The 144,179-nt window shown below is 41.1% G+C and overlaps 1 protein-coding gene across 2 annotated transcripts; it reads left to right on the plus strand.

The window, feature by feature from the left end:
- Window positions 1-48,873: 48,873 nt before the first annotated feature.
- Window positions 48,874-119,434, plus strand: apoba (apolipoprotein Ba). Of its 2 annotated transcripts, XM_072251319.1 has the most exons (29): window positions 48,874-48,956; window positions 49,523-49,561; window positions 50,121-50,236; window positions 53,195-53,340; window positions 58,767-58,923; window positions 59,997-60,152; window positions 60,271-60,392; window positions 64,697-64,782; window positions 67,893-68,118; window positions 70,554-70,781; window positions 70,988-71,105; window positions 71,200-71,346; window positions 72,587-72,798; window positions 73,094-73,331; window positions 74,744-74,923; window positions 75,023-75,211; window positions 76,162-76,329; window positions 76,664-76,869; window positions 76,959-77,120; window positions 78,772-78,893; window positions 81,489-81,699; window positions 85,453-85,631; window positions 87,539-87,732; window positions 89,533-89,675; window positions 91,041-91,462; window positions 92,700-100,388; window positions 100,758-100,872; window positions 117,106-117,289; window positions 117,512-119,434. In XM_072251319.1, the coding sequence occupies exons 1-29, from the start codon at window positions 48,899-48,901 to the stop codon at window positions 119,105-119,107; spliced, it is 13,809 nt and encodes a 4,602-aa protein (XP_072107420.1). In that variant the 5' UTR covers window positions 48,874-48,898; the 3' UTR covers window positions 119,108-119,434. The 2 variants fall into 2 exon arrangements, with proteins under 2 accessions (XP_072107420.1, XP_072107421.1); XM_072251320.1 differs by lacking the exon at window positions 71,200-71,346.
- Window positions 119,435-144,179: the final 24,745 nt, after the last annotated feature.

Below are 144,179 nucleotides of genomic sequence, written 5' to 3' on the forward strand. Positions count from 1 at the left end.
GTCTTACAGTATAGTAAAGGACATTACAGAAGTATGAAAGAGGGGCTGGCCAAAGTTGATTGGAATGGGACGCTACCAGGTGTCACAGCAGAGCAGCAATGGCTGGTGTTTTTACGGAAAATTCAGAAGGCATGGAAAAGATAGATAGCAATTGGTGAAGAAGTTTTCTAAAGGGACAATGAGGCAAGCATGGCTGACCAGGCAAATCAACTTCAGCATAAAAGCAAAAGAGAGGGCATATAATATTGCAAAATAAGTGGAAAGATAGATGATTAGGTAGTTTTTAAAAACCAACAGAAGGCAACTAAAAAGCCATAAAGAGAGGAAAGGTGTAATGTTGAGGTTTCATAAGGCATTGGTCAGACTGCACTTGGAGTATAGTGAGCAGTTTTGGCCGCTTATCTAAGAAAAGATGTGTTGGCACTGGAGAGGGTGCAGAGGAGGTTCAGAGTATGGTCCAAGGAAAGAAAGGGTTAACATATAAGGAAAGTTTGATGGTTATAGGCCTGTACTCGCTAGAGTTCAGAAGAAGATTCAGGTGTAATTTTAAGAAGAATTTAAATATAATTGAAAAGCAAAAGTGCTTAGGTAAGAAGCGGGAAAGTAGCTCTGTTTTCTCTTTCAGTACTCTTTCATAACTCCTCCAAGTTGTCTTAGATGTCAGCGATCAGATGTCATCATAATTCTGCTGTGCTGCTTTAATATTCTAATTTAGAAGATATTATATTAGAAATAAGCCACTTACCTTAAAGCTCCTTTAGTTGTTTGATAAGTTGTTGACTGATGTTTATCTCAATACCATTCACTTGCTGAGTTAATTGGCCTATTCCTAAACCTATCTCCAAATATCACAGAATCAGTGTTTTATGATCATTTGAATAAAAATCTGCTTCTTGATTTCTTTCTTTAATATTGTAGCATTTATGATAAAAATTTGTTTAATCAATGATAATCCTTGATTTTTTTACAATACAGGATTCTGTATGGTAGATGCAAAATATGAAATAGTAAATGGCAACCAACAAAGCATCTCTAGAAAAGTGGTGAGAATGATGGCCTGTCAGTACCTCCAGTTGAACTCCGTCTTTTTGTGTGTTTCCCCCTAGCTGTCAGTCTGTGGCTTTATGTTGCCATGTGCTCCTGTCCCCACTCTTGCTCTACATTATTACAGAGTATTACAGAGTACTCCGTTTCGCATCTGCTTCTCATTATTACCTGTATTGCTGCCACCTGTGTCTCATTGTGCTCCACCTATCACCTGCCTCTCTGTTTATTGCTCAGTGTATTTCAGTCCTGTGTTTTCACCTGTTTATTGCTAGAGCGTGCCAGTGAATTTTTTGAGCCTTTCCAGCATTTGTATCTGTACTCTGTCTGGCTGAATATCAACTCTGCCTGTTTCCCAATTCTGGTTTTTGGATTTCTCTGAATGTTCCTGACCTTTGATGCCAACTTTGTTGCCCCTTTGGATTTGCTACTCAGTAGTTACCACAGTGTGCACAGTACTTGGTCTGCAATTGGGTCCTTGCTTCAGTGTCCTAACAGTACAATCTGGCCAGAATGGATCCAGCAGACCCCGGTTGTCTGAGAGCTATCCTGGAACAACAGGAAGTGATGCTGCTGAGACTCCAGAACCAGCTGGAGCCTGCATTCAGGGCAGTACCAGAGTCACTTTCTGCCAATGTAACTGATCTTGGGGCCCAGACCTGGTCATTCCAGCTGCCTCAGAGTGTCCATCAACATAATGTGACTGCATCTTCCACCCCACCCTCTGTGTCCTCGCATGCTCCTCCTGTCCAACAGCCCTGTCTACCTCCTTCAGGAAAGTACTCAGGTGAGCCCAGTACCTGCCACTCTTTTCTTTCCCAGTACACACACATTTTTGAATTACAACCAACAACATTTCCAACTGATTGAATCAAGGTAGCCTATGTCATCACCCAACTGTCCGTTCGGGTGAGAGAATGGGGAACAGCTGTCTGGGAGCAGGCTCTCTTTCTGCATTAGTTTTCCATTATTTTCAGAGGAGATGAGAAAAGTGTTTGATTGCTTGAAATATGGGAGAGAGACTGCTGGTGATATGCTGCACATACACCAGGGGTGCAGATCTGTGTCAGATTACGCCATAGAGTTCTGGGCCCTAGCCACCTCCAGCGGCTGGAACTCGGAGGCACTGTACTACACCTTCCTGAATGATCTCTCCAAAGACATCAAAGATGAGCTGATCACCCAAGACCTTCCTGCCACCTTTGAAGCCCTGGTGGATTTGGCTATCCATATTGATGTTCACCTTCAGCAGTGCTGCAGAAGGAGGAGTTCCAGAGGGCCCCTGGGGGCTCTGGGTGATTTCCAAGCTGTTTGTCAATCTATATTGCCCTGCCATTTAGCCCCATCTACAATTAGCGTTCCAGAGCCCAAGGCTATGCACGTTGACCGTACCTGCCTGACGCTGACTGAAAGACAAAGGAGAATCAGCACCCACTCCTGTCTGTACTGTGGCCAGCCAGGACATTTCATCTCCATCTGCCCAGTAGAAGCCCAGTGCTCACCAGTAAGATGAGGAATATTGGTGAGCGTGACCCCCGTCCTGCCCTCCTCGATGCCACTCACTCTCATACCTGCTTCTCTGGAGTGGGGTGTCCAATGGGGAACAGCTTCCGTCTTGGTCAATTCTGGTGCAGAGGGGCGTTTTATCGATTCTGGCTTGGCTGCCCAGTGCGAGTTACCCACGTCTGCTCTCCAGTCACCATTGATGGCCAATGCCTTGAACGGTCAGAGACTGGGTAACATCACCCATGTCATGGCCCTGGTGCATCTGTTTATCTGGCAACCATCATAAATATTTGTTATTGACTCTCCTCAAACTCCCACTGTCCTGGGCCATCCCTGGTTAATCAAACACAACCGCCACACTGACTGGCTCAGTCACAAGTTTGTAGGCTGGAACCCATTCTGTCACTCCCACTGCCACCACCATGCTCAGATCCCCTTGTCTCCAAGCCCAGATCCCCCTGAGGAATTTCTGGACCTTAGTGCCATCCCTCCTGAATACATGGACCTCAAGGCTGTGCTCAGCAAGTCCCGGGCCATTTCCCTGCCGGCTCATCATCCATATGATTGTGCCATTGACCTCCTGCCTGGCACATCTCCCCCAGGGGGCCGCCTGTATTCCCTGCCCATACCTGAAACAGGAGCCATGGGTAAGTAAATTCAAGAGTCCCTGGCTGCGGGCATCATCCAGCCGTCTTCCTCCCCTGCTGGTGCCAGTTTTCTCTTTGTTGAAAAGAAGGACGGCTCCTTATGTCCATGCATTGATTACCGGGGACTGAATGAAGCCACTGTTAAGAACTGCTACCCTCTGCCACTCATGACCTTGGGATCTGAACTATTGCAAGGAGCTTCAGTTTTCACCAAGCTTGATCTCTGTAATGCCTACCAACTTGTCCGCATCCGCGATGAGTGGAAGAATGCCTTCAACACCACCTCAGGCCATTACGAGTATCTGGTCATGCCATCCAGTCTCACCAATGCCCCCGCCATCTTCCAAGCCCTGGTAAATGACATTCTTCTCAGGGGCATGCTGAGCCAATTTGTTTTTGTGTACCTTGACGACATTTTGATTTTTTTTCTAAGTCCTTTGCTGAACACACATGTCACGTCCGCAGAGTTCTCCAGTGCCTTTTGGAGAACCAGCTCTTTGTGAAGGCTGAGAAATGTGAGTTTCATCGCAACACAGTCTCCTTCTTGGGGAATGTAATTTCAGGCGGTTCTATTCAGATGGACCAACAGAAGGTCAAGGCAGTGGTTGAATGGCTCCAACCTTCGACTCGTTGGGAGTTGCAATGCTTCTTGGGCTTTGCTAACTTCTATCACCGCTTCGTCAGAAATTACAGTACACTGGCTGCACCACTCACTGCTCTTACCTCATCTGTTGTCAGATTCTCTTGGTCCCCCTGCTGCTGAAAAAGCATTCTGTGACCTGAAGGAACATTTCACCTCTGCCCCCATCTTGATTCAACCCGGCACCGACCGGCAGTTCACTGTGGAGGTGGATGTATCTGACATTGGTGTGGGAGCTGTTTTCTCTCAGTACTCAGCCAAGGATGAGAAGGTATACCCCTGCACCTTCTTCTCTCACCAAGTGGAATTACGATGTTGAAAACCAGGAGCTGCTGGCTGTGAAGCTAGCTCTGGAGGAGTGGAGCATTGGCTGGAGGGAGCCAAGGTGCCATTCTTGGTCTGGACTGATCACAAGAATGGAATATAACCATACAGCCAAGCGTCTCAACTCATGTCAAGCTCGTTGGTCCCTGTTTTTTTTTTCAAGATTCAATTGTACTCTGTCCTTCTGCCACAGTTCCAAGAATGGAAAACCTGATTCCCTCTCCTGAACATTTCCCTCCTCTGAAACCCCAGAGGTCCCCAATGTCATCTTCCCTGCTCACTGTCCCGTGGGTGTAGCGCAATGGGGACATTGAATCCATTGTGCAAGCTGCTCAACAGAGGCAGTTCCTAGTCAATGCCCCACTAACCGTGTTTATGTTCCCAGCTCTGTCTGCTCACGGGTATTGCAATGGGGTCATCCTTCCCGGTTATCCTGTCACTCTGGAACCAAGCGTACTCAGGCCTTCATCAGTCGGCGGTTCTGGTGGCCCTCCATGGGAGATGACATCCGCAACTTTGTCTCAGCCAGCTCAGTCTGTGCTCAAGGCAAGAACTCTAACAGGTCACCCACTGGTCTGTTACAACCCCTGTCTATCCCCAAGAGACCCTGGTTCCACATTGCCTTGGATTTTGTCGCCGGTCTTCCCCTATCAGATGGTAACACCACCATTCTCACAGTAGTTGATCATTTCTCCAAGTCTGTACACGTCATTCCTTTACCTAAACTCCCCTCTGCCTACGAAACGGCCAAATTACTAGTACTGCATGTTTTTAAATTACATGGTTGACCTGTAGATGATGTGTCAGACAGGGGCTGTCAACCCACATCCAACTTCTGGAGGGAATTCTATAATCTTTTGGGTACCTCCGTGAATCTGTCTTCAGGGTTCCACCCACAGACCAATGGCCAGACCGAGCGGGCCGACCAACAGCTGGAGATTGTATTGCAATGCCTGTTCTCCCAGAACCCCTCCGCGTGGCATCAGCAGCTACCTTGGGCTGGGTACACTGTAAACTCTCATCTGTCCTCATCCACTGGCCTGCCCCCTTTGCGTGCTGCCTTGGCTACTTCCACTGTTTCCTACCCAGGAGGAGGAGGTTGGCGTTCCATCTGCCAAGGCATTCATCTGCTGTTGTCAGCGAACATGGAGGCACACTCGCTCTGCCCTTCTCCGTGCCTCTGCTAGGATCAAGCGACAAGCCGACTGCCATCGCTCCATATTACCACCAGGGACAATGTGTGTGGCTTTCAACCCGTGACTTGCCCCTCGAGGTGGATTGTTGCAAGCTCACCCACCCCCCACCTCCATTGGTCCCTTTCCCATTGCTAAAGTCATCAGTCCTGCTGCCATCCATCTCAAGCTCCCCTCCACTCTCCACCACATTCATCCCATCTTCCATGTGGCCCGCATCAAAGCCTGTCCCCAACCCCCCCACGGCTCATCTATGGGTCAAAGGCCTTCACGGTGCATCGACTGCTGGACATTTGTCCCTGGGACCATGGCCTCCAGTACCTTGTGGACTGGGAGGGCTACGGTCCTGAAGAGGGGTGCTGGGTCCCTGCCCATAACATCCTGGACCATTCTCTCATCAGGGACTTTCTTCGCCAGCACCCAGCTCTACCTGCCGTGGGATTACTGTCAGTACCTCCAGTTGAACTGTCTTTTTTTTGTGTTTTCCCCCAGCTGTCTGTTTTTTGTTTTTGTATTGCCATGTGCTCCTCTCTCTGCTCTACTCTGGCCCCTGTATAACAGAGTACTCCATCTCTCATCTGCTTTTCGTTATTACCTGTGTCTCATTGTGCTCCACCTATCATCTGCCTCTCTGTTTATTGCTCGTATTTCAGTCCTGTGTTTTCACCTATTTGTTGCCAGATTGTGGCAGTGAATTTTCCTGAGCCTTTCCAGCATTTGTATCTGTACTCTGTTCGTCTGAATATCGACTCTGCCTGTTTCCTGATTCTGGTTTTTGGATTCCTCTGGAGTTTGATCTCTGCCTGAACTTTGACGCCGACTTTGTTGCCCCCCGGATCTGCTACTCAGTAAATGTCAGTGCGCACAGTACTTGGTCTGCAGTTGGGTCCGTGCATCAGCGTGCCGACATGGCCCTCTACAATGGGGCAGTATTTGACCAAATGTGACATAAATGAGCTCTGTAAAAGTAAAGTAAATGGGCAAAAAAAGGGAAATGCTCTAGTGGATGAAGCTTTGCCTCACCAAAATGAAGATTGTTATGGTTATCAGAGGATAATTATACTAGCTGCAGAATATCACATTAGGCAGTGTTCTCAGTCCATCTACCTTTAAATGTTTCTTCAATCACCTTTCTTTGATCATGTCAGAAGTGAGAATGTTCACTGAATTTCGCAATTTGCAATTTATCAGCAAAAAGAAACAATTCATCCCTGCGTGCAGCAAGGCTTGAACAACATCCAGCCGTATGCTAACAAATGTCAAATATCATTCATTCCATGGAAAAGCTGTAATAATCTCTTCCAACAAGAGATAGTCTTAAATCAAAGGTTTTACCATTGCTGGGCCACCATCATTCTCATCCACATCATTGACCAGAAAATCAGATGGAACCATCACATTAATATCTATGCTAGAATATCAAAGTCTTAATATCCTGTAGTGTGGGACTAACCTCTTTAAACATTAACACTTCTAACCATCTGCAAGGCATGTAAGGGACATTATAGATTATTCTCTGCTTACCTGAATAGAATGCAACTCAAAGAATCTGGACCCCCATCCATCCAGGACAAAACTGCTACATGATTGGCAACCTACTCACTAGATTGTATCCACCATTAACTGCAATGTGTACCACCTGCAAAATATACTTCAGCTGTTTGCCCAAACTGCTCTAACAGCACCTCCCAAAACTGTGACCTTATTTTCAAAAAGGATAAGGGTTTCTAAACACATGCAAATATCATCCCTTCCACATTGCAGATACAGTATTCCTTTATTATCATTAGATCTGAATCCTAAGTATCCAACTATATTTTGGGTGTGTCTTTGACAGAAGGACTGCAGTGTTCAAGGCAGTGATTCATTATGACCTTCTTAAAGGCAACCAGGAATAGAAAATAATAATAAAAAAAAATTGAAATGACTTCAGAAGTCATGCCTGCACTTCTTAAAGTGCTCAATGACTACAGTAAAAGCAGAGCAAACTTGCAAATATCATTGAACCGGGCATCTTAATTTTCACACTCACTGAACATTTTTAAAGTTAAAGGAGTGATAAAATGGGAAGTTCTCTGCTCCTAGTGGCCAAGAAAGTGCCCCATGATCAAATGCCAGCTGGTATTCCTCAGACTAGTACCCTAGAACTAACCATGTTCAACTTCTTCAACAATGGCCACATAGGTTCAGAACTTAACCAAAGATACCATTCATAATTTCTCACCGAATGAAGCAGTCCATGACCTGTAATATTCTGAAGGTGGTTTAAAGAGATATCAAGTGACTTCAAGATATTGATACAGGGAAAGATTTCTCCTTGATGCTAAATCATCGCATCCACCACCACAAATTAAGATCATTATGAATGTTAACATTCTGTTGCTGCAACAGCAGGTCAGATCCTATGCAACCTGTGATATGGGTTCATTTCCACGCCCCTCAACATTTACCAACGTCTACAAGCAATACTCTTGATTTGTTAGATACAGCATTCATGAAGTTCAAACATCCAAGCAAATGAAGCATGCTTCATTGATATTGCAGATTAAAAGGTCGCCACTACATTATGTCCTGCACTGTGCTGTACTGTTAAATGTTCTATTCTCTGTACTTGCTATTGTCTTGTAGCTGTGAATAATTCTTTGATTGATTGAATTGACCACAACAATGTGAGCTTTCTTTATACACTGATTTATTAACCACAAAGCGTGAAACTGAAAGGTCTGGAAACTGCAGCACATGAGCAGAGATACACTCTATCATCATTGCAGAGTAAGGCAAAGCACTGGATGTATCCGTTGTCATAATGCCACTACAAGCTTGAGGACACCATGAAATGGGTTTTTCAACTATTCTGAAAGGAAGATCAGAGAGTGGGATAGAGAATTAAGGGGAGTAGAAATAATAGGATGAATGCGGTGAGCCTGTTTGAAATCTTTTGTTGGGGCAAAATCGCGTCAGATCAGTGGTCAAATTTGGTGATGAGGTAGGCACTTGGGACCAGTAAATAAGAATGAATTCAAGTTGGCCACCAAGATCTGGGCATGGGAGAGGAGATATTCAATTAGGATAAAGGTAATAAAGTAGATGGAGTAAGGTAATTTATCAGGGTCAGAGCGGATTGAAGAACAAGGCATCAGCCGGCTTGGGTATAGGTGCTTGGGCTGCAGGAAGAAATGTCAGTGTTGACTTGTCACTGAATCCCAATTGATTTGCCAGTCCATAGGAAAATGATATGGAAATGCTAACTGTTGCGTTTGTGCAATCATATATCAATTAAATAAAAACACACACATGAGAGTTGGGAGAGATGGCTTTAACTGGTGTATTCACATTGCTGCGAGAGAGAGAGGGAGCAATGTGCATGCATAGATAATAGTCCATACGTAATGCTAAGGGGGAGCCATTGCTCTAAAAGAAATAGATCCATACATTACACTTCCTTCCCCTTTAGATTAATGCAACATAAAAATGTGTATGTACAAAACATACATTTCCCTTTCACAAACCATATTCCAAATAAATGTGCTTTCCAAATAACGGTCCATAACTAACTTCACTGCTCCAAATATTTAGTCTTTTGGGTGGTGCTCTGTTTCTTTAAGGACAGTGCCTCTGGACCTGTGAAGTGGCATCAGGTTTGGCAGGTGTCTTGTCAAAGACAACATTCTCGGTTGCTGGCGTCACATTGCTGTCAGTGACATGATCATCACTGGGAGGTAAATACGGTGACTGTAATGTGTCTGTCTTGTCCGATGTCATCGACTCAGGTATATTCTTCAGTTGCGCATCCAGTGTCTGGTCCACATGACGTCTCCATGTCTGATCTCCAACATCCGCTGTGTACATCAGTGATCCAGTTCTTGAAGCTATTATACCGAGTGTCCATTTGTCTTCTCGGCAATGCTGCTTCACTTGGCAACTGACTGAACTGTTTATTCCGCACTTCCCTCCATATGTCTGGTTTCAGGAGGTCTGTGCAAGATCTTAGATTCCTGCTCATGAACAGCATTGCAGGTGTTTGATTTGTCATTGTATGAACAGAGGTCTGATACATGAAAAGGAAGTTGTCCACCGTGTGCAGTAGAGAAATGCCCTCCTTGTCCATCATCTTAATGGCTTCTTGAAGGTTTGGATAAAGCTTTCAGCTAACCCATTTGCTGCTGGATGGTGAAGAGCTGATTTGATATGTCTGATGCCATTTTCCTTCATGAACAGTCGGAATTCTTTTGACATGCACTGCAGTCAGTTGTCACTCACAGTTTGTTCTGGTAAGCCATTTCTGATGAGAATAGTCCTTAGAGCAGAAAAGGTCTTTTCTGATGTGGTTGACTTCACTGACATAACCTCTGGCCAACTTTGAATGAGCATCCACAGCAATGAGAGACATAGAATCCATGAATGGCCCAGCAAAGTGAATATATACTCTTTGCTGTGGTGATGACAGCCACTCCCATGGGTGTAACAGTGGCCGTGAGGTGGGGGGGGGTGCATTTTGAACTTTTTTGGCATCGGAAACAGCTTTTGGCCAAATCTACAATTTTATTCCCGGCCACCACACGTAGCTCCGGGTGAGGCTCTTCATCTTGAGTGTACCCAGGTGTCCTTCATGCAAATTCTCTAACACATTGGTGCGCAGTTTGGAGGGAAACCGAATATGAGATCCACACATCAGCATTCTTTGACGCACTGTCAGTTGGTCTCATCTCACTGAGAACTCTGGAAACAGAGTTTCTATGAGGTAGCCATCCTTGCATGATGATGTCATAGACTTTTGACAATGTCAGGTCATTCCTTCTTTCTCTTTGTATTTCCAAATTTGTTACCTACCGACAACTGGTCCATCAGTGCTATGTGGAACAGTTCTAATGGATCACTGTATCAACACTTTTCTTCTTCGGTTGCCAACAATGGAAGCCGTAACAAGTTGTCAGGGTTGCTGTGTTATTTAGTGACCTTGTACTCTTACGTCGTAAGAGTGGGCTCCTAGGAGCAATGTCCAATGTGGTAACTGGGTAGCAGACATCACTGGAATTCCATTCCTGGGATTGAAAATTGACACAAGGGGCTGATGATCTGTCACTAGCATAACATTTTGTCCGTAGAGGTAATGGTGGAACTTCTTTATTCCCATACTAGACTAAGGGCTTCTCAGTCGATCTGTGTGTAGCTGCGTCCTGCACTCATCAGTGATCTTGACAAAACAGCAACAATGCCATAAGGGGATGATCGGACGCCAGTATGATGGGCAGAGATGGGTCATAATGGGTGAGCAGTTCATCTGATGTTATTTGTCTCTGTATCCTTAAGTGAGCTTTCACATCTTTCTGATCATTCCCACTTTTCTCCTGTCTGCAACAGTGCAATCAATGGGTGCAGCATTGCAGCAATATTTGCGAGAAACTGGCGGTAATAGTTTACAAGCCCCAAGAATGACCTGAGTTGTGACATATTTTCCAGTTTGGGTGCCGACACCACTGCTTCAGACTTCTCTTGTGACTTATGTAAGCCATGCTTGTCAATGACATGTCCACAATAAGAGTTATTAACATGGTTAGAGCATTGCCTGGTTGGAAGGAGGCAACGAGTGGGAAGAAAAGGATCCTCATCTGGTTGGCTGCCGATGACTAGTGGTGTTCCACAGGGGTTGGTGTTGGGACCGCTTCTTTTTATGCTGTATGTCAGTGATTTCGATGATGGAATAAATGGCTTTGTTGCCAGGTTTGCAGATGATACAAGGATTGATGGAGGAGCAGGTAGGGTTGAGAAAACAGGTAGGCTGCAAAGGTCTGCAGAAAAATGTGGCAAATAATCAAGCCTTTTACACTTCCCGACACTGTATTACATCTGCCACTTCTTTGCCCATTCTCCTAATCTATCTAAGCCCTTCTGTAGGCTCTCTACTTCCTCAAAACTACTTGCTCCTCCACCTATCTCTATATTGTCTGCAAACTTTGCAAAAAAACCATCAATTCCATCATCCAAGTCATTGACATATAAAGTAAAAAGATTCTGTCCCAACACGGGCCCCTGTGGAACACCACTAGTCACCTGCAGCCGGCCAGAAAAGACTCCCTTTATTCTTCTCTTTCCTTCCTGCCTATCAGCCACTGCTTTATCCATGCTAGAATCTTTCTTGTAATACCATGAGCTTGTAGCTTGTTAAACATCTTCATGTGTGGCACCTTAGCAAAGGCCTTCTGAAAATCCGAGTATGCAACATCAACCAATTTTCCTTTGTCTATCCTGCTTGTTATTTTTTCAAAGAATTTCAACAGATTTGTCAAAGAGGATTTCCCCTTGAGGAAACCATGCTGACTATGACCTCTTTTATCATTTGCTCTGAAGTACCCTGAGACCTCATCCTTAATAATCGACTCCAACATCTTTCCAATAGTGAGGTCAGACTAATTAGCCTATAGTTTCCTTTTTTCTACCTCTCTTCCTTCTTGAAGAGTGGAGTGACATTTGCATTTTTCCTGTCTTCCAGAACCATTTCAGAATCTAGTGATTGTTGCAAGTTTATTACTAATGCCTCCAGGATCTCTTCAGCCAATTTGCTCGGAATGCTGGGGTGTACAGCATCTGGTCCAGGTGACTTATCAGTTTCCCAAGAACCTTCTCTCTAGTAATGGTAACTTCACACACTTCAAGATCCCTGACACCTGGAACTTCCACCATACTGTTAGTGTCTTCCACAGTGAAGGTTGATGCAAAATACTTAATCAGTTTGTTCGCCATTTCATTGTCCCCCACTACTACCTCTCCAGCATTGTTTTCCAATGCCACAATATCCACTCTAGCCTCTTTTTCACACTTTCTGTATCTGAAGACACATTTGGTATTCTTTTTAATATTAGTGACTAGCTTACTTTCGTATTCCATCTTTATCATCTTAATGACTTCTTTAGCTGCCTTCTGTTGATTTCTAAAAGCTTTCCAATCCTCTAACTACCCATTAAATTTTTCTCTATTATATGCCCCCTTTTGGCTTTTATTTGGTTTTGACTTCTCCTGTTAGCCATGGTTGTGTCAACTTGCCTTTAGAATACTTCTTCCTTTTTTTTGACGTATATATCCCGTGCCTTCGGAATTGCTTCCAGAATTTCCAGCTATTTCTACTCTGCCGTCATCCCTGCCAATGTTCTTTTCCAATCAATTCTGGCCAACTCCACTCTCGTGCCTCTGTAATTCCCTTTACTCCACCGTAATACTGATACATCTAAATTTAGCTTCTCCTTCTCAAATTTCAATGTGAATTTGATGATATTATGATCACTTGCCCCTCAGGGTACTTTTACTCCCTAATCAATTCTGGTTCATTACACAACACCCAATCCAGAATAGCTCTAAAATGCCACTTCTTAGGCATTCTAGAAATTCCCCCTCTAGGAACCCAGCACCACCTTGATTTTCCCAATCTACCTGCATATTGAAATCCTCCATGACTATTGTAACATTGCCCTTTTGGCATGCATTTTCTATCTCCCAATGTAATTTGTAGACCACATCCTTTCTACTGTTTGGGGTTCTGTATACTACTCCCATCAGGGTGTTTTTTTTTTACCCTTACAGTTCCTTAGCACTATGCACAATGATTCAACACCTCCGACCCTATGCCACCTCTTTCTAATGATTGATTTTTCTCTCTCCACAAATGCCTTTACTATTTTTGGTGTAAATAATGTGCAGGTATTCTTTGTCTGTAAGAGCCGTGGGCAAAATGGGTTTCAAGGAAAGATAGTAAATGCAAAATAGTTAACCAGATGAATTGTTTTCACAAACTTATAGATAAGAAAAGGGCATGGTGATTTCCTGATGTTCAGGGGGTTTCTTGAACGTTGCTGGCCCAAAGCTTGTCTTAGTTGTAGGAGAACAGGTCAAATATGCAAGTGGAAGAAGTACTACATGGCCTAAACAGTCCACTGATGTTACAACATGGAACCACTTTGTATAACAGACCATGTTATCCAAAATCAGAACCACCAAACTATTTACAAAATGATTTTCCTGTAGTTGTGAGTACTGAAAAGCTCTTCTTGATAATTAAACAGTATCATAGTTTATATCTTGGGTCTTGTCATATCGTGAATATGCTATAGTACTCTACTATTAATAATCTCACCAATCTACTCACGAGCATTCACTGAATTTCATTAGCCAGGGGTAATGTTAAGCACCAGCTTTGTAAAGATTTGAATTGCAAAGTAGAAATCCCACAGTGACCTGAATTTACATATATGTTGAACCTGTAAAGCAACAAAACAAGTCTAGGTACTTAACAAGTAACAGTAGTATCAGTGCTTTGATATCTGGGAACTCCACAGTATCAGTCAAGACATTTATACAGTAAACCAGACGATACATTAGGGAGAATGAGCAAAGGCATGATAGAAATAATTTGGTTAACAAAGATCTCAAAGAGATAAAGTTAGTGAAATATAGATGTTTAGAAATGAATTTCAAAGCAGATAATAATACATCCTTAATACCACTTTGGTCTCCATGGTAATAGGAGGTCCCAATTCTTGAGGTTATCTGTAAGGTGGTGCACCACTGATGACATTACCTGGTTATTATCTTTGCTGTAAAGAGCAGAATTCTGTTCATATGGGTCACATTCCCTATGAGTGACACACCCAGTTATGACATGCAAGAACAGATTTTCAGATAATGATGAGATACTGGAAACGAAAAATTAACAGAAGTTACTGAAAAGCAAAATATATACTGCCAATACTGGAGATCTGAAACAAAAACAGAAATGCTGGAATACTCAGCAAATTAGGTTGCATCTGTGGAAATAAAAACAGGGTGAAAGTTTCACATTAAAGACAACTGTTAAGCACTCTTTTCATAGACCTGCTGAATGTTGCCAGCATTTTCAGTTTTTTGTTTAAATAAAATTATTACTTTCTTCTTTGAACTAAGTAAACCCAAGATCTTCAAAAATATTGTATTGGAATTATATCCATTAAGTAATCAATATGATTCCTTGTGTACTGTATAGACGAAAAATAGCACGTGTCACTTTATGTACGTATAATAAGTCTATGTACTGTATATAAGCTAACCTTATGTATTTTTATCTATTGTGTTTTTTATTGTGTTCTCAATCCTTATGGTTTTTTTTAATACTGCATCAGGTGCGGAGTAACAATTGTTTTGTTCTCATTTACATTTGTGCACCGAAAAATGACAATAAGCAGTCTTGAATCTTGAATGTTGAATATGTGGAACTATTCTAAATCAAAAGTAAGCCTTTCCCTATATTATTAAATACCCTTGCAAATGTGACCAGAACAAGATATCTGCAACAAGTTTCAAATAGGATTCACATGCTATTTGTGGCATCCTTTCTGAAATTTATTTGTGTCTGCCTGCAGTATGCTGCAATAATCTCCCCTTTGGCAGGTAGACTACTGAAGATTTACTACTAAACGGGAAATGTAAAATATTTTTGCATACCTTATGTTGGACTTAGGATAAGTTAATATATTCAATCTCACTCTGCATTACATTTGCGGTCGTTGCCGGTATCTGCTTGTTCCTCCCTGACTGCTTCTAATCCCACTCCCACCAGATTCTTCTCATAAGGAAACATGGTTTTCTTTCTTTTCTCCTCTGAGATCAGAGATCCTTCCGCAGACATACATAGAAGCATTGTTTTAATGAATGTTGCTGGCAGGAGTGATTGGCTATCAGAAAGACCTGGGCCTGTGATGTGCATCCTCCTTCTGCAACCACACAAACATTGATATTTACTGGAGAAGCTAGGTTGAGCTGTAACCAGAGACTGAATCTCTTCAATAATGCAAAGAAAAATGCTGAACAACTGATTTCCTAGGTCCTGTCATTATTCTCATTAGGCACAAATAGAACATTGTTTCACTAGGATTATATCAAACTTGGGCACAATTCAGCTTCAATTGACAATGGAAACCTGTCATCTAGTTTAGTTATTTCTGCATGTTATAAACCTATGCCAATAATTATAATTTTCTGAATCTGAGATAATCTACACATCATTTCTCTAGGTCATGTCTAAATTGATTGTTTTTGACATTTCTGTTTATTCTCAAGCAGCAAAACCCTGAAGCTGTCAACTTAGTTATTCCAAAGGTATTTTTCAGGTAATTGTTAGAAAATAATTGATATTGTTAAAAGCAATGTCTAGTAATTACAAATAGTTTTATACACAAATATGACACTGGATACTTTGCTATCCAAACTAGCATTTTTCTTAAGATGTAATTTACTTACCAAGTAACTGAGTTAGAAATGACTTAAATGATATTTAACCATTGGTCGTCTTGTCTTCATAAGAAGCAGTTGAATGTATCATACAGAGCAATAAGTTCTTCCAGCTAATCTACATAGATCTGTACACATCTGAATCTCTTAGCTCTGTAAATTTACATAAATGGATGGGTGATCATTTTTCAGAAAACTATTTCATTTGAATGCAACTATAACCTGCAATCGCAAGAACCGGTTGTTTTCTTTCTTTAACTGCAATCAGTTTTAGATCAACTTCATGAGTTGAAGAAGCAAAGAATGTGGTGCCTTTGTTTGACAACTGAATTTTTGAATCAATGGTTGGGCTAAATTTTAACTCAGCCACAATGACATACGTGAGGCTTGCATCATCACTAATGTGTTTTGGTCCCTAGTGCCAGGCATAAACAGAATTTTCAGTCATTTTCAAGAATTTAGATATTCAGCTTCTTCCTGGTTTTCTTTTCCTTGTTTTGTTACAAATTTGATTCATTTTATTGGATATTTCTTCCTAAGCACAACTAAGTTTCATTGCATATTTGACTGGACTTGTGCCCTTTAATGTTTATATGCATAGTCGGATAACCCAGAAATTTAAATCTTTGTCTCCCATTACAATCTCCATATCGTTCTGCATGGGTCTTATATATTATGTCCTTTTAAAGATGGGCCAAGAAAATTTCTGGTAAAATGAGTACAGATTCATAAATCATTGAAATATTTCTCTTTATAGCATAGGATACTGTACGACCAATGATTTGAGACATAATGCAATCAGTAGTCATTTATCTTGATTTAAACAAGTTGGAGGACAAATTGCTTAATCTCTGTAAATTGATATATGATTAACTCATGCCCTTTCATTCTGTTCCCAGCAGCATGTTAATTTCTTACCATTTGTTGTCTTAAATAATCCAATTATAACCATGCAGTTTATTAACTGCATACATCAATCAGCACTTAGTGTATCTGGAACTGCTTACCAGCTTAAGATATAAGAATTACCAAAACCTCATCTGTAAACTGAACCTGTACTGTGACACTAAACATGAACACCTAAGTGCCTACTAGAATACCTAAACAAGAGAACAAGCACTAAGGATTTCAGACGTTGCCAATGCAAAAGACAGAATGGAGAGGTAAATTCACTCCGACATGAGGAAGTGGTGGATGGGATAAACAGCCCTTTGGCCAGTTGCTTAGATGTTTGAAAAGATAGCATTGGAGTGTTGGATGGAGAATTTGAAGCAGTGTAGAAAGAAACAGATTTCACAAAGTGAATTATATCGATAGTATTGACAAATCTGTCCAACTGCCAGCAGTTTCTATCTGTCACTGAACTCACTCTATCCTCATCACTCACCTAGTATTAATCACTATCAATCATCCTGAACTCTTCAAGTAGCTCACACTCACTGTTCTTAACACAATTACGACAACATGCTGCTGATATACATTCACGGCTAATTAAACAGAACTGTTATAATGCCAAAATATATCACAGGACACACATTAGCATTTTTTTTTGCTGGAAAAGAAAGGGATCCTTTCACCAGAGGCAGCAAGAAACATGGGAGGGAATGGGCCCACATGTTTTGATCCCTATGAATGAAGTAAGTCGGTCATTATGTGTAGAGTTATTATGGATTCAGTGGCCTCCATTGAGATCTTGTATTTGACTTCTTCATTTCTGATTCTCACTCTCTTATCCTACTTCTCCCTCATCTCACAACTTCTTGTAATTTAGAAGCTGCAGTAGGCATTTACTTTCTCTTTCCCCTCACTGTAACAGCACTGCTTCTCTTTTCCTTTCAGTTAGTCAAAAACTACATCCTACCCAGAAAAATGTTGTAGACAATGATGGAGAAAAGGTGCCATTCTTCAATATTAAAACTGCAGCAACCATGATGTCCAATATTGAAATTACTTATCTCAGGAACTGTATTTGACGGGGGAGCTGCACATATTGAGATACTAAGCACAAGTATGCAGGAGCCAGGATAAGAAGAAAGACCACAGCTTCCAGCTTGCCACATTCTTTCTAACCTTTGGATATCCAGAAACAATGGCGTCATGGTGGGGAAAGACTCCGAGAAATCCTTTGATCAAGATACATGAAGGAATCTCATCCAGCCAAGGATTTGAGTCTGAGTCACGGCAACAGATTTTACATAGACCTTGGCGTCCCTGCTTTCCAAGATAGGTCAGGTGGAGGATTTGCTCAACAGCCCTGTGGAACTCACTATGATCCAGCATTTGACTGGTTTCCACTGAAGCACCATCATCTAAGTGCTGCAGTGGGACCTCTGCTTTGAGAGGTCCAAATGTGCCTTTATTTTGAAAGAAGCTTCCAGATTGTCACTGCAACCTCTCCAGCAGATCAACAGGGTTGTCTAAACATTTGTTTCAGAAGAACAGAGGTCACCCACTATAAAAATTTGTGCACTCCCATGCCTGCTACTCAAACAGTGGCCTGTCACTCCAGAAAATTAAATGATACAGTATGAAGCTAGACCCTCTGACCTCTGACCTCTGTCTGGGGTGTAATCACCCTCATTTGGACATTAGCAACATTCCACCAAATATGCTGTTGCTAAGGAGGCATCAACTCCGAAGAGTAATAGGGCAGGAAAAAATATACAAATTAATAGTTCTAATGGAAAGTATAGGGATTATAAATTTACTTTGTCAGGCATTATATCATGAATGAGTTTGTAGATCTGGATCGCAGTGTGCATTTCCTGTATATTAATTTTATTTTGTATGAATGAGGTGCTTAGTAGCAAAGGAAAGCTTCTGCTTGCATTTTTCAATTAGATGCGAGTACAAAGGCTTGTCACCTTTAGTTGGTTGTCTTGGATAGGTTCTTGGACAAAAGTAATGAGATTTCAATATCAATACAATCTAATTTGCATGTGTTTGCATCTATTTTGCGTATTTCATTTATTTTAGTAATTCCAGTGGAAATCTTCAGTCGGTCCAAAATAGGCTGATGCAGAGTTATCTTCCTTAAATTCCAAACAGCTCACTTAATTCACTTCCTCTCCATCATCGCATTTGAATTTTGGATCTATGGAGTGGAATGGTAGCATAACGGTTAGCGCAATTTCTGTCTAGTGCCGCTGATCACTCATCAGGGTTCGATTCCTGTAAGGAGTTTCCCCATGACATGTGGGTTTTCATCCGGGTGCTTTGGTTTCCTCCCATATTCCATACATGTAAGAGTAGGGTTGGTAAGTTGTGGGCATGCTATGTTGACACCGGAAGTGAGGCGACTCTGGTTTGATTTGATGCAAATGATGCATTTCACTATATGTTTCAATGTTTTGAGGTGCGTGTGACAAATAAAGCTAATCATCTTTATCACTTAGTGTGGCAAAGAACCTTTACCAGAACAATATTTCTAGAAGTTCAATAGAAACCCTTGAGAGATAATAGTTCACCGTGTTTCTGAATTTACTACCAATGCTTCATTAACATTAAAGTGAGAGTTTGGGGAAATCTGACCTTTCAGCAACAAAAATGACATTCAGCAAACTAAATAACAGCCTAATCAGTGAGGCTCTGAAGAGGTAAAAACACATGGGTTATATAGTTATTTTACAAAACAGACAGACAGAAAACAGAGATATCAATTTATTCCCTTTAAATTAAGCCTGAGGACAAAGGGCAGACAAACTAACCATAGGTTTCTGACCTCTGCCATATATTTTCCCTTCATTCTTTGACTTTGTTGTTGTTATTTTGCCAAGATAATGTCAAATCAGTACTTTGACAAGCAAAGACAGACTCCAATGTTAGCACAATGATTCAATTACTTGAAATGTGGCCTTTGAATCCTACTGTTAAGTACTACAATTTATCAGATTTTGTTTTGCAACCCCAGTATAGGAACTAGATACTACTTAACTATATGATGCATGGATGACAATGTGCAGAGAAACAGTTCAACAGAACTTTAATGAACTGTACTATGGATTAGTTCCATGAGTTTTGTACTCACATGTATTATTTTTGTATTGAACAAAGTTGCGGAGCAAAAATACTTTGTTCCTTTCAAGGTGAAATATTGATGATACAAAATTTCTGAACTGGTAAGTAACCACACCCACAAGTTAATTTATAATCCACTGCCTTTAGCACCTCTGGCCATCCACTAAGACCGACACTTCTACAATCCTATTAGTTACATTTTGTTAATCCATCTCAATCTATCTGTTATCAATAAGGTTACAATCTCTCAAAATAAATTCAAATATAAACTCTTCTGTTCTTAGCTACTTCAAAAGGTTGAATTGTCAATGCAGACTGAGGTTCTCAGTTCTCAGAAGCAGCAAGAAACTCACTAAAGTCATCCAGGAGCAAAATTCTTCAGCTGCTTTCAAAGCCAGAGGGGTTTATCATAAAACAGGATCTTAGCCACAGCCAAGGCAATCTGGCTCATTGTCTCTACACACACTCTGTGCTGTAGTACTCTATAAATTGGCTAAATCCAATCAGTAACACTCTTCAACTCTTTCTCCATATATATTTAGCTTTGCTTTCCTTCGAGTGTTTCTTAAATTCTTTTTTAACAGCTAGTATTTAATCCCAAGTTCCTCCTTTTGCAAAGGAACACAATGTTCCACACAAATCGTCCAATAGTTTAAAGCAGCTGAGAAATCCATTCCCATCTCTTCAGCTGGATCACTCTCTTTTACCCTGGTTCCCTCATTAATCAACACGCACACAACCATGCATGAATCCAACATATAAGGCTTGGATCATTCACACAATCTTCACTCCATTAATAACCCAAGTACTTTTTCCTACCTTTTCCTCAGTAACTCATGAAACAGTGCCAGACCTGTTGGTTTTTCTTCATATATTGTACCATGGCAGGGAAAAGGCCTTGTGTCTATAAACCCACAATGACTAAACTGTTAAACTATTGGGTATAAAGTCCTTGAAAAATATCATTTGCCTTCTACATTGCCACAAACAAACACAGCATTCTTAGTTGGTCTTGAGAAGGTGGTGATCAGTTGTCTTTCGAAACATTGCAGTTCCTCCTGTAAAGGTTCTCCTAAAATAGGTACCGATTTAGACATCCTATTCTTGTCATTCATGATCGTAAAAACTCCAGTTTCGGCTAGTGTTTCATAGCAGACAATACTAGTAACTACACATCATTTTGTATTTGGTACCCACTGCAATCACAATGCATGGATGTTAGAAGGCATGAATGTTTAGAATGCAAATCAAACAGGCTGCTACTTCCTGGATAGTGTCAAGCTCCTTATGTATTGATAGATGTGCACTTATGCAGGCAAGTGAAAGAGATTCCTTTGCATTTGTAATTTGTGCTTTGTAGATGCTAGAGAGGTTTGGAGTGTCAGAAATCATCTGCTCTTGTAATCATTGGCAAATCAAAGTGAGTTTCTGGTCACAAATGCTCTCAAAGTTAAGATGATGGAGGACCACAAAAATGATGCTAGCTCTTCAGTTCCTTTGTAAGAAAGATGAACAACTTCTTGACAGAGCTGCATTTTTAGTTTTACAAGGAAAGATGTTAAAATTCTGGTAAAATGAAATTCATATATCACATAATTTTCCAAGAAATTTTTGAGTACTTTGCAATATCTCCTTTAAAAAACTTTTAGTTCATATACATGAAAATATCAAGCAACAGTAGTCTTAATATAATTCCACAGTTCAGCTTAATAGTTAATCAGATAAGTTATGTATTTTGTTCTATATTACTGGTTAATAAGTTCAGCTGTTGAAATCCAAAGTTCACAATGTGCTCAAAATTGAAAGAAAATAATCTGAAAAATCTAAGCCCTGTATTCAAAAAATGTTCTTTCTTTCTTCAGTGTTAAATTAAGATCAGTTACCTGGAGAGGTAGTTGAATTGTTTGAGTACTCTTCAACTCAAACTAAATCACATTTCAAAATGTTGATGTTTAAGAGTAAATTTATTATCAAAGTACATATGCGTTACTATATACTGCCTTAAAATTAATTTTCTTGCAGACATTTACATGAAAAAAGGAACACTATAGGATTTTAATGAAAAACTACACAGAAACAAAGCCTGACAAACATCAATGTGCAGAAGAAGACAAACTGCAAGTAAAAATAACACGGAGAACATGAGTTGTAAATAGTCGTTAAAAGTGGGTCTGTAGATTGTAGAATTAGTTCAGTGCAGTTCAGAGAATGGTAGTTGGAGGGTAATAACTATTCCTGAACTTGATGGTGCGGGGATGATGGCAGAGCAGAGATGGCTGAAGTTTCTGGGAATAGTTCATGGGAAGCAGGATAGATATGTCCCACAGAAGAAGTTCTCAAATGGCATGGATAGGCAACCATGGCTGACAAGGGAAATTAAGGACTGCATAAAAGCCAAGGAAAGGGCATATAAAGTAGCAAAAGTGAGTACGAAGTTGAATTATTGGGAGGATTTTAAAATCCAACAAAAGGCAACTAAAAAAGCTATACAATCCTGACGAAGGGTCTCGGCCCGAAACGTCGACTGACCTCTTCCTAGAGATGCTGCCTGGCCTGCTGCGTTCACCAGCAACTTTGATGTGTGTTGCTTAAAAAAGCTATAAGAAGGGAAAGGATGTTTGTCAGGCTTTATTTCTGTATAGTTTTTCATTAAAACCTATTGTGTTCCTTTTTTTGTGAGGGCAAACTAGCCAATAATATAAAGCAGTTATATAAAGAATAAAAGGGAGGTGAAAGTTGATATTGGACCACTAGAAAATGATGCTGGTGAGGTAGTAATGGGAGACAAAGAAATGGCAGATGAACTTATTGGATACTTTGCATCTGTCTTCACTGTGGAAGATACTAGCAGTGTGCCAGAGGTCTGTGATTGCCATTGCTATTGTGAAGGAAAAAGTGCTAGGCAAACTCAAAGCTCTTAAGGTGGATAAGTCACCTGGACCAGGTGAACAACATCACAGGCTCCTGAGAGAGATTGCTGAAGAGATGACAGTTGCATTGGTCACTTCTTAACTAAAAATTAGTTAATCCACTCAATAAAAATCACTTGATTCTGGTATGGTCTCAGAGGACGGGAAGATTGCAAATGTCACTCCACTCTTTAAAAAGGGAGGAAGGCAAGAGAAAGGATATTATGGCTCAGTTAGCCTAAACTTATTGGGTGGGAAAGTGTTGGAGTCTATTATTAAGGATGCAGTTTCATGGTATTTAGAGACTAATGACAAAATAAGTCAAAGCTAGCATGGTTTCTGTAAAGGGAAATCTTGCCTGACATATCTGTTGGAGTTGTTCAAGGAAGTTACAAGCAGAGTGAACAAAAAAGAGGCAGTGGATGTCATTTACTTGGAAGGCATTTGATAAGGTGCCACACATGAAGCTGCTTAGCAAAATAAAATTCTATGGCATTACGGAAAAGATACTGGCATGGATAGAGGAATGACTGACAGGCAGGAAGCAAGGGGTGGGAATGAAAGTGGCCTTTGCTGGTTGGCTGACAGTGACTAATGGTGTTCCTCAGTGGTCAGTATCAAGGCCGCTACTTTTAACATTGTCAACGATTTGGGTAATGGAACTGATGGCTTTGTGGCAGGTGATACAAAGTTTGCAGATGATACGAAGATAGGTGGAAGGGTAGGTAGTGCTGAAGAAGCAATGTGATTGCAACAGGACTTAGACTAATTGGACAAATGGGCAAAAAAGTGGCAGTGTTGGGAAATATATGATAATGCATTTTGGTAAAAGGAATGATAGTGCAGACAGTTATCTAAATGGGGAGAAAATTCAAACATCAGAGGTGCAGAGGGACCTAGGAGTCCAGGGGCAAGACTCTCAGAAGGTCAATTTACAGGTTAAGTATGTGGTAAAGACGACAAATGCAATGTTGGCATTTATTTCAAGGGGAATAGAATATAGAAGCAAGGAGATAATTCTGAGGCTTTATAAGACACTAGTCAGGCTGCACTTGGAGAACTGACAACAGTTTTGGGCCCCATACCTCATAATTGATGTGTTCTCATTGGAGAGAGTCCAGAGGATATTCACAAGGATGATTCCAGGAATGAAGTGGTTAACATATGAGAAGAATTTGGCAGCTTTGGGCCTGTACTCACTGGAATCTAGAAGAATGCATGGGGATCTCATTGAAACCTACCAAATGTTGAAAGGACTAGATAGGGTGAATATGGAGAGGATGTTTCCTATGGTGGGACACAGCCTCAAAATTGAGGGGCAACCTTTTAGAAAAGAGGTAAGGAGGGATTTTTTTTTAGCCAGAGTGTAGTGTATCTGTGGAATGCTCTGCCACGGACTGTGATAGAGGCCAAGTCCAGGGATATTCTTAAGGCAGAAGTTGATCATTTCCTGATCAGTCAGGGCATCAAAGGATATGGCGAGAAGGCAGGTGTATGGTGTTGAGTGGGATTCAGGATTAGCTATGATAGAATGGCAGAGCAGACTCAATGGGCTGAATGACCTAATTCTGCTCCTATGTCTTATGGTCTTCTGTACCTCCTACCCAATGGTATTAATGAGAATAGTGCATGGCCTATAAGGCAGTGGTATTTAATGACGCATACTGCTTTCTTGTGGCAGTACTTCACTGAAATATACTGAATGATGGGGAGGGCAAAGATGGACTGGTCTATATCCATCACTTTCTGTAGCATTTTCTGTTCCTGGGCATCCAGGCAGAATATTTCACTATTTCAAAAGCAATGTACACTATTTGGAGGATGTTCTGCACCAACTATCCAGTGTCAGGATAGGCATCTGAGATGGAGATGTATTTCTCGGTAATATTGAAACTCCCATAACTTATCCTTCTCATAAGTAGTTGTAACAAAGATAGAAAATAGTCAACTCACCTTGGGTAGTTGGTGCAGAACATCCTCTAAGAAGTGTAATTTATTCTTGAAATTGTGAAATATTCTGTTGAATGGTAATGAGCTTCACTGAGTTTGTTTTGGCTACATTCATCTGGGGAAATAGTTACTATTTTATTGAATGAAATCAGAAAACGGCTGATGCTGGAATTTTGAAGACAGAAAATCACTTCACAACCAAGTTTATTCTGGAACATATCCCTGCGTTGAGCTAAATGGAAATGTAAGCTTGCAGGCCAGAAGAGAACATGAGCAAGAAAGAAGAAATCATGTCCATATACAGAACAAAGTGTAAATAGCAATAAAGGTCTCTAGGCCTTCAGATCAAAAGAATTATAACATTGGTGACATGCTGGAGTCACAGAGAAACTCTCACTGAAAACAGGAAATCAAAATATCACTTGAAAGCTAAGTATCTCAGTATTCAAGGGCAATCTTTTCTTTCATTAAATATTGAAAATTGAACTGTTCCTTGATTATTTTATTGTTTCTTCCCTATTTTCATTTATTATTTAGAAAGCAGACAAACAGGTTAAATTTATGTATGACTATTAATGTTGTTTTAGGTAGTTTTGAAATGATGAACTGCTTTACCATCACCTTCATATTTAAAATAAAATATTCTTTCTTATATTCTTACTCGCTCAGCTTGGTTCAAATGCATGGAATTGGTAAACTTAAAGATGTTGTTAAGTTGTTCAAATAAGGCTGAATAAGGTATTTGATGTTGTTCATCCTCTTCACCTGACATACCATATGACAAAATCATTCAGCAATTGATAGCACTGATATGCCAGCAGAATACTTGAATGGTACTACTACTTGGCTAAACCTTTCAATAAAAATTATTTGGTGTCCTCCTGTTTTGGTTAACTTATAGGCATCCTTTGATCCGGAGGCCAATTTGACCGTGGGCTTTCAGTGAAAATTTCTCTTTCTTAAAAACAAACTAAACAACTCAACTACAGAATAGGTAATGCTATTAAGAAAGGTTTTCCAATCAGTGTTAAAAGATCATGGGCAGATAAGTTTTGATCTGCAAATTGCTATAAGGATTATTTAATTAAAACTGAAATATGAGTGCAATTGTAACTCAATAAGAATTCAGTGAGCAAAGCCCGGCATTAATGGTGTGCAATGCCAACCAAACTCAAACCAGCCTATCATTCATAGAATTATATATTTTTTCATTAAGCTTACAGAATTAAAGTTGGACTGGAAAATGTATAGAAGTAGTAAAGCAAAACAACAACTTCAATTTCTATAGCATCTGTCCCAAAATCATGTCAAGTTTGTAACTGTGTATCATTCAATCAAAAGAGGCTGCTATCTCATTCATTAAATATTAAGGCATATAATTGAGAATTTTATAAAGGGGGAAGGTTGTAAGGAAGGGACAAGAGGCAGCGAGACAGAAAGGTCCTGGGAGGGTATTGAAAAACTTGGTGCTTTTCTAGCCAAAGGTATGGCAGCCACCAACTGCCAGATAAATTTTGGACATGGCAGTTCATCACAGGCAAAGCCCTCCTCTCTATTGAATACACTTACATGGAGCACTGCCACAAGAAAGCAGCATCCACCGTCAAAGATTCTCACAATCCAGGCCATGCCCCCTTCTCAGTATTACCATCTGGCAGCAGGTACTGAAACCTTAGCAGGTTCAGGAACAGTCATTACTCTACAATCACAAGGCTCCTGTATCAGCGTGAATAACTTCATTGAAGATAAAATCTTCAAATGCTAGAATTCCAAGCAACACACACAAAATGGTAGAGGAATTCAGCAGGCCAAGCAGCACCTATGGAAAAAAGTACAGTTGACATTTCTACTCTGGACTGATTCTACAACTTATAGATTCACTTTCAAAGACTCTTTATAATTCATGTTTTCAGTATTAATTTTTATTTGCACACTTTGTCTTCTTTTGCACATTGACTGTTTGTCAGTATTTTTCTGTTTATTATACTCTTTCAGAAGTTATATTGTATTCCTTTTTTCCTGAAATGCCTGCAAGAAAATAAATCTCAAGGTAATATTTGGTAACATATATGTACTTTGATAATAAATTTACAATACTGTGCAAAAGTCTTGAGCGTGTATGTATATATATATATATATATAGAGAGAGAGAGAGAGAGAGAGAGAGAGAGAGAGATAGAAAGAGGGAGAGAGAAGGGTTTTTCGCAGTACTATAGTAATTTTATGTATTGCATTGTCCTGCTGCAAAAAAATATGATGTGTGAGTGATGATAAGCTTGATTCTGACATGGGTTCCTATAGTGGACTGAGATTGGAAGGAAGCAGGGAGAGGAAAATCATGGTTGGATACAGGGGAAGGGAGAGGAGTGAGCGAGCTGAGCACCAGAGAGACATTCTGTAATGATTGATAAGCCAATTGTTAGGAAACAAAAGGCTTTGCCAGGTGTCTTTGTACTGGAGTGTCTGCACCCACGCAGCCCTTGCCCCTGGCATTCTTTCTCTTTCACCTGTCCCACACCCTTCTCACGGCGTTCCACCCTTGCCATTCCCAACATCCTTTACTCCTGCCATGTTTACAAACTCACTCTCAGCTCCACTTTGAACTTTGGTAAATTTAGAGGAAATTAAGAGACCTGAATTGTGGGAACACATTAGGATGTTGTAGACCTCAAGGATATCACAGAGTTGGTCAGTTAGAGCATGAAGAAGATTGAAACAATGCTTAACAAACCAAGGTAGTCACAGGAGAATTGTTCCTCAGCTCCAAGTGTAAATAAACCATGAAAAATCCAGTAAATAGGCAAAGAGTTTTAAAGAAGCTTCTAATTTAAAATTAGTCAACACAAATTTTAAGTCTGAGTTTACGTACTCACCAACAAGTCAAGCCAGTGTAGAAAATAAAATGTCAAATGGTTCACAGAGCAATTTTGATCCTGAAACTGAATACAATGAAAGCCTGCATCAATGTTAAAAGCAGTTGAAAAATTGGCACCTAATGAGGCTGGTATCATTGACTTTTGGCCCTTCTTGTTGTTGCAATTGCAACTGGTATATAGTAGTCATAGTCATACTTTATTGATACCGGGGGAAATTGGTACATTATCTTAGCATAATTGCTAAGCATTTACACTCAGGCACATTGAGCAGGCAAGATATGGAGCCTGAATTTAGACTGGCCCAGCAGAAATGAGATGTTGTCGCATAAAAGTAAAGCTGCAATTTGACACCCAATTTGCACTGGTAATATAGCTAGTATGATTTGGCAGAACAGCCGGAATGTCCAGCAGTTGATACCTGTATTCTTTTGTGTGTAAATCTTAAGATATTGTTTGGGCCTTGATTCAAGTTTGGAAATAAAATTTATCCTAAATCTATTTTGAATTTGAATGTGAGCGCCACAGAAACATAGAAAATAGGTGCAGGAGTAGGCCATTTGGCCCTTCGAGCCTGTACCGCCATTCAGTATGATCATGGCTGATCATCCAACTCAGAACCCTGTACCTGCCTTCTCTCCATACCCCCTGATCCCTTTAGCCACAAGGGCCATATCTAACTCCCTCTTAAATATCGCCAATAAACTGGCCTCAACTGTTTCCTGTGGCAGAGAATTCCACAGATTCACCACTCTCTGTGTGAAGAAGTTTATCCTAATCTCGGTCCTAAAAGGCTTCCCCTTTATCCTCAAACTGTGACCCCTTGTTCTGGACTTCCCCAACATCAGGAACAATCTTCCTGCATCTAGCCTGTCCAATCCCTTCAGGATTTTATACGTTTCAATAAGATCCCCCCTCAATCTTCTAAATTCCAACGAGTATAAGCCTAGTCGATCCAGTCTTTCATCATATGAAAGTCCTGCTATCCCAGGAATCAATCTGGTGAACCTTCTTTGTACTCCCTCTATGGCAAGAATATCTTTCCTCAGATTAGGGGACCAAAACTGCACACAATACTCCAGGTGTGGTCTCACCAAGGCCTTGTACAACTGCAGTAGTACCTCCCTGCTCCTGTACTCGAATCCTCTTGCTATAAATGCCAGCATACCATTCGCCCTTTTCACCGCCTGCTGTACCTGCATGCCCACTTTCAATGACTGGTGTATAATGACACCCAAGTCTTGTTGCACCTCCCCTTTTTCTAATCGGCAACCACTCAGATAATAATTTGTTTTCCTGTTTTTGCCACCAAAGTGGATAACCTCACATTTATCCACATTAAATTGCATCTGCCATGAATTTGCCCACTCACCTAACCTATCCAAGTCACCCTGCATCCTCTTAGCGACCTCCTCACAGCCAACACTGCCGCCCAGCTTCGTGTCATCCGCAAACTTGGAGATGCTGCATTTAATTCCCTCATCCAACTCATTAATATATACTGTAAACAACTGGGGTCCCAGCACTGAGCCTTGCGGTACCCCACTAGTCACTGCCTGCCATTCTGAAAAGGTCCCGTTTATTCCCACTCTTTGCTTCCTGTCTGCTAACCAATTCTCTATCCATATCAATACCATACCCCCAATACTGTGTGCTTTAAGTTTGCGCACTAATCTCCTGTGTGGGACTTCGTCAAAAGCCATTTGAAAATCCAAATATACCACATCCACTGGTTCTCCCTTATCCACTCTACTAGTTACATCCTCGAAAAATTCTATGAGATTCGTCAGACATGATTTTCCTTTCACAAATCCATGCTGACTTTGTCTGATGATTTCACCGCTTTCCAAATGTGCTGTTATCACATCTTTGATAATTGACTCTAGCATTTTCCCCACCACCGATGTTAGGCTAACCGGTCTATAATTCCCTGGTTTCTCTCTCCCTCCTTTTTTAAAAAGCGGGGTTACATTAGCCGCCCTCCAATCCTCAGGAACTAGTCCAGAATATAAAGAATTTTGAAAATTTATCACTAATGCATCCACTATTTCTTGGGCTACTTCCTTAAGCACTCTGGGATGCAGACCATCTGGCCCTGGGGATTTATCTGCCTTTAATCCCTTCCATTTACCTAACACCACTTCCCTACTAACATATATTTCCCTCAGTTCCTCCATCTCACTAGACCCTCTGTCCCCTACTATTTCCAGAAGATTATTTATGTCCTCCTTAGTGAAGACAGAACTAAAGTAGTTATTCAATTGGTCTGCCGTGTCCTTGTTCCCCATAATTAATTCACCTGTTTCTGTCTGTAGGGGACCTACATTTGTCTTAACCAATCTTTTTTCTTTTCACATATCTATAAAAGCTTTTACAGTCCGTTTTTATGTTCCCTGCCAGTTTTCTCTCATAATCTTTTTTCCCTTTCCTAATTAAGCCCTTTGTCCTCCTCTGCTGGGCTCTGAATTTCTCCCAGTTCTCAGATGAGCCGCTTTTTCTGGCTAATTTGTATATTTCTTCTTTGGAATTGATACTATCCCTAATTTCCCTTGTCAGCCACGGGTGCACTACCTTCCCTGATTTATTCTTTTGCCAAACTGGGATGAACAATTGTTGTAGTTCATCCATGCAATCTTTAAATGCTTGCCATTGCATATCCACTGTCAACCCTTTAAGTATCAATTGCCAATCTATCTTAGCTAATTCACGTCTCATACCTTCAAAGTTACCCTTCATTAAGTTCAGAACCTTTGTTTCTGAATTAACTATGTCACTCTCCATCTTAATGAAGAATTCCACCATATTATGGTCACTCTTACCCAAGGGGCCTCTCACGACAAGATTGCTAATTAACCCTTCCTCATTGCTCAAAACCCAGTCTAGAATAGCCTGCTCTCTAGTTGGTTCCTCGACATGTTGGTTCAAAAAACCATCCCACATACATTCCAAGAAATCCTCTTCCTCAGCACCCTTACCAATTTGGTTCACCCAATCTATAGTAGATTGAAGTCACCCATTATAACTGCTGTTCCTTTATTGCACACATTTCTAATTTCCTGTTTAATGCCATCCCCAACCTCACTACTACTGTTAGGTGGCCTGTACACAACTCCCACCTGCGTTTTCTGCCCCTTAGTGTTATGCAGCTCTATCCATATCTATTCCACATCCTCCTGGTTAATGTCCTTCCTTTCTATTGCGTTAATCTCATCTTTAACCAGCAACGCCACCCCACCTCCCCTTCCTTCATGTCTATCCCTCCTGAATATTGAATATCCCTCAATGTGAGCTCCCATCCTTGGTCATCCTGGAGCCATGTCTCTGTGATCCCAACTATATCATATTCATTAATAAGTTTCTATACATTCAATTCATCCACCTTGTTATGAATGCTCCTTGCATTGACACACAAAGCCTTCAGGCTTGCTTTTACAACACTCTTAGCCCTTATACAATTATGTTGAAAACTGGCCCTTTTTGATTTTTGCCCTGGATTTACCGGCCTGCCACTTTTACTTTTCACCTTACTACTTTTTGCTTCTACCCTCATTTTACACCCCTCTGTCTCTGTGCACTTGTTCCCATCCCCCTGTTGTGAACTAACCTCCTCTTTCCTAGTCTCTTTAATTTGACCCCCATTCTAGTTTAAAGTCACCTCAGTAGCCCTCGCAAATCTCCTCGCCAGGATATTGGTCCCCCTAGGATTCAAGTGTAACCCGTCCTTATTGTACAGGTCACACCTGTGCCAAAAGAGGTCCCAATGATCCAAAAACTTGAATCCCTGCCCCCTGCTCCAGCCTCTCAGCCATACATTTATCCTCCACCTCATTGCATTCCTACTCTCACTGTCGCGTGGCACAGGCAGTAATCCCGAGATTACTACCTTTGCGGTCCTTTTACTCAACTCCCTTCCTAACTCCCTATATTCTCCTTTCAGGACCTCTTCCCTTTTCCTACCTATGTCATTGGTACCTGTATGTACCACGACCTCTGGCTCCTCACCCTTCCACTTCAGGATATCTTGGACGCGATCAGAAATATCCTGGACACCATACAAATACTGTGGGCCATGTTAGGATCTATAATTCCAAGCCAATGGTCACCTTCCCACTATAGAACTTTCAGCAACTCATCTACCCCCATATGTACCTGAATAAATTTCTGGCTCACTAGTAAAAATACCAGCCTTTTGACCAATCAACTAATGAGTTAGAAACGCAAACAACAGGAATTCTGCAGATGCTGGAAATTCAAGCAACACACAGAAAAGTTGCTGGTGAACACAGCAGGGTCTCAGCCTGAAACGTCGACTGCACCTCTTCCTAGAGATGCTGCCTGGCCTGCTGCGTTCACCAGCAACTTTTATGTGTGTTGGTTGAACTAATGAGTTAGGCTGGTACTTTTACCAGTGGGCCAGAAATTTATTCAGGTAATTCACCATAATGAAAACAGGACTTTAGCAGTGAAAACTAACAAAACCCAGGGCATCTCTGGGACCCTTGGTGTCAACCTGGGAATTGAACTTCTCATTTTTGGCTTTGAACTGAACGAAAGGATGTTAACTAAAAACAAAAATCATCTACAATGAGAAATCAGCATCATGTGTTCCCATTTATAAATTGAACAACAAACGTTTAAAGGATCAACATACAAGCTGTATTCTGTGGCCCCACGGAGAATTCTCACCTCCTGTAATGGCAATTAAAACAGCTGCATTTCTTTGCCCATTGAGGTCAGGATCGTCCTCATTCTCAGCAGTTTGCCTCAGATTCAGACCAGGTTGTTACTACTGATTTCTGCCATTTGTCTCAGTTTTCTGCTCACTGCTGCATGAGGGAGGTCACCCAAGCTCTAGACCCAAGGAAGAGACATCAGTTACTCTGTTTCAACCTCCAAGCAGGTGGAGGGGACATGAGCATTTACTTGCATTGTGGGTTTCCTGAACATTCAAGAAGTTAGACACAGCGAATATGTCCTTTTGTGGACCTGCCAGGCGAGCTCCTATAAGGACCATCCAACAATGGCCTTGGGGCTTCTCATAATTTCCTTGCTTAATGAACAGGTCTCCTGTGAGCACTGTCTCTCACTTGCTTCAGCAAATTCCTCTGAAAAATCTCTAACCCTCTCCCATCATTGCAATAATCATTCATTCAGTAATGACACTCCTCAGTAGCTGGAAGAGTTTTGTTGATACTGATATCTCCCATTCAGATCTAACTGCAAAGTTCTTGGCTACAGTACTAAATGCTAAAAACTAAGAGAATTTGCAGCATGCCAATGAAGAGCACTGCTCTGAAGACAATAATGAAAGTTTCCTCTGGCAACTTTATGGCAATATGGCAATCAAAGTTCCCGTCCCTTATTCAACTTTTATAAACAGTGTTTTGGGGTCAAGCAATAGGCCAACATATTTCTTTTGCCATGTGAGCAATATTAATGGGATGTCCCCGTAGGCTAGCTAAGGTCATACTAATAACAGATTCTTGAAATTTCTCCTGATCCCTGTTAGCTCAACAAGCAGATGCCTATCACAATGATGATTAAGTCAGGTATTAATGTAAAATAATAAACTTACCTATTGCTTCCTTATTGCAAAATTACCTTAGGTAAGCTGATGTAGTCTATATCACCAATGATGTTTAGAGATGGTTCAAATATTGTCTGTTTTGTTTCTCTTCAGCTGACTTACTCTAGCCCAATGCATCACTGGACCTTTTGAAATTGCATTATAAACTAGTAAATATTTGTAAATCATATTCTAACCCTTAACAAGATTTATAAAAATGTATTTGGGTAGGTCATGGATCTAATCATATCTCCAGTAGGATGAACATTCTGCATGATCTCTGTGGGTTTGTTGCCAAGCTTCAGGTGGAGTCAAAACCCTTATGGAACTTCAGCCTAAAATAATGTGAGCACTCATTTGTAAGGACCAAATCTCAGTGATAATTTAGAATTCATCATGATCAAATATTACAGATAGTTACATGTAATTATACTTCTTAATGACAATCATGTAGACGGATAAGATTTCATTATGCATCTCGAATGAAAGGATTGATAGCTTTACAGTTAAAGCTCAGCAGTTTCATTTTTTTATTCAGGCTTTGTTGTATTTTCTGATCATTCAGAAAGGTAATAATGTATCCTTAGTGTAATTGTTGATGTATTAATTTCCATGTGAATCTGAAATAATGCATTTGTCCAGGCTAGATTTTGTTATCCTTTTCCTCTGCAAGTGACGTGTTGACTCTGCCTGTTGTGAACTTTCAAAGAATTGACACTGCTATTATAGGATTATATATGTGTACACCGTATATGTTTAACTTTGATTTAGTTTGTTAATCTTAGAAAGTTTCATTTCTCAATAAATGCTAAGAATCTCTTTTACACAATGGCATAATGGTTAATATTATGATTTACAACACCAGCATTCCACATTCAATTCCACCACCGTGTGTAAAGAGTTTGTATGTTCTCTGCTTGAGAATGGGTGCTCCGGTTTCCTCCAACATTACAAAGAAACATGGGTTAAGGTCTGTGAGCATGCTATGTTGGTGCCAGAAGCATGGTAGCACTTGCAGGCTACGCCCTACACATCCTCAGGCAGCGTTAGTCATTGATGCAAACGAGGCATTTCACCGTATGTTTTGATGCGCGTACATGGGACAAATGAAGCTGATCTTTAGCCTTTACTTTGAGACATATTGGAATGCCTGGTACAGCTTGCAAAACATTGTTTACCTTCTAAACTCTTGCATTCCTAACCCGAAGCTGCAGACAGTGATGTGGGCTTCAGCAGCTTGCCAGTATTTTTCTTAACTAATGGTTCTTTACGTGCAAGGAAGATGCAATATTTTACAAACGTACTATTAAACTGGCAATTTAGGTGTCGCAATTTAGAAAAAATAAACACCTTAATTTTGTGAAATTAAATATGTGGAAATAGCTGGAGTCATCATAAAACTTGTTTACGTTGCCAGTGGTCTTTGGAAATAAAACATGCAATGTATACTTCGTCCTCTCTATGAAGACAATTGTGATTAGCAGGGAAGATGTTGTGGTTTGTTTGGGCCAGTTGGGCTGAAGGGCTTATTTCTGAGCTGTTTTATTCTATTACCACAGTGTTATAATCCATGATTATCATCCCATGTCCTCTGATGAGACCTAGAAAGTCACTAAATTATAAGAATCACTCAGTCACAAAGTACCAAAGTAAGAATAGGTTTGTCAATGTGAATTTGCATTATCTAAAGAGTTCTAAAAATAAATTATATTTTTGCAATTGTTGAAATAACTGTTAACTTACTAAGAGATAGCAGTTCATGATTCACTGACAAACTGCACGTTTGGAAAGTGTGTTGTAGGAACAGATTACTCTTGCTGGTGAACATGCTTTTTAGACTTGTACATCTGGACCTTGTATGAGCCTTCCATCTTATGGTGGGACTGTTTTTCTTGGAGATCCTTTTCACTGTTAGAAGATGTGGAATGTTGATACTTTACACTTTATACTTTATTGTTGCTAAACAATTGGTACAGAACGTACAACCATCACAGTGATATTTGATTCTGCGCTTTCCACTCCCTGGATTACAAATATTAAGTATTAAAAATAGTGAAAATTAGTAAATATTAAAAATTTAAATTATAAATCCTAAATAGAAAATAGAAAAATGGGAAGTAAGGTAGTGCAAAAAAAACCGAGAGGCAGGTCCGGATATTTGGAGGGTACGGCCCAGATTCAGGTCAGGATCCGTTCAGCAGTCTTATCACAGTTGGAAAGAAGCTCTTCCCAAATCTGGCCGTATGACTCTTTAAGCTCCTGAACCTTCTCCCAGAGGGAAGAAGGACAAAAAATGTGTTATCTGGGTGGGTCGTGTCCTTGATTATCCTGGCAACACTGCTCTGACAGTGTGCGGTGTAAAGTGAGTCCAAAGACGGAAGATTGGTTTGTGTGATGTGCTGTGCCGTGTTCACGATCTTCTGCAGCTTCTTTCAGTCTTGGACAGGGCAACTTCCATACCAGGTTGTGATGCACCTGAGAAGAATACTTTCTACAGTGCGTCTATAAAAACTAGTGAGGGCTTTAGGGGACAGGCCAAATTTCTTTAGTTTTCTCAGGAAGTAAAGGCGCTGGTGGGCCTTCTTGGCAGTGAACTCTGCTTGGCTGGACCAAGTCAGGTCATTTGTGATATTGACCCCGAGGAACTTAAAGCTTTTGACCTGTTCCACTTGCACACCACTGATGTAAATTGTGTCGTGCGGACCGCTACTCCTTCTGAAGTCAACAACCAATTCCTTCGTCTTGCTGATGTTGAAGGATAGGTTATTGTCTTCACACCATGCCACCAGGTTCTTAATTTCCTCTCTGTACTCAAACACATCATTACCCCAGATACAGCCTACAATTGTTGTGTCATCAGCAAACTTATATATTGAGATTGATGGAAACTTGGCTATACAGTGAGTACAGCAGGAGGCTGAGTACACAGCCTTGTGGGGCACCGGTGCTCAGAGTGATTGTAGAGGAGAGCTTGTCCCTTATTTTTACAGCCTGGGTCCCGTCTGTGAGGAAGTTGAAGATCCATCTGCAGATCTGAGTGCTAAGGCCCAGGTTCCGGAGCTTAGGAATCAGTTTATTTGGAATGATGGTATTAAAGGCAGAGCTGTAGTCAATGAAAAGGAACCTTACATATGCATCTTTATTCTCCAGGTGTTCTAAGGAGGAATGTAGGTCCAGAGAGATGGCATCTGCCATTGACCTGTTGCTCCGGTAGGCAAATTGCAAAGTGTCAAGTTTGACCAGTAGGCTGTGGTTGATGTGTGCCATAACCAATCTCTCGAAGCACTTTATAGCAATTGATGTCAGAGCCACAGGTCGATAGTCATTCAGGCATGCCACCTTGCTCTTCTTCGGCACTGGGATTATCGTTGCCTTCTTAAAACACGAGGGGATCTTAGACTGAAGGAAGGAGCAGTTGAAGATGTCAGCAAACACTCCAGCTAGCTCGCTTGCACAGGCCTGGAGAACCCATCCTGGGACACCATCTGGGCCCTTCGCCTTCCTTGGATTTATCTTCAGGAAGGTCCTTCTAATGTCCTCCTCGGTGATGATGAATCTCGATGCCACCAGGTCCGGTTCACCCGGAGGGAGTGGGATGCTCCTTTTCGAATCTTGTGTAGAATACATTAAGTTCGTCAGGAAGAGAAACGCCACAGTTATTGATATTCCCAGCCTTTTCTTTGCGCCCAGTGATCTCATTTAGACCCTGCCATAGTCTACTGGCATCTCTTTGGTTAGCCTGGGCTTCCAACTTGTTTCGATATTGCCTCTTGGTGCCCTTAATGGCTCTCCGGAGTTCACGCCTGGATTCCCTGTAGCGACTGGTATCCCCGGACCTAAAAGCCGCAGCTCTAGCCTTTAAAAGGGACTTGACCTCATAATTCATTCAAGGTTTCCGGTTAGGGAATACCCGGATCGTCTTGCGAGACACACAGTCCTCCGTGCATTTCCAAATAAAGTCTGTGACAGCTGAGGCATACTCATGGAGGTTAGCTGCCGAGTCCTTGAATACTAAACAGTCCACCGATTCAAAGCAGTCACGGAGGGCCTCATCCGTTTCCTCCGTCCAATGCGACACTACTTTTGACACCATGACCTCCCGCTTCAGTTTCTGCTTGTAAGCCAGGAGGAGGAGTACGGCCTGATGGTCCGATTTTCCGAAGTGAGGTTGTGGGACGGAACGGTAGGCATCCTTGACTGCTGTGTAGCAGTGGTCAAGTATGTTCAGGCCTCTAGTGGGGCAGAAGACATGTTGGTATAACTTTGGCAGCGCCTTTCTGAGGTTGGCCTGGTTAAAGTCCCCGGCTGTAATGAGCAAAGCCTCTGGATACCTGGTCTCAAGTTCACTGATGTTGGCATACAGTATGTTCAGAGCACACTCCACGTCCGCCTGGGGGGGAATGTAGACTTCTGTCAGTATGACCAAGGTGAATTCCTGTGGCAGATAGTAGGGATAACACTTCACCGACAGGTTTTCCAGGTCCGGGCTGCAGGAGCTTGTCAGTGCCACTTTGTCCGAGCATCACGCAGTGTTGATCAGTAGGCAGACACCACCTCCCCTCGTCTTGCCCGAAGACACCGTGCGGTCCATCCGATGGATCAAAAATCCCTCCGGTCGGATGGCACAGTCGGGGGTGGCAGGGGAGAGCCAGGTCTCAGTGAAACAGAATACACAGCAGTTCTGCATCTCCCTGCAGTAGGTGAGTCTCCCTTTAAGACCATCCACCTTGTTCTCTATGGCTTGCACATTAACTAGTAGGATGGTGGACATAGGGACCCTGAAGCCCCTCAGCTTCAATCTGACCAGCAGCCCAGCTCTTTTCCCATGCTTCCTCGGTAAATAGTGCATCTTTCCAGGTTTCCATCGATGCAGTGTGTTGTTGTCAGCTCTTTGAGGTAGGTGGACGCGTCCCGTGGGAATCAATTGGTGGGTCGCGTCATCGTGCGCTCCAGGTCGGGCTGAGTAACAGGGGAGGCTCTGCTGCCGCTTCCAGCTGCCAGGGGCCCGGGCTGTCGACTGGGTCAGGCCCCAAAGCCAACACTTAATCCCGGATGGCCGGGCTCCTGGCTGAAACAAGTCCTTAAGCCGAGTCACGGTTGCGGAGGCCTCCGCTCCAGCCGAGCCTCAGGCTCGATTTCCGAGATCGGCAGCGGAGGCCTCACTTCCGGCAGCTGTGGATGGCCATCAACAGGGCTTTATGGTGGTCGCTCTGGGGAAGCGTCTGGGGCACCTTGAGGTCTCCGCCATCACTTCTGTGTGGTCGTCTGCTCCAGAGAGGTGCTGGTCAGAATGGGCCGTGTCTCCAAGCGCTCTGGCACGGTAGCAGACCGCGGGTCTCCGGGAACGTGGTGGGCCTCGCTGGTCGGGTCCAGGTGCAGGCCGGAGTTTAAGAAGCAGTTCTGGCGCGGTGGTCTCCAGCTCGGTCAGTAGCTTCACCAGGGTGTTGTTGATCTTGATCTTGCTACCTTGGAGGTTTAGAAGGGTTTCTCAGGGATAGGATAGTGGAGAGGGCAGTTTGCTCGGGAGAGCACGCAAAGTCGCCAGTTACCGGTACCATCTTTAACGGATACAAGGATCTGGAGGAACCAGAAGATAATGTCAAATTCTATAAAAAAATATTGATTCTATACAATGGTGTCCACTACTAAGTTAGATTATTTGCTTCTTAGTCTATGTTGAGATGACTGATTTAACCAGAGGCAGCAGAATACTGCCTCGACAGCGCCCATCCTTAAGGAAGGACAAAGCAAATACATTATTGTCTGAACTGGGTAAGTTCTGATGAAGTTTTTTTTAACCTGGAAATTTAACTTTATTCCTCTTTCCACAGATGTTGCCTGACATGCTGAGTGCTTCCTGCAATTTTTGTATTTCTTTAAAATTTATTGTATAAAATGGCTGGATTATTACATCTACATATGATAATGTACCATGAAGAAAGTTGTCAAACTTAAATTAAATCGGTTACATATTTGAGTGGAGAAATGGCAAATGGAGTTTAATCTAGGCAAGTGTGAGGTGTGTTGTCCTTTGCAAAGTCAAATGTGAGGGGAAATTATTACAGTTAATGGCAGGTCTCTTAAACACATTAATATACAGAGATATACTGGAGTCCTTGGGTGGTGGAGTGGAGATACTGTACCTCTCTGCTAAGGGAAGTGTAAGGTGCACCTTCCTTCCACTAGCCTTCAGATCACCCTTGGGCAAGGTGTAGCACCTGCTTAACTCCCTGATCAAAGTCATGTGGCCATGGGAACAGGTGGTGTATGGTCGTATGAGCAGCCGGTGCATATCATAACTCCTGGTTATGCAACTATTGATGTCAGGCAGACAATTTCTGAAGAATATTGCTAATGGCTAGGGTCACCTGTCTTGTAAAGATACTACCCAGAAGAAGGCAATAGCAATAGACAATAGGCGCAGGAGTAGGCCATTTGGCCCTTCGAGCCAGCACTGCCATTCACTGTGATCATGGCTGATCATCCACAGTCCGTATCCAGTTCCTGCCTTATCCCCATAATCTTCGATTCTGCTATCTTTAAGAGCTCTATCCATCTCTTTCTTGAAAGCATCCAGAGACTTGGCCTCCACAGCCTTCTGGGGAAGAGCATTCCATATATCCACCACTCCCTGGGTGAAAAAGTTTTTCCTCAACTCTGTTCTAAATGGTCTAGCCCTTATTCTTAAACTGTGGCCTTTGGTTCTGGACTCACCCATCAGCGGGAACATGCTTCCTGCCTGCAGCATGTCCAATCCCTTAATAATCTTATATGTTTCAATAAGATCCCCTCTCATCCTTCTAAATTCCAGAGTATACAAGCCCAGTCACTCCAGCCTTACGACATATGACAGTCCCGCCATCCCAGGAATTAATCTTGTGAACCTACGCTGCACTCTCTCAATAGCAAGAATGTCCTTCCTCAAATTTGGAGACCAAAACTGCACACAGTACTCCAGGTGTGGTCTCACCAAGGCCCTGTACAGCTGCAGAAGAACCTCTTTGCTCCTATACTCAATTCCCCTTGTTATGAAGGCCAGCATGCCATTAGCTTTCTTCACTGCCTGCTGTACTTGCATGCTTGCTTTCAGTGACTGATGTATAAGAACACCTAGATCTCGTTGTACTTCCCCTTTTCCTAACTTGACTCCATTTAGATAATAATCTGCCTTCCTGTTCTTACCACCAAAGTGGATAACTTCACATTTATCCACATTAAACTGCATCTGCCATGCATCTGCCCACTCACCCAGCCTGTCCAAGTCACCCTGCATTCTCATGACATCCTCCTCACATTTCACACTGCCACCCAGCTTTGTGTCATCGGCAAATTTGCTAATGTTGCTCTTAATTCCCTCATCTAAATCATTAATATTTATTGTAAATAGCTGCGGTCCCAGCACTAAACCCTGCGGTACCCTACTGGTCACCTCCTGCCATTCCGAAAGGGACCCATTAATACTACTCTTTGTTTTCTGTCAGCCAGCCAATTTTCAATCCTTGTCAGTACTCTGCCCCCAATACCATGTGCCCTAATTTTGCCCACTAATCTCCTATGTGGGACTTTATCAAAGGCTTTCTGAAAGTCCAGGTACACTACATCTACTGGCTCTCCCTTGTCCATTTTCATAGTTGCATCCTCAAAATATTCCAGAAGATTATTCAAGCACGATTTCCCCTTCGTAAATCCATGCTGACTCGGACCGATCCTGTTACTGCTATCCAGATGTGTTGTAATTTCATCTTTTATAATTGACTCCAGCATCTTTCCCACCACTGACGTCAGGCTAGCCAGTCTATAATTCCCTGTTTTCTCTCTTCCTCCCTTCTTGAGGAGAGGGCCAACATTAGCCACCCTCCAATCCACAGGAACTGATCCTGAATCAATAGAACATTGGAAAATGATTACCAATGCGTCCACGATTTCTAAAGCCACCTCCTTAAGTATCCTGGGATGCAGACCATCAGGTCCTGGGGAGAGTGAGGAGTTGATAGAGAGGAGTTATAGGCAGGTGGTCACACCGGGGCCACGGGAGGCAGACCAATGGGTCATGGTTAGGAGGGGGAAGGGGAAGAGTCAGGTAATAGAGAGTACCCCGGTGGCTGTGCCCCTTAACAATAGGTACTCCTGTTTGAGTACTGTTGGGGGGGACAGCTTACCCGGGGGAAGCGACAGTGGCCGTGCCTCCGGCACAGAGTCCGGCCCTGTAGCTCAGAAGGGTAGGGCAAGGAAGAGGAGGGCAGTTGTGATAGGGGACTCGATAATAAGGGGGTCAGATAGGCGATTCTGTGGACGCAGTCCAGAGCCCCGGATGGTAGTTTGCCTTCCTGGTGCCAGGGTCCGGGATATCTCTGATCGTGTCCAAGATATCCTGAAGTGGGAGGGTGAGGAGCCAGAGGTCGTGGTACATATAGGTACCAATGACATAGGTAGGAAAAGGGAAGAGGTCCTGAAAGGAGAATATAGGGAGTTAGGAAGGGAGTTGAGAAAAAGGACCGCAAAGGTAGTAATCTCAGGATTACTGCCTGTGCCACACGACAGTGAGAGTAGGAATGCGATGAGGTGGAGGATAAATGCATGGCTGAGGGATTGGAGCAGGAGGCAGGGATTCAAGTTTTTGGATCATTGGGACCTCTTTTGGCGAAGGCGTGACCTGTACAAAAAGGACGGGTTACACTTGAATCCTAGGGGGACCAATATCCTGGCAGGGAGATTAGCGAGGGCTACTGAGGTGACTTTAAACTAGAATGGTTGGGGGGTGGGAATCAAATTAAAGAGGCTAGGCGGGAGGAGGTTAGTTCACAACAGGGGGATGGGAACCAGTGCAGAGAGACAGAGGGGTGTAAAGTGAGGGTAGAAGCAAAAAGTAGTAAGGAGAAAAGTAAAAGTGGCAGGCCGACAAATCCAGGGCAAGCATCAAAAAGGGCCACTTTTCAACATAATTGTATAAGGGCTAAGAGAGTTGTAAAAGAGCGCCTGAAGGCTCTGTGTGTCAATGCCAGGAGCATTTGTAATAAGGTGGATGAATTGAAAGTGCAGATTGTTATTAATGATTATGATATAGTTGGGATCACAGAGACATGGCTCCAGGGTGACCAAGGTTGGGAGCTCAACGTTCAGGGATATTCAATATTCAGGAGGGATAGACTTGAAAGAAAAGGAGGTGGGGTGGCGTTGCTGGTTAAAGATGAGATTAACGCAATAGAAAGGAAGGACATAAGCCGGGAAGATGTGGAATCGATATGGGTAGAGCTGCATAACACTAAGGGGCAGAAAACGCTGGTGGGAGTTGTGTACAGGCCACCTAACAGTAGTAGTGAGGTCGGGGATGGTATTAAACAGGAAATTAGAAATGTGTGCAATAAAGGAACAGCAGTTATAATGGGTGACTTCAATCTACATGTAGATTGGGTGAACCAAATTGGTAAAGGTGCTGAGGAAGAGGATTTCTTGGAATGTATGTGGGATGGTTTTTTGAACCAACATGTCGAGGAACCAACTAGAGAGCAGGCTATTCTAGACTGGGTTTTGAGCAATGAGGAAGGGTTAATTAGCAATCTTGTCGTGAGAGGCCCCTTGGGTAAGAGTGACCATAATATGGTGGAATTCTTCATTAAGATGGAGAGTGACATAGTTAATTCAGAAACAAAGGTTCTGAACTTAAAGAGGAGTAACTTTGAAGGTATGAGACGTGAATTAGCTAAGATAGACTGGCAAATGACACTTAAAGGATTGACGGTGGATATGCAATGGCAAGCATTTAAAGATTGCATGGATGAACTACAACAATTGTTCATCCCAGTTTGGCAAAAGAATAAATCAAGGAAGGTAGTGCACCTGTGGCTGACAAGAGAAATTAGGGATAGTATCAATTCCAAAGAAGAAGCATACAAATTAGCCAGAAAAAGTGGCTCACCTGAGGACTGGGAGAAATTCAGAGTTCAGCAGAGGAGGACAAAGGGCTTAATTAGGAAGGGGAAAAAAGATTATGAGAGAAAACTGGCAGGGAACATAAAAACTGACTGTAAAAGCTTTTATAGATATGTAAAAAGGAAAAGACTGGTAAAGACAAATGTAGGTCCCCTACAGACAGAAACAGGTGAATTGATTATGGGGAGCAAGGACATGGCAGAGCAATTGAATAATTACTTTGGTTCTGTCTTCACTAAGGAGGACATAAATAATCTTCCAGAAATAGTAGGGGACAGAGGGTCCAGTGAGATGGAGGAACTGAGCGAAATACATGTTAGTAGGGAAGTGGTGTTAGGTAAATTGAAGGGATTAAAGGCAGATAAATCCCCAGGGCCAGATGGTCTGCATCCCAGAGTGCTTAAGGAAGTAGCCCAAGAAATAGTGGATGCATTAGTGATAACTTTTCAAAACTCATTAGATTCTGGACTAGTTCCTGAGGATTGGAGGGTGGCTAATGTAACCCCACTTTTTAAAAAAGGAGGGAGAGAGAAACTGGGGAATTATAGACCGGTTAGCCTAATGTCGATGGTGGGGAAACTGCTGGAGTCAGTTATCAAAGATGTGATAACAGGTACATCCGCCGGGGTCTCCTGTACTTCAAGCATCCTTTCCTTGCTCATTGTAGCCCCCCTTCTCTCTTCCGGTATCCTCGGTGTAACGACCTCACTGTAGGTCCTGTCCAGAAAACTCCTGTTTTCCCGGATGAACCTAAGGTCACCCAGTTGCCTCTCCAGTGCTGCAACACCGTCCTTCAGAAGCTGAAACTGGACGCATTTTCCACAGGTGTAGGATCCAGAGGCACTGTCAGTGTCCCTGACCTCCCACATCATGCACGCAGCACACTGAATCAGCCTAACGGTCATCTCTTCACCACTTCTCATCCTCTCCAACTGTGGCGTAGTCTCCTCTCACAGCCTCCTCGCCGAAAACTCTCGAGAGGTCCTCACTTGGAGTGTAGCTCGTCCTCAGCCTCTCAAGCCAAAGCCTTCCTACTCTGTCTCCCTCTACTCTGTCACCCGCTCCGTCAAACTGCTCTCTTTTAAATACTCCTGCTGACTGATGGACTGACTTGCACGCGCTTGCGCAGTCCTGTCCCGATCAACCGCCGAGAAAAATGGCCAACTTCCACAAACTGCTCTCTTTTAAATACTCCCTCTGACTGACGGACTGACTTGCTCGCGCTTGCGCAGTCCTGTCCCGATCAACCGCCGAGAAAAATGGCAAACCACTTATGTAGAAAAATTTGCCAAGAACAATCATAGTCAAAGACCTTAATCGCCCGCATCATATGACATGGCACGTAATGATGATGATGTTAATTATATTGGAGTCCAAGTCCATTGCTGCGGATAAGCAGCCAATTAAGTAGATAAGATGGTAAAGAAGATCTGTGGCATGCTTTCCTTCATTGGGCATTTGGTATAATGGTAAGAAAACCATGTTGCAGCTATATAAATTTCTGGTTAGGCCATAAATTGAAGTATTGTGTGTTTTTCTGGTCACCCCATTACAGCAGTGGTCCCCAACCACTGGGCCGCAAAGCATGTGCTACCGGGCCACAAGGAAACGATATGATTTGGCGATATGCAACGATATGAGTCAGCTTCAACTTTCCTCATTCCCTGTCACACACTGTTGAACTTGAACACCACCCACCACCCCCCCACCCCCCCGTCGGCCGGTCCGCAAGAATATTGTCAATATTAAACCGGTCCGCGATGCAAAAAAGGTTGGGGACCCTTGCATTACAAGAAAGATTGGAGGCTTTGGAAAGGGTGCAGAAGAGATTTACCAGGATGCTGCCTGGATTAGAAAGTATGAGCTAAAAAGGGTAATTGAGAGAGAGAAAATGTTTGCAGGTAAAGAGATGTTTGGTAAATAAGTAGCTTTTAAAAGTGAGATAGGAAGATTTCAGGGCCAGCAGGTTCCTGTTAGACTGGATGGCTAGGCTGACAGGATTGGGGAATCCAGGCTGATGACAGATACTCAGGCAGTATGCAGGAAAAAGGAGGCATATATCAGGTAAAGGCAGAGGGGATCAAGGGATTCACTTGTGAAGTATAAGGAATGCAGGAATACAAAAGAGAGAAAATTGAAGGGCAAAAATAAAGCATTATCTTTGCAAATAAGGTTAAGATAAAACCTAAGAGATTCTCTGTTTATTAAGAGCAAAGGGGCAACTAGGAAGATAATATGTCTCCTTAAGGATTAATGTCTTTATGAGGAACCACGGAAGATGGGCAAAATTTTAAATTAATATTTCTCATCTTCATATACCATAATTCCATAAGAGATAGGAGCAGAATTAGGCCATTTATTCCATCAAGTCTGCTCTGCCATTCAATCATGGCTGATTTATTATCCTTCTCAATCCCATTCTTCTGCCTTCTCCCGATAACCTTTGACACCCTTACTAATCAAGAACCTCTTTTTTTCTCTCTCTTTTTTTTGTTTTGTTACGGGGTTTTGATTTGGCTTTAGATTAGAATAAAATGTACATTTTCAATATTATGGTTAATTTACTATACATAGTTATGGGGCATTTTAATCTTGTTTCTGTTTCCATAATATCACAATATATTTTGTATTCGTCTATGCAAGTGATTAATAAAAATATTGAAAAAGAAAAAGAAAGAACCTATCATTCTCCACTTTAAATATGCCAATGATTTGGTTTCCACAGCTGTCTATGACAATGATTCCACGGATTCACCACATTCTGATTAAATAAATTTCATGGACAAGGTCGTGGAAGCTAGGGAATTTTGAGAAAGGAATATTGATGTCTTGGAAAATACCTACGTAACAAAAGAGGAGGCGAGGTTCTTAAAGCACATAAAGGTGGATAAATCCATGGGGCTGGACTAGGTGCATCCTAGGAAAGAAATTGCTTGGGATAGTTGTATCATCGCTGCCGCAGATAAAGGTACTGTAAAACTGGATAATGCCCAATCGTGTGCCCTTATTTAAGAAGGGCTGCAAAGACAAGGCAGCAAACTACTGGCGAGTGAGCTGAAGATCTGTGGTGGCAAAGCTACTGAAGGGTATGCTGAGAGTCCTGATTTACCTACATTTGGAAAGGCAAGGCCTGATTAGGGAGAGTTATCATGGTGTTCAGTGCAATCAAACTAATTTGATTAAGTTTTTTGAAGTGATGACTAAGAGGACTGATGAGGGCAGAGCAATAGGTGTTGTCTACATGAACTTTGGCAAGGCATTTGAAAAGTTTCACATTGTTGGTTGGTCCAAAAGATTAGATCACATGAAATCCAGGGTGAGCCAGCTATCTGAATAAAAAAATTGGCTTGGCGGTAGGAGTCAGAGGATGGTAGTAGAGCGCTGCTTTTCACATTAGGGGCCGGTAACCAGTAGTATGCTTCAATTATTGGAGCTGGGTCCACCATTGTTTGTCATCTATGTTAAAGGTTTGGATGAGACTATTGTTAACATAATTAGTAAGTTATTGAATGACACAAAAATTGGTGGTATAATGGACCATGATAAAAGTTATCTAAGATCACTCGGGGAAATTGAACCAAGGACTTGTAAATGGAATTTCATTTGGACAAATGTAAAGTGATGAACTTTAGTAAGTTAAACTTGGATAGGACTTAAACAGTAAACAGCAGGGCCCTGGAAGAAAGTTGTTTGTAAAACAGAAAGATCTAGGATAGAAGTACATAGATCCCCCAAAGATAGAAAGGGGTGGTAAAGAAGGCATTTAGCACATTTGCCTTCACCTGTCCGGGCATTGGCCACAAGAGTTGGGATGTCATGTTAGAGCCTGAACAATGTATTGGTGAGACGACACTTGAGATATTGTATGCATTTCTGATCACCCAGCTATAAGAAGGATGTTATAAGCCAGAAAGGGTGCAGAGAAGATTCACAAGGATATTAATGGAACTAAAAGGCTTGATTTATAAGGAGAGACTGAATTGTCTCGGGTTTTTTTGTTTTCCCTGGAGCACGGGAGGCTTGAGGACTGACCTTATAGAGGTATATAAAATCATGTGGAGAATAAATGAGATTAGTCTTTTTCCCAGAGTAGCGGACTCTAAAATTACAGGGCACAGTTTTAAGGCCAAAGGAAAACTATTTAAAGGGCACCTCAGGGGGAGCTTTTTCCATGGAGGGTAGGACTATGCAGAACAAGTTGACAGATGAAATGGTAGAGGTGGATACGTACAATTGCAGCATTTAATATTTGGACAGAAAATAACATATTAAATGGGATATGGGCCAAAGTCAGATATGCACTTTAGTTGGCAGGGGCAGGCTGGGTCAGGTGGCTTATTTCTGTACTGTGTAATTTAGGACTATACAGCTGAATAGTCAACTCTTGCTCCATTCTTCCATATTCACTGCACTGTTAATTCCACGCTGAGCCCTTAATCTTATACTCAACCACCAGTATCTTCCTCCAGAAGATTGTGTTTCTGTGGTTGTCTGATTTTATTTGTTGCTAAAATCCTGTATGTTTGATGGCTTGGAATATTACTTTAGTGCCTATGAAAGACCTGTAAACTGAAATGTTCTCACGAGGAAATCTGCAGATGCTGGAAATTCAAGCAACACACATCAAAGTTGCTGGTGAACGCAGCAGGCCAGGCAACATCTCTAGGAAGAGGTACAGTCGACGTTTCGGGCCGAGACCTTTCGTCAGGACTAACTGAAAGAAGAGCTAGTAAGAGATTTGAAAGTGGGAGGGGGAGGGGGAGGGGGAGATCTAAAATGATAGGAGAAGACACGAGGGGGAGAGATGGAGCCAAGAGCTGGACGGTTGATTGGCAAAAGGGATATGAGGGAATCATGGGACAGGAGGCCCAGGGAGAAAGAAAAGGGGGAGGGAGGAACCCAGAGGATGGGCGAGGGGTAGCCTCCAACCTGATGGCATGAACATTGACTTCTCAAACTTCCGCTAATGCCCCACCTCCCCCTCGTACCCCATCCATTATTTATTTATATACACACATTCTTTTTCTCTCTCTCCTTTTTCTCCCTCTGTCTCTCTCACTATACCCCTTGCCCATCCTCTGGGTTCCTCCCCCCCTTTTCTTTCTCCCTAGGCCTCCTGTCCCATGATCCTCTCATCCCCCTCCTGTCTTCTCCTATCACTTTGGATCTCCCCCTCCCCCTCCCACTTTCAAATCTCTTACTAGCTCTTCTTCCAGTTAGTCCTGACGAAGATTCTCGGCCTGAAACGTCGACTGTACCTCTTCCTAGAGATGCTGCCTGGCCTGTTGCGTTCACCAGCAACTTTGATGTGTGTTGCTTGAGTTTCCACCATCTGCAGAATTCCTGTTGTTTAGGACTAGCTTAGATGGGTTTCTAGTCAGCATAGATGATATGAGCTGAAGAGACCGTGTCCCTGTTGTATTGCTCTGATATGAGCTGTTGCATTACTCTGTGAACCCATATCTACCGCTTTGCTGTTCAACTGGAACTGACGGATTATCACAGAGCCTAACTTCAACCTGCTCAGTCCAAGACCAGCTACCAGACAACCTCTTGTCAAACTGATAACTCCTCCCCACCCTCCACGAATTTTTGTCCGTAAATAATTTAGAGTCAGAGCACGTTCGCAGACACTATCTTTGCTTATTATCTCGATGACCGGCTCGGAGTTTCGCTCTGAGCTTGATGATGTCATCGGAACCTGCCTATCTGATATTAGTTCAACCTTTTGCTGCTTCCCTGCAACAACAGTCACATCATCTGTTCAGAATCAAACACCGAATACATTTTCCATTCTTTCCTAATTAGGAATATTTGTTATTAACTTAACTTCTCATCAGGACTCTAAAAGTATTTATGAAAAGTGTTCAGCTGTACTTGTCTCGAACGCGTGAGTACCCAAAGCAACCTTTGGACCTTCCGATAACTTTTGCAATTGCAGTGAACTTCACAAACAGATTGGCCCCGTGATTATATAAATAGAGAGCCAGCATTCTGCTTAGTCACTTCGAAAGAAGATCATCGAAGGGACATCGGCAGCTCAGCATGGGCTGCGCCGCCAACCTCGGTCTGCTACTGCTCCTCGGTAGCTGGGCTTCTGCGGGTAAGTTCAAAACAACTCATGGCCCATTAAATGCTCTATAAAGTATAACACATTCGGAACATTTTGAATGCTGTGTACTCAAACATTTATTCCATTTCTGATTAATTTCATTCGTAACGCATAGTTTGTATTTTACAGAGGAAAGGCAGCAATTCGTGTACAGTATACTGAGACTAATAGTATTCCAAATTCGTTCACACTCATTCTACAGTATTTAGTTACGACAAAAAGATAGTTTAATATGCTTCTTTGAAAACAATAAATCCTAAATAAATTAAGTAAAACAATAAATCTTAACTAAATTAACTAAAAAAAATCATTTTTAAAAAGTCATCAGAATATTTTGTCTTTATCTTAGAGTAGTTTAACTGGACCTTTTGGAGAAAAAGTAATCCCAAGATTGCATCACAGCTGTCTGATTACCATGATTATTAACGAAGAAACAAACGATTTTAAGGATAATTACTGAAAATCATGCATTTAATGTAGTCAGGAGAATTTTCGAAAACAAGCGTGTACATGTTATGTTTAATTTGTTCACATTAAAATCTATCTTCACTTTCTAGAATCTGAACTCGACGACATAAAGAACACGATATGTTTCAGTAAGTAGCATTAACTACATCACTGTTATTACTGTCATGAATCTTAATGCATATTTTTGGACCATAGCCATTTACAAAAACGCAGACGAAATTACGTTTTATTTATTTAACAATAAATTGGCACAAACAGGTGGAAACGAATCTCTAACAAAATGGTTAAATTGTTTAAAAATACTACTCAGATTAAAGACCGAAGACATCGCGGCCAATGGTAGAATTTGGACAGTACCAAGTATTACTTAAGATATGTGAGGAAACGAGCTGTTCTTAGATCCGTGTATAAGAAGACTCAATTCACAAAGTAGAAGCAATTGTTGGTGGATGTTTGGTTTGTTACGGCGAACCAGTTCTGCACAGATGTGGACAGGTGGAAGAGCGCCGCCTGTTGGGGATCGCAATGTTGCAGCCACTTCTCACTGGATCTCTTTCGATATCCCCAAGACTGGCTGCTTACCATAAAACACACGGATCTAATGACCAGTATTCTAACATCAGTTTTGGATGAGGTTGTTTTATCTAACATGGGAACGATAACATGCGCTTTCTTTGTCCCATGCAGAACAGTCCACACGCTTCAAAAATCTTAAGAAATTCACCTACCAATATGAAGCTGAGACCTCCAATGAAATATTCGAGAAGCCCAACTCAATCTCTGGTGTCCAGATAGCCTGTAAAGTAAGTTAGAAATTTTTGTCGATGTTTTCTGTTGCGAGCAAGTGTGCTGGAAATACAAAATAAAAGCAGAAAAATGTCCAGAAACGCCGACAGAATCAGACTTTGCTGATGCTGTCTGACTTGCTGAGTAAAGTTTCTCTATTTTTTCCAAAATATACTGTATATAATAAAAATAATTGGTTCACATCTTTCTCTACATTCATTGTACTATCAATTCAATATATTCTCTTACAATGCATCAATTCTACCCACATACCCTCTTGTAAAGTACACTTGTAAAGTGCCTGAGAAATCTGTCCAACCATTTAATGCCCAATGGCAGCAGGATCTTAATCCATAGTCCTTCCTCACAAGACCCTTGCCTTAGCTGGACCAAGCTTCAGTGTGTTCCTCATACCCAGTCTACTCCTTGGAATATGCTATTCAACATCATTTGTTTGTGGACATCTCCCAACAAGGGAACACCAACAGGATTCAGGCAGATCAAAGTGGCTCTTTTAGCAAGTTTATGATCTTCCAGAAACAATTGATATTAATCTCATTGCATATCCTTGGGAAGAGCCTGCAAATTTCTGAGTCCTATGTTACAAACCTCTTTGGAGCAAGCTTCAACAAGCTTCCGGACCCACTTGGCAAACACAAGGGGGTGAATAGTAGTTTCAGATTTATTATTCACAACAATGTAGAGCTGATTGCAGATTCACTGCCGCCAGGTTAAGTCGTGACTTCAGGTGTGGGTAGTGCAATTTGACATTCTCTGTGGCCTTACAGATTTTCACCAGATGTCTCAGGTTTTTCCAGTATCCCAGAAGACCTGAGTGGCAATTGATAGATTAATTGGTTACTGTAAATTGCTGCTGGTATGTAAATAAGGGGTGAGGCATGGTTTGATGAGAATAAAAAGTGGAATTAACATAGGCTTGGATTTTGATAGCCAGTACGGAGTCAGTGGGGTGAAAGGCCTGTTTCTATGCTCATTTCTCAGTGGCTCTTAGACTGTAACATATGCAATAAATTGTATTGGCACACATCTTTCTCTACATTCATTGCACCTTTAGTTGAATACATTCACTATCGTTTAAAGTCATTTTCAGCAAAGGAAAACAAAATGATTGTTACTTCAGATTAGTATACAAAAACACAAGAAAAAGAAAATAATCATTAAAAACACAATAAATATAAATATATAACAGAACTTATACATATAGTGGCACTAGTCACAGGAGTGTCTGTACATGAGATGACTGACAGGAAATGATGAAGGTGGTGGGGATTTGGAGAGGTGAGTGACTGTTGGAGGTGTTGATCAGCATTACAGCTTGGGGAATATAGCTGTTTTTGTGTCTGGTGGTACTGGTGTGGATGCTATGTAACCTCTTCTCTGATGGAGTGTGACAAACAGTCCATGAGAGTAGGGTATGTGGAATCCTTCATGATGTTACTGGCCCTTTTGTGGCACCTTTCTGTGTATATGTCCTCGATGGAAGATAGGCTGGTATGAATGCTGCACTGGGCAGTTTTGACTACCCACTGTAGAGCCTTCCTGTCTGCTACAGTTCAGTTTCAGTACCATGTAGCATACTACGCATCTATACAATGACATGAGTATAGATGTGCATTGTCCAGCTCTCTCCAGCCTCTTCAGAAAGTGGAGACAATAATGAGCTTTTCTGATCATATACAATGTGTTGTGGGACATTGATAGGTTGTGACACGTGCAGTCCCAGGAGCTGGAAACTGCTTGTAGTTTCCACTGATGTAAAAAGGGGTGAGAGTGTTGCGAGTTCTCTTAAAGTTGATACCCATCTTCCTTGACTTGTTGACATTGAGGAAGAGGTTATTTGCCTGGTGCTAGGCCTCAAGCTCTCCTTCCTCCTCTTTATAGCTCGTGCCATTGTTGTTGGTGATGTGCACCATCGCAGTCATATCATCAGCAAACATAACAATGTGATTTCTCAGTGTTTGATCAGGCAGGCAGTCATGTCTGAGCAGAGTGTACAACAATGAGTTCACAACCCTCGGGCACACCTGTGTTGGGAAAGATGGGTAGGGAGAAGTGGTTCTGTAGCCTGACTATGTGAGGTCTGTCGGTTTCGAAGTCCAACATGCAGTTGCACAGTGGTGTATTTAGACTGAGTAGAAGGAGTTTCTCCTAGAATATGGGAATAACACTCATGTTTTCTTCTTGGGAGGCTATAACTAAGGGGCCAACACCTCAGTGTCCAGCTTTTATTTAGCTATTTTTAAATTACTAGCAAACTGTGAAAACCTGTTCTTAATAATTTAGGTTTCTTCAATTAACTCAGGGGCAGTATCAATGTTTTTCATTTACTCTTAACAAAAGGCTCTCCAAACATTGAAATAAAATGTTTTTTTTAAATCATGATTTTAAAAAAGTGGGTTGATTTCTTTAAACTGTGAATTTTTAATCTGTAAATGAAACAAACCCTATAAATAACTGTACATTATTTATATCTACCAGGACAATATGCTCCATCCTAAATCATCCACAAAATTACCCAAGTAATGGAAAAATGTCTGTTTCAGAGGTTCCTTACTCTTGGTAGTGAAATAAATAAAACTTTGCTAAATTAGCATGCTCTAACTGTCTCACTCAAATGCAATTATTGCACAGAAGATTAGCTAACCTAATTGTACATAAAATTTTGTAATTAGTTTTTCCAAGTTGAGCAATTGAATTTTATTCTTAGCACCATTGTAAAAGCACCTAATAAGCACCATCTTTTAAAAACATTGCAGGTAATCCGATCTTTCTATTTTATGTCTGTTAAAAATGCACAGCCTTACATGTCCTCACTCTTTTGAACACACAAGGTGAAACAATGAGAAAGAATTCTTTTAAGTTCCTAGAAGTTTGTGCAACATATTAAGACTGTGAATTGAAAATGAAAAAGAAGGCTGAGATTGTTCACTTAATCTGTCTTTTTTTTTCTACAGGTGGAACTTGAAGTACCTCAGTACTGTGCATACAGTATGCGGGTAAGTTCATGCAGCTTAAAGGAAGTGGAAAGTATCAGCGGTGATGGCAAGCCAATCTTTGGTCTTTCTAGTAATAACGAAGAGTTCCAGCAGGCTATGTCCAGGTAAGGAAATCCAGCACTCCTGAGCAGTAGTAGCTGTAATTTCATGAGGTATTGTCCCACCCGTTGCTGAGGTGCCCAAAGGCTTGGTGATACAAGCGGTTAAGGGTCGAAGTGTGGAAGAAGAGGGGTTAGTGGAAAGTGTTGTTCAGCAGCACTTCGAATTTGTTTCTGTTAAGCAAGGTGTTATTTTGTCTGCAAACAGACATACTGAGACAAATGACCATTAGTAATAATGGCATCTCATTCATTAGCAATACATTTATCAGACAATACACCCTATCCTCGTTATATGCGAGGGATACGTTCCTCGAAGTTGATGCATAATGTGAAATTGCATAATGTGAACAATTATTTAAATAGAGAAAATAAGGATGCGTTCCAGAGGGCTTCCTAAATATGTTTTTTCTGTAACTTACTCACATTTTTATACCAATACAACACAAAAGCAGTACTACAAGACAACATTTGTATTATATTTAATCAATTTAAGGTAATATTCAATGTAATAAATCATAGAAAGTTAACATCCTCTGGTGTACAGTACTCACCAACAGTGGCAGGTGTGTTCGCTCCGGGAGATGAGTGTTGTTGTGGTGTCGGGCAGCTTTACACGGATAAGGTGGATGGTTGTGGTCGTCAGGATCATATCAAGCACAGCAAGGGGTGAAGGAAGACTCACAGAACTCTTAGAACTGCCGGCAGCAGAAAGATTACAGCAATTTGCATAAAGTGGTGAGGGTTGATTGCTTGGCAGCATTTTGTTTTTCAGCATAAATTTGCTTGTAGGGAAGAAGGGTTGACGGCAGGGAATGACTGAAATGCTGACTCCATTCTCAACCTGGGTCCATGTCCATCGCCATTTGTGCCAAGTGTTCCGACTTCCACCATTCCCTCACCGTTGGTAAACTCCTGGGATTTTCAAAATCATCTGTTACTTGCAGCATCTGAGGGATAGTTTGCCGTAAAAAAAAATGCGTACGCCTTGAATGTGGATCACACCGGTCGAGTGGTTGAATCAGCGATGTTGTGTTAAGCGGCAGGAAACGACCTGTTATGTTAGGATGAATGCTATCCAAATGTTTAGGATGGGCTGGCACATTGTCAAGCAACAAAAGAACTTTAAAAGCAAGATTCTGTTCCCGACAGTAGCGTCCCAGAGCTGTGTTACCTTCAGCTGATGCCACGCTGTTTATAATTTCCAACTTTTTTTCAAGTGTTAAAGTTGTTCCCTGCCGTTTGGCTGATGGCCCAAGACATGACATCGGGCGCTTAGGAGGCATAATTAAATATTTCAAGCACAGAGTCACTGCACCGTAGGTAAAACCAACAGAAGTTCCACACCTTGCTAAAACCAATGCGAGAGTGGCGGGAGAGAGATTGTGAGGCTCGCGCACCTGACTTGTATTGGCGGGAAAGCGGTGCTTCTTGTCCCAACAGTGAGAGTGTGAAGAGTGTGCACGTGACTTGTATTGGCGGGAAGGCAGTGCTCCTCGCATAACTGTGAATTTTGGACGCATATAACGAGACGTTGGTAGAAATAGGTTCCTGGCCTAAATGTGAATCCGCATAGTCTGAAGACGCATATAACGAGGATAGGATGTAGTCTGTTCTGTTGGTGGGTTTCACTTTTTGAAATAAATGATCACATTAATCATATCGGAAATAGTCAACAAAGCAAGCACTTAATTCTCTTTTAATATGTGGTACTGATAGTGGACTAATTTATCCATCATGTCTTTGAACTTGTGAATGTCACTGAGCTTACAACATTATCAGGGACACAGATCATCCCCAAATTAGGAATGCCCAAATTATGGTCAGCCCTACTTATGAAAGAAATTCAAAAGTCCAATGTACTGGTATATATGTTCATTCCTATGATTGATAGAACTTATTTCCTTTCTTTCTCTCTACTTTTATTCTTTCTTTTCAGTCTTATCTGTCTTGGAAGCCACTCATTACCACAAGACCATAAGATATAGGAGCAGAATTAGGCCATTTGGCTCTTCGAGTCTACTTCCTCATTTCATCATGGCTAATCCAATTTTTCTCTCATCCCTCTCATTACAACACTGTGGAGGCTATCATATCAAATGGCTACAATATCGAATGATTTTGTACATCTTCTGACACAGACAAAATCGACTTACGAATATCTGTGAAAACAGAACTGTTTTTTACCCATAGAAAGTCTATTCATTGTTAGGACTTATTGACACCAAAATTAGTCAACTTTCAGGTACATTACCAGTAGCATCCATGCGGTACGTGCCCTACAGGCTGACCTGTATTGCTCCTTGGTATGATCAATTTTATCTGAAGCTGCACCTCCACAGACAAAGCAATCAATTTTTCTACTTGACCTGAAAGTAGGTCCCACAGAATACAACAAGCAGTCTTAGACCATTAAATATTCTTGGCTCCTCTACCTCTTTTAAACTATTTCTACAAATTACTTTGAGAGCACTTGCCACCAGACACAAGGACAGTTTCTATTCCTCTGTTGTAAGTCTCTTGAATGGGCCTTAAATAATAAAGATGAAAGCTTGATTTCTAAATCTCCTCTGTTAAGGCTCTTGCACCTTATTTGTCTACCAGCATGGCACTTCCTTGCAATAGAAACACTATATCTTGCATTCAATTTTTCTTTCTTTTCCAATCTTTTTATTAATTTTCAAAATCATAAACATAACAAGGTTAATAAACAGAGATTGGGATTGCATTTTTAATAATTGACATTACAAATATAGCATTGGTAATAATACAGATGTATAAAGTTTCACAAACTCTACAGATAATTAAACATGATAGAGGGATAAATGAGAAAAAATCTTAAAAAGAACTCCAAATTAGAAAAAGAAAAAAGACATATTAACTAAGCGATATTAACCTAAACTAAATTTTTCTTCAGTTCAAAGTACACTTATTATCAAAGTATGTATACATTATACAACCATGAGATTTGTCTCCTAACAGGCACCCACAAAACAAAGAAACCCAAAAGAACCCATTAAAAATTATGTAATTATATATGGAACTAGACAACGGAGTGACCCATTGGGGCACCCTTTGAGAGAAAGGTAGTGCAGTCTGATATGACCAGAATGAACATTACATTTTCCTGAATGCTATTGGTATCACTTTGCTTTGGAAACTGAAGTAGAAAACCTAAGTTTATTAAAGAAGAACGACATGTAGTAAAGCAAATATAGCTCCTCTCCCTTTAAAGGAGGATACTTTTGATGGCATCATTTCTGGTGTATCTGCCACCCTTGTGGCTCTCGTTGTTATTCTGGAGACATGCTACCCTTTTATCCTCTGTCTCTTCATCTGTTCTGCTGTTGTTGTTTGTCTCTGATCCTGGAGACGTGCACACCTCTCCTCCTCTGTCTCTTCTTCTCTCATCTTTTTTTGTCCTGACTCTTTGATCCTGGAGTCATGCGGCCCTGGCTTGATCCAATTCTTGTTCTCTCCCTCTCCTTGCCGCTTCCCGACGACGTTTGGCGTCATCTCTTGACCATAATGTCCTACTTCCCTTTCCACACGGCATAATTAGGCTGAGCGTTTTTTTACCCTAATGCTGGATAGAAGATATGAAGCACTAACACCAAAGGATGCTGATTATTCTTGATGATGTGGTTGGCACACTCCTAAATGGATGTGATATAGTCACCGCTGTCCTTTGACTGCAGCAAAGGGTTTTATGGGTGTCTCAAAGTACATCATTACAATAAGATTTAATTATCTCTTATTGATGGGTGGCAGTTAGGTCTGTCCCAATCCTGCACATGCTGATGGTGATTAGCAGAATGTGACCCCTTGAAATAGAGCTGCCCTGCCCATTTGCTCCAGTTGGTGTCGCTGCTGAGGCTGGCTGTGCGCGTGCATCAGGCTGTTGCATTCCAATTTCCATGATGGCCGATTGGCTCGTGGGTGAAAGCCAGCCTGTTGATTTTTGGCGAATGAGCAATTTTATACGAATATATAACCCTAAACTTTGCCTGCATTCTGTAAGTTAGAGCATTTTAATTTGATTTAGCCAAAAAAAGTGCCACTGTAATGCACCGTTTGCGCTAATTGGAGGTCACTAACAGACAGACAGACAGAGCACGAGAGTTTTAGTAGTATATAGATTATTTGCCTAAATGGCAAGGAAACAAAATCTTTTCACGTATATCTCACTACAAGTGACAATAATAGACCAATTGCCAATTATAAACACTGTATTTAGTGCTGAATGCTACTTAATTTTCAGCAGACACCATGGAATCTGAAATGGAGTATGCCCTCTTGGAGGAATTTAAGGTGGGGGCTTATATGGGAGGCAGGGTTTGAGGGTCGGCACAACATTGTGGGCCGAAGGGCCTGTACTATGCTGTACTATTCTATGTTCTATGTTCTATGTTCATGTCTGCAGTGATTGGCTTTTTAAAGAGTGTCTCTAAAATGGGCATTATGCTTTGATCTATCCTTTATTGTCAATATAACAAAGAATTGTTAAGAAGACAGAGACCCAGTGGTGCAGTGCTAGCCAGAGTGTACCGGAGCATGTCTGGCACATCTTTAAGAAAAAAGCCAAAATAAACAAGCTACTTAATTAGGTAACACTCACAACATGCTGGAGGAATTCAGCAGGTCAGGCAGCATCCGTGGAAATGATCAGTCAATGTTTCAGGCTGGAACCCTTCGTCAGTGGATTTAACAAGGTGTTTTTGCTCACAGAACAGCCACTCGCTGGATGTTTTTGCTCACAGAACAGCCACTCGCTGGATTTTTTTTTTGTTTTTGGCACCATTCTTTGTAAACTTCAGAGTCTGTTGTGTGTAAAAATCCCAGGAGATCAGCAATTTCTGAGACACTCAAATAACCCTGGGCGGCACCTAGTTAATTAGCTTGTTTATTTTGGCTTTTTTCTTAAAGGTGTACCAGACGCGCGCTGGTGTGCTCCAGCTAGCACTGCACCACTGCATAGAAATGACCCAAACCAGCAACAGTTCGGATATCTTTTTAGCCATCCACAGGCAAGGAATTGTGGTGACACAAACAACTTCATATGATGCAATGTGAAGCAACAATCTGTTGGAGACACTGGCAATAAACAGTCTGCCGGAAGCCAATGAAATTGGCTTAGTGAGATTCCTACGGCATTTCATTTCAAATTCTTAAAAGGCAATGATAGTCCTAGAAAATTTTAGGAACAATGTAATAATGAAATAGATAGCTCTTTGGGACATTTCTAGATTAATGAACTGAAATGGGGAAAACTGCCTTCCTCATTCATAAATAATGCAATGTGGGATGGGATGGGAGATTGGGGTTGGTGTAAACAGCTGCAGATGAAGAGCTCACATAATCGTGATGAGCCAACTGGGTGGTTCAAAGTGGTAAATGTTGTGATTCTATGAAATATATTACTTTGTATGTAGATATGACCTGAAATTCACCACGTCACATGGACACATGGGTGTCACTCTGTATCCAAACAAAAATGAACCAACCAACATCCTCAACATCAAGAGAGGTATCATTTCTGTTCTTCTGGTGCCGGTGGAATCAAGTGAAGATGAACAATTCGTTGACACGGTAAGAATCATTGAAATTAGTTGATTATAATTTTAGTGGATTTAATAAAATAGCTTCTAAAAGTTCATTCAGTACCCATATTTTATAGTAAATGTCTGGCATAAAGTTTCAATAAGGAATTATCATATAGTACATTAACTACGTCTATAGGCAGTTAACATTCTGAATGCTAAAAGGCCTGAACGGATTAGATATGGCAGAGTTATTTCCCCATGGTAGGGGAGCCCAGGACAAGAGGACATGACTCCAGGATTAAAGGATGTTCATTTATAACAGAGATGCAGAGAAATTACTTTGGTAATAAGGTGGTAAATCTGTGGAATTTGTTGCCACGAGTGGCTGTGGAGGCCAAATCATTGGGTGCATTTAAGGCAGAGATATATAGGTTCTTGATTAGCCAGGGCATCAACGGGTACGGAGAGAAGGCAGGGGAGTGGAAATGACTGGAAGAATTGGATCAGACCATGATTGAAAGGTGGAGCAGACTCAATGGGCCAAATGACCTACTTCAGCTCCTATATCTTATGGTCTTATGGTCTTATAGCTAAAGTGATTAGTCTGGGACTAAAGCTTTTGAGTTCAGTTTTTGGAGCAGTGAGATAAGAGTAAACATTCAATCAGTGACACTCTCTGTGAACATACCTGATCATGTAGCCACCTTTGTCCTATGTTAAGCACTATCTAAAATTAATTTTTAAAAATCTTAGATCTCTGTATTTAATAATTGATTCCCTTTTGCTATTTTCAGATGAATGTTCGAATGTTCTATCACCCTTTACATGTAGATATTTACCTCTTTATTCTTCTAGGACTTAGTATAATATATACGCTAGTCATTTATTCCTTAACGAGCAGAATTGGTTTCTCTCTATATACTGAAACAGTTTTCTTTCAATCTTGAATACTTCAAATCTCTTCTTAGTCTCCTAGATTTTAGAGAATGCAGAAGTCATTCCATCATTTCTCTGTATGAATTTAGATACCATTATGATAATTTTTCACTGCACTAAATACAAATTTTAAAAATATATTTTAAATATTATTAAAAACATTCTCCCCTTTTTGTGACCCAGGCAACCGTGTATGGTAACTGCTCAAGCAAGATCACAGTGAACAGCAGAACAGGCAGTCTTGCTACTCAAATGACAATTGGAAGAGACCTTGCTCAGTGTAATAAATTCACACCTATCAGAGACCACACTAGTCCTATAGCCATGGTTACTGGACTGGTAAGGAAAATTATCAAAGTATGAGTATTCTTAGAAATGTGATTTATATTGCAATTTAAAGTGATTTTAAATTTCATTTTGTAATACAATATTTTTCTTTTTTTATTTATACACACAGCCATTCGATACATCAGCACTTCTGACTAGCAATCAATCTTGTAGCTACTCGTTGGGTGTGAAGAAACATGTAACAGAAGCCATTTGCAATGAAGAGCACATTTTTGTGCCTAATTATTACAAGTATGTTGGTTCTCTAAAACAGAGCTCTGATTGAAAGCTTGCATGTTCCCAGACTGTTAAAATGTCTTTTAATTCACAAAAATATCTGTCCCACCATCCAGTTAGTTTTTTTTTATTAAAGGTATTTATGTTAATCTGTGATATTTAAAATTACATTCTAGTCTTACTCTCTAGGTTCAGTTTGGATTGTCCACACAATCTCTGATTGTGACAATTATTATGGACAACCTGATAGTCCTTTAAAATGCCTTTTCAAAAATTTCAATAAATGTAAAGGACATTTTTGAATCTCCCAATTAGTTTATTGTTTTTACTGCAGACAAACAATTAATTAGATATCAGGCATTAGAATAAAGGCATTCAGTGCTGTTCAGCTGCCATATCCTTTGGCCATTGCAGTTACTACCGGAACAGAATAAAACAGAAGAAAAGGAAGCAATGAATTCAGTGGTTCAATGGTTCCATTTAATATCAGTGAATGTATATAATATACAACACAAAATTTTTACTGTCTGCAGATATCCTCGAAACAGAACAACCCAAAGAATGAATGACAGAAAAAAAGATATAAAAGCCCCCAAATCCCCTCCCCAGCATCAACCCTCACCACACTTTTTATAGCATAAAGCTTCAGCAATCCCACCACCCACCATTCAAGCAAAGGCTCCAAAGACAGACCATAGTCTACAGTACATCAAAAACTAATCATTCACAGCAATATTTTGACATTCCTCTTTCTCTCACTCTCTCTCTCACTAACGAGAGAGACAAATACGGCTCTTTCCACAGTGAGGGAGAGATAAACAGTTGTTGTTTTGATTTTACAGTCAGTCTGAAGTGTTGCTTTTTACTTCAAGTTTCCCGCCTCAAAAATTGGCAGCAAACTCTCACTCATCATCAAGACAGAAAGAGAGAGAGAGATCACTGAGTGCGGAGGCCTCTGACATTCGCAATTGCTGACTTCAATATTCCGGCTCACACTACCCTTCAGTTCTTGACTGCAACACGAACTCATGTCCACAGGGCTGCACAAGTCCACACCCTGAAGGCACCCGACTTCAGGCTGAAACTGGATAGATCGAAAGTATGGCCAGTCAGCGAGCTCCAAGAACTGGAACACGCCACCGTGCAGAACTGCTGTTTGAGTGCCACTGTAGATCAAAGACCCATACAGTATCCCAGCCACCCCCAAAAGGAAGACAGAGACATTATAAGAGGAAGAATGTAACTGTTTTGCTGTTGGGCTGGGGGAGGTCACCTTCTGACACTTTCTTTAGCTCCACCTCTCAATTCCTGCCTCTTTGACAGATTCTCTGCTTTCCTTACCTGACAAGGTCTTTGTAGAACCTCCTATTTGCACATGGGCTTTACGTTAACTCATTGGCTATATTCCTTATTTGTTGCCTACTCTTCAAAGAATGCTGCTGCTCCACCTCCACTTAACCAGACTGTTAATATTGGGGAGATTCCTTAATTAAAGCTTTCTTCAGAATGTGCACAGAGCTTCCCATACTTTGTACAGGCATTAAGTCAGCAGATCTCTGACCATGGAGTCTTGCTGCCAGAACTTCCAGCCACATAAGCCAACAAATTCCTGGACCCCTGGTTGGCTTTGGAGATGGAGCTGCAGAATTCTCATGGCAATGCTGTGCTGCCACCTGCCACTAGAGGGCTCACATATAACATATCTCCACTTCAACATGGCCACCTCATTGGCACCCTTTCAAGTATTTCAAAGGTTTCTGAAATCCATTTTGTAGGCTAATATTCTCCTAAAACTCAACCACCTCAATGCCAGACCCTCTGTAGCCCCTCACTCAAGATCACATTTTGTTTTTCATTTAACATGCACGTAAGGGCTTTGCTGTTAGGTCCAACTGAAATAACCATTTGCTAATGAAACAATGATAAGACTTTACCTTAAATATTTGTCTGGGCCTCTCATGCTTCCCAGTGGTGGGCATCAGGTTCATTCTGACCGGATTCCTTCCAGCACACGAGGTCACAGGCTGAAAATCAATGCAAGTTTTCATATTGCTGTTTCTTCAAAAATGTTACGGTAGGTATGGAACCAAGTTGCATTGGCACTATGGCATTGCTCTCTGCATAGGATTGGCAGAGTTTCATTCAGTCATATTTTAATGTTACAGGAAAGCAACCTACCTTTTGATAGATTTTCTTTTTCCAAGGCCTAAAAGCGGCTTATAGCTAGCCTCAGCTTCTCAGCACAGCAGTATGATTTTTCCAGAGGGTCAGAGTTATTTATGACAAAGTTAAACTTCCAACTAATAGTCCTTGATCAGCTTCCTGATGTAAACAAGAACCAGTCTTCAGTTCTTAATCTAAATTGCAAGCAATAATCAGTCTGAAGTTAAAAGGAAAACTTTACAGACAAACAGCACCTACTATATTATTTAGTTCAAGGAAGCTTGCAGACTAAACATATTTCATCATGTAGCACATTAAATATGGCCACAGGTGTGATCAATCAATGGTTAGGAGACTGGCCTTGCAGCATTAATTTTAGTATCTGGGATCTCTGTCCTCAGAAGCTTTTAGACCATCTGTGAGAATTACTTTCTTCCAACAAAGGTATCTGAGGAACATCACATGCAAGTAATGTTAACGTGGGAAAACAGTATAAATATTAGAAAGTATTGGGGATTGTTAGGAATGGCAGAGAGATTGACGTAAAGACAGAGTGACAGAAAGAAGAACCATGCCTCAACCTTCAGTTTCTGTGATGGATGACTCATTTGTCTCCAATTCATTGGTATGTTCTTTTAGTTGGTAAGAATTGTACCAATGTTTGGAAATACTTTGTAGTTTGTAAACCTCTTGTAATTCAAAGTTAAGGCATAGGAACAGAGTTAGGCCATTTGGCCCATTGAGTCTGCTCTGGCTGATTTATTAACACTCTCAACCACATTCTCCTGCCTTCTCCCTGTCTCCCTGTAACCTTTGAAGCCCTTACTAATCAAGAACCTGTCAACCTCTGCTTTAAATATATATCCACAGCCAACTGTGGTAATGAAATCCACAGATTCACCACCTTCTGGATAAAGAAATTCCTCCTCGTCTCTGTTCTGAAAGGACACCCTTCTATTCTTGGGCTGTGCCCTCTGGTCCTAAACTCCCCCACAATAGGAAACAACCTCTCCATGTTCATTCTTTCTAGACCTTTCAATACTCAATAGGTTTCAATGAGATCCCCCTTTATTCTTCTATGCTCCAGCGAGTACAGACCCAGAGCCATCAAATGCTACTCATTCCTTAACCCTTTCATTCCTGGAATCATTCTGATGAAGCTCCTCTGGACCCTCTCCAATGGCAGCACATCCTTTCTTAGATAACGGGCTTAAAGCTGCTCACAACATTCCAAGTGTGGTCTGACCAATGCCTTATAAAGTCTCAGCATTACATCCTAGCTTTTGTATTTTAGTCCTCTCAAAATGAATGCTAACAACTTTCAAGTTAATCTTTAGTGAATCCTGTATGAGGGTTGCCAAGACCCTTTGCATCTCTGATTTCTCCCTGTTTAGAAAATAGTCTATGCCTTCATTCTTTCTACCAAAGTGCATAATTAAACACTTCCCTACACTATATTCCATCTGCCACTTTTTTGCCCACTGTTTTAATCTGTCTAAATCCTTCAGTAGACTCCCTGCTTCCTGAACACTGCCAATCTCTCCACCGATCTTCCTATTTTCCGCAAACCTGTTCATAAAGCCATCAAATCTGTCATCCAAATCATTGACATAAAAATCCGAGATTCTCTGAGAGTTTTAAATGTGTGTTACTTGTCTAAATGTAAACATGTATCATTAAAAATAAAATAAACTGTGTTTAAACTACTTCATTGGCTGGAAGTGTCTCCTCTTTGGTACAGAGGGGACAATCACCACTCAAGCAATGGGTTTTGGCAACCAGATCTCGCCAAAGAGACTAGATAGGGAAGTAGGCAAATTTTGAAGAGTAGGTGGATACAGTGTAACCTCCCTATAATGAGGATATCTGTAGTTAACTACATTAGATAGGGCTTAAACTTTCTATTGAGTTTAGTGTTTTATGGGCAGTGAACCCAATGCCATCACAACCTATCTGTTCATGATAAAAATGAATATAGAAAGCTTACTGATTTAGTTTCATACCAAGTTGCAGTAAGACTATGGGGATTAAGTTTATGTTCACACCCCATGATCAAGTTATGTGATATTTTCTTCCTGGACACACTGCATAATTTATGTTATTTGTAGAATTATCAATCATGAATTAATAATATAAAACTGACTTTTATTTATTAGTGATGTACTTGGATCTCTGTCACGTGTAAAACAAATTCTTAAACTGGAAGCAGTAACTACAACAAACAGCCAATACTTTGCTGGTGGTAAGATAAATTTTTAACTGTATATGTAAAATAGAAATATGCCGTATAATTATTTTGTTTAGAATATTCCTTTGCTTTGTTTTACATCTTGAAATCTTATTCAGTGTAAATGTAATGAAACCAGTCTCTAGCTTTGCATTCTAACTTTGCTGTGTGAAGTACAGTTTGATTTTCAGTTTACATGTTTGAATGTAAAGACATATTTCATATTTGGTGTAAGAATTATTTAGGATATAGATTATTTTGATTTCAGAATCTGTGTGGCTATCATAGAACTTAGTATGTAAATTCCAATATAGGACTGTGAAAATAGATTTTTTTTTTACAGATTATAGATTGTATCAGATTCAGATTCATTTATTTATTCATCGTACGATGAAATACTCAGGGAAATACATTGTGTGCATTCACAGCAGTGCAACTTCAGAATGTATTAGGACAGCCCACAAGTGTTGCCACACATTCTGGCACCAACATAGCATACCCACTATGTTTGTAGAACAACAGAAGTAACAACAACAAACAGTATCAACAAAAACAACAATAATTCTTATTTGTAGTTTTCTGTGAAGGAGAAGATATGCAGTGGATAAAATCAGCCCGGTTTACAGCAGCATCATTCAGGCTCCCTGAAAGCTCTGATATTGCCCTTGTTTGTTCAAGAGTACAGTACTCTGGCCACTGATACACGAGGAATGTCCAGACCTTCCCACATCAAGCCTGACCCCCTCGCTAACCTCACTATGGGGGGGGGGGCAGCTTATTTTCATATCAGTGGCTGCATTCCCAATTTTGCAGTCATGTTGTGACAAGTCTCTGTTTGGTCAGCTGAGAGCCTCTTGCCACCATAAATAATTCTCTCCCAATTAAAACATCACTGGCATCTCATAATGCCAATCGTAAACTGAACAACAAGAAAATCAAATGGTCATCAATTTGAGTTTATTTCGGCATGAAGACCAAGAATCATTCATAAACCATTAGATTAGAATTAGAATTATTGGAATCGGGTCCAGTATTACAAACATGCTTGAAATTTGTTGTTTTGTAGCTGCAGTGCAGTGCAAAACGTAAAGAAAATTATTAGAAGTTATAATAGAAACAAACAATTAGATATATAGAAAGATAGGTAGATAAGCCAAGGAGATTCTTCGGATGCTGGAAATGCAGAGCAACACACAGAAAATGTTGGAAGAAATCAGCAGGTCAGGCAGCATCAATGGAAATAAATAAACAGTCAACGTTTCAAGCCAAGAGCTTTCATCAAGACAGGAAAGGAAGGGGAAGATGCCAGAATAAAAAGGTGAAGGGAGAGGAAGGAGGATAAGCTAGAAGGTGATAGATGAAGTGAAGTGGGTGGGGGAGGAGGGATGAATTAAGAAGATGGTAGGTGGAAAAGGCAAAGGGGTAGAGAAGGAGGAATCTGATAAGAAACATAGAAAACCTACAGCATGATACAGGCCTTTCAGCCCACAATGCTGTGCTGAACATGTACTTACTTTAGAAATTATCTAGGGTTACCCATAGCCCTCTTTTTTTTTTTCTAAGCTCCATGTACCTGTCCAGCAGTCTCTTAAAAAAACCCATTGTATCCACCTCCACCACCATTGCCAGCAGCCCATTCCACGCACTCACCACTCTCAGTGTAAAAGAACTTACCCCTGACATCTCCATTGTACCTACTTCCAAGCACCTTAAAACTGTGCCCTGTCGTGTTAACCACTTCAGCCCTGGGAAAAAGCCCCTGACTATCCACATGATCAATGCCTCCCATCATCTTATACACCTCTATCAGGTCACCTCTCATCCTCCGTCACTCCAGGGAGAAAAGGCCAAGTTCATTGGACCTATTCTCGTAAGGCATGTTCCCCAGTCCAGGCAACATCCTTGTATTCTCCTCTGCAGCCTTTCTATGGTTCCTATAAGAGAGGAAAGTGGACCCTTTCTATAGTTCCTATAAGAGAGAAAGGGAAGAAGAAGGGACACTGGGGAGAGGTGAGAGGAAGAGGTAAGAGGCCAGAGAGGGGAATAGAAGAAGAGGGAAGGAGGAGGGAAAAAATTACTGCATAAAGAATTCGATGTTCATGCCATCAGGTTGGAGGCTACCTATTCGAAATATGAAGTGTTGCTCCTCCATGCAGAGAGTGGCCTCATCATGGCAGAAGAGGAGGCCTTCAAACGACAAGTTGGAATGGAAACAGGGATAGGAATTTAAATGGTTGGCCACTGGGAAATACTGCCTTTTGTGGATGGAGCAGAGGTATTTGACAAAGTAGTCCCCAAGTTTTCCAGTGTAAAGGAGGTCGCATCGGGAGCACTGTATGCAATAGACAAAGCCAAAAGATTCGCAGGTGAAGTACTGACTCACCAGAGCAGATTATTTACAGCCCTAAATGGAAGTGAGTGAGAAAGTGAATGGGCAGGTATAGAATTTCTGTTGTTTGAAGGGACAGAAATCCTCCATTCCTTCTATTCAGGGCCCCAAACAGCTCATATTCTGTCTAGGTAGTCTCCGACCTTCCTTTACCTCTTCTTCTATTCTGCACACTCACCTCTTACCTCTTCTCCTCACATGCCTATCACCTCCCCCATTTCCCCTCCTGCTTCCCTTCCTCTCAAAGTCTAATCTCCTCACCTATCAGATTCCTTCTTCGCCATCCTTTTGCCTTTTCCACCCATTATCTCTCAACTTCTTCATCCTCCCTCCCCAACCGCCAGGCTTCACCTATCACCTTCTAGCTTTACTTTCTTCCCCTGCCCGCACCGTTTTATTCTGGCATCTTCCCCCTTCCTTTCCAGTCCTGATGAAGGATCTCGGTCCAAAACATTGATTGTTTATTCATTTCCATAGATGCTGCCTGGCCTGCTAAGTTCCTCCTGCATTTTATGTGTGTTGCAGAAAGATAGATAGATAGATAAATTGTGCAAAAGGAGAATAGTGGTAGCATTCATGGGGTCATGGATTGTTTATAAATCTGAGAGCAGAAGAGAAGAAGCCAGGATGATGAGTGTGGTTTCTCAGGCTCCTGTATTTCATCCCTGATGGCAGTAAAGAGAAAAGGAGATGTCCTGGATGGCAAGAGTCTTTAATGATGATTTTTTTTTTGTAGATGAGTCAACCATCAAGAAAGAATTGACTATGGAACATGTTGAGGATAGAGTACAGAGTGCGGATTCTGTACTGTTAGTGTTACAGAAACTGGCCAGGATCTCAGAGGATGGTCAACGTCAACAAAGGGCTAATTTATTCCAAACGTTGGTGGCTGAACTGAGGAAGGTAGATGGCAAAACTCTTGAAACAGCTCTGCCTGACCTACTTCAAATGGAAAAACCCAGGTAATCCAAATCTGTGGATGCATGTTCCATAGCCCTGTTTCATGGTGGAGGTTGTTAAAAGGGATACCGTGATTACATGCAGAAATAGTAGCTGATCTTACCACAACTCTGAACTTTCTGTGTTTTGGTAGGATCAACTACTAATTTTGCATATAATCGTTGAGACAAGTAATTACCAACTTTTCATTCATAATTTAAATGCATTTATAACAGTATTGCTGTTAATGATGAATTATTAATATTTTAATATGGATATTTGCTGTACGGCAATGCTTCCTGACAAGCAAGATCAGAGGTTTCTTAAAACATTCAAAACTATTAAGGCATATATACAGTCAAAGAAGAGATAAGCAGTTGACCTGAATAAAGAAACAATATTTTGTCTGGAGTAATAACACCATCCTGTGAGTTCAGCAAAGCTGGACAATGTTTAATCAACATTGTCTGGCCAAACTAATAGCACTAATTCTTGATATCTTTGTAACTTACCTATCATAATTGTCTGAGTACATTCTGACATTCCATATATAACTATTTAGCATTAACATCTATGTGTAAAAATTGTAGATGGAACCCCAGTACACTGAGCTGCCAGTCCCACCCCTCCTGCAACCAAGTCTCACTAATGCTAACAGTGTCATAATTCCATGTGCTGGTCCATGCTCTAAGATCATCCGCCTTACCTGCAATACTCCCTGCTTTGAAATAGAACATTATTCCCACCGTGCTCAACATTTCAATGCCTGTTTTTGTATGTAGGCTTAACATTTCTATCCCCACAACCACTCCACTGTCTGCCCAGACACTCCGGTTGCCAGTCCCCTGCAAATCTAGTCTAAGCCCCCTAGCAAACCTTCCCACAAGAATTTTAGTGCACCTGCAGTTCAGGTGAAAACTTTCCCATTTTACAGATCCCACCTTCCCTGGAAGCAAACTTTCCCTCCTGCACCATCTCCTTAGCCTTGTGTTAAACTGTATTATCTTCCTAATTCTGGCCTCACTTGTACATGGCACAGTAGCAATCCTTAGATCATAACCCTGGAGGCCTTGTCTCTAACTTAGCACCTAACTCCCTGAACTCATCTTGCAGAACCTTGTCACTTTTTCTGCCTATGTCATTGGTACTGAAGTGGACCATGACCTCTGGCTGTTCACCCTTCCCCTTAAGAATGCTATGGATTTCATACATGATGTCCCTGACTCTGGCTCCTGGGAGGCAACATACCAACTGGGAATCTCGTTCTCATAAACAGAACCTCCTGTCTGTTTCCTGACTAATGAATCCCCTATAACTACAGCTCACCCCTTTTCCCCCCACCCCTTACTTTCTGAGTCACAGAGGCAGACTCATTGCAAAGACCTGACTGCTATGGCTATCCTCTGCTAGGTTGTTCCTACCAACAGTATCAAAAACAATAGAATTATTATTGAAGGGGACAGCCACAGGGTAGCCTGCATTGGCTGTCTATACCCTTTCCTTCTCCTGATGGTCACCCATCTACCTGTGTCCAGCACTTTAAGTATAACTACCTCCCTTTATCTCCTGGCAGTCAACCCCTCAGCCTCTCGAATAATCTGGAATTCATCCAGCTCCAGCTTCAGTTCCCTAACGTGGTCTGTAAGGTGCACTTCTTGCAGGTGTAGTTGTCAGGGACACAGGAGGTCTCTCAATCTTCTCACGTTCCAAAAGAATAGCATTCTACTGGCCTGTCTGCATTCCCACTGCTTTAATTACACAGTGAGAAACAGTGAAATTTACCAGAAACTTACCTTAGCCTTCTGCCTCTTCTTGCTGAAGTCTCTTGAGCCAAAGCCTTAAGCTGTCTGCTCTAACACTGGACTACACCAATGGCCACTCTGACAATGAACCTAACTTCATTATACTGGCCATTGCCAACTGCTTAATGACCCAATGATCTCAAGCACCACATTTAGTCCTGACTGGTACCACTCACTATTTTTTAAATTTCACGTCCATTTACCACCTGCCAAAGGTTTTCATGATGTCAAGCTCCACAAGATGTTCTGACTGGCACTGACTACATTTTAAATCATTGTTGACATCATGAGGACAAGTTTCTATTTGATAAATACAAGAAATTCTGCAGATGCTGCAAATCCAAAGCAATGCACAAAATGCTGGAATAAATCAGCAGGTCAGGAAGCACCTATGGAGGCAAACAAACAGTCAATATGTTGGGCAAGGACCACGGGTTTCAGTCCAAAACATCTACTGTTTGTCCCTCCCCCCCCCCCATGCAATCTGACTTGCTGAATTCCTCCAAAATTTTCTTTGTTGTTCTAGTTTCTGGTTGATTCTGTATTTAACAACGAATGATCTTTATTTCTTGGCAGAAAATGGCCCACTTGTTAATGTTAGTAAATAATAATCACCTAAATTACTGGTTTCAAACCATACTTTTTCATTTTAACAGAACCCTCACTTTTCAAGCACTTCTCCAGTGTGGTACCCCAGAGTGTTTTGGAGCAATAATACAAATGCTTCAAAGCAAAAATGTCCCCGAATTGCTGGCAGATGCAGTTACGTACTCTGTGGGACTCATGGCTTCACCATCTGAAGATAGAATTCGGTCCATCCTCAATATGGCAAAAGTTCGGCAAACACGGGGTATGTTTTATGCCCTGAGTCACACAGTGAAGAGGTAAGCGTATGTTGTCATGGTTAATAAAACATCTATTTTATATAAAGCTTTTCCATAACAAGAACCATGTAATTTCACTGTTCAATATATAGCTACTATGGATAATAAAAATGTAAACTCATTATTACCTCCTGCACTACCCTCATGATACATGTCATAATACGTGTTTATAGATGGAACTAATTTTAAGCTAACGATTCTATTAGGTTTTACAATGAAAGGAAGCAAAATGTGCCAGAGGTAAAAGAAGTTGCGGATTACTTAATGTCCATAATTGGAAGTGAGTGCTCTGGCAATGAAAACACAGTCTACCTTACTCTAAAGGTAAGGCATTTAGCACAGAACAAACATAGAACAACCTAACATTTTTAAGTAGATTGAATAGAATTGTATTTCTGACCTTTGTTTTTATGTTCAGGCACTGGGAAACATGGGACAAGCAATGGAGAGTGCAGCTCCTGAAATTCGAACAGCGCTGTTAAGATGTATTAAAAGCGGTACAGCTTCCCCCTCCGTTCAGCAAGCTGCTGTTCAAGCTTTCAGACAAATGACCTTAACTGATGAGGTACTGACCCTTGGGAATATGGTGAAGATACCTCTACTGCTTTTTTTTTTATTAAAAAGGTCATAGTGCTGGATTAATCTAACAAACCAATTGTGATTATGTCACATCAATGTTTAATAGATAACTTGGAGAACAATTCAAAAGTAATAGGGGAAAAAGTACATCCACAATTGGGGAGTTTAAAATGGTGAAGGGTGCTCATCCTTGACTGCTCTTGATTAGCTACCCTGAACAGAGTCCAGGTGGTGCAGTTCCTGAACTTTGATTCATTGACAGGCACAGTTAGATATATTCAAATTTAACTTCATGGTTTCATATCATTTCAATCAGTATAATGATTATGATTATCTGCATAAGTCCCTTAACTAAGATCATCTATTACACATCTGGAAGTCCTGTTCCCCTTCGGTCCACAACACACTGACTTTTGCAAACCTTCTTTCACACATTCCATGGTTCACCCAGTTCACTTATCTGTCTGTCTAGATACCATATCCGACGTGGACGATGGTGACCATAGTTTTCATATAGATCTATCCCTCGTTCTTTGGATGAAAATAGATGTTTCATTTATATGGAAATTAAATCCCCCTCCCCATGATTATTGTATTAATTTTTTGATATCCTCCTGTATTTTCTAGCATCTCATTACAAATTAGGGGTCTAAATACAGCTTCCAATATTTTTGCCATCAGCCATTTCTTAGATTAACTCAAACTGATTTTACCTGAATTTTCTGACTGAAGATGATTTAGCTCATTCTCCAACATCAGAAATTATTATACTCCCTTTGCCATTTTATCTATGTCTTCTGAATATTTACTTTTCAACCTTGGTCGTTTTCCTATATCACATCCTCATAAATAGTTATTAGATCATACTCACTTATTTCTATTTGTGCTTTTAGTTGTCTTGCTATGAATGTTGTGTAAGATCAGACAAAGATCCTTCAATTTTGACTTTTTCTATTTTCCTTGCTCAAGCTTTAATTGGAGATACAATTTAATGTTTCTATACACTCTTCCTACTTGACAGATACTTTTTACCATTACCCATTTTGCTCCATGCACTATCCAGTTTCCCCCCAACTGTAAAGTTCCCCTCAATATAACTACTCCATTAAGTTTCACTACTTAGTTCACATTCTTATGTACAGCTTCAGTTGTATGATTCACAAGGATTCTAGAGATATTCTAGGAAAAGGGAATGATACTTTATTTGTTAATAATTTAACTTTCAGATTCGCACTGAACTTCTCGAGGTATATACAGATAACACTTCACCTGTCCTGAAAAGACTGGGGGCCTACCTTCTTATCATGAAGAAACCAACATCTAGACAACTAAGAAAAATAATTAAAAGTCTCTCAAAGATTGAAAATGAACAACTAAAAAGCTTTGTTTCCACTCATCTTAGTAACATTCTGATATCTAAGGATCCCACATTACAAGAGTAAGTCAATTTCAAATTTTCACCTTCAATTTTCACGATCAGTAATTAAGTTATTCGTGTGAGCATAGCCTTAATAACCCAAACCATTAACAGTATTGTTTCCATTCGCGTTCTATGCTAATAGGGCATTGGCATATGAAACAGTATTATTTTATTTCTTGACCTTACTTCTAACTGGGACCTGGAATGACTGGAATTTATGCATGTGTGTTACAAAATAATAATTGAAGGTACTCCCTAATGTAACACTGTTCCTCCTGTGTAACTGAACCAACTTTGGTATTTTTTTCAACAGGCTAAAAAACAAATTGGCAGATGCATTAAAAGAGACAATACTTCCAGCACCCAAGGATTTCAGAAGATATTCTAGAAACTATCAAATATATAAGAAAATTAACTTTTTAAGAACACATAATATTCTGGAAGGAGGATTGCAAAGTAATGTAATTTTTGACCCAAACACTTACGTGCCAAGAGCCATAATGTTAGAGACCACTTTGAACGTTTTTGGCCGGTCTGTGGACCTGTTTGAGGTAGGTATACATATGTTTTTATCAAAATGTTTACAGCAGCAAGATTAATTCAAAATCAAAACAAAATAATTGCCACTAGTTGCGACTACTATGGGGTTGATATAATTGCATGATTGTACCCTCAGCTTCAATGAAATAATTGTTCCAAAGAGTTGAACCCTTTATTTGATCATTTATTAGCAATTAGCAAGCATACAATCTTGGAATGATACTAAGCAAAGGTATGACCTCCACCAATCCCAAGCAACAAACTACCATGAAATAAACAATTAATTCTAATTCCCTTTGCTTTTACCACACCCTCACTAATATGCTAATTACCATAGTAAACGTAATAAATGTGCAACACAGAATACAAAGCAATACATGGCGCCTACAATGTGATTGCTCTTGAAATATACTACGGCCCTAAGCAAAGTTCAAGATGTATCAACTTGTCACTAACATTTTAAAAATGTAGGTTTGAGAATTATATATGTTACCCCAACGACTCAGTTGCTGATCACTCTGAAATTCCCAACTATACAACTTCCATTTTTAAAGTCAGGAATAAAATCTCAACAAGTTTCAAGCCCGAAGTAAACATGAAAACACTACAGGTGATTTTCTTTCTTGTGACCAAGTAGAGCAAAAGTAATCAAATTTCTATTAACTGAAGGCTGATTAGCGCCTGCCCCTTTGATAAGACCAGTTTGCATGTCAGTTGAAAACAAGGCTGAATCTCTTTAAAGGATAACCTTTTGAGTGCTGTATATAAAGGACTGCTGGAGCTAGAATAAGAAAGTTTTCTTAATATTAACTCCCCTCAGTCACCACCACCATCAGCAACTACATCTAGGGGGGCAGGAAGGAGAGCCAAGAAAAGATTGGTGGACTTTTGACAGGACAGTTGGGCTCAGGTTATACAAGCAGGAAACAAACTTGACATGTGCGTTCCAAGACTTGGCAGACCTACCTACTCCAATAGGTCGAAACTGCTTGAAGACTCAGAAAATGCAGCAGCAATCCCTTAATCCCTTGACAACCTCTTCTGCTCTTCATAGTTTTACATGGCTGCTGCAATCATGAACTCCGCTAACCTTTTAGAACCTCCCTTAATCTTACACTGAGAATACATATGGGCCAGGGAATAGTAGCCAACTCTGCATCCCATCTTCAACTTCCAGCATCTCCTACATACTTGCACTTAACAAGATCTGCATCTCTGCAGAGAATTAAAATTGCTAACAGGAGGAACATGAACTCAAAACCAGAAAATGGTCAGAATGATCATTGTGAAATTCAACAGCACAACATTAAATAATTATGTGAGATTGTTAAGATAGGAACTATACAAAAGCCTACTTTGTAAATGATAATTTAAAAGTTATAATAGATACATAAGAATTAAACAATATTATTATTTTATACAGATTGGCTTGGAAAGCAATGGACTTGAACCATCTCTCAGCGCAATATTTGGACCTGAAGGATTTTTTCCAGACAGTGCAATGAAGGCACTATACTGGGTGGATGGTAAAGTTCCAGAGGGAGTATCAGAAGTGCTATTCAAATGGTTTGGAGTCAATAGAGATGATGAACATTCAAAGAATGTATGTATTTGAAAAATAGTTTAATTTGTACTAGAATGTTTCTGTTCAAGCAGGCTATGTCAAATCACAACCTTACTTAATGCTTTTGTTCTTTGTTAGAATCTGATGAAGGAACTCAAGCTGAATTTTCAGAATATGTGGAAGAAAATTGAACAACAAACACCAGAAGTAGAGGCTTTCTTGAGAGTCTATGGAAATGAACTAGGATATGTTAAAGGCAGTGATTTCAAGTTGCTTGAGGAAATGATGTCAAAAGGTTTCCAACTACTCCAAAGCCTTCCAGCACAGGTATAGAACATCAAATAACAAGTAAAAATGTAATAATTTAAACACGAATTCAAATATCAAAATGAATTGTTTCTCTGGTGCCATGATATTTTTTGTAGAGAAAGACTACATAATTGGTTACATTTAGCTACATAAATATTCTTGTGATCATGAGACATTATCTGATGATTTTACAAACGTTTGTAGATAATTATCTCCTTAAATGCTATGAAGCATATACATAACGCATGAAGCTGTTAGATAGGGAGTTCCATGATTCAGACCCAATGGTAATGAAGAAACTATCAACTTGTTTTCAAGTCAGGACAAAAGGTAATTTGTAAGTAGCACTTCCTGATCTCGGTCGCAGAAACTGAGGTTTTGGGAAATGATGTCAGAGTAGCCTATGCCAGTAACTGTAGTACATTTTGTAGATGTTGCACAATATGAAAATGGTGAAGAGGATGAATTTTAAGGGTGGTGGATGGGGCAGCAAGCAAGTGAAATGCTTTAACTGAATGGTGTCGAGTTTCATGAGAAATCTTGAGATGCTCGTCCAGGCATGTGAAAACTATTCCATTATCATCGTAACCTGTGCCTTAGAGTGGAAAGGTTGTAGCATATCTTGAAGAAAGTTATTTGCTACAGAGCCTAGTCCATTTCAGTACTGGTCATTGAGATGTTGATTGCAGTGAATGCAGTAATGGTAAATCCACTGAATAACCATAGATAGTGAATGATATTCTCTCTTGTTGGAAATTTTCATTGTCTGACATCTTGGGCATGAACATTACTCATATTTATGCATGTTGTATAGATCTAGTTATTGTATTTCTTGTGTGAAAAATATAAAGAAAATACTTGCTAGAGAGTGACAATATTCACAGGAATATTAAAGTTATGAATTACCTTTATACTTGAGGAATATTTGGCACATTGATTTTAATGCCTATTATTCTTTACGTTTGTAGGTCAAGTCAACTCTCCTGAATGGATTAGGTGGCAACCTGTTTGCTCACTACATCTTTTTGGACAGCCAGTTTAACTTTCCCACCGGAGCTGGTCTCCCTCTTAAGCTGTCTATTTCTGGTACAACTACACCTGGTGTTAAAGCAGGGCTGAAATTTGAAAAAAACAAGGTAATATTTAACTCACTTTTTCAAAATTGGCATTTGACCTTTTTTGTAGTGTTTAAGAATACGTGTGGATGCAGTTTAGCAACAGAGTGGCTGAGGTAGGGATTCAATTGAGCAGTTATATTTGGGATCTGGAACTCATTCCAGCATCAGTCCCTTTAAGGACATGCAACAAGTCATCATAAATTATAAAAAATACTTGAATTAAATTGAAACTGAGTATTGAATGGTCTTCATCTTGCACTTTCATGTGCATAATTTTAGGTAAACACATTAGAACGATTGTTCACTGATTTGTGAACTTAGCAAACAAAAATAAATATTTCTTCCATTGCAGATCAGTGGTTTGTTTAAGCCTGAAATTGCAACAGAGGTCATGATCAACCTGGGTATTAATGCACCAAAGTTTTCTAGAAATGGAATACAGCTGAATTGCAATCTGTATTTTGAATCTGGCATTGAAGCTCAGGTCAGCATGACTTCTAATCAGATAAAACTCAATATTCCAGCACCCAAAAAACCAGTCCAGTTCTTCAGTTATGGGTAAGTACAAGAAATTTTCAAAGTTTTAAGATGCTTGTAAACCCATTCATGACCATGTATTTTAATCTGATCTTTCTCTTCATTTACAGCTATAAAGTGTCTCTAATACAGAGTACAAAAATTGAGGAGGTCCCATCCAACATGGAAAACGAACTGAAACGATGCAGACCTTGGATGGCAGGAGAAAACGTATGTATAACATCAAGCTCAATGGACAGTACACCAAGTTATCCACTAACTCAAGAAAGAAGGTCAGTATTTTGTCTTAATGAGACTATAGTGAAACAAAAGCTGTCTTCTACTTTTCCTGATTTCCAGTTATTGCTCTAAGACAAATGCTAGGATGGCTTTCAGTCAATTTAGTGATTCACCTTGCTAACTATTTCAAGATAACTTCAATGCATCCAGTAACCCAGCAAGTGGCAGCATTGCTGCACAATGAACAGCAGGTAGTGCTTATTCCTCACAGCTCCAAGAACCCTGGAGTTGGCTGTGTGGGGTCTGCACATTTCCCCCCATCACCATTTGTGCTTCCCCTTAGTGTTCCCACTTTATTCCACCTGTCAGAGACATGCAAGTTGTAAATTATCTCTGGTATGAGGACAGTAGGAGGACCAGGAGGAGTTAGATCTGGTGTACCAAAATTTTTTTATGCCATGGGTCAATACCATTAATCAAAGGGTCCGTGGACCTCAGGCTGGAAACCACTTACTTAGATGACACCCTACCTGCTGAGTATTATCACGATGTTCAGCATTATATTTGTCAAAATCTATTACCTATAGTATCTTGTTTCTTTATCACTTTAGTGTATATCAGTAACAACCACTATAATAAATTTCATATATTGACTTAATTCTGAATCAACTCCACTGGATCCTTGGCTTCCTGATCAGAAAGGATAAACAACAACACTTTTGCTATAATTATCCTCAGTCTTGCTGGCCTACAAGGATGCATCCCTACAAGGATACATGCAAAACTGCATGCCAGATTCTGCCCTAACTCCACCTACAAGTTTGCAGGTAGTGGGCTGTATCTCAATTAACAATGAGTCAGAATAGAGGTAGGAGACAGAGAGCCGGGTGGTATGGTGCCATGCCAACAACCTTTCCCTCAATGTCAACAAAATAAAAGGGCTGGTTATTGACTAAAGGAAACAGGGCTGTACATATGCTTCTATTTCTAGCAAAGGTGCTAAGATGGACAGGCTTGTTAGCTTCAGGTTCTTAGCAGTGAACTCCACCAAAAACCTGCCTTGGTCCAACCATGTAGACACCACAGCCAAGAAAGCGCACCGGTGTCTCTCCTTCCTCAGAAGACTAAAGAAATTTGTCATGTTGCCTTTCACCCTTACAATTTTTTATCAATGCATAATAGAAAATACCCTATCTGAACACATCATGCCTTAGTGTAGCAACCGCTTTGCCTTTGAGCGCAGGAAACTGCAGTCAGTGGTGGACGCACCTCAGGTCTCCATGGTAACCAGCCTCCCCTTGATGGACTATGTCTACACTTCTCACTGCCTCACCTAAAGCAACCAAATTATTTAAAGTACTTATCCAGCCCCAAATTTCTTTCTTCTACCCCTTTCCATCAGACAAAAGGTACAAAAGCCTGAAAGCATTCACCATCAGGTTCAAGGATACTTTCTACCTTGTCATTATAAGAGTTTTGAATCGTTCCATAATGAATTAATCTATATGAACACTATGCAAGACAAGTTTTTCAATGTACCCCAGTACATGTGACAATAATAGACCATTTTAATTGTAATCAGGAAATATTTTTCCTTCCAGTTTAAAATATATTTTTAAAATCAGATCTTTGAATAATTATTATTGGAAAGGAGAGGTCCAGTGATTTCTATTTATTCATGCCTTATTCTTTACTCATGTCTAGATCTGTGATTACAATCGAACCTACAGGCGCAGTTACAGCCTACTCTGCATCACTAACATATGGGTCGAAGAAAATTGAAGAGGATTTGGAACACTTTCTTAAGTTTGCAGTCGAGATCGAAGGTGTGTGGACTACATGGTTTTGTACAATTTATTGAATTACAACATTCTACTAATATGCTGATCCATTCACCTCAAAAGTCCAACAAAACTAGGGTAAAGTGAAGGAAGCAGGGCAAAGGCTGGGATCTGAGAAGCAGAACTTTGGGCTTGGCAATATTTTTCCCAAACATTGACCCATAGTGTTGGAAAGCAGGGTCAAGGAAGATATTCTCCTATAAAAACTTACCTTCCACTTAGTGGTTCACAGATTAGGAACCTAAGGTGGCATAGCTGTCAGTGTTGCTCCCCAATGGCTCCAGAGACATGGACTCAATCCTGACTTTGGGTGCTGTGGATGTGTATTTTACACATTCTCACATGACATAGAAACATAGAAAACCTACAGCACAATACAAGTCCTTCGGCACACAAAGTTGTGCCAAACATGTCCCTACCTTAGAAATTACTAGGCTTACCTATAGCCCTCTATTTTTCTAATTTCCATGTACCTATCCAAAAGTCTCTTAAAAGACCCTATCGTACTCGCCTCCACCACCATTGCCGGCAGCCCATTCCACACACTCACCACTCTCTGAGTGAAAAACTTACCCCTGACATCTCCTTTGTACCTACTCCCCAGCACCTTAAACCTGTGTCCTCTTGTGGCAACCATTTCAGCCCTGGGAAAAAGCCTCTGACTATCCACACGATCAATGCCTCTCATCATCTTATACACCTCTATCAGATCACCTCTCATCTTCCGTTGCTCCAAGGAGAAAAGGCCAAGTTCACTCAACCTTTTCTCATACTGCATGCTCCCCAATCCAGGCAACATCGTTGTAAATCTCCTCTGCACCCTTTCTATGGTTTCCACATCCTTCCTGTAGTGAAGCGACCAGAACTGAGCACAGTACTCCAAGTGAGGTCTCACCATAGTCCTATATAGCTGCAACATTACCTCTCGGCTCCTAAATTCAATTCCAAGGGTTTTCCAGAGGTGCTCTGCTTTCATTTCACAGCTCAAAGTCATACTGGTAGATTAATTTGCTGATGTAAAAATGTGACAAAAGAGCCATGTGAAGAGAATAAATTTAAAGGCTACATGGAAATAGGACGTGGAATAGGATTGATGGAATTGTCATTTGGGAGCCCACATAAATTTGATGGGATGAATGGTCTCTTTTTGTGTCATGGTAAACAAGTAAAAATCATATTGTCAGTGGGATAAAATTTTACCTGAAACTCATCCTCTCTTTCAAAACATCTGCTAACTGATGAGGATGATTTGGGTGACTGAAGACACCAAAAATTAAAATCAGGCCATTGCAACAACATTCTTTATTGATTAGTCCTGTTCCTACACTTCTTTGGCAGTCACCTACCAGCCACATTAAAACAAGTCTTCTGTAATCCTATCTCTGATGTCAGCATTGACATAACTGCCATGCAATGACCAGCAGCCCAGCGGGCAGGTTCATAGTGATGTCCAGCCATGACTCTATGAATTTACTGCAGCGTTCTTGGCCAATGGTATTTTGTAGCTGCCCTTCCCTGCACTGGTGAGAGAATGTTTGTTTGATTTAATCATGAATGTTGAATTAGGCATGTAGTTAAAGGACTCGAAAATATAAAATTAATTTCATTAAGCTTATGTAGTCCCCTGGTAAGCCTCAGGCTCGCTCAGCTCGCTTTCATCTAGGGAGAGCAGCCTTCAGCCCCGCCAAACTGGGTAATCAAGTTTGTGTGGATGCTGTGTGATGTATCCCACTCCGCCAAATAACAGACAATACACCATATGGGATATGCGATTAAATGATTACGCTTTGTAGATCTTACTGGAACTATGTAATTAATAGAGATAAAATATAAAAGGAAGGTAAAAGGCGCCAAACTTATCAAAGTTCAACCACTTCGTGCACAACTGTTGGAGCTCAATTAACGGAGTCCTCTTTCCACCATTCGATCCTCCCCGACCACCTCGAACCGCCGCCTGGGACCAACCACGGTGGTTGACCAGACGCTCTGCACGAGTCTACCTTCGTCTCCTCTCCTCGCCGAAGACCCTGGGCCTCGGGGTCCATTCCGCCGTCCAGTTTACAGCATCATGTATCCTCTCTCTGTCCCCATCGCGCCTTCTCCCCCAAAGCCCGCGAAACAATAGCAAGAATATCATCTATCCCAATTGGTTAGCAAATGAATACAATTCTCTTATCAGTACTTAACCCAAAAAAGCTGCTAGAGAGAAATTTCTCAGCAGTTAACATAACAAAGAAGCCATTTTTATTAGCCTTAGCAGTAACATAAAAGAAGAAACCCCTTACACTTAAACTGTTTTATTCATATCATCTTATCAGTCATATAATTATTTACATTAAAGTAATATCAACAAATACTGCAAGAGCATGGTTGTAAGCCTGCCTTGGTTTCCTGTTCATTAAAAAAACAATGGCAGTTAAAGAGGAGACATATACACCCGAATTCCAGATAAAGTGGTCCTGCGTATCATAATTTCCTTTGATGAGTAATTTCATTTATCATTAGTTATTCTCCCTTGTTATTCTTAAGTGTGTGAGTTAATTTGCACTGTGATCATTATAAATTGTTATCATTTAACAGGCAGTGAAGCTACTGAGGTAGCAGCTGAAATTAAGTACAACCCCAACAAACACAGTCTTACAGCAGATGTTCAGATTCCCAAATTCGATGTTGGATTTGGCATGAAACTTGGAGCTGAAGACAAATCCGTACAGGACAGGACCGCATACTTTGTTAGATTTGATGTCACAAACAAAAATATACCCGAAGTGACCTTCAAGGGCCGAGCAAGGTGTGTATAAATAATGCGTTGGATGGTTGGTTTGATAATAGCAAAGGGGCAAAGACTCCTCACCAGAAGTGACCTTAAAGAAGAGAAGAGAAGTAACTTTTCAAAACACATGGTGATATTTTACCTACCCAATGAATTATTATGTGATTTGTTTTTTCAGTTCTGCTTCTTCAAAAATTAGGAAAAAAATCCGCAAATACTTGATATGCATTGCAGGTTTCTCAGCAACTGGGAAGTAGAAGAATCAGTACTGCAGAAACAAACCCTTTGCTCCTCATGTTTCAGTATAATCCGTATAGCGAAAAGCACCTTCTAGTCAGTTGCAGGATGTTAAATGAAATGGTCTTGAATAGTTCCAGCGGAGTTCTCAATGGATCCTGAAACATAGAGACATAGAGCTCTACAGCACAGAAACAGGCCCTTTGACCCATCTAGTTCATGCTGCACTATTATTCTGCCTAGTCCCATCGACCTGTACCTGAACCATAGTCCTCTGTAACCCTCCCATCCATGTACTTATCCAAATTTCTCTTAAGTGTTGAAATTGAACCCACATCCACCACTTCTACTGGCAGTTTATTCCACAGTGTTACCATCCACTGAGTGAAGAAGTTCCCCTTCATGTTCCCCTTAAATATTTCACCTTTCACCCTTAACCTGTGTACGCTAGTTCTAGTTTCACCTAACCTCAGTGGAAAATGTCTGGTTGCATTTATACTATCTACACCCTACATCATTTTGTATACTTCTATCAAGTCTTTTATCTATCTCCTGTGCTCCAAAGAATAAACCTAACCTATTCAACCTCTCTATATCTCAGTCCTCAGGTCTCAGCAACATCTTTATAAATTTTCTCTGTAGTCTTTCAACTTTATTGATAGTTTTCCTATAGGTAGATAACCAGAGCTGCACACAATATTCAACATAACATCCCAACTTCTGTACTGTAATTATAAAGCCCAATGAACCAAAAGCTCTCTTTATGACTCTATCTACCTGTGATGCCATACTCATGGAATTATGGATCTGTATTCCCAGATCCCTCTGTTCTATCACATTCCTTAGTACCCAACTGTTTACTGTGAAAGTCCTACCCTGGTTTGTCCTTCTAAAGTGCAACACATCGCACCTCTCTGCATTCTATTCCATTTTCAGCCCATTTTTCCCGTTAGCACAGATCATGCTGCAAGCTTTCATAGCCTTCTTTGCTGTCCACTACACCCCCAATCCCGCAAAATGCTAATCCAAATTAACACATTATCATCTGTGTTGTTGATATAGATGACACACAGCAACAGCACCAGCACCATCCCTGTGGCACATCACTATTCACAGATCTCCAGTCAGAGAGGCTACTACCTACTATCTCTCTCTGGCTTCTTCCATGAAGGCAAGGTCAAATCCAATTAACTACCTCATTCTGAATGACATGCAGCTGAATCTTCTTGACCAGCCTCCCATGACAGCCCTTGTCAAAGGCCTTGCTAAAGTCCATGTAGACAACATCCACTGCATCTATTTCTTCAACTTTCTTGCAGCCTCCTCAAAAAAACTATAAGATTGGTCAGCATTACTTACCACATACTAAGCCATACTTATTATCCCAAATCAGGCCCTGTCTATCCAAATATTTGTATATCTGGTCTCTTCGAATACCTTCCAAAAATTTACCCACCACTGACTACAGGCTCACCGGCCTCTAATTTCCTAACTTATTCGTGGAGCCTTTTTTAAATAAGAAGACACCATAATCTATCCTCTAATCCTCTGACACAACAACCATGGCAAATGCACTATAAATATCTCTGCTTGGGCCCCTGTAATGTTTTGCACTAGCCTCCCAAAAGGTTCAGGTGGGCTCACTGTCAGCCTTGGGGATTTATCCACCTTAATTTGCCCCAAGATAGCAAGTACCTTCTGTTCCATGATCCATATATATTGATGACTTCACTGCTGATTCCCCTCTGTTCTATAGAATGTGTGTTCATCTTCTGAGTAAGTAGAGATGCAAACAAGCCATTTAGATCTTTCCTGTCTATTTCAACTCCATGTATAGATGACCAGGCTGATCTTCAAGACAACCGATTTGGGGTCTTGTTATCCTTTTCTTCAAGGTATAACTGTAGAAGTCCTTGGCATTATTGTTCACTTTGTCTGCTATAGCAACCTTATGCCTTCTTTTAGCCCTCCTGATTCTCCTCTTAAGTGTTCTCTTACATTTCTTATATTTCTCAAGTACCTCATTTGTTCCTTGCCGTTATGCCTGCTGTGCACCCCCTTTTTCTTTCTAAGCATAAGCTCAATATCTTTCAGAAACCAAGGTTCCATAAACCTGTTAGCTTTGCCTTTTATTCTAACAGGAACATACAAACCCTGTACTCTCAGAATTTCACTTTTGTAGGCCTTCCACTTACCATGCCTTTACCAGAAATCAACCTATCCCGATTAATACTTCCCAGATCCTTTCTGGTGTTGTTACAATTGGTTTTTCTCCAATTTAAAATCTCAACCCAAGTACCAGACCTGAGCTTCTTCATAATGATCTTGAAAGAAATGGAATGATGATCAGCAGATCCAAACTGTTCTACATACACTTCTGTCACCCGCCCTATCTCATTTCCTAATAGGAGATCCAGTATCACACTGTTTCTTATTAGGACCTCTATATATTGATTAAGAAAACTTATATGAATAAATTTGACAAACTCTATCCCATCCAGCCCTTTTATAGCACGTGCATCCTGGTCAATATGTGGTATGTTAAAATCACCCACAATCACAGCCATATTTTCCTTGCAACATTTTGCTATCGCTGTACAAAATTGCTCCTCTAAATGCCACTGACTATAATATATTCTCATTAAAGTGGTCATCCCTTTCTTATTCCTCAGTTCTACCAGCATAACCTCAGTACTTTAATCCTCCAGTCTGACCTGTCTGAACATTGCCATGACATTTTCCCTGGCTATTAATGGCACCCCACCAATTTTAATCCTTCCTACTCTATCCCTGGCACATTAATATATAATATTAATGGTCAGGTCTCTCGTCTGAGTGCTACTTGTACCATGTAACCCAGTACACCCTGCAGGATGAAAAACAAAACCTGTCAAAGGGTGGATGAACCCTCTCGTAGGGTCAATGGCCATCTAGCAAACACGTGCCGTGAAGCGCGGAAAGGGCATCCTTTGCATTGAAACTTGGGCTGGCCATTCACTGCAACAGAACTTCCCCCAGCTGTCTTGGACCCCACCATGCCGCTGGATCCAGGAGAGGATGTTGAGAGGGTAGGTCTGGACCTGTGCAACCCCCTACTCACCTAAAATCCACTCACACACACGTTGTTCCTTTCTGAGGAGTGGGGTACCACCCCACTGACTGACTGAAAGGAACCATCATCATCCTATGGGATGGATAGCCAGAGAGAGAGAGAGAGAGAGAGATTGTAATATATAATTAATTTCACTTTCACAAAGCCACAAATAAAGTGTGGTCAGACAAATTCACCAAGGACTGTTAAGGGGCTCCTTTAATGTTAGGTTGCTCGCTCCTTTTTTTTTGGCCTTGTGGTATTAAACTGTAAAGTTCTTAAATTCTTTGTAGAAATTGAAATACATGCCAATTCCACAACACGGTCAGTTCATGCAGTATCTCAATGTACATCAAATTATGTATGTAAAATGTGTAATTAGTGATAGAAATATAGTGGTAATGAAAATCTCGATTCTGACTAGCATTATTTATCTTTTAAAGCTATGAAAGTGAGCAGAAAAATCTCTTGCTGCAAAGTGTTTTCACCATTCCTCAGCACAATGTTAGGACAAGCGTTGAAACTCAGATTCGGTGTTTACCTGATGGACTGTTTACTGAATTCAGCTTGGAAGCTTCTGCCCCTCTTTTTGCTGCTTCATATCAGACCAATTTCAAATACGGTAAGTTACTAATATGTCTATGTTAAATTTCAATTTTATTTTCTATATTTTCTGATAATGCAATGAAGAATTTGAACATGAGATGTTGCAACTTGGGCCTGTCATTTTCATTACATTTTACAGTTTTTCTTTCAAATATGGTATTTATACCATTTTATGTAGACGTTTTTCACCATAAATGAATAGGTAAGGGCACGTTGTTGCTTTCAGTGGAGCAGCAGTGTGCATCTTCTCCACCAACGTAATTTTTAGAATTGCATAGAAAAATTGTTTAGAAAGTCCAGAAGTAAATTCATCAGAGTAGAAATATTAAATTGAATATGATCCAACTATTCAGACATTCTCTAACATTTTTTTTCTAATTCTCATAGTGTTACAGATTTTAATCTATGCTTTTATAGAAATTAAAGAGGAATGGAAAATCGAAGAGTGTATTTTGTATCTCTATGTCATTTAGTTTATAATTGAGAAAAGAATTGTAGCCCCCTGGTAAGCCTCAGGCTCGCTCAGCTCGCTTCCATCTAGGGGGAGCAGCCCTCGGCCCTGCCAAAATGGGTAATCAAATTTGTGTGGATGCTGTGTGATGTACCCCACCCCGCCAAATAACAGACAATGCACCATATGCGATTAAATGATTACAATTTATGGATATTACTGGAATGTTGTAATTAATAGAGATAAAATATAAAAGGAAAGCAAAAGGCACCAAACTTACCAAAGTTCCACCACTTCGTGCACAACAGTTGAAGCTCAATTAACAGAGTCTTCTTTCCACCATTCGATCCCCTCCGACCACCTCGACCCGCCGCGTGGGACCAACCATGGTGGTCGACCAGACGCTCCGCACGAGTCTGTCTTCGTCTCCTCTGCTCGCCGAAGACCCTGGGCCTCAGACTCCTGCTCGGGGTCCGTCCCGTCAGCCAGCTTACAGCATCGCATCCACTCTCTCTGTCCCCATCGTGCCTTCTCCCCAAAACCCGCGCTACACAATAACTTACAGACACACAAGCAAGAATAACATCTATCCCAATTGGTTCATTCTCTCTCTTATCAATAATATAACCCAAACAAGCAGAGAGAGAGAGAACTCCTTACATCGCAGTTATTTCAGAAAAGCCATTTTAATTATAACATAACAGAGGAGCCATTTTGATTAGCCTGTGCAGTAACATAAAAGAAGAAACCCCTTACAAAAGGATTAAAGAAAAATAAAAATGGCCAACAGATGAAAAACAGAGAGCAGGAAGTGAGTGGTTACATTACTCTCCATTGAACCTCAACTGTGCTAGTACATATGAATTTGGTCTGATAGTCTCAAACAAATGAGAAACAAAGTAAATATTTTTAACTTGGAATTTCTATAAACTTTGGGCACAAATTAAAACTTTATGGTTAAATGAACAAGGTTTACACTGCACCCGCTGTCCACTTAATCCAGTCTTCTAATAATCTAAGTGAAAACCCTTAAACAGATCTAGTAGAAGGCAATGAAAATGTAGCCAAGGTTTGGAGGGTGTGGAATAGTTAAAAATGCTCTTCCTAGGGTAATCAAAAGTTCCAGCTCTCACATTGCTCCTCTTGTATCAGTGTGGGGCTTTCTACGTTTGCATCCTGGAATACACAAGCTAATGTCTGCAGTTTGTCTCACACTGTGTTAGGTTTCAAAGAGGCTTGGGTCATGTGCCACCAAGAATGGGAAAGATGAGCAGCCACTCAGTGATGCTGTGACCATTTAAAAAATCACTCTTAGCAATTGTATTATGCAGTACTACATACCTGCAGCGTAGTGATACTGCAATTAAATAAGGCAAAAATAATTTACATTTGAACTGACTTAAAATTGACAATCCAAAATGTATTTCTTAATCAAAATCTGTGCAATTTATTGCATCCTGTTTCATTTTCAGATTCTAAGAAGGTCCAAGTGGCATGGAACTCGGAAGCAATGTCTGACCTTCAAACGCTTAATGAGAAAATTACAAACATGAAAGCATTTGATACATACCAACAAACCCTAAATGAGCACCTTGACACCTTCCTAAATAAAAAGGTTGCACAAACTGATATGACGCTGAGACACATTATTGACAGATCATTTGAGGTAAGCACAAGCTATTCAAAATAGTAGCCTTCTTATTTTTATTGCCTTCAATGGAACCAAATTTCAAGAGTTGAGCTTGTTGCATCAGTTTTACTCTATCACTTTGCTAATACTCATGATCCAAAGAAAGATACAAGATTTTGATTTTTTTTAAAGAATTATTAGTGATGGGCCACCATCGAAAAAATATGTCAATCTGAAACCTTAAAAAGTGGCGAGAAATGCAGTAGATTATTTTAAAACTACCAAACAAATGATGAAGCTTTGTTGTTTGCAACATAACCTGTCCCTTTTCTTTACTGACACCAAATAAATGTATACAGTACTAAGCTAAAGTCTTAGGCACCCAAGCTATATATATGTGCCTAAGACTTGTGCACAGTACTGTATATTTACAGTATTTCTATTATCATTTCTTGAAGAATACATTCACAATCATTCCATAACTGCACATCATAAAAACAACAAATGGACAGACAGCAAAAAATATTTCCTATAGAATACTTTGCATCAATCTGATTATCAATTGTTCTCCTGCACAACATTCACATCTTTTGGTATTGCCTTTCTCATCTCCTATCATGCTGTTTCACAGTTTATCTTGACTGTAATCTGCCTTCTTCTGCTAACTACTTAATTCCCAGCAATGCTGATCAGCTGACCTCCCTTTCTGTCTGTCTTCTTAACCTGTTTTGTTCATGGCTTCATTTACTAAAGTACTTAGCTTTCATTATCATTAAACACACTCAAAAAATCCCATTCCAAAGTCCTGTTACTTCCTCGATGCATGACCATGTGTTAGTATCCCCGTTCAAGATGCGGTTCTTGCTGTTCCCTTGAAATGGCACTTAGCAGTACCGTAAGTACCTACTATGTAATTGTGACCCTTCCTGATCCTTCTTAGAAGGTCTACAGGCTTTGGCATTATGTTGAGTATGTCATCCTTCTATAACATCAACCTTTCCCTGGTTGTGTGGGTCTACATTTGCTGGTTCTTTCAGTCTGTTCCGTCATGGCCAGAGAATCAACAGCAGTGGCTTGTCTTCCTCCATCAGCTACATTATCGCTAGATTCCCTCAAATTCCATCTTCCTTTATCGGCAATAACATTTCTAGATTCTCCAGGGTCCATCCACTTTCCCACCCTGCACCAAGCCATCCCCTTTTGTTTCTCATGCACCTGCAGCCTCTTTATGCTGTCATCTTTAACATGATAACACTCAGCTTTACTGTACCAGAACATCATCACCTTCTGCACTATAACACCAGTTGTCTAACATGACAAGGATTCCCTTCCAGATATATATCTGGCCTAAGGCTCTGCCATGTATCCAATTGCATAGTCACCAACTCATGACTCCTTGCAATCTTGCTATCCTTCATAGGCTTGAGCTATGCTTCCAATCCTGGAGCTCCTTTGACATCAAATCTGCCTAAATAAAGTATATAATTATGGGCATTTTGTTAAGCTTTAGTTTATCTACAATTAATAATCTTATCCATGAATTGCTACTTCTAGTCCAAACTCTAATCTAACATTAATGTAAACTTATTTCAATAAATTGTTCTGCAGAAGCATCAGTGAGTATTTTACCTTGTTAATATTGTGATGTAAATGCAAGTCATTGTTATTGGATCATGATTTTTATAAGATGAAAATATTTTCATCAGTAAGAAATGGAAGTTTCAGTAGTATTATGGGCTCATTTGCAGGCTATTTGTCTTTTACACCTGTAGGGAATTATGCAGCAGCGATTAATTCAAAGCAGGGAAACAAACATATGTATTTCTTTTTTGGCAGGCAAGCAAAATGTGGTTACAACAGGCTAATGGTAAAGTTCCATTTGCTCCCACCATTCAAAACCATTTGCAAACTCTGGGGAACTTGGATTTGAAGCAAATGAAATTATCTTTCACTCTTCCAGAAAAACTCTTTTTAAAGAAGTAAGTTTACTTAATCAAGGGACAAAGAGTTGCTTTTCAAAGCTCGCTGCTGAAAGTTTGATCTCTGTCCTTTCCCTGTTCTAATTACTGAGCAACATTCTTATGGATCCCAGGCTGCAAGTTTCCATCACTGGTTTATCCACCTAGCAATTTGCCAGATGGGAAATTAAAATACAAACTGTTATATTGATCCGCTGTCATTAAATTCATCTTGCTTCAATTTTCTGCTATTCCCTGCAAGTATTGGAGTGAACTTGCAAACTGGATTTCAGGTTTTCTATTTAAAATTTCAGTAGATATTTAACTATCTGTCAAATGCTGAAGTCTGAATCTTTCTAAGTGACAAATCGCACTGCATCTGTCACTACAATTATTGCTGAACACCACATGCTGCACATCAGTGGGGTCCTTTACACTAGGGATTTACTTCTTTGATCTTATACCAGGTTATCAAGCATAGCATATCTCCATAGCATAGAGTTAATGGGTATCATAAGTCTGAAAATTCAGAGACACAGGGCACACTAAGTAATTTTTGGAATTATTTTCCTTCCATTTTAATGTTTGAATTATTTCCAGGTATACCATGTTCCTAGATATTTATTTAATTTTCTCTGCTTTAAAAATTTCTCTGAAATTCAAGGGCATTTAATAACTGTTGAAGCCTGTGCCAGCTTTGAAGTGAACAAGGCTCTGCTTGTAGCTTTGCCTTTTATCAGAGGTTTTTATCATTGTACTCCGCACAATGGCACCTGCAGGTTTGCCCCAAGCAAATCTGATTGCTTGATTGAAGGCTGCAAGTAGCTTTGTGCATCAGGAACAGGTGAACATGATTGGATAGGGACATGTTACAACCGGACAATAAGTTGGGTCCTGCATAATTTGCCTACTGTCCACTGAATCTAGTATCAGTAATTATCAGTAAGAGTTCAGAAAATTTACCAGAATCTGAACAAAAAGCAAATGTTAAGATATAAGGATGACTTATTTTACATTTTAGGTTTCTCCATCATCTCATCTCACCTTAACTCATCTGACCTGCTGTTTATGCTTCATTATATTCTTCCTCTATTTCATCTAGCTGCTTATTCAGTGACATTGTGTCTTCATTAGAAAGTCTCTCGTTTTCCATGCCTAGCTATAATTCACTTTTCTATTAGTATTTAGCTAAAAAAAGATCATTGTTCAATTCCTAAGCACTGACCTTTTACTTTTGCCCAGTGATGACCACATCCCTTTCCACTTTACCATAAAGCATGAAGATCGAATACAAACTGTTACAAGATTTTATTTGCTTTTAATAAGAACCATAGCTAATATTCTTGTTTTTCTTTTCTTTCCTCCACTACATCTTTCCCATCATAGTCAAGGCTCCATCGCAGGTACATTTGGGGATAATAAAGTTGACATTCACGTTCCAATTCCTTTTGGTGGGAAAGTGTTTGAAGAAGTTACACTTTTTCCAAGAACAGTGAGATTACATCCGGTGGCTAAAAAAGTGCTCGGAATTACTTCACCATCGAATGATTACACGATACCATCAGTTTTTATTCCTCTTTTTGGAGAAGTAACTTCTATTCCTTCTTTTACAATTCCCAAAATATACAAGTTCCAGATTCCTTCAATCGACAAGCTGGAATTCTCTTCCAAGCTGAACAATAATTATTATAACTGGACCTCCAACTTTAAATGTGAACGCAGTAGAAAGCAAGATGGAAGACCATTTTCAGTTGACCTAGATACCAAAGCAGACTCAGTTCTGGATTTTTTGTCATACCAACTGAAAGGTGAGTATTTTAATAATGTGTTACTGAATTCTTCTTTATAGTCATAGTCATACTTTATTGATCCTGAGGGAAATTGGTTTTCGTTACAGTTGCACTATAAATAATTAAATAGTAATAAAACCATAAATAATTAAATAGTAATACGTAAATTATGCCAGGAAATAAGTCCAGGACCAGCCTATTGGCTCAGGGTGTCTGACCCTCCAAGGGAGGAGTTGTAAAGTTTGATGGCCACAGGCAGGAATGACTTCCTATGACGCTCAGTGTTGCATCTTGGTGGGATGAGTCTCTGGCTGAATGTACTCCTGTGCCCAACCAGTACATTATGTAGTGGATGGGAGACATTGTCCAAGGTGGCATGCAACCTGGACAGCATCCATATTTATTTATCCATATTTATGATATCCAAATTTATGAAAGGAGTATGAGAGGTGACTTGATAGAGGTTTACAAGATGATAAGAGGCATAGATAGAATGGACTGACAAAGACTTTTTCCTAGAACAGAAATGGCTAATTCAACAAGGCATAGTTTTCAAGAAGGAAAGTATAGGGGGTAAGTTCTTTACACAGAGTGTGGGCAGAACGTTCTATTGGGGTGGTGGTAGAAGAAGATACATAAGAGGCATTTTAAAAACTCATATAGGCACATGTATGATAAAAAAATGTTGGAGGGAAAGGTTAGATTAATCTTATAGTCAGTTAAAAGGTCCGCATAACATTGTGGGTTTCAGGGTCTGTACTCTGCTGTAATGTTCTGTTCTTCTATGTTCTATACCATGTTTTATTTAAGCATATTTGATGTCATTAATTTCCTACTTAGTCACATGTTCTGTTTGAAGGGAAGGCAATAGTTATGAGTTTCTCAAATAATAAAATAAAACACATGAATTTCATAGCTCAGGTGATTGGCTTGAGACCATTGTTTGACAGCAACATCCACTTCCCATGTAAGAATTTGGAAGAACAGTTTTACAAGGATTTGTCCCACAGTGTTTGGAATCAACACTGTAAAGTTCATGATCTGAGAAACAAAGACAATAATATTATAGTTGATCAATAAGTTTGCAAACTTTTGAAAACTGCATTAGGCATGAAAACTAATTACAGTTGTTGGATTTCACAAGTTTTCATTGGCGTAAATAATTTCACCATTATAAAACTATCATCTACTTAGCTGCTGTGCCTGAACTTAATTCCAAGTGCAATTTAAAATTTATGTATTTTATGTATCATAGGTTCAGCACTCTCAAGCCAAGCTGGAGAACATCTATCTACAGATATCACTGGATCATTTAAACATTCCTTACTTACATCTTCAGTAAAGCTATTAACAAAGAACCATGGTTCAAATGATAAATCTGAGGTAGAATTTGAATGGCATGCACTTAGTATAGGAGCAGCAAAGACCTCCTTGATTTCATCATATCAATTTGGGTTTGGACATGATTCAAATTTCGAAATACAAGGGCGTGCAAAAGGAATGGTAGAGGTATCTTCATTTTATTCTGCTTGGAACTATACCATGTCTGAAACATTTAAATCCTATAAGGAAGGCAGTGGAAGTTCAATTTTAAATTTCAATTCTGCATTGCTCCAAATTACCAACAGAATGAACAATGAATTCAGCAGCGATAGTTTAACATTTTCCTCAAACACTGAGAGCTCATTATTAAATCTAAAAAATATCATCAAACTAAGGATGACAAATAGGAGATACGAAGTGAAATGTGACACTTCAGGCCGGTCTCATAACGGTGACTTCATCAGCAACATTAAATGGACTAACACCAATAAAGGACTGAAGATAGAGAACAAGCTACGTGGTCACATGTTTGATGCTACCATAGAAGCTGCAGATCATCTCAGCTACAATGAGGGACAACTGAGTTTGTTATTGAACTCAACAGGAAAGTATAAAGAAATGCAAACAACCAACGGATTGAGTTATTGGAACTACCGTTTCCACAATGTATTTGCTGTTGTATTAAATGATAATGGTCTGCAGTTAGAGTCCACTGCACTTTTCCCTTTTGTAAGTAACCAGGGTACTCTGAGCATTGGGAATGGTGGTCTGAAAGCTGAAGTGAACTCAAGTTTTAACATAGATCCTGTTGATCTGAAATCTAGATTCAAAGTTAATGTTCAACAATCAAAAGCCACCATGGTATTTGCCATCCTAGATGATTATACTAGTTATGTTAATTTGAATTTTAATGGATTAATAGATAGCAATGGAGTGCAAATGTCCAGTTCTTCTTCAGGTAGTATTTTGGACACTAAAGCAAGCAATAACTTCATTCTTGGTCTTAATAAAGCACAAGGGCTGGACCTTCTCACAACTACAGAGATGGCATATAAAGAAATTGTATTTAACCATACAGATCACTTTACTATTAATTCAAGAGCAATCAATGCAGAAATGCAGACCAATGGGCACCTTAATTCAGAAAGAATCTACCACCAAAATTTACAAATGCTATTGCAAAATTTCAAATTTTCCTGTGATTATGATAACAGTTTCAAATACCAACAACTCGATCTTACCCATACTGGACAATTTCTGCTTGAACCATTCAAGATTAATTTGAAGGGTGAATTCATGGGAAAGCAGAATGCCCATCAGGTGAAACATTCTTATGACTTGCAGTGTGCAGAATGGCAAGTTTTATTAAGTGCAAACACAACTGGAAAAGTGCAGTCAAATAAAATTAATCACAAGTTAAACTTGGAAATTGTTGGACTTTCTGCATATTTCTCCAGCGATGCATCTTGCAAATCAAAACAATTGCAATTAGTGAATCGGGTTCGTACAGCAGCTCTTCCATTTATCTTCACCTTTGATGCTGATACTGTTGCCGATGGAAATGTTGATTACTTGGCCAAGCACAATGGAAAGCTTATCAATAAACTCCAAATGAAGGCAGAACCATTTGCTCTTGCACTTCATCATAGCTATGAAGGAACTTCTGAACATAGTAATAACAATGAGAAATTGTTACAGACACTTCTGAAAAACACCTTAGATGTTATGGTGAATCCAAGTGAGCAATCTAGTAAATGGAAATTGGAAGGTCAGTTAAACAATAATGGCTACATGCAAACTATCTATGCCTACAATAATCCAGACAGAATTGGCATGAACATTGAAGGTGAAGCAAAGGTTGATTTTGTCAAAAAACTCTCCTTTAAGGGAAAGGACACTGTTGATCCAGATGAACCATCGAAGATAAAAATTTTAGGTAATCTGCAATATGATAAAAATACAAACGTTCATGTTGTTGACATACCTTTCTTGGAAGACTTGCCCAGGTACTTCAACTACTTAAAATATGAAGTTTTAAATGCTTTGGAGTCCTTGAAAGACTTTTTGATGAACATGAAGGTTTATGCCCAGAAATACAAGATTATATTGCGCCAAATAAATGATTACATCAAAGACGTGGATTTAGACTCGAAGATTAATGAAATAAGGGATAAAGTGTTAAAGTTTGTAACAGATTATGAGAACTCAGCAGAACAATTCAACCTTGCTTTGATCGAGATATCCAATAAGACGCTGACCAATGTGCAGATTTATCTTAACTATCTGAAAGAGTATGATACATCTGAATTGAAGGATGCCATTACAGAGTTCACTAAGATGATTATAAATCAGTTGGCAAGAACTGTTGAACGATATGAAATAACCCAAAGAGTTCTGAAGATTGTCATTCAAATGCAGGCATTTCTTGAACAACTTGCTCAGCAAGAAACTCACATGGCTCAGTGGATTCAGGATCAGTTTACAGCGTTACAAACTAAACTGAAGGAAGTGCAGGCACAACTCCAAAACATCAATTTGCAGGAACTGGCCGACAGACTAAATCAACAAATTTCAACAATTAACTTCAGTGAGCTAATTGAAAAACTGAAACAAGCACTAAATGCATTTGGTAAAAAGGTAAATGATTGGATTAGAGGCACATACCAGATTTTTCAGTTTTGTGCTGAGGCCGTGGGTATAGATGATACTATTAAATACATCAATACCAAGATACAGAAGATTATTACAGTATTTGAACTTGATAAATTGATTCAGAAACTTCTTGACGAAACTGTGCAATTCATCAAACAACACAAGGTGAAGGAAGTAATACAAGGAGTCATAGCTACTCTTAAAAGAATTGATGTGAAGGCATACATTGAGAGAGCAGTTCAGTATATTAGAGAACTATCTGAACAGATAGGATTATATGACTTCCAGAAAATGATTGACAAATTTAATGAGGTTCTTAGCAAAGTTATTACAGATTTAAAAGAATTTGATTATAATGCTTTTGTTGATCGAACAAACAACTGGATCCAAGAAACAAGCAAAGTTGTCAAAGATAATATAAGCAAATTAGAACTAGAAGAGAAAGTTAAATCCATGTTGAAATACATTCTAACAATTCACTGTTTAATTGACGACTACCTGACACAGAGAAATCTCAATGAATTGGTTGATGTGCTGGTAGATGTACTCAGAAGTGTAGCTGTGGCAATTCACAATGATCTAAAAACTGAATTTGGTGATATAATCAGGGAAATCCACAGAAGGATCAGTGAAATGAATATCTACAATGAACTGCAAAGTCACTGGCGAGATGCTGTGCGTTATTATGAAATGCTTATTCATCACCTCACAACAGCATATCAAAAGGCAAGAGAGAATATTGCAATTTTTGCAGCAAAGAATGATCTTACAGATGTAGTAAACCAAATATACGCTTACCTCGAAGAAGGTTTTGTTGTTCCAGAGCTGAACCTAGGTTTAATAACTGTACCTCAGTTTGAAGTCAGCATACGGGCTATTAGGCAAGGACAGATTGTCATTCCATCATTTACAGTACCTCTGACAAATCTAACTACAGCATCTTACCATGTTAATTTACAGAAACTAAAAACTATTACGATTCCTACAAAATTTGAAGTTCCACCAATCACCATTCTGAATGTATTTACTATCCCTTCCTTCACAATTGACTTGGAAGCAATTAAGAACTTCATTCTCACAACAATTCATGACATACAGAATTTTGAAATTCCCACAGGAACATTCTCTCTAACTTCAGATCTGAATTTTCCCATGCAAACACTTCCAAACATAATGCTTCCTGCAATAGATTTCAGTGCATTCACTGAGCTTGATTTCAGGATTCCAAAAGTGAATTTAAACAACTTCATGCTGGACAACATTAAGATTCCTGAATTCCAGCCGCCTCGTATACCCCACCAAGTATCTGTTCCTGCATTTGGAAAACTCAGTGGTATGTTCAGTATTTCATCTCCTGTTTACAACTTGCACACCACTGTTAGAATTCACAACAGCACAGTTGTTGAAAGCAAACCTGAACTTCTAGCTTGTATCACAGCAAAAGGCAAATCAAGTTTTGACATCCTATCATTTGACTTAGAAGCTAAAGCTCAGCTATCAGTTCTTGAGCAGAATCTTCTGAAACTAAGTGAAAATATCAAGCTTGACCATTCAGCTGTCGTCATTGACCACAAAGGAATGCTTAATTTCTCAAAACCATTTGTGAACGGAAATACAGAGACCTTACTTAAAATTACCTCTGAACCCTACAAAGCAGAAGCAAAGAATGTTATAGGAATAAGAATGGACAGAGGACTTTCCACAAAAATGGAGACAAATTATCAACATGATTTCAGTGTACCAGATTTATCGTTATCAAGTCAAGTGTCTCTGAATAATATTGTTGAAACAATTGTTAATGAAAAGAGTGTAACAAGCACTGTCACTACGAATACTGGTGGAAAATTCTCTCTTAAGAACTTCTTTGATGAAGGATTATACAGAGGTGAAGGGAAATTGAATCTGGATGAAACTGCTCTTAAAGTCACATTTGTTAGTAGCACAGACTCTAAATATGTAAACATGAAACAAAGCTTCAAGACTGAGATCTTCCCTTCATTTAATGCCAATTTAATGTTGTATGCAAATACAAGTATTGCACAGATTGGAAATAGTATTTTAAGTGTGGATGGAACTGCAGATCTAGCATCGTTGGAAGTAAAATTAATGGGAAATCAACATTCTGACCTCCGAGGTCATGCAGTGGGTACAGTGGATAATTCATTTACCTTCACAGTAAAACCATTTGAAGTTGTTGTGAAAGAAAGAAATACTGTCAATGCAAAAGTTTATTTCCCTTTTACACTTACTGGGAAAGTAGAGTTCCTGAATAACTATGAACTGACATTAAATCCAAATGTACAGCGTTATGTCTGGGAAGTAACTTCAAGGTTCAATGAGTACAAGTACAAGCATAATATTATTGCAAGTAATAATGAAGAAAATATAATTTTACTTCTTGCATTGACTGGTGATGCAAATTTGAATTTCCTGACCTTGCCCATTACCATCCCGAAATCTCCTATTAAAAAATATTCTCTTTGGGAAGATGCTAGACTCAAATCATTTTTGAGAACACCACGACAAACATTTGATTTAAGCCTGAAGACTGAATACATTAAGAACAAAGATGTTCATGACTTTAGAATTGACTTGACACCTGTTTGTAAGTGGTTTGGAGATCTTCGTACAAAATCTGAAAATGCCTTTAAAGAGATTAGAGACAGCATTTTGAAACAATTAAGAAATGATCGATCACAAGTAAATCCCAGTGCAAGTTATCTGCCAAAATTTCTTCGTATACCAAGTTATACCATACCAGTACTGAAGGCTGAAGTCTCTCCTTACAGAGTAGAGATTCCAAATTTCCATTTTGTTGCTACAAGAGAAATTACTACTCCAGCCTTTAGATTGCCAATTATTAATTTTAACATGCCTTCCTATACTTTTGTTATGCCATCCTTTGAATTCACATTGGTGAACATTCCTGACAGTCTTTACAAATTATCTTTTCCAACGATCAAAATACCTGCTATACAAGAACCTATCAAGCTTCCAGCTATGGGCAATTTGACATATGATTTCTCACTTAAATCAAGTTTAGTAACACTTGGTGCTCATGCTGAACTTTTCAACCAGTCAGATATAATTGCTCGTTATAGTGTCTCATCTTCATCTATCTTCACTTCAAACTTCAAAGCAGAAGGAACAACAAGCCTAGCAAGAAGGCGAAGGCTGAAATTAGCAACAACTATTTCTGTTCACCATGAGGCCTTTGAGGGAAAGCACAACAGCACTCTAAGTTTATCATGGAAGAATATTGATGCTTCAATTAATACTAGAGCAAACATTAAACTTTCCAATTTAATCTTTAACTTCACACACGATTTGAGTGGTAATACAAGGTCTAAACCCAATGTGCAATCAAAAGTGTCTCTTGACTACAGGCTATTAGTGCCTTCATTTGAAACTGATCTTGAAGGAAAAGCTCTGCATTCACTTACCTTGGGAGATCTTGCATCATACTTCAATTTGGAAACTTCAACTAATGCTCAGGTCGGAGGAAGTGTGTCTTCCATAAACAAATTCTTCTGCGGTTTGAACAATGAAGCAAGTGTTTACCTCAGTTCAAATAATATTCGTTCCAATGCAAAAGTTGATCTAAGTTCTTCAGCTAAGACAGTTTCTGGTAATAGTTTTAATATTGTGATGAATGAAAACCTTGCTTTGGAGGCAACCACAAGACGTATTTTTGCTGTATGGGAACATTCTGGAAATAATTTAATTACACCTATGAACTCATTGACAACGAAAGGTAGTCAGACCTCTAAAGCAACACTGGAATTAGCACCCTGGAGTGTGACAGCAAATCTAAATGCCAAATTTAGTCAACCCAGTTCTTGGTGGAACAGGGCAGATGTGCAGCAGGAGGTGGCTGTAAGTATCACACCAGAGAGCCAAGCATTGAAATGGAATCATAATGGTCACCTCTTTTCAATGAGCTACAGTAATGCAGTAGAACTATTAAACAATAGAACGGAAATACGTCTTGACCTGGCTGGATCCTTGAAGGGATATGTAGCTTTCTTGAAAAAAATATGGCTTCCAGTTTACGATAAAAATTTGTGGGATGTGCTAAAATTTGATGTGACTGCCAGTGAGATGGAGAAACAATACTTTAATGTATCTGCATTAATAGTGTGCATAAAGAGTGAAGAAGGCTTTCTTATTCCCTTCCCGGTCCAGAGGATAGCAAATGGTCTAAGAGTATATGTCCCTGAAATTACACTTCATCTCCCTAAGTGGATCAAAAATGTACCAGAAGCGATACTTAGCAACCTTGTTCCAACAGCTGGAGAAGGCGCAATTCTCGATGAAATTACATTTCCAACAATCACAATACCACTGGTTAACATTGTTGTGCCTTCATATAAATTCCACTTGTCAGAATTAAAACTACCAAGAGTCTTCATCACTCCTGAATTTAACATTCCATATACTACACTTCAAGTGCCATCATATACCATTAACTTCACAGATATTACTATTCCATTGAGGACAAACATCCTTCCATTTGAAGTTATTTTGCCAGATTTTCCCATTATAAGTTTTCCTGATGTGAGCATTGATTCTAGGTATATTGAATATAACAAAATCCCTTATCTTGAAGTGACAATACCAAAATTCAGAGTCATGATTTTTCAGTTTACTTTATCAAGGTTTTTTGGAACTGCTGGACAATATTTCAACCTAGGCACCAATGCAAAGCCGGCAGCAGATTCTGAACCACCAGCCCTAATAATCCCAGCAAAGACAATAGAGATTCCATCACTGACAATACATCTGCCTCTAGCAGTTGTTTTCCCAGCATTTAAGTCATTAACTGGAAACATCAATGTTTTGACACCAATATACAACACTTCATGGATTGCCAGTGTGAAATCAGATGAAGACAAAGCAAATATGTTGATGGCAACAGTGGAAGCCACATGTAGTTCTACCATGCAGTTTCTGGAATACGAATTAGAGGGTAAGTTCAAATATAGTAATATATTTTTATTCTTAAAAAGTGGAATGTTATTGAGCTTAATAGATACTGTACATCCTAACTTTGAGTAATTTTTCCATTCATTTCGTTTCACCGATACCTATACCAATCATATACTGAGGCACTCCATTTATTCTTTTTTAATGGTTAAATTTAAAAAAGCATCCTCTTTTAATTTGTAAGAATTCCTAAAATATATTTATAATTGCCTAAATAATCTAGTTTGTTCATCAAAATTAATGTCTTCATAGTTTAAAAATTGATAAGTGAGTCAATATTATGCAGAAATATATTGATTTATAAGTATTGAAAATAACATTTTTAAATGTCAATTTTTCCCCTCTTTCACAGCAAATGCATTGCTAAGTGAAACAGATGATGGCTACAATGTGATTGGAAAATATATATTCTCCCATCCTGACTTAAGTATGGAGTGGCAGGAGAATTATGTTTTTGAGAATTCAAGGTATGTTGTACATTTTTATTATAGTTTTGGATGATGTATAATTTGTTTAATTTTCAATTAACAGCCTCTGAAGGGCTAGATTTGGCAGAAAATAGATTAGAATTTTATAATAAACTTCAGAGAACTGTGATGATCAATAGGCAGCATAACAGCATTGCTAATAACGCTGCTACATTACAACTCCAGCGATTTGGGTTCAGTCCTAAATTCTGTGCTGTCTGTGTGGGGTTTCCTTTGGATATTACAGTTTCCTCCCATGTTCTAAAGATGTTTGAGTTGCTAGGTTCATTTGGCCTCTGGAAATACCCTCTGGTGTACAGGTATGTGCATGAAAATGAGGGGAGAATAAAAATGGGATTAATGTAGGATACTATAAATGGTCCTTGATAGTCAGTGTGGGTGGGGATTAGGGAGGTAAGGGGAGCACTTTCCAATATGTATGAATCTATGGATATTATTTGATACTTACAATCCATTGCAAAGATGATTACAATTCCATAATCCAAATATTTTTTCTTCCATCACAAGCTATCTTCTAAAGCCCTCTACCACTGGCCCCCCTCATCTTTCACTTCCAAATATCAGTGTAAGAAATATAAACCTTTTGACAGAGATTGGAAGGGAAAGTGAGGAGAATAAAATGGGTTGGATTAGCGTAAATGGGTGCTTTATGGTCAGCAGAGATTTGATGTGCTCCCAGAGTCTGTTTCCACACTGCACTGACCTTCTCCATGACTATTACTAGACTCAGATTTGTATTTCATAATGATCACTATCAATTCAGTTGTTTGTTCCTTGTAAAATCATCTAATTCCAGCTCTGACCCTGCCGCTCACCCTAAGGTTTTTACTTGTGGACACGATGATTGTGGGGCTGTCTTTGCTTACCTACCATGGTGAACTCGCTTAAATCAACAGTTCATCAAAATCTCCAGCATGTAATGCTCTCTAATTCTGATCACCATCACAGCTGATATTGTTAAGTAACACTGGTTCCCATTCTGATACTGCTTCCATTTCTAAATAAATATCCCTGTTTTCTTTCCTTCCTTGTTGCACCACTTGTCTCCTCCCTGTTATGATCTTTTACAGTAGTGTAATCTTTATACATATTTGCATAATTCCGATTCAGTTCTTTTATGCACATCATAGTTTAATTGTCCCCTCATTGGAGGCTTCATTATCTGCTGTTATGGCTGTAATTTGATGCAGCCCCATCATATCTCAACATGGATGGTGTTGTTCAATTTACAACTAATATATAAAGGATGAAAAGGATCCAAAAACATCCCTCACTTCAATAGAAAGGTCCAGCAAATGGATGACAAAGATGAGTGAGTGTTTCCAACAGATTTCAACTTGAAACCCCAAGTGATAGATCCACCTTTGCTTCTTCCTGAGTATTCAGCCAGTTTGATTCATGCTCATGGTATAAGAAATGTCTAACTGGATACTGTATAAAAAAAGAATAGAACCAGACAACATCTCTGTTGTACCACTGAAGATGCATTGCAAAACTAACCACATATCTAGCCAGAATGTTTAAGTATGGCTACAAAACTGGAACCTGTCCAACAATGTGGAAAATTGCACAGGTTTGTCCTGTTATTCTGTTAACAGAATGTATCTATTCCAGCTAATGACTGTTCCATCAGTTTGTCGGAAACATCAATAAAGTGATAAAAAAAATTTTTGACAACATTGATGCCAAATAGCGTATGTTCAGTAATGAACCTTTTGGGTTTCGTCAGAAAATATCTCATTACAGACTTAATTCCTACATAATTTAAAGAAGTGCATTGCAGGGGTGAGGTGAAAATGATTACCATCGACAATAAGGCTGAATTTAATGCTCAGTTTGTGTATTATAAAATAACTCTAGTAAAGCAAAGGCAAGCTCTCCTATGATTAGGTAATTGTGGCTCAAACAGATCGGTTATACAAGATGCAGGACAACACAGCAGGAGTTCCTCAAGGCCCAACCATCTGCAGTCGCTTCATCAATGTCCATGTTCAATTTGGCAAATGAGAAAGGATCAACTGATAGAATGAAACTTAAGGGATCTTTAGGGAAAATATTATAATAGAATCTTATATAAAGGCAGGAAGTGATTTTGTTTGATCTTAAACTATGTATGGTCTCAAACTCTGAACAAAGCAAACTATGAAGGTGTAAGGTATGAGTTAGCTATGGCAGATTGGGAAACCACATGACTAGCCAGAACACAAACTGTAAGAGCTTTTACTGGTATGTAAAAAAGGAAAGACTAGCTAAAGTATATTGCAGGTCCTTTAAAAATGAAGTTAGGTGCTAGTATACCAAAGAATAAGGAATAGGCAGAATATCTGTTAAAAAATAAAGAATTCATCCCTGAAATAGTGGAACATTACTGAGCTAAAGTCTCTGAGGAGTTAAAGAAGTTAGAATAAGTAATGAATCACTATTGAAGCAAATTATGGGAGTGAGGAACAATAAATCTTATGGCATACATCTTTATTTTTGAAGGAAATTGCAATAGGGATCCACTGGTTGTTAACATTCAAATTTTCGTGTATCTTCAATGGTTCCCAAGCATTTGGAGGTAGCAAATATAACCCACTATTTAAGAAAGGAGGTAGAAGGAGACACCCAAAAAACAAACTGATGATCTGGAGATCAGTCAGACAGACTTTGGTAACAGGGAACACACATAAAAGTTGCTGGTGACCGCAGCAGGCCAGGCAGCATCTCTAGGAAGACATACAGTCGACGTTTCGGGCCTAGACCCTTCGTCAGGCCTAACTGAAAGAAGAACTAGTAAGAGATTTGAAAGTGGGAGGGGGAGCGGGAGATCCAAAATGATAGGTGAAGACAGGAGGGGGAGGGATGGAGCCAAGAGCTGGACAGTTGATTGGCAAAAGGGATATGAGAGGATCATGGGACAGGAGGCCTAGGGAGAAAGAAAAGGGGGAGGGGGATCTCCCTCCCAGGATCCTCCCAGGATCTCACAGTGGCCACACATTTTAATTCCACGTCCCATTCCCATTCTGATATGTCTATCCACGGCCTCTTCTACTGTCAAGATGAAGCCACATTCAGGTTGGAGGAACAACACCTTATATTCCGTCTGGGTAGCCTCCAACCTGATGGCATGAAGATTGACTTCTCAAACTTCGGCTAATGCCCCACTTCCCCCTCGTACCCCATCCGTTATTTATTTATATACACACATTCTTTTTCTCTCTCTCCTTTTTCTCCCTCTGTCCCTCTCACTATACCCCTTGCCCATCCTCTGGGCTTTTTCTCCCCCTCCCCCTTTTCTTTCTCATAGGCCTCCTGTCCCATGATCCTCTCATATCCTTTTTGCCAATCAACTGTCCAGCTCTTGGCTCCATCCCTCCCCCTCCTATCTTCTTCTGTCATTTTGGATCTCCCCTTCCCTCTCCCATTTTCAAATCTCTTACTAGCTCTTCTTTCAGTTAGTCCTGACGAAGAGTCTCGGCCCGAAACGTTGACTGTACCTCTTCCTAGAGATGCTGCCTGGCCTGCTGCGTTCACCGGCAACTTTTATGTGTGTTGCTTGAAATTCCAGCATCTGCAGATTACCTCGTGTTTGCGTTTGGTAACAGGGAACATTATGGAGAATCTATGTTTTGAAAGGTGATAACAGGGCATTTGGAAATGTCAGCATGGATGTATGAAAAAATAATGTTTGACAGATCTGTTGGGACTTTACAAAGGTTGCAACTAGCAGAGTAGATAATAGTATAAATGTGGTATATTTGGACTTTCAGAAGACGCTTGACAGGGTGTCACTAAGAATTTAGTAAACAAAATTAGAGGGCAAGGTTTCAGGGGTAATATGTTGGACTGGATTAAGGAATACCTATTGAAAACAGGGGAAGCAAGGTAAAGGAAAAGCAGGCACAATAGAAAAACTGTGAGGCCACCCACTTTGCTGAAAAAATAAACAGTATTTTTTACATGGGAGGGATTGAAGATTATTGTGTTCTGAAAGATCGCAGTGTACTGTATATCATTCATTAGAAATTAGAACAGAAATGTTCTGGAAACAATTAGGAAGGCAAATAGTATGTTGGAGTTTATATTAAGTGGGATGAGCTACAAGCATTGAGACTCCATTGCTTCAATTTCATAGAGCTCAAGTAGGACTGAATCAAGAATATTGTGTGCAGATCTAGTTATCCAACCCAAAGAAGAATAAACAGCACCTGTTAGATAGAAAATGCACGCCAAAAGAGCAATGTTAAAATAGTCTTGGGGGATTTAAATATGCAGATCGATTGGGACAATCAGGGTGGTGCTGAATTCCAAGAGGGGAATTTTTAGAATGCCTAAGAGATAGCCTTTTAGAGCAGCTTGTGGTTGAGACCTCTAGGGGATCAGCTATTCTGGATTGCATGTTCTGCAATGAACCAGAATTGATTAGAGAGCTTAAGGTAAAAGAACCCTAGGGAGATGTTATCATAACATGATTGAATTCACTCAGAAATTTGAGAAGGAGAAGCTAAAGTCAAATGTATCAGTATTACAGTGGAGTAAAGAGTGTTACAGAGACATGAGAGAGGAGTTGGCCAGAATTGATTGGAAAAGAACACTGGCAGGGATGATGATAGAGCAGCAATGGCTGAAATTTCTAGAAGCAATTTGGAAGGCACAGGATATATTCATCATGGAAGGCACAAGCAATATGGTGGAAGTGCCAGGTTTCAGGGCTCATAAAGTGTGTGAAGTTACCATTACTAGAGAGAAGGTTCTTGGGAAACTGAAAGGTCTGCAGGTAGATAAGTCACCTGGACCAGATGGTGTGCACCCCAGGGTTCTGAAAGTGGTGGCTGAGGAGATTGTGGAGGCATTAGTAATGATATTTCAAGAATATTAGATTCTAGAATGGTTCCAGAACTCTAGAAAATTGAAAATATCACTCCAATCTTCAAGAAGGGTGTGAGGCAGAAGAAAGGAAATGATTGGCCAGTTGATCTGACTTCAGTGGTTGGAGTTCATTATTAAGGGTGAAGTTCCAGGGTTCTTGGAGGCACATAATAAAATAGGCCATAGTCAGCATGGTTTCCTCAAGGGAAAATCTTGCCTGACAAACCTGTTGGAATTTTTTTAAAAAATAACATAGAAACATAGAAACGTAATATAGAAAACTTACATCACAATACAGGCCCTTCGGCCCATAAAGTTGTGCCAAACATGTCCCTACCATCGAAATTACTAGACTCCCCCATAGCTCTCTATTTTTCTAAGCTCCATGTACCTTTCCAAAAGTCTCTTAAAAGACCCTATCGTATCCGCCTCCACCACCGTTGCCGGCAGCCCATTCCACGCACTCACCACTCTCTGAGTAAAAAACTTACCCCTGACATCACCTCTGTACCTACTCCCCAGCACCTTAAACCTATATCCTCTTGTGGCAACCATTTCAGCCCTGGGAAAAAGCCTTTGACTATCCACACGATCAATGCCTCTCATCATCTTATACACCTCTATCAGGTCACCTCTCATCTTCCGTCGCTCCAAGGAGAAAAGGCTGAGTTCACTTAACCTGTTTTCATAATGCATGCTCCCCAATCCAGGCAACATCCTTGTAAATCTCCTCTGCACCCTTTCTATGGCTTCCACATCCTTCCCATAGTGAGGCGACCAGAACTGAGCACAGTACTCCAAGTGGGGTCTGACCAGGCTCCTATATAGCTGCAACTCGGCTCCTAAATTCAATTCCATGATTAATGAAAGCCAATAATCCGTATGCCTTCTTAACCACAACATCAACCTGCACAGCTGCTTTGAGCATCCTATGGACTTGGACCCCAAGATCCCTCTGATCCTCCACACTGCCAAGAGTCTTACCATTAATACTATATTCTGCCATCATATTTGACCTACCAAAATGAACCACTTCACACATCTGGGTTGAACTCCATCTGCCACTTCTCAGCCTAGTTTTGCAGTCTTGCATCCTATCAATGTCCCGCTGTAACCTCTGACAGTCCTCCACACTATCCACAACACCTCCAACCTTTGTGTCATCAGCAAACTTACTAATCCATCCCTCCACTTCCTCATTAAGGTCATTTATAAAAATCACGAAGAGTAAGGGTCCCAGAACAGATCCCTGAGGCACACCACTGGTGACCAACCTCCATGTGGAATACGACCCGTATACAACCGCTCTTTGCCTTCTGTGGGCAAGCCCGTTCTGGATCCACAAAGCAATGTCCCTTTGGTTCCCATGCCTCCTTACTTTCTCAATAAGCCAAAAGTCATATGTCGACGAAGACAAAGGTCATCGAGCTGCATCTCCAGTTCCCTGACGTGGTCCCTTAGGAGCTGCAGCTCAACACACCGGGTGCAGATATGGCCGTCTGGGAGGCTGGGAGACTCCAAGACCTCCCACATCTGACACCGAGCACAGAAAACCGACCTCACACACATACTACTTCCTTTCTGCAATTAACACAGGTAGACCTACCTCACCTTGATACTGCCTAAGCCCGTTGAGCCAAAGCCCTATCACTCTGCTACCTCTCACTCCACTGCCCACTGGATATGGCGGTCTTTTTAAACTTTTCCCACACTACTGGCTGACGTCACGTGCCTGCGCAGTCTTGCCTCTCTTTTACCCGGAGTAGTAAAATGCCTTTGCTCCAGAAATCCTTAGCAGTTCACCTGCAGCCTTCTTGCTCCGAATCAACAAAGATAGACAAAGGGAAATCAGTTGATGTTGTGTACTTGGATTTTCAGAAGACCTTTCACAAGGCTATTAATAAGCCTTAACACGTTAGGCTATTAATAAGCTCTGAACCCATGGCATTAGAGGAAGGATTCTAGCATGGATAAAGCAGTGGCTGATGGCAGGCAGCAAAGAGTGGGAATAAAGAGAACCTTTTCTGATTGGCTACCGGTGACTACTGGTGTTCCACAGGGATCTGTGTTGGAACTGCTTCTTTTTTCATTATATGTCAATGATTTGGATGATTGAATTGATGGCTTGTTGAAAAGTTTGCAGAGGATATGAAGATAGGTGGAGGGGCAGGTAGTTTTGAGGAAGTAGAGGGGCTACAGAAGGACAGACAGATTAGGAAAATGAGCAAAGAAGTGGCAGATGGAATACAGTGTCGGGAAGTGTATGGTCATCTGTTCATGCACTTTAGTAGAGGAAATAAAAGGTTTGAGTATTTTCTAAATGAAAAGAAATTACAAAAAAAACCCGAGGCACAAAAGGACTTAAGAGTCCTTGTGCGGGATTCCTTAAAAGTTAATTTGCAGGTTGAATCTGTGGTGAGGAAGGCAAATGCAACGTTAGCATTCATTTCAAGAGGACTAGATGTAATGTTGAGAATTTATTAAGTATTGGTGAGACCTCCCTTGGAGTATTGTGAGCAGTTATGGGCCCCTTATCTGAGAAAGGATGTGCTAAAACTGGAGAGGGTACAAAGGACGTTCACAAAAATGATTCCAGGATTGAATAGCTTGTCATATGAAGAGCATTTGATAGCAGGCCTATATTCACTAGAATTCAGAAGAATGAGAAGTGACCTCATTCTTCTGAATTCTAGTGAATACAGGCCCAGAGTGGATGTGGAGAAGATGTTTCTTATGGTAGGCAGAGTCTAAGAGCAGACAACACAGCCTCAGAATAGACGGGTGTCCTTCTAGAATGGAGATAAGAAGGAATTTCTTCAGCCAAAGAGTGGTGAACCTGTGGAACTCTTTGCCACAGGCAGCTGTGGAGGCCACATCTTTATGTATATTTAAGGCACAGGTTGATAGATTCTTGATGAGTTAGGACATGAAGGGATACAGGGAGAAAGCAGGAGATTGAGGCTAAGAGGAAAATTGGATCAGTCATGATGAAATGGTGGAGCAGACTTAATGTGCCTAATAGCCTAATTCTGCTCCTATATCTTGTGATCTTATTGTTATATGCTGCAGAACTGCAGTATAAGTACTACAATGAAAGAAAATCAGGTCTATTCCAGAGACAACAAGATTTTCATAAAGGAGATATTAAGCAACTGGGCTATTACTTTCCAGAAGAAATGAGATATTACTTCAATGAAACTCTGACAAGATTTGTAAGGGGTTGACATGGAAGATGCAGGCTTAATGTTTCTCCTGGTGGGGGGTTTCTAGAACCATAAGCTACTGCCTTATTTGCTGTACAGAACTGAGATTATAAGAATTTTATTCAGCCAGTAATTTATAAGTCCTTGTAAATTTATAATGAAAAGAGCAACACTCACAAAAAGTTGAAGGAACTCAGCTAGTTAGGTAGCATCCATGGAGGGGAATAAGCAGTCACAAACTGCTTATGTTGGAAATGTACAGCATCACGCCAAAACTGTTGGAGGAACTCAGCAAGTCAGGCAGGTTATTTAATTTCATACTTTACTTTATACTTTATTGTCACCAAACAACTGACACTAGAACGTACAATCATCACAGCGATATTTGATTCTGCACTTCCCGCTCCATGGAGTACAAATCGATAGTAAATATTAAAAATTTAAATTATAAATCATAAATAGAAAATAGAAAATGGAAAGTAAGATAATGCAAAAGAAAAACCGAGAGGCAGGTCTGGATATTTGGAGGATACGGCCCAGATGCAGGTCTGGATCCGTTCAGCAGTCTTATCACAGTTGGAAAGAAGCTGTTCCCAAATCTGGCCGTACGGGTCTTCAAGCTCCTGAGCCTTCTCCCGGAGGGAAGAGGGATGAAAAGTGTGTTGGCTAGGTGGGTCGTGTCCTTGATTATCTTGGCAGCACTGTTCCGACAGCATGTGGTGTAAAGTGAGTCCAAGGACAGAAGATTGGGTTGTGTGATGTGCTGGGCTATGATCACGATCTTCTGCAGCTTCTTCTGGTCTTGGACAGGACAACTTCCATACCAGGTTGTGATGCACCCTAGAAGAATGCTTTCTACGGTGCGTCTATAAAAATTAGTGAGGGTTTTAGGGGACAGGCCAAATTTCTAAAGCGGTTTGATCGGGGCATGACTGAGCAAGCGCGTGGACATCAGCCAATGAGAATGGCGAGAAGAGTTCAAAAGGAGACAGTTATTTCTTCAGCAGTTTGATCGGGGCACAACTGCGCAAGCATGTGGGCATCAGCCAGTGAGAACAGCGAGAAGAGTTTAAAAGGAGACAGCTTTATAGAGCGGGCATTGGAGTAGACAGAGACAGAGTAGGAAGGCTTTTGCTCAATGGGGCTTTGGCGATAACAGGTTATCTGTGTAGAATACAGACAGGAAATACTTGTGTGAAGCCGGTGTTCTGTGCTCTGTGTCAGATGTGGGAAGTCCTGGAAACTCCCAGCCTCCTGGACAGCCACATCTGCATCAGGTGCGTCAAGCTGCAGCTCCTTAGAGACCATGTTAGAGAACTGGAGATGCAGCTTGATAACCTTCATCTGGTCAGGGAAAGTGTGGAGGTGATAGATAGGACCTATAGGCAGGTAGTCACACCAGGGCCTGGGGAGACAGATAAGTGGGTAACAGTCAGGACAAGGAAGGGCAGGAGTCAGAGGCTAGAAAGCACCTCTGTGGCTGTACCCCTTGACAATAAGTACTCCTGCTTGAGTACTGTTGGGGAACAGTCTACCTGGGGGAAGCAACAGTGGCCGTGCCTCTGTCACAGAGTCTGGCCCTGTAACTCAGAAAGGTAGGGAAAGGAAGAAGATGGCAGCAGTGATAGGGGACTCTATAGTTAGGGGGTCAGAGAGGCGATTCTGTGGACACAGGAAAGAAATATGGATGGTAGTTTGCCTCCCAGGTGCCAGGGTCCAGAATGTTTCTGATCGCATCCATGATATCCTGAAGTGGGAAGGTGGACAGCCAGAGGTTGTGGTACACATTGGTACCAACGACATAGGTAGGAAAAAGGAGGAGGTCCTGAAAGCAGACTACAGGGAGTTAGGAACAAAGTTGAGAAGCAGGACCTCAAAGATAGCCATCTGGGGATTACTGCCCCTGCCACATGACAGTGAGTATAGGAATAGAGTGAGGTGGAGGATAATTGCATGGCTGAGAGATCAGAGCGGGGGCAGGGATTCAGATTTCTGGATCATTGGGAACTCTTTTGGGGCAGGAGTGACCTGAACAAAAAGAATGGGTTACACTTGAATCCCAGGGGGACCAATATCCTGGCGGGGAGGTTTGCTAAGGCTATTGGAGAGAGTTTAAACTAGGATTGCTGGGGAGTGGGAACCAAACTGAAGAGACTGGGGAAGAGGCAGTTGGCTCACAAATAGAGAAAGCTTGGGACAGGGCGAGAGGGAGGATAGGCAGGTGATAGAGAAGGGATGCCCTCAGGCTGACGGTTTGAGATGTGTCTATTTTAACGCAAGAAGTATCATGAACAAAGCATGAGTGTGGATCAGTACTTAGAGCTATGATGTTATGGCCATTACAGAGACTTGGATGGCTCAGGGGCAGGAATGGTTATTTCAAGTGCCAGGCTTTAGATGTTTCAGAAAGGACAGGGAGGGAGGCAAAAGAGGTGGGGGCGCAGCACTGTTAATCAGAGATAGTGTCACGACTGCAGAAAAGGAGGAAGACATAGAGGGATTGTCTATGGAGTCTCTGTGGGTGGAAGTTAGGAACAGGAAGGGGTCAATAACTCTACAGGGTGTTTTTTATAGACCACCCAATAGTAACAGGGAAATCGAGGATCAGATCGGAAGACAGATTCTGGAAAGGTGTAATAATAACAGGGCTGTCGTGGTGGGAGATTTTAATTTCCTAAATATCAACTGGCATGTCCCTAGAGCGAGGGGTTTAGATGGGGTGGAATTTGTTAGGTGTGTTCAAGAACGTTTCTTGACACAATATGTAGTTCAGCTTAGAAGAGGAGAGGCTGTACTTGATCTGGTAATGGGAAAGGAACATGGTCAGGAATCAGATCTCTCAGTGGGAGAGCATTTTGGAGATAGTGATCACAATTCTATCTCCTTTACCATAGCATTGGAGAGCGATTGGAACAGACAAGTTAGGGAAGCGTTTAATTGAAGTAAGGGGAAATGTGAGGCTATCAGGCAGGAACTTGGAAGCATAAATTGGGAATAGATGTTCTCAGGGAAGTGTACAGAAGAAATGTGGCAAATGCTTAGGGGATATTTGCATTGAGTTCTACAAAGGTACGTTTCAATGAGACAGGGAAAGGACGGTAGGTACCAGAACTGTGCTCTATAAAGGCTGTTGTAAATCTAGTCAAGAAGAAAAGAAGAGCATACGAAAGGCTCAAAAAATTAGGTAATGATAGAGATCTAGAAGATTATAAGGCTAGCAGGAAGGAGCTGAAGAAAGAAATTAGGAGAGCCAGAAGAGGCCATGAGAAGGCCTTGGCAGACAGGATTAAGGAAAACCCCAAGGCATTCTACAAGTATGTGAAAAGCAAGAGGATAAGACGTCAGAGAATAGAACCAATCAAGTGTGACAGTGGCAAAGTGTGTGGAACCGGAGGAGATAACAGAGGTACTTAATGAGTACTTTGCTTCAGTATTCACTATGGAAAAGGATGTTGGCGACTGTAGGGATGACTTACAGCAGACTGAAAAGCTTGAGCATGTAGCTATTAAGAAAGAGGATGTGCTGGAGCTTTTGGAAAGCATCAAGTTGGATAAGTCACGGGGACCAGACAAGATGTATCTCAGGCTACTGTGGGAGGCAAGGGAGGAGATTGCTGAGCCTCTGGCGATGATCTTTGCATCATCAATGGGGAAGGCAGAGGTTCTGGAGGATTGGAGCGTTGCGGATGTTGTTCCATTATTCAAGAGAGGGAGTAGAGATAGCCCAGAAAATTATGGACCAGTGAGTCTTACTTCATTGGTTGGTAAGTTGATGGAGAGTTCCTGAGAGGCAGGATTTATGAACATTTGGAGAGGCATTATATGATTAGGAGTGATCAGCATGGCTCTGTCAAAGGCTGGTCGTCCCTTACAAGCCTGATTGAATTTTTTGAGGATGTGACTAAATACATTGATGATGGTAGAGCAGTAGATGTAGTGTAAATGGATTTCAGCAAGACTTTTGACAAGGTACTCCATGCAAGGCTTATTGAGAAAGTAAGGAGGCATGGGATCCAAGGGGAAATTGCTTTGTTGATCCAGAACTGGCTTGCCCACAGAAGGCATAGAGTGGTTATAGACAGGTTGTATTCTGCATGGAGGTCAGTCACCAGTGGTGTGCCTCAGGGATCTGTTCTGAGACCCCTACTCTTCATGATTTTAATAAATGACCTGGATGTGGAAGTGGAGGGATGGCTTAGTAAATTTGCTGATGACACAAAAGTTGGAGGTGTTGTGGATAGTGTGGAGGGCTGTCAGAGGTTACAGCGGGACATTGATAGGATGCAAAACTGCAAAACTAGGCTGAGAAGTGGCAAATGGAGTTCAACCCAGATAAGTGTGAAGTGGTTCATTTTGGTAGGTCAAATATGATGGCAGAATATAGTATTGATGGTAAGCCTCTTGGCAGTGTGGAGGATCAGAGGGATCTTGGGGTCCGAGTCCATAGAATACTCAAAGCTGCTGCGCAGGTTGACTCTGTGGTTAAGAAAGATACGGTGCATTGGTCTTCATCAATCGTGGGATTGAGTTTAGGAGCCAAGAGGTAATGTTACAGCTATATAGGAGCCTGGTCAGACCCCACTTGGAGTACTGAGCTCAGTTCTGGTCGCCTCAGTACAGGAAGGATGTGGAAACCATAGAAAGGGTGCAGAGGAGATTTACAAGAATGTTGCCTGTATTGAGGAGAATAGGTTGAGTGAAATTTGCCTATTTTCCTTGGAGCGACGGAGGATGAGAGGTTACCTGATAGAGGTGTACAAGATGGTGAGAGGCATTGATCGTGTGGATAGTCAGAGGCTTTTTTCCATCGCTTAAATGGCTAGCACAAGAGGGCATAGTTTTAAGGTGCTTGGAAGTAGGTACAGAGGAGATGTCAGGGTAAGTTTTTTATGCAGAGTGGTGAGCGCGTGGAATGGGCTGCCAGTGACCGTGTTGGAGGCAGATACAATGGTGTCTCGTAAGAGACTCCTGGACAGGTACATGGAGCTCAGAAAAACAGAAGGCTATGGGTAACCCTAGGTAATTTCTAAGTTAAGAACATGTTCGGCACAGCTTCGTGGGTTGAAGGGCCTGTATTATGCTGTAGGGTTTCTATGGTTCTATAACTTTGAAGTTTGAGTTGCTGAGTATATTCAAGATGGAGACTGAGAATATTTTTTAACATCAAGACAATCAAATGATATGGGGTTAGTGCAGGAATGGTGTACTAATGTGAAGAATCAGCAGTGATCTTACTGAAAATGGAAGAGCGGGCATGAACGACTAATCTTACATTCAGAGGTGGGAATATTCATTAAGAACTGCGTAATGTCCAATTCCATTTCTCAAGAAGGTCTAGGAAAATTCTGTTATAGTAGCAAGTAAATTTGTGTTAGGCAATGACAATCGCTAAAAGAGTCTCTCTGCCAATTCTTAATATTCAGTGGACCACACCATCAGAGTTCTGGGATGTAATGGGAGCAGGGCCCCACTAACGATAAACCCAGCAACTTAATAAAGAACAGGCTGGATATCCTGTAATGCTTGATATCTCCTGACACAAAGCTTTGTCACTACATTCACAGTGTTATTCCCACTTGCCTAGGTCACTGAATCTCTAACAACACCAGTCACGACTACATAGTTTACTTAATGTCCTGTGATTTATTGTGGTTAATTGAACATCGCAGTTTTTCTGCATTCATGTTCATTAGTTTAGTAGAGTAGATTTTGGGCTGTGGAGTCTCAGTTGCTTGGTATATTGTAGAGATTGATAACAGTTTTGGATGTTAAGGAAATCAAGGGATTAGTGCTGTGAAAAAGGATATAAGGTTAGGATAAGGGATGCAGGATGTAGATTAGGGCAAGGTGTTGTGTTAGAACAGTGAAGTAAAAAATAATCAACTGTGATATTATTCAATGCTTCTTCTACATTCTACACCTTGACAGAATTCGGATGATTAATAATAAATTCATAATAATATTAAATTCAAAAAGAATAAAAAAACCTTTTAGGTTTTGCAAACCTGTTCTGTTGTGCTTAATTACAGCTCAGGTAGCAAAGACACAGATCTACTTTAGGTCCTCTAACTTAAATAGAAAAGCAGTAATAATTTTTTTTTTAAATCTTTGAAGTAAAATCAGAAAGTACTGGAAACTCCTAGCACAAACAAGATAAAACTGCAGATGCTGGAAATCCGAGCAACACACACAAAATGCTGGAGGAACTCAGCAGGAAAAGAGTACAGTCAACGTTTTAGGCTGAAACCAATCGGCAGGACTGAAGAAAAAAAGCTGAGCAGTAGATTTCAAGGTGGAGGGAGGGGACAACCGCAAGTGTAATAGATGAAACTTGAAGGGGAAGGGATGAAGTAAAGATTCGGGAGATAAACTGGTGAAAGAGACAGGAGACCGTGGAAGGTAGAAAAGGGGGGGAGAAGCACCAGAGGGAGGCAGTGGGCAGTCGAGGAAATAACGTGGGAGAGGGAAGGGGATGGGAAATAGTGAGGATGAGGTGGGTGTGGGAGGCATTACAAGGAGTTTGAGAAATCGATGTCATGCTATTAGGTTGGAGGCTACCCCAAAAGGTAATCATGGGTACTGGTATGAGACCCAGCTATGCCTGTCTGTTTGTCAGCTATGTGGAACAGTCTATGTTCCAAGCCTACACTGGTGACTGTCCTGAACTTCTCCTATGCTACATCAACGAATACATTGGTGCTGCTTCCTACACCCATGCTGAAATTGTTGACTTGATCGACTTTTCTCCAACTTCCACCCTGCCCTCAAATTTACCTGGTCCATTTCCGACACCTCCCTCCTCTTTCTCTATCTCACTGTCACTCGGCTTATCCACTGATGTCTATTATAAACTCATTTGTAAAAACGCCATCCTCTTCTTTCAATTCCTCCATGTTCACCGCATCTGTTCTCTGGATGAGGCTTTTCATTCTAAAACGAAGGAGATGTGCTCCTTTTTCAAAGAAAGGGGCTACCCTTCCTCCACCATCAACGGTGCCCTCAACTGCATCTCTTCCATTTCACGTTCTTACCCCACTCTGTCGCCACCCTAGGATAGGGTTCCTCTTGTCCTCACCTGCTATCCCACTAGCCTCCGCATCCAGCACATAACTCTCCGAAACTTCTGCCATATCCAACAGGATTTCACCACCAAGCACATCTTTCCCTCCCCCCACCACCACTTTCTGCCTTCCACAGGGATCGCTCCCTACACGACTCCCTTGTCCATTCGTCCCTCCCCACTGATCTCCCTACTGGCACTTATCCATGCCAATGGAACAAGTGCTACGCCTCCCTCACTACCATTCAGGGCCCTAAACACCCCTTCCACATGAGGCGACACTTCACCTGTGAATCTGTTGGGGTCATATACTGCGTCTGGTGCTCCTCGAGTGGCCTCCTGTATATCGGTGAGACCCAACGTAGATTGGGAGACGACTTCGCCGAGTACCCATGCTCCATCCACCAGATAAAGCAGGATCTCCCAGTGGCCACCGATTTTAATTCCACTTCCCATTTCCATTCCGATATGTCTGTCCATGGCCTCCTGCACTATTGTGATGAGGACACACTTAGGTTGGAGGAACAACACCTTATATTCCGTTTGGGTAGCCTCCAACCAGATGACATGAACTTCGATTTCTCGAACTTCTGGTAATGAGCCCCATCCCCCTTCACCATTTCCCAACCCCTTTTCCCTCTCTCACCTTATCTCTTTGCCCACCCACCGCATCCCTCTGGTGATCCTTCCCCCCTTTTTTCTTTCTTGCATGGCCTTCTGTCACTTTCACCAGTTTACTTCCCAGCACTTTACTTCATCCCTCCCCCTTCAGGTTTCACCTGTCACCTTGTGTTTCTCTCTCCCCTCCTCCACCTTTTAAATCTACTCCCTCAGCTTTTTTTCTCCAGTCCTGTCAAAGGGTTTCAGCCCGAAACGTCGACTGTACTCTTTTCCTAGATGCTGCCTGGCCTGCTGAGTTCTTCCAGCATCTTGTGTGTGTTGCTCAGAAACTCTTAGCAGATCAGGTATCATCTGTGGTAAGAGAAAAAGTTAATGTTTCGGGTTCAGTCTCTTTCAAACTGAATGATTGTACCCAAAGAAAATGGCATTTCTTTTCTTGAGTAAATGACCACCCATTTCTTTTATTTTCTTTATCAGGATAGTTACAAAATGTGATGTAAGCATCGTCAGTCCAACTTTCACAGACCTTGTCTTCAGTTGGTTTGGAGATAATAATGGAATTTCTTCATCAGTCTCCAATCCATCTACAGGACTCCTCGGAATGAGAATTGAAGAGAGAGCACCAGGAATTTTGTATGGAAAGTTATATTTCCATAAAGAAGTACGTATCTTATTCATGCATATGAAAAATAATGGCTAAAGTTATTGAAGCTACCAGTATCTAGCTAGCCACAAATAATGTTTCCTTTAGTAGTCCTTGCAAGCACAATGTTAAATTATGAATGCTCAGATTAACTACTGAATTGCTTCGACAACTTATTTCTAAGTTGCTTCAATTGCATAATAATTCTCATATGCAATGCAATTATTCTTTTTTTGACAGCCATCTGCGGAAATTGTTATTTTGGAAAGTCAAGTCTCACTGGAGAATACGGAAAATCTTCAACTGACTTTCAAATGGGAAGATTTTGTAACCACAGATTTCGTAGAAGGCATAAAGAAGAGCATACCCAAGATGATTGGAGCTGTCTATGACTGTGCAAACAAGTATCACAGTCAACATCTTGGAATTCAGATAAACGTCGTTCTTCCAAAAGTAAAGGAGATACTGAAGCAGAATGTCAATGAAGCCTACACAAAAACAGTCAATGCCATCAAAGAAACTGATGATCGTTTGCAGTCTGCAGTTGATGGTATTGAAACAGAGTATCAAAACATGAAAGGGAAAGCAAAGAAATTATACAAGAGAGCAGCATTAAAAATAGCAAACGAAGATTATCACAAAATGATTACCACATTGTTGGATACCATTTCCAATTTGACACGAGAGTATCAACGTAAAATTATGGAATCAATCGAGGCAGTATATGATTTTCTAAAACAAAACAAATTTAATGTTCCTGGAAGTCATGAACTTTATAAAGCTGAAGATCTATATAAACTCTTCATAAATGAGGCACCAGTGATGATTCAAAGACTTGTTCAGGGTCTGGAACAATATCTCATAAATGCAGTTAATTACCTTGGGGAGGTGGAGCTAAAAATATCTGGCACTAACACAGTCATTGATAGCGCAGAAATAATTGACCAGTTGAGAGTGTTTCTCCAGAAAGTTCAAAGAAAGCTGCTTGAAGCTTTAGAAGGAATGAAAAAATTTAGTTTTGAAAAGATTCTTTATTCCCTAAAAGAAAATATGCACAGTTTTGGTGAAAAAATTGTTTCAGAATACAAAGATACAGTTAATATTAATTTTGAAGCTGTGAAATCTAAAATTCACCAGCGGTACAATGATGGTATGAATTCAGTGTATGCAGAACAGTTGAATGAGTATTCAGTTAATTTGAAACAATATCTTCTAAAACTGATTCAAATGTGCCAGGATGCGTTGCGAGAGGCTATTGCAAATATTCCGACAGGAAGCAGAAATTTTAAATCAATTTACCAAGAATATTTTGGTAATTTCTTGCCTGGATGGGCAGGCAGGCTTGAAGAAATTAATGACATGTTAGTTCAAAAGTTGACAGAAGTTGCAGATTATGTAGAAGCATGTCCAAAATTAATCGAGGAAAATGTTATTATTCTGAAGAAAGAAGCAAATAATTCCATTAATACTTTTAATGAATATTATAAAATCATGCAGTCAGAGTTTCAAGAAGATGGGCAAATAGTTGCTGGATATATTAAGAGAGTTAAAGGAAATTTAAAGGCAGCATTTGCAGACACAAAAAAGCAGGCTAGTGTCTATAAACGGACAATTAAGAGCAGAATAGATAGAGTTTTTATCAACCTTGATGCATTCTATGAATCATTAATTGTTAATGCACAGAGAGCAGTTGATTCGTTTATTGAAACCTGCAGCAAGTTTGCTCAAGAACTCTTTAAGTTCCTAGATTTAATATCCAAAGAAATATTCACTGGAATGACTGTGAAAAAGCAACCTGGAGAGCTTATAATCAATGTTCCTCGGCATCTTAAATAGAAATCATTTGATGAGATTCCCCACTTGAGTAAAGGAACAATGAATCAACTAAACACAACTTTTATTAAGGGACGGCACATGCTACAAAAAGATACTGTTCGAGCATGGAAACTAATTACGGAGGAGTATCAGAAAAATAAAATGCTGCTGGAAGAAAGAAAAACGAAGAAGAGTAAACCAAAATTTTAAAATGCATCTGAATATTTAAAGTTATTATAAACAAAATCATTTAACATGTAAAATGTACCATTCTTGTGAATGAAAAGCAAGGAATCATTTATTATTTCAGTTTTCAAATGAGAATAAATGCAAAATTCTTAAATAACAGATTTTAATAGATTATTTCATATTAACAAAAATGGGAATAAACTTATTAGTTGAACTATTTAGGCTTCCAAAAAAAAAGTAATTTTGACCAAAACTCAGCTCTTTAAATTGGGACTGGAGAGGAAGATTTTTCTGCATTGGAATAATATGCCTGAACAAATGGTTGACAAATATCTTCTTCACCACCCTGCTTACCCATGTTACCCTTTTCAGGGAACTATGAATTTGTACCCCTAGGTCTCTCTGTCCTACAATACATTCTAAAGCTCTGCCACTTATTGCAAAAGTCCTGTTCTGGATAGACTCCAAAATACATCACATCACACTTGTCCAAGTTAAATTTTACCTGCTGTTCCCTGGCATAATTTCGTGTTTGATCTGGATCCTGCTGTAATCCTAAATAACCTTTTTCACTGACCGTTATACCACCCAATTTTGTTGTCGTCTGTAGTTTACTAATCATGTCATCTACGAGGGGAGATTGTTAAGTTCGTGGCCTTCGGTAGAAGGAGATGAGTTATACAGCTCTCGTTACATGCACATGTAGTCCAACTCTTTGAGTGATTACGCAGAAAGTTTGAAATTAATAATTCATCTCCTTCTACCCTAGGCCACGAACTTATCAATCACCCATGCTATGTACGCTTTCTGGAGGTCCAAGATCCGTATACTCCACAACCGCTGGACTAAGTGTGTAAATGTAGGAGGGAACTATATGGTGAAAAATAAATGTGCTAGGTTTTCTAAAATTGACTCCTTCTACCTTAAGCCACGAAGTTATCAATCACCCCCCCGCCCCCCCCCCCGTATATTCTCTTCTAAATCAGTAATAAATAGGACAAGTAGCTGAAGACCCAGCACCAATCCCTGCAGCATACCGTTGGTCACAGGCCTCCAATCTTAATGATCTATCATTAGCACCCTCTGATTCCTTTCACCAAGCCAATTTTGTACCCAATTGCTTAGCTCACCTTTGATTCCATGTGATCTAAACCTTCAGAGCGTTGGTGCGTGGCCAAGTGGTTAAGGCGTTCGTCTAGTGATTTGAAGGTCGCTAGTTCGAGCTTTGGCCGAGGCAGCGTGTGTGTCCTTGAGCAAGGCACTTAACCATACATTGCTCTGCAACGACACTGATGCCAAGCTGTATGGGTCCTAATGCCCTTCCCTTGGACAACATCGGTGACGTGGAGAGGGGTGACTTGCAGCATGGGAAACTACTGGTCTTCCATACAACCATGCCCAGGCCTGCGCCCTGGAAATCTTCCAGGGCGCAAATCCATGGTCTCATGAGACTATATATATATATAAACCTTCAGAACAACCTGACAAGCAGTACCTTGTCATAGGCCTTTTCAAATCTCCTGTTGACAAAGTCTACTGCCCTGCCCTTGTGAATCTTCTTAATCACCTTATCAAAAAGTTCAAATTTGAGAAATGCAATTAAATTGCACAAAACAATCCCTATTCAATCCTCACTGCTTCAAACAGAGTAGGTCCTGTCTCAGACTACTCACTCGTAACTTTTCCACCACTGATATTAGATTCATTAGCCAGTAGTTCCCTGACTTGTCCTTATAACCCTTCTTAAATAAAAGCACAATATTAGCCACCTTCCAGTCTTCCAGCGCTTCATGATATAAATATCTCTCTCAGTGCCCCAGTAATTTCTTTCTTGGCTTCCCACAATGTCCTAGGATACAAGGTCTGGACCCACAGATTTACAAACTGTTTTCACCCTTCCTTTTGTAATGTGCAGGACATTAGTATTAGCTTTCCTAAATTCTCTTGCTTCCATGATGTTCCGCATAGTAAAGACAGATAAAATACATTCATTCAAGGCCTTATTCGTCTTCCATAACTCCACACATATCTCCTTAGTTATCCTTTTGCTTTTAATGCAATTTCTTAGGATTTTCCTTTATCTTATCTGCCAAAGATATCTCACATCCTCTTTTGCACCCTCATGATTTCCCTTTTAAGAGTACTCCAATATCCTTTATAAGAATTTGCTTGACAGTAATTCAAAGTAAATTTATTATCAAAGTGCTTATATGTCACTTTATACATCCCTGAGATTCATTTTCTTGGAGGCATACTCAATAAATCTAATAACCAATAACCTGGGTGTTAGGGATCCATGATGATGGATGGTACTTTCATGCACAGTGGTCAATGGTGGGTGGCTTTTACCAAGGTGGACTGAATCGTATCCACTACCCTTTATAGAATTCTCCGTTCAAGGACATTGGTGTTTCCATACCAGGTTGTGATGTAGCCAGTCAATATATTCTCCACCGCATATCCATGTGAGTTTGTCAAAGTTTTAGATGTCATGCTGAATCTTCACAAATTCCTAAGTAGAGACATTGCTGTGCTTTCTTTCTAATTGCAATTATTTGCTGGGCACAGGGTAGGTCCTCTGAAATAATAACAGCAAGGAATTTAAAGGTGCTGATCTTCTCCACCTCTAATCCTTCAATGAAGATTGGCTCATTGACCTCTGGTTTCCTCCTCTTGAAATAAATAATCAGTTCCTTCGTCTTGCTGACGTTGAGTAAGAGGTTGTTGTTATGGCACCACTCAGCCAGATATGTAGTCTCCCTGCTATATGCTAATTCATTGCCACCTTTGATTCAGCTTACGCGAGTAGAGTCGTCAGCAAACTTGAATACGGCATTGGAGTTGGGCTTAGCCGCACTGTCATAAGTATAAAGCAAGTAGAGCAGGGGGCTAAGCACACAGCCTTGTGGTGCACACCTGTGCTGATGAAGATTGTAGAGGAGACGTTGTTGCCAATTCGAATTGACTGGTGTTTATAGTGCCTATATATGATCGATCCCTCTCTTATCCTACAGGAGACTCAATATCCTTTGTCAGTCAGGGTTCTCTAATGCTGCCTGTCTTATCCTTCATTCTAACAAGAACTTAGAACCATAGAACCATAGAAACTACAGCACAGAAACAGGCCCTTTGGCTCTTCTTGCTGGCACTAAACTCTCCATATCTCACTTTTGAAAGCCTCCCAGTTGCCAGAACTCCCTTTTCCTGCTAATAACCTCTCCAATCAAATCTCACATTTTCCTTTCTAATGCCATCAAAATTAACCTGACACCAATTTAGGAGTTCCGACTTGTGGACCTGTCTTATCTTTTACCTTTAACAAAATTATTAGTCACTGCTCCAAAAGTATTCCCTCATTGGACACATTTCATCAATTTACCCTATCCAATCTCTTTACATAATGGCAGTGTCAGTCAATGTTTAGGAAAGTAAAATAAACCCATAGTCATAACATACCACAGCACAGAAACAGGCCCTTGGGCCCATTTAGTCTGTGCCGAAATATTAATGTGTCTAGTCCCATTGACCTGCACTTTTACCATAGACCTCACTTCCCTTCCCTCCATGTACCTATCCAATTTTCTCTTAAATCTTGACATTAAATCCAAATCCAACACTTCTGCTGGCAGCTTGTTTCACACTCTTACCACCCTCTAGATGAAGTTCCTGCTTATTTTCCACTTAAACAGTTCACCTTTCACTTTTAACCTGTGACCTCTAGTTCTAGTCTTATCCAACCGCAGTACAGTAGAAAAAGATCGCTTGCATTTACCCCATCTATAACCCTCATAAAATTGTATACCTCTATCAAATCTCCCATTATTCTCCTAATCTCTAGTCCAAACCTATTCAATCATTTCCTATGCAATGTGCTGGGTAAGATTTCTACTGACACACTGTAGGTATTTCATTTTAGCAGTTTTTGCAAAAGCAGTGTGTCCTACTGGTAGAATGTTTTGGTTCTGGCTAAAGGCAAGAAGCCCTGCTGTTCAGCTTAGGAATGTTGTGGAGAGAGCAGGATGAAGAGAGGTTTATGACAGACGGTAGTCTGGTTCGTGGCCTTTTTGGTGGGTGCTGCAGAGTGGGACAGAATGGAAGATGCCACAGAGTGTCATGGAAAGGAGAGTTCCCGTTGCAGATGAATGGCTCCAAGGAGGAAAGCCAATACTCCTGAGAGAGAGAGGGCCAGTTTGTTTGAGATGGGCTTCAAGGGAAGTTTGGATTGTGACTGGTACTTTCACGCAGACTGTGGGTCTGGAGCCAAGAGTAACTGTTATACCCGGCTTCGGAAGGTACAAGCTCCAACGGCCGTGTACACATTCAGACTGGTTTAACCGTAAGGGGCCCTTTTATTTTTTTCTTTCTTTTCTTTTTTTAAATAACTATTTGATAAAGCTGAAACTAGTAAATATACTTTCTTTATAATTCTATGAGGTGTAGAATCTGTTATTTCTTGCTGACCAATAATTGTGTATGGACAGTATTTACACAGCATTAGCTCAATTGATGTCACGTTAATCGGAACATTCCAACTTGTCTGTGAAAGGTGATCCCAACCTGATTTTGTTTGTGAAGGGTGGCCTCCTCAATGCTGAGTCACCACTGTTAACAGTGGTATCTAACAAGCCAAATTTGCATATGCACTTGGTTACGGGTTTACACCTATAATTCAGATCAGCAAGTCCAGGCAACATCCTCGCCACAACAAACACCTCCTCCTCTGTAATCTGTCCTCACTGCTGTTTTGCCTCTCTTCTATAGACTCTGAGTCTGTTTCCCGAGTAAATACAGATGCAAAAAATCCAATTAAGATCTCTCCCACTTCTTTTGGTTCCATGCATAGATGACCACTCTGATCTTCAAGAAGATCTATTTTGTCCCTTGCAATCCCCTTGTTCTTAATATCCTGTATCAGTGTGGAATGCTGCAAGCCTGATTCATTAATTTATTGGCTGGCAGCAGGGATGGATAGTGGGCAGCTGCGTGGCCTCAGTCGTAGCAACAGGGACGCCTTCCCCTGGCCGCCTCAGCCATCTTCTCTCCAGTTCTCTCTGCAGCTCCTGCCAATAAAAGCCCCGCAAACCACACTGCCCATCACAAATCTCACTCCACCCAGCTCTTTCTAGAACCTTCTCCCAATTCCCCCATCCTGATTGGTTGACACAACATTCTTCAGTTGAACATCATAGCCCCTTATCTTTTAGCCAAAACCAAAACATTCTAAAAGCAGAACACACTGCTTTTACAGAACTGCTAAACTGAAATACTTACAACATAGCAATAAAAATCTTAATCAGGGCATTACACTATGTTTGCTTATAATTTTATATCATCATTCTAATATGTAATATGTGAAACTGTTCAGTAAATATGGATGGTGGAATGGCCTTCCAGAACAGTAGGGGCAAACATGTCTTTGTTATAATAATTCAGTAAATTTTCTAATAATCATAGTACAGCTGATCCTGTATTTTCTTGAAGCTGCTCAGATTTAATGCATCAAGTCACATCACTTGAGTCCAGCAATTTCATAGGTTACATCTTATCAATGAAATGTATTTATCTTTAATCTAGGTATCAGTCGACCAAAAGTTCTTTTTCTTCTGAGGCACCTTGGCCTTGACACTTCAGAGGCAACTTTCCATTCTGGAGACTTGTTCATGACCATAGAATCTCCTGTGTTTCACATGTCTTCCTGTCACTGCAGTTCTCTGCAAAGAGATGTCTGCCTCCACTGCTCTGGAAGGTCATTCCACCCACCCCCACCAACAGTACCTAAAGAAAATACATGTTCTTGAGGGGAATGACATTGAGAAATGGCCTCCCTATTCTCTTACCTCTCTTGGTGGTAATCCAATACCTGCTCTGTTTACCATTGGTGTGATCACCTCACGAAAGCTGCTGTCAATGATGCTCTCAGCATCAGGATAGTTGCTGGGTGAGTCCATCTGCAGCTCCAGCTGCTCAATGCTGTCAGTCAGGAGTTACATGGCATCTGTTTAGAGAGGAGATGAGGAAGAATTCCTTTAGCCAGAGGGTGCTGAATCTGTGGAATTCATTGCCATAGACAACTGCGTAGGCCGAGTCATTGAGTACATTTAAAGCAGATGTTGATAAATTTTTGGTTAGTAAGGGTGTTAAATGTTATAGGGAGAGGCAGGAGAGTGAGGTTGAGAGGAATAATAAATCAGGCATGATGGAATGGCAGAGTAGACATAATAGGCCAAATGACCTTATTCTAATTATGGTTTTATGATATTATCCAAGTACAGGAAGGAATACTTATGGAGGGCATCTCGGAGTATGTCATTTATAAAGGCCTGATAATTTGTTGGTGCGTTCACGAGGCCTTAGGTCATGACCAGGTGTTCATAATGCCCTGCTGGTGTGTTGAAGGCAGTGTTCCACTCATCACCTTCCTTTATGTGGATCAGATTGTACGCACTCCGCAAGTCTAGCTTCAAGAATACTCTTGCCCCTTGGAGAATCTTGAAGGCAGTGTTCGTGAGTGGAAAGGGGGTAACGATTTTTGACCATTATGCAATTCAGCCGTCTTATAATCAATACATGGCCACAGGCTCCCATCCTTTTTCTGTATGAGGAAGAAGACTGCATCAGCTGATGAAGTTGAGAGCCAAACGAATCTCATGGCAAGAGCCTTCTTTATGTACATATGCATAGCGCTTTTCTCAGGGCCTGAAGCACATATAATCAACACCGCAGAAGACAAATACCATGCGGTGGACGAGTCGAGGCCTTTCCCTTGCTGATTGTGGACTTCAGGAAGGGTAAGAGGAAGGAATATACAGTATACCAATCCTTATAGAGGGATCAGAAGTGGAAAGAGTAAACAGCTACAAGTTCATGGGTGTCAAGATCTCTGAGGGCCTACCTGGTCCTGACATACTGATGCAGCTATAAAGAAGGCAAGACAGCAACTATACTTCATTAGGATTTGGTACGTCAACAAAAACACTCAAAAAATTCTATAGTTTTACCGTGGAGAGCATTCTGACAGGTTGCACCACTATCTGGTATGGGAGGGGGTACTACCCAGGATCGAAAGAAGCTGCAAAGGGTGGTAAATTTAGTTGGCTTCATCTTGGGTACTAGCCTACAAAGTACCCAGGACATCTTCAAGGAGCGGTGTCTCAGAAAGACAGCGTCCATTATTAAGGACCTCCAGCATCCACGGAATGCCCCTTTCTCACTGTTCTCGGGTAGGAGGTACAGAAGCCTGAAGGCCACACTCAGCAATTCAGAAACAGCTTCTCCCCTCTGCCATCCGATTCCTAAATGGACATTGAATCTTTGGACAATACCTCACTTTTTAATATATATTATTTCTGTTCTTGCATGATACTTAATCTATTCAATATACGTATACTGTAATTTATTTATTTGTTTGTTTTTCTTCTATATTATGTATTGCATTGAACTGCTGCTGCTAAGTTAACAAATTTCACGACACATGCCGGTGTTAATCAGCCTGATTCTGATTCTGATTCTGAACGCAATTTCCAAATCCTTGTAGACGAAAGGGATTTTGACCAGCTTGGTTGTTGCAACTACCAGCTAACGACCCTCCAAGGACAACTCCTGAGGCTCCATACCCAGTGGGGTGATTTGGCAGACCTCAGAGTTTCTTTCATAGGTTAACTACCTTAGTTGAAACAGAGACCAAATCCTTGTCTGTGTCCTCAGACGATGGCAACAAGGTGCTACAAATGGTCCAAGTGTCTATGTTTAGGAGTTTTTCCCTTTGACCGGGACCTGGCAACTGGGTTCCTCAGGCTTGGCTGCTAGAATTCCAGACTGCTTGGGCATCTCCTTGGTGGGCCTCTTGGCTTGCCCCTGAACTAGAGACTCTTTCAGTGCACCCCTTCTAGACAGGGTTGGGGCTCACACAGACCTGTTGACTGGAACTGGCTTGTCTGCCCTTGGAGGCAAGACTGGGTCTCCCAAGGGCTCCAGGTTACCCCGAGCAAAAGTCTATCTCATCGTTGGCCGCTGATCTCGGATGAGTCTGTGCGTTGGAACACCAAGCCAGAAACATTCCCTCTTGCAATAACTGGACCATTCAATGATCCTCCCTTCCTTCCAGCTCACAGAAGGGTTATGCTGGAACAGCCGAGGGGGCCCGAGGATCAAGGGTATGTGAGGACAATTGATGATATAGAAACAAATGTCCTCTGTGTGTTCTTCTATCCTTGTTTGCAAAACCGATGTCAGTGCAGGACCTGTCCGGACCCAAGAGAATGACCGTCCATAGCAGTTGCGGGCAGGAGCTGGCTCAACTCCTGTGGAAACATAGAAACACAGAAAACAGGTGCAGGAGTAGGCCATTCGGCCCTTCGAGCCTGTACCGCCATTCAGTACGATCATGGCTGATCATCCAACTCAGAACCCTGTACCTGCCTTCTCTCCATACCCCCTGATCCCTTTAGCCACAAGGGCCATATCTAACTCCCTCTTAAATATAGCCAATGAACTGGCCTCAACTGTTTCCTGTGGCAGAGAATTCCACAGATTCACCACTCTCTGCGTGAAGAAGTTTTTCCTAATCTCGGTCCTAAAAGGCTTCCCCTTTATCCTCAAACTGTGACCCCTTATTCTGGACTTCCCCAACATCAGGAACAATCTTCCTGCATCTAGCCTGTCCAATCCCTTTAGGATTTTATGCATTTTGGAGGTCCCCAAGACCAGGAAATTACCAGCTGCCCCAGAGTCCACGAGTCCACACTTCTCGCCAGCTCTTTCTCCAGGAGATCTCCTCGTTCAGCATGACACCAGATTCAGTGGGGTTGGGAATAGTTGCTGCTACGATCACAGTCCTCCCAACGCTGGACGGTCATAGCAATTCTCCTGATGGCTGCAGCTTCGGATAGTTGACCCACAGGTGGCCTACTTCCCTGCAGTAATAGCAGCAACCTCAACTCTGAGGCCAGGACATCTCATCAGCGGAGAGCCTTGTGCGGCCGATCTGCCTTGGCTTGATAGGATCCTGTGTAGGAAGCAGGCTGGTCATTGTCTGAGGTCACGAGGTGGAACTGTGATGCTCTGAGGCCAGGCTTGGTCTAGCCCTCTTGGATCCCTGAGAGTGTTCCACTTTTGCTTTGCCAGACAATTATTGAGATGGATGGACTGATCAATCACAGCCTCTAAGTCCTCTACTGGCTCTCCCAAGGCAACGACATCCTTTGATTTGCCTTGTATCAGTGGCAGTACAGAGTGGTCAAGGCTTCCTTGTTACGGCCACATACCTCGGCCTAAGTCCAAAATTCAATAGCCTAGTCCGCTGCCGACTGACTACCCCGGCACATCCTCATCAGACGGTCCAAGGCTCTGTTAGCCCTGGCAGGATAATGGAATTCGTGGCGTTCATGAATTCTTCCAAATCAGAGTAGGTCTCCGACCTCCGTTCCCAATGCGTGGTGGACCAGGCCAGGAGAGAGATCATGAAGGCCACCTTTCCGCACTCTACAGGGAACCTGGGTGGCTGGAGTTCAAACACCAATGAACACTAAGTGAGGAAGCCGCGGCAAGAACCCGGGTCATTGCTGAATCTCTCCAGGGTCAGAAGATGCACTGACTCCATAAAGTGATCACTAGCCTCACCCAGGTGATTCTGGCTTCCTCTTAGCAACAGTTGGTGCATGGCGACTTGGAAATCATGTATCTCCCAGGTTTGTTTTGAAATATTCCTGCTATGGCTGCCACAGCTGATGAGAAGCTCCGATATCCTGCTGGGTCCATGTTAGGCTTAATCGTACTGTGTCGAGAAGCCTGGGCAAGGATGGAGTATCCAAGACTAGAATCGAGGACAAGGTTCTAAGTTGGATGCTAGACGAGAATTCAAAGCTGACAACTAAGCATCGAACCTCACTTGAGGTACCGTTTAAATATTAAAATCCTGGCACCAAAACATGGCCACCAACAATTAGTGGGGTGGTCTTGGATCTTTAAAGGGGCCATGCCAGCTGTCCATATTCCAGAGAATTAGAGCATCAAAACCCCAGCAGCTGGGTGCTTGGCTGCATGTTGTAACAATTAAGTGGCCTGCATCAAACCAGGTAATCAGAGCAGATTAAGGCTCTTGACCTAAAACATTAACAATCTTAGCCCAGAACAAAAACTATATGCATATACATTTTGAGTGGTTGTATTTTACTAATTTTCTGTATGCGCTCATTGTCTTGTGTGTGTGGAGAATGGGCCTTGGGTCGTGGTGCCTCCTGGGAAGGGCTTTGAAGCCAGTGCACTCCACCTGAGGCAGTATGGTGCAGTGTCCAGGCTGGAGTCGATTTCTTGTATAGTTCTGGATTTTCGGCTGTCAGCTCATTCCACACTCTCATGACCCTCTGAATAAAGAAGTTTTTCCTCATGTTCCCATTCAATTTTTCACCTTTCACTCATAACCTCTAGTTATAGTCCTACCCAACCTCATATGAAAAATCCTGCTTGCATTTACCCTATCTATATACCTCATAATTTTATGTACCTCTGTCAAATCTCCTCTCAATCTTCTACATTCCAAGGAATAAAGTCCTAACCTATTTAATCCTTCCTTATAACTCAAGTCTCCAGACCTGGCAACATCCTTGTAAATTTTCTCTGTACTCTTTCAAACTTACTTACACATTTTCTGCAGGTAGGTGAACAAAACTGCACACAATACTCCAAAAAAGTCCTCATCAACATCTTATAAAAGTTCAACATAACATCTCATCTCTGGTACTCAATATTTGGATTTATGAAGGCCAATGTGTTAAAAGCTTTCTTTATGAACCTATCCACCTGCATCAACACTTTCAACGAATTATGAACCTGTACTCCCAGATCCTTTTGTTCTACTGCACTCCTCCGTGCCCTACTATTCACTGTGTAAGACCTACCCTGGTTGTTCCTACCGACACGTAGGACCTCACACTCACCTGCATTAAATTCCATCTGCCACTTTTCAGCCCTCCTTTGTAGCTGGTCCATATTCTGCTGCAAGCCAAGATAGTCTTCCTTGCTGTTCTCTATGCTGCCAATCCTGGTGTCATCTGCAAATTTGCTGATTCAGTTAACCACATTGTCATTCAGATAATTGATATAGATGATAAAGAACAAAAGACCCAACACTGATGATATATTGGTTCCCCAGGTGATATATTGGTGGTAGTTGTTCAGAGACTTCTTCAAGCTGAGCTGGTTGAAATCCCCCCACAATTACAAGGAAGGTATATGAAGGTGTGTCGTTTTGTGATTGCTAATCACTGTGCTCAGGTCCTCCAGTGCCTGTCTGATGTTGCCCAGGTGTGGAATGTACACTGCTACCAGGATAATGGCAGAAAACTCCTTCAGCAGATAAAATAGACGACACTTAACCACTAAATGTTCAAGCTCAGGTAAGCAGGGCTAAGACAGGACCATCATGGCTGTGCACCATAATGACTTAATCGTGAAGCATACCTTTAGAAGACTCAACTGTCCTGTCTTTCATCCAAAGTGGTAGAGATTAGCCATGCTTCCGTAAAGCAAAGTACATGGCAGTGTTGTGTGTTTAGAAATGCTCTTCTGCACACTACTGTTGTAACATATAATTCTTTGAGTTACTGTTGCCTTCCATCAACTTGAATCAGTTTGGCCATTTTCCTCTGACCTCTCTCATTAGCAAGGTGTTTTCGCTCACAGAACTGCTGCTCGCTGGATGTTTTTTTGTTTTTCTACACAATTCTCTGTAAATCCAGTGACTGTTTTGCCTGGAAATTCCAGGACATCGGCAGTTCCTTAGATATCCAAACCATCCTGTCTGGCACTGACTATCATTCTATGGTCAAAGTCACTTAGATCACATTTCCTCCCCATTCTGATATTTGATCTGAGCAACAGACGAACCTTTTGAAAATGTCAACAATCTTTAATGCATTGAGTTGCTGCCATGCGATGGACTGATTAGACATTTGCATTTCCGAGCAGGCACACAGGTGTACCTAATAAAGTGTCCACTGAATGTAGATTCTGCAGAGAATCTGCTGTGTTGAATAAAGACCTTTTATAATAGAGATACCAAGGAGCAGATTGGGAGGCAGATTTTGGTAAGGTGCAAAAATAACAGGGTTGTTATCATGGGTGACTATAACTTCCCTAATATTGATTGGCACCTGATTAGTTCCAAGCGTTTAGATGGGGCAGAGTTTAAGTGTGTCCAGGACGGATTCCTGTCACAGTATGTTGACAGGCCGACTAGGAGGAACGCCGTACTAGATCTAGTATTAGGTAACGAACCAGGTCAGGTCACAGATCTCTCAGTGGGTGAGCATCTGGGGGACAGTGACCACTGCTCCCTGGCCTTTAGCATTATTATGGAAAAGGATAGGATCAGAGAGGACAGGAAAATTTTTAACTGGGGAAGGGGAAATTATGAGGCTATAAGGCTAGAACTTGCGGGTGTGAATTGGGATGATGTTTTTGCAGGGAAATATACTATGGACATGTGGTCGATGTTTAGGGATCTCTTGCAGGATGTTAGGAATGAATTTATCCCAGTGAGGAAGATAAAGAATGGTACGGTGAAGGAACCATGGGTGACAAGTGAGGCGGAAAATCTAGTCAGGTGGAAGAAGGCAGCATACATGAGGTTTAGGAAGCAGGGATCAGATGGGTCTATTGAGGAATATAGGGAAGCAAGAAAGGAGCTTAAGAAGGGGCTGAGAAGAGCAAGAAGGGGGCATGAGAAGGCCTTGCCGAGTAGGGTAAAGGAAAACCCCAAGGCATTCTTCAATTATGTAAAGAACAAAAGGATGACAGGAGTGAAGGTAGGGCTAATTAGAGATAAAGGTGGGAACATGTGTCTGGAGGCTGTGGAAGTGAGCGAGGTCCTCAATGAATACTTCTCTTCGGTATTCACCAATGAGAGGGAACTTGATAACGGTAAGGACAATATGAGTGAGGTTGATGTTCTGGAGCATGTAGATATTAAGGGAGAGGAGGTGTTGGAGTTGTTAAAATACATTAGGACGGAATATTCCCCAGGCTGCTCCACGAGGTGAGGGAAGAGATTGCTGAGCCTCTGGCTAGGATCTTTATGTCCTCATTGTCCACAGGAATAGTACCAGAGGATAGGAGGGAGGCGAATGTTGTCCCCTTGTTCAGAAAAGGTAGTAGGGATAGTCCAGGTAATTATAGACCAGTGAGCCTTATGTCTGTGGTGGGAAAGCTGTTGGAAAAGATTCTAAAAGATAGGGTCAATGGGCATTTAGAGAATCATGGTCTGATCGGGGACAGTCAGCATGGCTTTGTGAAGGGCGGATCGTGTCCAACAAGCCTGATAGAGCTCTTTGAGGAGGTGACCAGGCATATAGATGATGGTAGTGCAGTGGATGTGATCTATATGGATTTTAGTAAGGCATTTGACAAAGTTCCACACGGTAGGCTTATTCAGAAAGTCAGAATGCACGGGATCCAGAGATGTTTGTCCAGGTGGATTCAGAATTGGCTTGCCTGCAGAAGGCAGAGGGTCGTGCTGGAGGGAGTACATTCAGATTGAAGGGTTGTGACTAGTGGTGTCCTACAAGGATCTGTTCTGGGGCCTCTACTCTTCGTGATTTTTATTAACGACCTGAATGTGGGGGTAGAAGGGTGGGTTGGCAAGTTTGCAGATGACACAAAGGTTGGTGGTGTTGTAGATAGTGTAGAGGATTGTCGAAGATTGCAGAGAGACATTGATAGGATGCAGAAGGGGGCTGAGAAGTGGCAGATGGATTTCAACCCAGAGAAGTGTGAGGTGGTACACTTTGGAAGGACAAACTCCAAGGCAGAGTACAAAGTAAATGGCAGGCTACTTGGTAGTGTGGAAAAGCAGAGGGATCTGGGGGTACATGTCCACAGATCCCTGAAAGTTGCCTCACAGGTAGATAGGGTAGTTAAGAAAGCTTATGGGGTGTTAGCTTTCATAAGTTGAGGGATAGAGTTTAAGAGTTGCGATGTAATGATGCAGCTCTATAAAACTCTGGTTGGGCCACATTTGGAGTACTGTGTCCAGTTCTGGTCGCCTCACTATAGGAAGGATGTGGAAGCATTGGAAAGAGTACAGAGGAGATTAACCAGGATGCTGCCTGGTTTAGAGAGTATGGATTATGATCAGAGATTAAGGGAGCTAGGGCTTTACTCTTTGGAGAGAAGGAGGATGAGAGGAGACATGATACAGGTGTATAAAATAATAAGAGGAATAGATAGAGTGAATAGCCAGTGCCTCTTCACCAGGGCATCACTGCTCAATACAAGAGGACATGGCTTTAAGGTAAGGGGTGGGAAGTTCAAGGGGGATATTAGAGGAAGGTTTTTTACTCAGAGAGAGGTTGGTGCGTGGCATGCACTGCCTGAGTCAGTGGTAGAGGCAGAGACACTAGTGAAGTTTAAAAGACTACTAGACAGGTATATGGAGGAATTTAAGGCGGAGGGTTATATGGGAGGCAGGGTTTGAGGGTCAGCACAACATTGTGGGCTGAAGGGCCTGTAATGTGCTGTACTATGTGCATAACTTACAGCTACAATTTCCATGTTGCTCTGTTCATTAGTCATCGTTATAAGCATTACATAGTGTTTTATGATGTGTGGCTTGGCTGCCCTTGAAAGGCCAGGATTCAGCTTCCTCACCCTTCCACAGAGAGAATTGCTTGGATCATTGAAGGATACTCAACAGTTTTGGCAGGGCTTGAATACTATCACCTTGTATAAAGTTAAATCAAGCGAAACAGGCAACAGCTGGGCCTCACTTCCAGATGCGCTCAATGCCTTCCACCATAAAAACATGGAGGAACCATCACAAATTCCCACAGACCGCAACAATCCTGTGATTTCAGTCTCTGAGGTCAACATATGAACAGCTTTCAGGAAGGTGAAGCCATGTCGCCCAGACTGGATCCCTGGCCAAATACTAATGACCCACGCTGATCAACTGGCAGGAGTGTTCACTCAGATCTTTAACCTCTTTCTTCTTCAGTCTACCCATCTGCTTCAACCAGCTCCAAATTATACCCATGCCTAAGAAGAACATGATGAGCTGCCTCTGTCACTATCATCCAGTAGTACCTACACCCACAGCGATGAAGTATTTTGAGAGGTTGGTGATGAAACATATCAACTTCTGCCTGGGAAGTGAGTTGGTTTTGCTCCTATTTTCCTTCTGGAGCAACAGGCCCACAGCAGGTGCCATCTCATTGGCTCTTCACTTAATCCTGGAACATCTGGTCAGCAAAGATGCCCGACATCAGCATACTCTTTATTGACTACAGCTCAGCATTCAATACCATCATCCCCTCAAAGCAATCAAAAGGCTCCAAGACTTTGGCCTCAACACCTGCATGTGCAGCTGGACCTCAATGTCCTCATTTGCAGACCCTAGTCAGCAACAACATCTCCATCAGAACAGGTGCACCACAAGGACATGTGCTTAGCCCCCTGCTCTATTCACTTTACACTTATGACTGTGTGGCTAAGAATAGCTCCAATGCCATATTTAAGTTTGCTGACAACACCACTGACATACAAACGTAGACTGAATCAAAGGTGGCAATGAATCAGCATGTAGGAGGGAGATTGAAAATCTCACTGAGTCATGCCACAACAAGAACCTCTTTCTTAATGTCAGCAAGAACAAGGAGCTGACTATTGACTCCAGGAAGAGGAAACCAGCTGTCCATGAGCCATCAGATGTTCAGAGGTGGAGAAGATCTGCGACTTTAAATTCGTCAGTATTTCCGAGGACCTATCCTGCACACCAGTGCAATTACGAAGAAAACACAGCGGTGTCTCTACTTCCTTAGGAATTTGTGAAGATTCAGCATGACAGCTAAAACTTTGACAAACTTCCATAAATGTGTAATGGAAAGTATATTGACTGGCTGCATCACAGCCTTATATGGAAACACCAATTTCTATAAATGAAAAATTCTGTAAGAAGTGTTGCATACAGCCACGTCCATCATGGGTAAAGCTCTTCCCCATTATTGAGCACATATGCATGAACACTGTGACAAGAAAGCAGCATCCATCGTCAAGGACCCCCACCACCCAAGAAATGCTCTCTTCTCACTGCTGCCATCAGGAAGAAGGTACAGGAGCCTCAGGGCTCACACCACCAGGTTCAGGAACAGTTATTACCCATCAACCATCAGGCTGTTGAACCAAAGGGGATAATGTCACTCAACTTCACCTGACCCATCAATGAAATGTCCCACTTTCCAGGACTCTTCATCTGATGTTCTTCATATTTATTGCTCATTTATTTATTTTTGTATTTGCACAGTTTGTTCTCTTTTGTACACTGGTTCAATGCCCATGTTGGTGTGGTCTTTCATTGCTTCTGTTATGGTTATTATTCAATAGATTTATTTAGTATGCCCGCAAGGCAATGCATCTCAAGGTTGCATATGGTGACATGTATGTATTTTGTTAATAAATTTACATTGAACGCTGAACTTTAAGATAATAACGTGTAGTGTTTTATGAGCACCTCTTTGTGCACTGCTGTTGTGATGTAAATTATCATGTCATCCTTTTGCATTTACTTTCCTAAAATAAAATTATTGTATTTAAATGTACACAAAGTAGATTGGTTGGGTTTCTGAACAAACTTCAAGTTTTGATGTGAATCAAGTTTCAATTGTATAATGAATGCATAATGACTGGGAAAGTCTATCCAGCACTTACCAGCTCCTCACAAAGCACAAATAGATTCACTGCTCCACTCTTGACAAAGCGTCCTTTGCCTTGTTATCCTCCTTATAATGTTAGGCAGTCTCTACTGTTCTCACAAAGCCTTGGTGAGCATAGGGCATTTTCTCTATTCTAATCTCGGTTGACGGTTTTCAAATTAAATTCAAACCTCCAAGATCTTGTTTTCCAACTTCACAAGCAACACATGACACCAGAAGGACGCCACGGGACTGAGGCAGTTAGCACAATGTTATTAAAGCTCAGGGCGTTGGTGTGTGGAATTATCTTAATTCCAGTGTCTTTGTAAATTGTCCCCTGATTAGGTTAAGGTTAAATTGGGGGAGGGGTGGTATCCTTGCTGGGAAGTGTGGCTCTAGGGGCCGAGAGGTCCTATTCTGCACTGTCTTTATAAATTTTTTAAAATCTTTCATTAGTAAAGAACCTTGAGAAATGTAGACACAAACAAATTCCTCCCTCCAAGTTCATTACATGTTTTATGAAACTGCAAAGTGCTTTTTAACCGGTATTATGAATCTGGATATGCAGCACGGGGTCTACATTATCAAACCCAATTATATACTGTACTTTGATTTTCTCCTGATGCATTCTGATACTTCAAATCTTCTTGTCTCATATGCAATGAGGACTGAACAAAGCTTTCAGTAAAAGCTCCCAATCTGCCAATTATATTCATGTGCTCAATTTAATGTAAAAGGTGATGGTCTATTTTTGCTATCCAGAGTGGGTCTATTATAAATTTATATGTGAAGTAATACTGGATCGTTACAAACTAAAGCACCGACAACTTAGTGACAGTCCCAGATAAAGCATTAACACCATTATTTCGTAAACAAAACTAGATTCAATATTGTTTAAAGTGGTGTTAGAAAGGATATGATTTTGGTGTACTATCTTGTTATTGATTAAGAGGAACTGGTGCAGGGGGCAGGGTTTCAGATTTCTGGATCATTGCCATCTCCCCTGGGGAATAAATGACGTGTACAAAAGGGATGGGTTACACCTCAACTAATATCCCTGGGGTCCAGTTTACTGGAACAATTGGGGAGGGTTTAAAGGCATTTGGCAGTAGGATGGGAAACTGAGTGAGAGGACCGTTGCTGTAAAACTGAGTGTGAGGACCGTTGCTGGATAACTGAGTGAGCGGACCGTTGCTGTACAACTGAGTGAGAGGACAGTTGCTGTATAACTGAGTCAGAGGACCGTTGCTGAATAACTGAGTGTGAGGACAGTTGTTGTATAAGACAGTGTGAGTACAGTTGCTGTATAACTGAGTGAGAGGACCGTTGCTGTATAACTGAGTCAGAGGACCGTTGCTGTATAACTGAGTGAGATGACCATTACAGTATAACAGAGTGTGAGGACAGTAGCGGTCTAACTGAGTGAGACGACCCTTGCTGTATAACTGAGTGAGAGGACCGTTGCTATATGACTGAGTGAGAAGACAGTTGCTATATCACTGAGTGAGAGGACAGTTGCTGTATAACTGAGTCAGAGGACCGTTGCTGGATAACTGAGTGAGATGACCATTACAGTATAACAGAGTGTGAGGACAGTAGCGGTCTAACTGAGTGAGACGACCCTTGCTGTATAACTGAGTGAGAGGACCGTTGCTATATGACTGAGTGAGAAGACAGTTGCTATATCACTGAGTGAGAGGACAGTTGCTGTATGACTGAGTGAGAGGACCGTTGCTGTATGACTGAGTGAGAGGACCGTTGCTGTATAACTGAGTGAGAGGACAGCTGCTATATCACTGAGTGAGAGGACAGTTGCTGTATGACTCAGTGAGAGGATAGTTGCTGTATAACTGAGTGGGAGGACAGATGCTGTATAACTGAGTAAGAGGACCGTTGCTGTATAACAGAGTGAGAGCACCGTTGCTGTATAACTGAGTGAGAGACCAGTTGCTGTATAACTGAGTGAGAGGACCGTTGCTGTATAACAGAGTGTGAGGACAGTTGCTGTATAACTGAGTGAGACGACCATTGCTGTATAACAGAGTGTGAGGACAGTTGCTGTAAAACTGAGTGAGACGACCGTTGCTGTATAACTGAGTGAGAGGACCGTTGCTGTATCACTGAGTGAGAGGACCGTTGCTGTATAACTGAGTGAGAGGACAGTTGCTGTATAACTGAGTGAGAGGACAGTTGCTGTATAACTGAGTGAGAGGACTGTTGCTGTATAACTCAGTGTGAGGACAAGTGATGCATAACAGAGTGAGAGCACCATTGCTGTATAACTGAATGAGAGACCAGTTGCTGTATAACTGAGTGAGAGGACCGTTGCTGTATAACTGAGTCAGAGGACGGTTGCAGTATAACTGAGTGAGAGGACCGTTGCTATATAACTGAGTGAGAGGACCGTTGCTGTTTAACTGAATGTGAGGACCACTGCTGTATAACTGAGTGAGAGGACAGTTGCTGTATAACTGAGTGAAAGACCTTTGCTGCATAACTGAGTGAGAGGACCTTTGCTGTATAACTGAGTGAGAGGACCGTTGCTGTATCACTGAGTGAGAGGACCGTTGCTGTATAACTGAGTGAGAGGACTGTTGCTGTATAACTCAGTGTGAGGACAAGTGATGCATAACAGAGTGAGAGCACCATTGCTGTATAACTGAATGAGAGACCAGTTGCTGTATAACTGAGTGAGACGACCATTGCTGTATAACAGAGTGTGAGGACAGTTGCTGTAAAACTGAGTGAGACGACCGTTGCTGTATAACTGAGTGAGAGGACCGTTGCTGTATCACTGAGTGAGAGGACCGTTGCTGTATAACTGAGTGAGAGGACAGTTGCTGTATAACTGAGTGAGAGGACAGTTGCTGTATAACTGAGTGAGAGGACAGTTGCTGTATAACTGAGTATGAGGACAGCTGCTGTATAACTCAGTGAGAGGACAGTTGTTGTATAACTGAGTGAGAGGACCGCTGCTGTATAACTGAGTGAGAGGACAGTTGCTGTATGACCGAGTGAGAGGACAGTTGCTATATCACTGAGTGAGAGGACAGTTGCTGTATGACTAAGTGAGAGGATAGTTGCTGTATAACTGAGTGGGAGGACAGATGCTGTATTACTGAGTAAGAGGACCGTTGCTGTATAACAGAGTGAGAGCACCGTTGCTGTATAACAGAGTGTGAGGACAGTTGCTGTATAACTGAGTGAGACGACCGTTGCTGTATAACTGAGTGAGAGGACAGTTGCTGTATAACTAAGTGAGAGGACCGTTGCTGTTTAACTGAGTGAGAGGACAGTTGCTGTATAACTCAGTGTGAGGACAAGTGATGTATAACAGAGTGAGAGCACCATTGCTGTATAACTGAGTGAGACGACCGTTGCTATATAACTGAGTGAGAGGACCGTTGCTGTTTAACTGAATGTGAGGGACCACTGCTGTATAACTGAGTGAGAGGACAGTTGCTGTATAACTGAGTGAAAGACCTTTGCTGCATAACTGAGTGAGACGACCGTTGCTGTATATCTGAGTGAGAGGACAGTTGCTGTACAACTGAGTGTGAGGTCAGTTGCTGTATAACTCAGTGAGAGGACAGTTGTTGTATAACTGAGTGAGAGGACCGTTGCTGTATTACTGAGTGAGAGGACCGTTGCTGTATAACTGAGTGAGAGGACCGTTGCTGTATAACTAAGTGAGAGGACCGTTACTGTTTAACTGAGTGTGGGGACCACTGCTGTATAACTGAGTGAGAAGACCGTTGCTGTATAACTGAGTGAGAGACGGTTGCTGTTTAACTGAGTGAGAGGACAATTTCTGTATAACTGAGTGAGAGGACAGTTGCTGCCTATCTGAGTGAGAGGACCGTTGCTGTATAACTGAGTGAGAGGACAGTTGCTGCGTAACTGAGTGAGAGGACCGTTGCTGTATGACTGAGTGAGAGGACAGTTGCTATATCACTGAGTGAGAGGACAGATGCTGTATGACTGAGTGAGAGGACAGTTGCTGTATAACTGAGTGAGTGGTCAGTTGCTGTATAACTGAGTGAGAGCACAGATGCTGTATAACTGAGTAAGAGGACCGTTGCTGTATAACAGAGTGAGAGCACCGTTGCTGTATAACTGAGTGAGAGACCAGTTGCTGTATAACTGAGTGAGAGGACCGTTGCTGTATAACAGAGTGTGAGGACAGTTGCTGTATAACTGAGTGAGACGACCATTGCTGTATAACTGAGTGAGAGGACCGTTGCTGTATCACTGAGTGAGAGGACCGTTGCTGTATCACTGAGTGAGAGGACCGTTGCTGTATAACTGAGTGAGAGGACAGTTGCTGTATAACTGAGTGAGAGGACAGTTGCTGTATAACTGAGTGAGAGGACTGTTGCTGTATAACTCAGTGTGAGGACAAGTGATGCATAACAGAGTGAGAGCACCATTGCTGAATAACTGAATGAGAGACCAGTTGCTGTATAACTGAGTGAGAGGACCGTTGCTGTATAACTGAGTGAGAGGACAGTTGCTGTATATCTGAGTGAGAGGACAGTTGCTGTGCAACAGAGTGTGAGGACAGTTGCTGTATATCTGAGTGAGAGGACCGTTGCTGTATGACTGAGTGAGAGGACAGTTGCTATATCACTGAGTGAGAGGACCATTGCTGTTTAACTGAGTGAGAGCACCGTTGCTGTATGACTGAGTGAGAGGACAGTTGCTGTATAACTGAGTGAGAGGACCGTTGCTGTATAACTGAGTCAGAGGACGGTTGCAGTATAACTGAGTGAGAGGACCGTTGCTATATAACTGAGTGAGAGGACCGTTGCTGTTTAACTGAATGTGAGGACCACTGCTGTATAACTGAGTGAGAGGACAGTTGCTGTATAACTGAGTGAAAGACCTTTGCTGCATAACTGAGTGAGAGGACCTTTGCTGTATAACTGAGTGAGAGGACCGTTGCTGTATCACTGAGTGAGAGGACCGTTGCTGTATAACTGAGTGAGAGGACTGTTGCTGTATAACTCAGTGTGAGGACAAGTGATGCATAACAGAGTGAGAGCACCATTGCTGTATAACTGAATGAGAGACCAGTTGCTGTATAACTGAGTGAGACGACCATTGCTGTATAACAGAGTGTGAGGACAGTTGCTGTAAAACTGAGTGAGACGACCGTTGCTGTATAACTGAGTGAGAGGACCGTTGCTGTATCACTGAGTGAGAGGACCGTTGCTGTATAACTGAGTGAGAGGACAGTTGCTGTATAACTGAGTGAGAGGACAGTTGCTGTATAACTGAGTGAGAGGACTGTTGCTGTATAACTCAGTGTGAGGACAAGTGATGCATAACAGAGTGAGAGCACCATTGCTGTATAACTGAATGAGAGACCAGTTGCTGTATAACTGAGTGAGAGGACCGTTGCTGTATAACTGAGTCAGAGGACGGTTGCTGTATAACTGAGTGAGAGGACCGTTGCTATATAACTGAGTGAGAGGACCGTTGCTGTTTAACTGAATGTGAGGACCACTGCTGTATAACTGAGTGAGAGGACAGTTGCTGTATAACTGAGTGAAAGACCTTTGCTGCATAACTGAGTGAGAGGACCTTTGCTGTATAACTGAGTGAGAGGACCGTTGCTGTATCACTGAGTGAGAGGACCGTTGCTGTATAACTGAGTGAGAGGACTGTTGCTGTATAACTCAGTGTGAGGACAAGTGATGCATAACAGAGTGAGAGCACCATTGCTGTATAACTGAATGAGAGACCAGTTGCTGTATAACTGAGTGAGAGGACCGTTGCTGTATAACTGAGTCAGAGGACGGTTGCTGTATAACTGAGTGAGAGGACCGTTGCTATATAACTGAGTGAGAGGACCGTTGCTGTTTAACTGAATGTGAGGACCACTGCTGTATAACTGAGTGAGAGGACAGTTGCTGTATAACTGAGTGAAAGACCTTTGCTGCATAACTGACTGAGAGGACCTTTGCTGTATAACTGAGTGAGAGGACAGTTGCTGTATAACAGATTGAGGGGACCGTTGCTGTATAACAGAGTGTGAGGACAGTTGCTGTATATCTGAGTGAGAGGACCGTTGCTGTATGACTGAGTGAGAGGACAGTTGCTATATCACTGAGTGAGAGGACCATTGCTGTTTAACTGAGTGAGAGCACCGTTGCTGTATGACTGAGTGAGAGGACAGTTGCTGTATAACTGAGTGAGAGCACAGATGCTGTATAACTGAGTAAGAGGACCGTTGCTGTATAACTGAGTGAGAGTACAGTTGCTGTATAACTGAGTGTGAGGACAGCTGCTGTAAAACTCAGTGAGAGGACAGTTGTTGTATAACTGAGAGAGAGGACCGCTGCTGTATAACTGAGTGAGAGGACAGTTGCTGTATAAATGAGTGAGAGGACAGTTGCTGTATATCTGAGTGAGAGGACAGTTGCTGTATAACTGAGTATGAGGACAGCTGCTGTATAACTCAGTGAGAGGACAGTTGTTGTATAACTGAGTGAGAGGACCGCTGCTGTATAACTGAGTGAGAGGACAGTTGCTGTATGACCGAGTGAGAGGACAGTTGCTATATCACTGAGTGAGAGGACAGTTGCTGTATGACTAAGTGAGAGGATAGTTGCTGTATAACTGAGTGGGAGGACAGATGCTGTATTACTGAGTAAGAGGACCGTTGCTGTATAACAGAGTGAGAGCACCGTTGCTGTATAACAGAGTGTGAGGACAGTTGCTGTATAACTGAGTGAGACGACCGTTGCTGTATAACTGAGTGAGAGGACAGTTGCTGTATAACTAAGTGAGAGGACCGTTGCTGTTTAACTGAGTGAGAGGACAGTTGCTGTATAACTCAGTGTGAGGACAAGTGATGTATAACAGAGTGAGAGCACCATTGCTGTATAACTGAGTGAGACGACCGTTGCTATATAACTGAGTGAGAGGACCGTTGCTGTTTAACTGAATGTGAGGGACCACTGCTGTATAACTGAGTGAGAGGACAGTTGCTGTATAACTGAGTGAAAGACCTTTGCTGCATAACTGAGTGAGACGACCGTTGCTGTATATCTGAGTGAGAGGACAGTTGCTGTACAACTGAGTGTGAGGTCAGTTGCTGTATAACTCAGTGAGAGGACAGTTGTTGTATAACTGAGTGAGAGGACCGTTGCTGTATTACTGAGTGAGAGGACCGTTGCTGTATAACTGAGTGAGAGGACCGTTGCTGTATAACTAAGTGAGAGGACCGTTACTGTTTAACTGAGTGTGGGGACCACTGCTGTATAACTGAGTGAGAAGACCGTTGCTGTATAACTGAGTGAGAGACGGTTGCTGTTTAACTGAGTGAGAGGACAATTTCTGTATAACTGAGTGAGAGGACAGTTGCTGCCTATCTGAGTGAGAGGACCGTTGCTGTATAACTGAGTGAGAGGACAGTTGCTGCGTAACTGAGTGAGAGGACCGTTGCTGTATGACTGAGTGAGAGGACAGTTGCTATATCACTGAGTGAGAGGACAGATGCTGTATGACTGAGTGAGAGGACAGTTGCTGTATAACTGAGTGAGTGGTCAGTTGCTGTATAACTGAGTGAGAGCACAGATGCTGTATAACTGAGTAAGAGGACCGTTGCTGTATAACAGAGTGAGAGCACCGTTGCTGTATAACTGAGTGAGAGACCAGTTGCTGTATAACTGAGTGAGAGGACCGTTGCTGTATAACAGAGTGTGAGGACAGTTGCTGTATAACTGAGTGAGACGACCATTGCTGTATAACTGAGTGAGAGGACCGTTGCTGTATCACTGAGTGAGAGGACCGTTGCTGTATCACTGAGTGAGAGGACCGTTGCTGTATAACTGAGTGAGAGGACAGTTGCTGTATAACTGAGTGAGAGGACAGTTGCTGTATAACTGAGTGAGAGGACTGTTGCTGTATAACTCAGTGTGAGGACAAGTGATGCATAACAGAGTGAGAGCACCATTGCTGAATAACTGAATGAGAGACCAGTTGCTGTATAACTGAGTGAGAGGACCGTTGCTGTATAACTGAGTGAGAGGACAGTTGCTGTATATCTGAGTGAGAGGACAGTTGCTGTGCAACAGAGTGTGAGGACAGTTGCTGTATATCTGAGTGAGAGGACCGTTGCTGTATGACTGAGTGAGAGGACAGTTGCTATATCACTGAGTGAGAGGACCATTGCTGTTTAACTGAGTGAGAGCACCGTTGCTGTATGACTGAGT

Source organism: Mobula birostris, chromosome 2 (assembly GCF_030028105.1).
Source record: "Mobula birostris isolate sMobBir1 chromosome 2, sMobBir1.hap1, whole genome shotgun sequence".
In the NCBI taxonomy this organism is placed as follows: Eukaryota; Metazoa; Chordata; class Chondrichthyes; order Myliobatiformes; family Myliobatidae; genus Mobula; species Mobula birostris.

Coding starts and splice junctions, on each gene's coding strand:
- apoba (XM_072251319.1), top strand. CDS start 48,899: ATGGGCTGCGCCGCCAACCTCGGTCTGCTACTGCTCCTCGGTAGCTGG. Junction 81,700..85,452: donor ACCTTCAAGGGCCGAGCAAG/GTGTGTATAAAT, acceptor TATCTTTTAAAG/CTATGAAAGTGAGCAGAAAA. Junction 85,632..87,538: donor TCAGACCAATTTCAAATACG/GTAAGTTACTAA, acceptor TTTCATTTTCAG/ATTCTAAGAAGGTCCAAGTG.